This window comes from Lissotriton vulgaris, chromosome 7 (assembly GCF_964263255.1).
Source record: "Lissotriton vulgaris chromosome 7, aLisVul1.2, whole genome shotgun sequence".
Classification (NCBI taxonomy): Eukaryota; Metazoa; Chordata; class Amphibia; order Caudata; family Salamandridae; genus Lissotriton; species Lissotriton vulgaris.
Genome location: NC_141695.1, coordinates 1,471,810,127 through 1,471,954,305, shown reverse-complemented (window position 1 = coordinate 1,471,954,305; position 144,179 = coordinate 1,471,810,127).

Genomic DNA, 144,179 nt, shown 5'->3' with positions numbered 1-144,179 from the left:
GCACAGGCGGCAGTGAAACACTAGACTTTGAGAATCGCAGAGATAAAGATGGATCTCGTTTAGTCAGATACAAAAGTTGGATATTGGGAACTGAAGCTTTATTATCGTTTTGCATGCCATGCCTGATTTATACAGAACTTCGGATGCAATTGATTGAAAATTGTGACCTCATAACATAAGCAAGGATACTGGAGACGTTTTCACTTCCAGAATAGGAGGTCCTAAAGCGAATTGAAGGTGTCTTCTCACATTCACACTGACCGAGGCTTTCTTTAGCATTGTTCCCGTGCACACACGAAAACGGCTTGTATTTCTTTTTTAATTCAATTCAAATTAATCTTTGTTCATATGACATACGTAAAAGTATATACAACATAATTACAAAAGTAGAATAAAATATTGTAAATCAAAAATGCACACAAAAATAAATAAGCAATGTGTTACAATATTATGAAAGCACAGATTTGTGACTAAAAACTGCAGTTTTAAGAAAGCACCATACCCAAAAAAAGTCTTCCTCATCAATAGCTGTAGACAGTGAAGGGCAACTCTACATTTCATAAATGTATGTTTTTAAGGAAACGTTAATACATATTGTCTAATAAAATTTCAAAAAAGCCACCTACAAAATCTCTGTTTTCGTCTGCCAGTAACATCGCACAATTTGCATAACTCCCACAACCCTGCCAAGTAAATGGCAATAGTGAGGCTTTGAGGCTTAAATATCTCCAGCAATGGTAACATATTTTTGGCTTCTGTTGATCATGATAAATTGAAGAGAGCACCTTCAGACTGATTAAGCTTCAATTGTCTATTTAGATGTTAGAGGACCAACTGCTGGAGGAATCAAAGTTGACACCTAGCTATAAAAATCAATTGAGCCCAAAGTCAAGGTTCACATGCTCATGCATTTGGGGCCAAATGCTTAGTGAAGTTTGCAGACAGACCAAGGTTCACCATGAACTGTATAAAGTTAATTACAAGATGGTGCAAGGCCCTGGGGGGATCAGCAATTAACACTGCGTCATCCACAAATAGTAACACTGGTATAGGGGGGCTGTTAAGGGTAGGGATGGCCACACAAACCTTTATCAGAGAGGAATTCAGGTTATTGATGCATAATACAAACAAGAGAGGGGTAAGAACGCACCCATCCACAACACTTGAAACAAATCTGTTGTCTCTCTGTTAGTGCCAAATCTAACTGTAGCTGGATGATTCTCACATTACACATGCTGAAAATGGAACAAAGGCACTACTAGCCCCAGATCTGAAAGGTACAGTCATAGTTTTGTATGGATGACTTGTCAATTGCTGATAACAAACATAAATTCTAGGTACAGAGGGCAGTGCTTTGTAATAGTATACTTGCAAATTATAACATTTAACTTTAAGGACTGCTCCAGAGTACCTAGCCTTACCCTGAACTTGTATTTACATGGATGTTGTCAATTTTTTCCCAGTCCCCTATTCTGTTATATAGTACTCGTCCCAGAACCTGAGCAGAGCCGTTGATAAGGAAGATTGGCCGATAGCAACTTGGCTCCGAATGGCTGCCCTTTTTTAAAATAGGTGCTATAATACAAGTGGGACAAGAACTTGGTGATCGGGATATGACAGAAAAGTTAATAACACAGGTCAGCAGTGATGGCCACAGATCTAGGTTAAATTTCAAAAGGTCAATACAACCCATCGGCACCAGGAACTTTACCTGTAGGACTTTGACGTAACACATCAGTCACTCCATTTACTCAAAAAATAAGTATCATACCTGTTCTGCAACATGGGCGATAGATCGTCATGTGGGGGTGAACTATAGATCTGCTTGGAAGGAGCAACCCATTGACCACCAGTAATGTGGCTACACAGCATAATTATTCGGCCATAGACTGTTCAAATGAAATTAATTGTGGACCTAAAGAGCCTATGGTTCCTTATACTGGCAGTAAACGTCAGGCACTCCCAGTTATTGCTATTAACCTCTGCTTTTATCTCCTTTAGAAGTTGCTTTTACAGTAAACGGCAGGTCCTAACTTTCACGGCATCCGTTGGTGTAGATGACATAGCTAGGCACAAGCGTCTATTTACATAAGAATTTTCTTGATTGAAGCACCTCAGGCATTGCTTTTGTGCACACGTTTTAAAAGTGCGGAATACATTCTATGACATGTTCCCTCAAACAGTGGCAGCACATGAAGGTAATCGTGGTGAAGCAGGGGTGGGGGGTGGAAGTGACATACAACGGGTTAGTGAAAATAAATAAATAAATAAAACCACTTACCTTGCATTCGTCGCATCGCTGAGTCAGCAATGCAGCGAGCCCTGGGGAAGTGGTTTTATTTATTTATTTTCACTATCCCATAATTGTCACTTCCACCCTCTCACCCCTGCCCCACCTCGCTTACCTGCACGGGCCATCATTGTCCTTAAAAGCAATCAGACCACAGAACCCTCGGACAAGCACATTAAAAACAGACTTGGGTTGTGTTTTTGACCAAACTTGAGAGAAACTTGGTCAGGTTAAAATGTGGAAAGGCACTCTGAAGCTATTATGTCGAGGTTTGGGCACTGTGTTTCAATTTATTATTGAAATTTATAAATAGAAAAAATACATATATTCTGATAACTATATGTACTATCATACAATAAATATATAAAACATTGTTATATATAAGCATATAGTAAACTTTCTGAATAATTAATCATATTATATAAATTAATAACTTTATAAACATATAAGATCAAGGACAAATATTTGGATTTATAATGAGGCCATAAAAATGGAATTAATGGAAGGGGGAAGAGAGAGGTAAGGAAAGAAGGGATCACAAAAGAAATTGATAAGTGAAAAATGTACAAATATGAAGCATAATACAATATGAGTATGTTCCAAGAAGAAAAAACTCTCTAGAAAAGCAATGTGAATAGGTAAAAGGTGAATATAAGGGTTAAGTAATGTCATTTGATGTATATAAATATAAGTGTATGAGAGGACATTCTAAAAGATAGCTAAGATAAGGTAAGATAATGTAAGATAAAATACGATACGATAAATACTTACCATAACATAAATTAATTATGCTGATTCAAAGAAAGAAAAAAAAAATATATATATAAAAATATTCTTGTGACTTAAACAAAATGAAATAAATGACATTATATTACAGGTATATGAATATATTGTTACGGAACCAAGGGAGATGAGATAGGAAAAGGAAATACCAGATGAGGATAGAAAAGAGAGTGAAATGGATAATATAGAGAAATGTACAGACAATAAATGAAAACAATAGGCATATTATGGAGAACGTAAGTGTAAGCAGAGAAACGCACATGTATATATATATGTATATCAAAAGATACAGAATTACATGTAAAAGTTCTGGTGAATAGTAGATAACCTCGTCCATGCTCAGGACGGCATAAATACAATATTTGTTAAGATTTATAACCACCAATAATGAATAATGAATGAAAATAAGAGGAAATAGAAGTTAAATTACTGTGTAGAAGGGTCATTAACGTTAGCATCGGTATTTGAAGAATAAAGGGTGACCATATTCGAAGAAAGAGATCAGATTGATCCTGTATGTTGTATATCATATGTTCTTAAGAAGCTGTTTGGATCATGGCCACTATCCATGTTTCTTGTGATGGTGGTTAAGGCGATTTCCATAGCCGTAATATACACATTTTGGCTGTAGCTAAGGCTGTGTGTAAAAGTCCGGCTAGTGGCTTAGAAAGTGATTGTGATTGACATGTATCATGCAGAAGAATGGTAGCATGGGAAAGTGGAATTTGTAGAGGCAATGTGGAACGTAAGGTTTTACCTACATAATTCCAAATGGGTTGGATCACAGGACATCCACAGATGATATGAGAAATGTTACAAGACGTACTATCACATCTCCAGCAGTTAGAATGGGGATGCAAGCCAGCCTTGTGCAGTTTTGTTGGTGACCAGTGTCAATCATATAAAATTTTGAATAAGCAAAATTTCAATCGTGCTTCACGAGCACCGATTGTTAAGACTGTCAGACCATTCATCATCGGTATAAGAGACCGATAATAAGGTTTGCCATTTAGTACGTAAAGTTTGCGATGAGGGTTGAGAAAAATGATGCGAAGTGAGAGTTTGGTAGTAGCCAGATGTAGCTCCTTTCAGCTTACCCCAAGTGGGGAGATATGTCACAATTGGTGAGTCGGGCAAGAGACATCGTGGAGGTCCTAGACTTCTTCGTAAGGATTGTCGTAACTGGTTATAATTTGAAAGTTGAATATCAGGCAAATGAAATTCTTCCTGCAGTTGGACAAATGATTTAATATCACCGTTTGGAAAAAGTTCATCTAGGGTGGAAGCACCTGCTGCTTCCCAAATAAGCCAAAAAATTGATTTTCTATTAATACGAATTGCTGAATTATTCCATAATGGTGCTTTCCCATGGAGACGGGGATGTGAGCCCAGTAAGCAGTGTGCCCTTTGCCAAGCGGCGCGCATAGCCGACAAAATAGGATTGGTGGAGTCTCGGGGCGAGATTCAGAGCTTAAAGACCTGCTTTTGTTAATGAAGAATAGTGTTCAAGATGTACCCACTGTGGTGCATCCGATGAATGTGGAAGCATATATGATATTTGAGAAAGTTGTAATGCCAAAGCATAATATTCCACTGAAGGTAGACCTATTCCTCCATAGGATCAATGAGCCTTTAGTTTTGCAGCTGAGAGACGGGGTTTGGCAGAATTCAATATAAAAGATTTTATCTTAGAATCAATTGAACGTAATGTAGTTAAAGGAACCTGAATAGGGAGCATGCCGAGGACATAAAGAAAACGAGAAAGAGTAACCATTTTCACAGCTTGAACCCTGCCCCACATTGAGAGACCCAATGACTTCCACTTTTCAAAATCATGTTGCATTTGAGCAATGAGGGGATTGAGATTATCCGTAGCCATGCCCTCTAGACCTTTGTTCACTAGTAGGCCCAAATATTTGAGATTAGAAGATTTCCATTGAAAGGGAAAACCTTGAATGACACTATTGTGGGCCCGTTCGAGATGGGTAGCGCTTCACTTTTGTTCCAATTAATTTTGTACCCAGAAAGGGAGGATAAGTCATCTCTTATTTTTAACACAGATGGTAAAGAGGTGGAGAGATCTGTGAGTGTAAGAAGAATATCATCTGCGTAGAGATACATTTTGGATTCACCTGTCGGAAGAGAAATGCCCTTAATATAAGTAGATTGTCTTAAGGAGGCAACAGTTCCATGGCTAGAAGAAAGAGTAATGGTGAGAGGGGGCAACCCTGACGAGTACCTTGATAGAGAATGGAGGTGAGATAAAACCCCCACAATTTACCTGTGCCAAGGGATTTTTGTACAACAAGCATATTTTGTTTATGAATTGGTCTTCCAGGCTTAATTTGTGTAACACCCTAAAAAGATAACCCCATTCAATCCGATCAAATGCCTTTTCCTCGTCAAGCGACAAGGCCAAAGCGTCATCAGGAAAATTCTTGGCATACCATAGTGTGTGGGGAAGAGTGCGAAGATGGTTCCTAGAAGAACGCCAAGGAACAAATCCTACCTACTTGGGTACAGAGTATGAGAGATGGGATAACCTTACGCAAGTGAAAGGCCAGAATGCTAGCTAAAATGTTGATGTTGCAAATCAATAAAGATATGGAATTATAGCTGCTACATATTAGAGGATCTTTACCAGGTTTAGGTAACACAGCAATAATAGCTTTATTAGATATGAGGCCCAAGGAGGCCTCACGCTCTGCCTCTTGGAATGCGAGTAAAAGAGAGTCAAGCACATCCACACCTGCCCAATGATAAAACTCTGCAGGAAAGCCATCTTCTCCTGGGGCCTTATGGTATGGCAAGCTAGCAACTGCACACAAAATTTCTTCCCTGGTCATTTCACCTTCCAATAAGATTGTACCTTCATCTGACAAACAGGGTAAGGTTACATTTGTAAGGAAAGAATCCAATTTGTCAGTGTCAAGTTGGCTTTCAGCAGTGTAAAGAGACTGATAATACAGGGCATAGTCTTTAACAATATCTTGGGGTTTAGTTAGGGTAACACCGTTCATTGACCTAATGACCGGTATAGCCATAGCTGCTTGCTGCTGACGTAGTTGGGCTGCTTATAATAATCTTCCCGCTTTTTCCCCCTGCTCATAATGTCTCCCTTTCATTCTACGTAGGGTGTATTCTGCCTTAGAGGTAAAAAGTTTGTTTAAAGCCATACAAGCTTTTTCCAATGATTTACGATGTGATATAATTGGATTAAGTGTATATAAGCGAGTGTAAGACACAATATCTTCCTCCAATTCTTTTTGCTTTTTAGCCTTTTGTTTATTAAACTGAGCTGCATCACTCATAAGCTGCCCACGGATAGTGGCTTTTGCACCTGGAAGTGGGAAACTCTTAAGTGTTACCTGAAATAGAAAATGAAGCTGCTACAGGGTTATGATCCCCAGAGCTAACATCCAATATTTCCCCATGAAGAAATACATTTAAGTATGTCGAGCAATTTATGTGCAGCAATGTAATCCGCAAGTCCAAACTCCTACGATCACTACGACTATTAGACAAGTCCCCCACAGCGGAGATTGAACGAGAGGTGTTGGTAATCATTTTTGTGTTAATATCACAACATACACACTAGCGTTAAACTGTTATGTTGACAAACCATGCTTGCGCTTTTATTCACCCAAAAGGTTGAATAAAGTTTGAAATTTACTATTAGCGGAATTTGCAAAATGATAGTTAACAAAAATTAAACAAATACAAGTTTAAATATGCCTTATGGGTAGAACCTGAATGTCAGTGCTACGAGGCTCCACAACTTTAACAATTAGCTTCACTAATAATTGTATCCATATTGACAGCCTTTCCCTTGCTTGCTCAGGACATGAAGGGGTGGCTGGGATACAATAACATGCATACCCATTGCTTGAAAACGGAGCTGTTGACCAGGTTTCCTCATCAATCAATGTCTGCCGAACAAGTTAATCAAGTTTTGCTTTAATTCCTGCAATTTTCCAGCTCTACAAAGTGACAGCCGACCTACAGATATACTTATGTTTGCCCACCCTAACACTGTTTACAGTATAATCCTAATTGTTCTTCCCATTGACAGCAGTACAATCAAGGAGTTGTGTTTCAAGTCAATCATTTGGTGTTAAAGTAGACAACACTTCATAGCTGTTGCTTGAGGGTAGTGTGTCCTCATAGACGATGATTCAAGAAAATGCCATGGGACATCACACACTGTTTGACACTCAACAATATCACAGGATGTGACATCATATGATCTTTGATGTCTTCCCAGTAGTGATGCAACATGGCCTTTGACTCTGGTGATGTCACAGGAAGTACATCACTGAAGGAATAAACCTTACAATTAGATACCATTCATATCATTACCATATCATTCATTGTTTCTTTAATTTATCACCTCTACCTCTCACAGATCTGCCTCAGGATCCCTCTCACCTCCATAACTGCTATCTTCTTATTGCCTTCTTTCCCCTTTTCCTATAACCTCCACGTTTTTATGCCATAATCATCATTTTTTTTAAAATATCGACGTCACCCTGTGATGCACTCTCCTCTTTCTCAGTTTATATCTTAACCACACCTCTGGATACCTATTACATTCAACTCTCTTTCTTATTATCACAGCTCGATCACCTGTTCCTTCCCACTGCCACTTCTCATTAGCAGTGCTCAAATATTCCCCATTACATCTACCTCTCATTCTCCCACCACTGTATACAACGGGTTCCCTCTCTTCTTTCTCCTGGGTTTCACTCTTATTAGTTTTCAGAGTTTGTCTTTTACCTCAACCTTCATCACTATGATTCCCTCACATTTCTCTCTCCCTGACTGAGGTTCATCAACATCATTCCCAGTTTCCCTCTATACTCTACTTCTCTCACTATCACCCACATCCTCATTTCCCTTAGACCAGCATGTCTGGAGTTCTCTCAGCTCAGCCTCCTACAATCATCACTGCTACATTTCACAAATAATTATCTCTCTCTTGTTCCTCCCTCAGTCTTATCTCCTCACTTCTGTATCCCTCCCACAATCCTCATATTTTCCTCAAACATTTTCTGATATCAATCTTCCATATTCCATCTTCGTCTGTCAGGTCGCTTGTTCAATAGATGTTTCCTAGCTTTCATCGCAGCTCACTCTTGCTCCTGTTTCATTTCTCACTACTCGCCCCTTTTATTTAGTTGCTTCGCACATAGAACTTCATATCTCTGCCACTCTCTTTGGCAACACACCTCTCCACCCAGACTACGACATCTTGGATTGCCATTTAGTACGTAAAGTTTGCGATGAGGGTTGAGAAAAATGATGCGAAGTGAGAGTTTGGTAGTAGCCAGATGTAGCTCCTTTCATCTTACCCCAAGTGGGGAGATATGTCACAATTGGTGAGTCGGGCAAGAGACATCGTGGAGGTCCTAGACTTCTTCGTAAGGATTGTCGTAACTGGTTATAATTTGAAAGTTGAATATCAGGCAAATGAAATTCTTCCTGCAGTTGGACAAATGATTTAATATCACCGTTTGGAAAAAGTTCATCTAGGGTGGAAGCACCTGCTGCTTCCCAAATAAGCCAAAAAATTGATTTTCTATTAATACGAATTGCTGAATTATTCCATAATGGTGCTTTCCCATGGAGACGGGGATGTGAGCCCAGTAAGCAGTATGCCCTTTGCCAAGCGGCGCGCATAGCCGACAAAATAGGATTAGTGGAGTCTCGGGGCGAGATTCAGAGCCATATAAAACAGAAAGACCTGCTTTTGTTAATGAAGGATAGTGTTCAAGATGTACCCACTGTGGTGCATCCGATGAATGTGGAAGCATATATGATAGGTTGAATAAAGTTTGAAATTTACTATTAGCGGAATTTGCAAAATAATAGTTAACAACAATTAAACAAATACAAGTTTAAATATGCCTTATGGGTAGAACCTGAATGTCAGTGCTATGAGGCTCCACAACTTTAACAATTAGCTTCACCAATAATTGTATCCATATTGACAGCCTTTCCCTTGCTTGCTCAGGACATGAAGGGGTGGCTGGGATACAATAACATGCATACCCATTGCTTGAAAACGGAGCTGTTGCCCAGGTTTCCTGGAAGACGATTACATCATACTCATCAATCAATGTCTGCCGAACAAGTTAATCAAGTTTTGCTTTAATTCCTGCAATGTTCCAGCTCTACAAAGTGACAGCCAACCTACAGATATACTTATGTTTGCCCACCCTAACACTGTTTACAGTATAATCCTAATTGTTCTTCCCATTGACAGCAGTGCAATCAAGGAGTTGTGTTTCAAGTCAATCATTTGGTGTTAAAGTAGACAACACTTCATAGCTGTTGCTTGAGGGTAGTGTGTCCTCATAGACGTTGATTCAAGAAAATGCCATGGGTCACGGAAGTGACATCACAGACTGTTTGACAGCCAACAATATCACAGGATGTGACATCATATGATCTTTGATGTCTTCCCAGTAGTGATGCAACATGACCTTTGACTCTGGTGATGTCACAGGAAGTACATCACTGAAGGAATAAACCTTACAATTAGATACCATTCATATCATTACCATATCATTCATTGTTTCTTTAATTTATCACCTCTACCTCTCACAGATCTGCCTCAGGTTCCCTCTCACCTCCATAACTGCTATCTTCTTATTGCCTTCTTTCCCCTTTTCCTATAACCTCCACCTTTTTATGCCATAATCATCATTTTTTTAAAAATATCGACGTCACCCTGTGATGCACTCTCCTCTTTCTCAGTTTATATCTTAACCACACCTCTGGATACCTATTACATTCAACTCTCTCTCTTATTCTCACAGCTCGATCACCTGTTCCTTCCCACTGCCACTTCTCATTAGCAGTGCTCAAATATTCCCCATCACATCTACCTCTCATTCTCCCACCACTGTATACAACGGGTTCCCTCTCTTCTTTCTCCTGGGTTTCACTCTTATTTGATTTCAGAGTTTGTCTTTTACCTCAACCTTCATCACTATGATTCCCTCACATTTCTCTCTCCCTGACTGAGGTTCATCAACATCATTCCCAGTTTCCCTCTATACTCTACTTCTCTCACTATCACCCACATCCTCATTTCCCTTAGACCAGCATGTCTGGAGTTCTCTCAGCTCAGCCTCCTACAATCATCACTGCTACATTTCACAAATAATTATCTCTCTTTTGTTCCTCCCTCAGTCTTATCTCCTCACTTCTGTATCCCTCCCACAATCCTCATATTTTCCTCAAACATTTTCTGATATCAATCATCCATATTCCATCTTCGTCTGTCAGGTCGCTTGTTCAATAGATGTTTCCTAGATTTCATCGCAGCTCACTCTTGCTCCTGTATCATTTCTCACTACTCGCCCCTTTTATTTAGTTGCTTCGCACATAGAACTTCATATCTCTGCCACTCTCTTTGGCAACACACCTCTCCACCCAGACTACGACATCTTGGTTCAACTTCTTATTTCATCATTCAACCTGCATTAAAAAGCTGCATTCCTCTACTTTTTTGCTTCTGCTCTTTCTAGCCTGAATTATTTCTTATCCTCAGACTCATGGTCTTCCTCTCATGTGTTTCTCTTAGATTTCCACCAGCTCTCACTCAATCTAAATGTTCTGCTCCTCTTTCCATACCCTTTCCATTGGCTCTTGCTCACACAGGTTATTGAACTCTAAGAAACAGACAGCTTGAAGTCCACAGTAGGAACTTTGGTCCAGGGAAAGAGGTCAGTCAGGATGCCTCACCTTCTCTAGTACACCCTACCGCAGACCTGAGTTTGATGCTCTTCCTACAACTTCCCCTTATCCCCGCCCCTCCCACTCTCCTTGGCAGAGGCATAGACTTAGAGTGTTATGACAATGGCTCCTTCAACCTTGGATTAACCGATACCTGGAATGTGTGTATCTTCCGGGGTGGAGGCTGCAATTATTGGCTGTTACAGTGAGTAGATTGAGGTTATCTTTGTGAATGAATAATTACTCAGGAAATCAGGAGTTATATCCAATTCCCCTGGTAATTAATTACCCGTTCATCACAAAACTTCACTAAATCTTTTCAGCTATTTCAGTGGCCAACATTTTTGGGTGAAATGCACCTGCTCTATGGAGTTACCATGGGTCTTATAATTCTGATTAGGCCAGTAAGAACAAAAGTTACTTACCTGTAAACTGTGGTTCTCCAGTATTGGTGTCTTTCATATATTCACATGCTTGAATATTCCCCGTTGTCGAAGTGGGAGTCCCACGGTACATAAAATAGCAGTAACATATGCATGCATACATGAAAAATATCATAAATAAAAATATACATACATATAATGTAATAAAATTGTAAATTTTAAAAGTACCAAAGAACATAATAGGCCCATTGAAAAGCCTAAGGGAGAACTCACTTTAGTAGCATATTAGTGTCATTATGTGTAGGTTCACATTCCAGCCAATCAGGCTGTAGCCTCCTCTAGAACCTTCTCCTCAGAAGCCCAAGTCCTCAGATTTTCATAGCACAAAGTAAGTAAAAGTGCCTGAGGAGAAGAGAGCCTCTGAGGGGAGGATGGGAGGGTCGCATGTGAATCTATGAAAGACACCAATACTGGAGAACCACAGTTTACAGGTAAGTAACTTTTGTTCTTCTCCAGTATTAGGAGTGTATTTCATAGATTCACATCCTTGAATAAGAGTAGAAAGCAGTAAATCATCACATAAGTCATAAAGGTGATATACCAAAGCAAGTAAGGTAAACATATCAGTCAAAATGCAATGAAAATTTAAATATTATTAGAAAAAACCTTTATAACTGGAGGCGGGTAGCAACAGAGGCTCAACTTTATTAGAAAAGATTCCGCAGCACCGCTTCACCTACTGCCGCATCCGCGGCGTCTGTTGATTGCAGGCAGTAGTGTTTTGTAAAAGTATGGCTGCTCGACCAAGTAGCAGCTCTGCAGATCTGCCTCAGGGGTACCCCCGCAAAAAGGGCTGCAGAAGTAGACACCGCTCTAGTTGAGTGAGCATGAACTGGAGCAGGAAAGGTTTCCCAGCCCGTTGGTGGCAAAAGGATATGGTAGAGGATATCCATCTGGTTATGGTCTGTTTGGTAACAGGTTGTCCTTTGCAAATTTGACCATACGCCACCAACAATTGATCTGACTTTCTGACAGTTGCAGTTCGCTGAATGTAAAATTTGAGACGTTTCACATCCAATGAGTGTAATGACCGCTCAGCTGGAGTTTGCGGAGCAGGAAAGAACGTCTTCAGGATTACGAGTTCGTTGAGATGAAAGTCACTGGGAACCTTCGGGATGAACTTAGGATTAGTTTGCAATGTCACAGCCTCATTGGAGAATTGTAGAAAAGGAGGCTGTATGGTAAATGCCTGGATGTCACTGACACGCCTCGAGGATGTCAAGGCGAGCAAGAGAGCAACTTTCCATGTGAGAAATTTTAGACTTGCAGAGTGGATAGGCTCAAATGGAGGTAGAAGCAGTTGAGACAAGACCAAATGTAAGCGCCAAGCTGGTGGAGGGCGACGGATAGGTGAAAACATCCTAAAAAGGCCCTTGTAAAATTGCTTATTGATTCTCGAGGAACATAGAGATGTAGAACCATCATGACAGAAGCGGGAAATCGCCGCCAGAAACACTTTAAGAGTTGAGTGTGAAAGTCCTGATCTCGCCAGGGATAAAAAGAAAGGCAAGATCTGTTCAGGTTTTGCAGTCATGGGGTCCAAATCTTTAGTGCGGCACCAGACACAGAAACGTTTTCACTTTAATTGATAGGTTTTAATGGTGGATGGAGCGCAAGCGCGCGCTAACACCTCTCTGCAGTCGTCGTCGATATTCAGACGTGCAAATTCATTGTATTCAGGTTCCAGGCATGAAGTTGGAGGTATGCCGGATCCGGGTGACAGATTTGTCCTTGCTTCATCGTGAGGAGGTGAGGTAGAGGATGAAGCGGTATCGGGTTGGACTGTGAAAATAGGAGCAGGTCCGTGAACCATGGACGCCTCGGCCATTTGGGTGCAATCAGGATGATGTGGCAAGATTGAAACCTCATCCTGTGTAACAGGCGAGGAATTAGAGGAAATGGAGGGAAAGCGTAGATGAAGTCGTTCGACCAATTGATCGAAAATGCATTTCCGCTCGACTCTCTGTGGGGATGCCGACTTGCAAAGCGTTGGCATTTCCTGTTGGTAGCAATCGCGAAAAGATCCATCTGCGGCTGGCCCCTCCGCCGGAAGATGAAATCGACGGTTGGTTGGTTGAGTTCCCACTCGTGATTGTCTGACGACGCCCGGCTGAGTGAGTCCGCCAGAACATTGGCCACCCCCCGGCACATGGATGGCTGTGAGATGAATTTGATGTTGAATCGCCCAATCCCATATTTCTTGTGCCAGTTGTGAAAGTAGGAGAGACCTCGTGCCGCCCTGCTTGTTGAGGTAGTGCATGCTGGTGGTGTTGTCTGTCCTCACCAACAGAGTGTGTCTCTGCACTAACCTCTGGAAGGACTTTAGGGCCAAGAAAATCGCCAAAAGTTCCAGGCGATTGATATACCAAGTACGTTGGGTCGCCGTCCACTTTTCTTTTACGGACATGCCGTCGAGATGCGCTCCCCATCCCTCAAGAGACGCGTCTGTTGTAAGCGTCAGAGTCGGAGGTTCGTCTTGGAATGAACGGCCCGTAGATATGTTTGGAGGGTGAGCCCACCACTCCAGCGTTTTCTGGATGCGAGGTGTTAGAAGGACCTTGTCCTCGAATGACCCTGACACCTGTTACCACTATTTGTCTAATTCCTCCTGTAGAGCCCTCATGTGCAATCTGCAATTGGGGATAAGTTGGATGCAAGAGGAAGCCATGCCAAGGAATGATTTGAACATTCGAACAGAAACGTACAGTTTTGACTGTAGGAATTGCACCATCTTTACCATGCGGTCCTGTCTTTCTTGGGAAACGAACACTTTCCCCCGCCGAGAATCTAGCGAGGCTCCGAGAAAATCTCGCCTTTGCGACGGATGAAAGTGTGACTTCTGGCAATTGATTGAAAGCCCCAAGCTTTGGAAAAGGGAGACGCAGAGCTGAGTGTGCTGCTCCGTCAGTTGAAAAGTCTTGGCCTTGATGAGGCAGTCATCCAGGTATGAATAAAATTGGATGCCTTGCAGACGCAGGAAGACAGCTACCGGTGCCAAGATCTTGGTAAAGACCCTCGGCGCTGATCGAAGGCTGAATGGTAGGACTTTGAATTGGAAGAGCAGCTGTCCGACTGTGAAGCGTAGATACTTCCTGTGTCTAGGGCGAATTGGCACATGGAAATATGCGTCTTGGAGGTCGATCGTTGAAAAGAATTGCCCTGGATTGAGATAATTCATAATTTGAAGCAGAGTTAACATCTGAAAAGTTTTCGAAATGATAAATTTGTTCAGGGCCCGTAAATCCAAAATTGGACGCCATTCTCCCGACTTTTTCTTGACTATGAAGAACCAGGAATAAAACCCCTTGCCGCGTTGACCTTGCGGCACTACCTCAATGGCTCCTTTTTTGATCATCAATTTTACCTGGGCCAAAAGTTCTTTGAGATGGGGAGAGGGTGGCCCCGAAGGTGGACGAGTGGGAGGGAATTTTGTAAACTCAAGGGTATGTCCTTTGGAGATAACGTCCAGGACCCATTGGTCGGAGGTGATTTCGGACCATTTGCAAAAGTACTTTGAGATGCGACTTCCAAGATTTACAGTCAGCAGAAGAAAGGAACTGAGACTGTCACTGCTTTTTATTGTTTGAGTCACCTCTATATGTTGTTTTTCGTTGGTATGGTCTGGTAGTGGACTGACGATTCTGGGATTGGTAGGAACCCCTTTGCCGGTTATCGTTGTAGGTGTAGTACGAACGATATTGACCTGATCCTCGAAAAGTAGAGGAACCTCCGCCTCTACCTTGTGCTCCCCAAAAGGGCTGTTTCTTGTACTGGAGGGTAGCTAAGGACTTTGCAGTGTCGGTGTCCTTTTTTATCGCCTCAAGGGCATCATCTACATGCTTGCCAAACAACGAATCCCCGTCATACGGCAAGTCCAGGACTTTTGCTTGTACCTCTGGACGGAAGGTGGTAGACTTCAACCAGCCTTGATGCCTCAAGACTGCAGCCACAGCCAATTGATGAAAGCCCATGGAGGAAATGTCAAGCACGCATTCAATAATTTCGGATGAAATTATCTCTCCCTCCTGAATAATGGCCTGCGCTTCTGCACGAATGACATCGGGTATAAATGTAAATGTAAACGTATTTGTAAAGCGCTCTGTTACCCCGGAAACCAGTGTATCCTGATGCTGTACTCATACCGCTAAGGAACCCGTCCTGGCTTTTCCCCGTGAAATGTCCACTCCTGGGCATCCCCGGGGTGCAACCAGGCATCCCCAGCGCTGTTGGGGGCCGTTGTGGAGACTAAGCAAGCTATTGCCCAGAGTTGCAGCGTGGGACTCATGTTCAGAGTAGGCACCGAGGCAAGGAATCAGGTCTGAGGAATTATGAGCCCAAGAACCACCGAAATCAGCCGAGGCGGGAATTGAACCCTGGTCCCGGACCAGACCTCTGCACCAGGGACTGCCGCTCTAACCAGTGAGCCACACTTCTCCACTGCACTGCTATATCAAAGTAGACTCACCAACTGTTAGACCTGGCACCAATGGTGTGGGTCTCCCTTCCATATTTGCCTCGTGTATTTTTGCTGGTGTTAGATGCTTTGGGCACTGTGCCACTGCTGTCCAGTGCCACAGTGCAAGCGCTCCCTATTATTATTATTATTAAGATCTTTATTTCGGCAAGATAGCCATAAAAGACACATATATATACATACATAAAACAAGGATCAATCAATTACATACATCAGTTCATAAAAGAATTCTTTTTTAAAAAGTAAAGTGCAACATCAAAATTCATCAGTCTCCTTATAGCATGGTTCATTTTACATAATTCATTTAGCAGCAGGAGTGGAATATAAAGTGGACCTCCTCAAAGCATCTGACCCAATTTCTTTCGAACAATAAACACTGAATGAAGGAATCTACTGATACTAAATACAATAAACTGGGCAGTATTAGTTTTTACAATCCTATATGCTGTAAGGCAAGATCTAGTTCCTAGGAGAGCACACATGGGTTTTAGCCATTTTTTCCGAGCATTCGAACACGCTTTACATATGAACAGCATGTGAACTTCGTTCTCCATACAGAAAGCTAAACACATAGGACATCTTCCACTAATGCCATTTGTACATGCCCGGTTTTTCTTTGACCAACGTTCTATATTAGAGTTCAACATGAGATTCCCATACCTGAATTTCAGGTAGAGAGTCTTTGCAGCAGGGGGCTCTATTTCATCCAGAAAGGATTCAAAACAGGGTTCGCCTTTGAACAATAAGAAGTCTTTAGTTAAGGTCCCAATTCTGCTCTCATGTACAAACCGATTGTTCACATAGGACCAAAAAGCTCTCTTCACCATGGTTTTAGCAAAGGGTGGTAAGGTCTCTGGGTTTTCCCATAATGAATGCAGACCTAACTTTCTGAACCATTTTTGAATATGCCCAAACCATAGGATAGAGTTAAAAGAGTCAAGATTTAATACCTCACAGAGGCTATTCCTGTAGTCTAACAATTCTGGAGTGGCCCAAATCCTAATCCAGAACATTAATGGTCTTATAATTGTAAGATAATCGGTTCGTTTAAAATTCAAATAAAATTGGAGGGGAATGAAAGGGGTACTAGTGGGGACCCTTTCAATTGATCTCATAAATTTATTATCCAATCCTTGGAAGCTCTCCCTGGCCCATGGACCCCATATTTCTGCCCCGTATAGGGCGGCAGATTGGATTTTGAATTTGAAGAGTTCAAGAACAGGTGTTACACTCTTGCTAGTACTAGCATTCAATTTGTTCATTATTGGTTTAACATTTTGAGCATATGACACCTTACTTTTCTCAATTTGGGCCTTCCATGTTAACTTTGAGTCAAGTACCACCCCCAAATAAGAAAAATTATCAACAGTTCCAAGAGTTTGTCCATTCAGGGTCAATTTCCCTCTGTCCGGTCTGCTAGGATTCAGTGCCATACATTTAGTTTTGTCAATGTTAATTTCTAAGCCTTTTTTTTCACAGTAGCTACTAAAGGAGTTTAAGAGTGCCTGGAGGCCCTTCTTGGTCTGGGATATTAAGATGGTATCGTCCGCGAAGAGCAACGCAGGCACTCTCTCTCCGTTTAGCTGAGGTGAATCGTTGTTACAGGCATTCAGATGTTCTGGGACGTCATTAACAAATATAGAAAATAAGGTGGGGGCCAGGACACATCCTTGCCGGACGCCGCGCTCGATTGGAATATCGCGCGTCAATTCGCCATTTGGACCCCATCTAATGTTGGCATGATTTCTAGCATGTAGCTCAATTACCTGTATCAAAAGACTCCCTGTCATGCCGGCTTTGTTTAAAGATCTCCAGAGCAAATTTCGAGGAACAAGATCAAATGCAGCTCTAAGATCAACGAACGCTACATACAAATGACCTTTCCTAATGTGTACATACTTCCAGTAAATACAACAGAATCTGAAGACCTGATCCAGAGTGCTGGTCTTGGACCTAAAGCCTGCCTGAAATTTAGAAAGTATTGCTGACTCCTCCAGCCAATCATTTATTCGGTATAGCAAATGCTTGGCATAGAGTTTTTGCAGGGTGTCCATTAGACTAATGGGTCTATAGTTTGAGGGGACAGATCTATTACCTTTTTAAAAAATTAATACAACTTCTGCTGCACGCCAGCTTTCGGGGAATGTACAATTTTTTGACAGAACATTAAATAAACAATTTATGTAAGGAGCCCAGACTTCAATTGCATGCTTATAAAGGTCACAAGGTATTTTGTCAGGGCCGGGGGCTTTGCTATTTTTTAGTTCATTGATTGCCTTTTTTGTTTCATCCAGAGTAAAGTCAAGGCATTCAGGAGATGGGGGTAACCATGGGACCTCTCCAGTAACACTATCATATTGTTTGTACAGAGATGTAAAGTGTTTCACCCATGTTAATTCGTCCAAAAACGTGTCCTTCACAACTCTTCCTGCATGCCCCTCATTTGCAACCAACCTCCAAAAACCAACATTGTCATTTGTTCTTGCAGCAGCCAACATATCTGCCCAGATCAGCTCTTCCCATTGTTTTTTAGATTCTATTAGGACGTGCTTGTGTTCTTCCCTTGCGAGTTTAACATCCATCTTGGATCCCTCTTTGATAGCAGTTAGGAGCTTCTTCTTAGCCATCCTACATGAGCGGTTATACCAGAGCTTCCCATGGCATTCCATCCTTGCATTTTGCTGGTTTTTCCTTGGCATTTTAGTCATATGGATTTTAAGTTTATCAAAAAAGACTTTATGTAGTTCTACAAAATGTTCATAGTTCTCAGTTAGGAAGGGTTGGCCAGCTATGGGTCCAAAGATCGAGCCAAAAAGAGAGTAGACCGCTGCTAGGGTTTTGCCGTCAGACAGCAGATACGGCCATTTTAAAGCACGTCTATTGTTATTAATGTGTACCAGTTCACATGGTTCTCCAACAGCTTTCTCACTCGGTATATCGCTGAACATATGTGCATCAATATGGAGTTCCAGGGAATAATGATCACTCTCATCCCTGGTTACTACTCTAAAGTCCATCATAAAGTGCCAAATGCTTAGTGAGACAAGAATAAAGTCAAGCCTACTTTCTGACTTCGCAAAGGTTGGCTGTTTGGTTAGGTCAGACGGAAGGCGGCCGTTACATGCTCTCAAACCATGGTCAACTGTTAGCCTCAATAGTTGGACCGCTAGGGTGGTACACTTAACGTAATTCGAGGTTTCAAGCTGGGGAATGTTATAGGCTTGATCCTCATCCTCGAGAACATCCGTGATCCCAAGAATCGGTTCGAAGTTACAGTTCAAGTCGCCTCCCAAAATTACAGGGACTTCACCGACCACCCTCTTCAGGAAGGAATCCAGAATTTCCAAGGTAGGTGAGACCCTGGAGCGACCTATAGGTCTATTATAGACGTTGATAATGTAGTATTCACACCCCTTTGCAGTGACAATTTTTAAGGCCAAGATGTCAGGGGTTCCTGTATCTATGGATACAACCCTTATAGCTAATGTAATTTTGATCCATATGATCAATCCCCCGGATGGCCTTCCCCTCTCAGACTGCACAGCCTCATTACCAAAGGTTTTAAAACCCATCCTGTGCGGGATGTCCATGGCCCATGTTTCTTGCAGTAGGCAGAAATCACTGGAGTCAACATAATCTGCCCAATCAGGGTCCTTCAGATTTCTGCCTACTCCAGCAATATTCCAGGATAAAAAGTGCAGTTTTGGGATTAGCACATTACCAGAAAAGTCACAGTTAACAATAGGCACTACTGAGGCCGACAGGGGAACTACACTATCTAGCTTTGTATCCTCTATTTGGTTCCCTACATTAATTGTCAAGACCCCTGCTACACAATTAAGATTTCCACCAGGGCAGTCTTCATGCATGTCGAGGCATACTGAATTCCCTTCAAGATAGCTTTTCTTGTTCTGAGTGCTATTTCCTCGACTAGAGTGAGCACGCCCCACGCCCAATGTACAATAAAAATCATAAAGCTTGGGGATGCAGTTTGGTATGGTCTCAAGTCAGTCAACTGCATCTAGGCAGCTGAACCTATTAAAAGTGGGGATTCCAGTCCACATATTTAGCTCAGTTTGTCTGGCCAGATTTGGCGCATAGCCAAAGTGTAGATTAGGAGTGTTCCAGCCAGAACCATACTTGGGAAGCCTCGGAGGTGGGTAAAAGAACGAAAGGGGTCTAGCTATAATAGGAGATGTATCTCCGTATGTTTTCCATGCGCAAATCTGGTCAGCACTGTGGGGTTCCTCAAATGAGATGACTATACAGTCACCCGGAATTGACTTTGTCATTTGTCCAACCCATGGTACCGTACGGACCATCAGAATTTTACTTTTCATGTGATTTGGAATTGGTTTATTTGAGTTTAACCAATAAATCACCTTATTTTTTAGTGATGCAAAATTCTCTTCATTTTGGTTTTGCAGTTCGGGTACACCAGTGAGGACAATGACAAATGGACTAGCATCAGGGGGCAGATCGATGTATCCTCCCTTAAAATTGTTATAGGCGTGGGCTGACTGATGATTATATGAATCTATTCTATTGGCATGGGATGTATCAGCCAAGGATTTATTAAGGCCCTGGGTAGTATTGCTGTTAGAAGGTCTAGTTATTGATGAGAACTTCTGCGAGACAGAAGTCTTGGGAGCAGAAGAATTAGTGGCAGCCACATTTGCTGACTGCGATTTTTTACATTGAGCAGGAACGTTCGGCTGAGGTTTATTAGTTATGTTAGCCGGTGGCACGTTCAGGGGTGTGATAGTGGGTGTTGTTTGGGTACTAACTTTCGAATTAGGATTACTGTTTTTGACTACCCCTTCTTTTAGTTGCTGCACACTAAATGGATTGATGTTCGAAGATTCCACAGGTATCGAAGTTGGAGCATATGTGGAGGTTTCATTGCCATTAAGGCTTAGGCTTGCTAACGTTATGACCCTTTTTTCTACCTCAAGTAATTGGTTTTCAATACCAGCTAACCTAACTTCTAATGGCCTGAGAAGTGCTTCAAGCGTTTCCCAAACTATTTTCAAGAACTCTTCCCTGTCCCCTTGTGTGGAGTGCCTGGATGTGGAGTTATTCTCACCCTCTTCTACTGAATGATCTGCTCTTTGTTCCGGGTTAGATAGCTCTATATTGTCATTATTACATTGATCATTGGAGGGCATTTGATCAGTCCCGTTGGTAGGGATGACAATGGATTGTTGGGGAGCCCCCCCTTGAAGACATTGACTTGATGCTACCTTAGCCTTCTTTCTAGCGTACACAGATACATTTTTGCGTTTACGTTTCTGTTTGGGTGGTGACTTAACGTTTTCCCGGGTCTCGCTCGGACCAGCTCCCCCCAGCACCTTATCCCCCACATAGCCCCTTACTGACGTCAGCCTCGAGGACAAGAGGTTTACAGCGTTCAAACCCATCACCTTAGATTCTGCACTATGCAAACTCCATCTATGTAAATCAGGCTCTCCCCTAGATCCGATGCCTGCCCACGTTTACTCCACAGTTGCTCCTGTGATCGTGCAACCCCTACTATCAATTTGGAATTCCTCCCTTAGATCAGGACAATTTCCGGACATTTGGAAGCAGGCAATCCTCATCCCCCTGTTAAAGAAACCCGACGCGGACCCGGCTGTCCTCAGTAACTACCGTCCGATATCCCTGCTACCAAAACCGGCCAAAATTTTGGAAAAAATAGTACAGGAACAACTAGCGGACTATATTGAAAATCAGAACCTGCTACATGACTCGCAATCCGGTTTTAGGACCGGCTACAGCACGGAGACGGCATTACTAGAGGTGGCGGAGACGGTGCGGGAAACCGTGGACAGGGGAGAGGTGGCTATGTTAGTGCTCCTCGACCTGTCTGCGGCCTTCGACACGGTCTCCCATGCCATCCTCCTGGGGAGACTCCGGGAGATGGGGATTCACGGCACCCCTCTGGCGTGGATCTCCTCCTTCCTCACAGGCCGCACACAACAAGTCTGGTGCCGCCCTTTCTGGTCCAGGGATAGGAAACCACTCGACTGCGGGGTGCCCCAGGGCTCTTCCCTTAGCCCCCTCTTTTTCAACATTTATGTTGCACCCTTAGCAAAGGTAATCGAGTCTTTAGGGGTAAAAGTGATATCGTATGCTGACGACACTCAGCTTATCTTCTCCTTTAAAGACCACTCATCCCCAGGTTTCGACAATTTCAGAAACTGTCTTTCCAATATCGTGGCCTGGATGACCTCTAACACGCTAAAATTAAATACAGATAAGACTGAGGTGTTATTTTTCAATCAGACACTCCCCCTACCCCCCTCTACTTGGTGGCCTGCGGAACTCAGCCCTCCACCTGCCCCGGTGAGGGTGGCCCGCAATCTCGGAGTTCAATTTGACAACAACCTATCTTTTAAGACTCAGATTCAGAAAGTCACCTCAGCATGCTTCGGGAAACTCCATATGATAAAAAAAATGTCCCCCTTTCTTCCCAAGGAAGCTCTGAAAACAGTGACACATGCTCTAATTACGTCACACTTGGACTATGCGAACAGCCTGTACGTGGGACTCCCCGCCTACCTGCTACACAGACTGCAAATTGTGCAGAATGCTGCTGCCAGGCTGATTTGCAAAGTCCCCTATCGTCACTCAATCTCCCCACACTTGAAGAAATTGCACTGGCTACCGATCACTGCCCGGGTTAAATTCAAAGCCCTGATACTAGCCTTTAGAGCTCTTAAGGGGAAAGGCCCTAAATACCTGAGGCACAGACTAAAACCAGTGCATTCCACTCTTAACCTCAGATCGAACCACCTTCTCCTGCTGTCAACTCCCCGATTCCGTTTTGCGAGAAAGGGTGGTAGAGCCTTCACAGTAGCAGTATCCAAACTGTGGAATTCTCTGCCCATCAGCCTTAGGATGACCGACACTGAATCTCAGTTTAGGGGCAAACTGAAAACCTTTTTATTTTCAGCCCACTAAGTCAACAATATAAACTTGCTACTGCCACTCCCTCCTGCATTCCTCAGCGCCGGGACACCCCCGTTGGGGGTAGCTGTGCGCTCAACAAATGTCAAATAATAATAATAATAATAATAATAATAGTTCAGAAGATGAAATATTTTCAGATGCAACACTATCGGGTAGTACTGGGCTGTCTACTTCTAAGTTGAGAGTGGAAGCTAGCTCCTCATGTATAGAATGCACCTCAGCCAAGGTGATGATTGGTACAGGGTCAGTAGAACGCTCAGGAGTTTTAGAGGTTGCAATATTACCTAGTGAGGATTTCTTTCCCAGTGCTAGTTCAATTGACAACTTTCTTGCAGACTCTAACTCTAGGGAGACTCTGTGCTGAAGCTTAGTGATCTCATTGTCGATGGATAGGCTAGTCCTTGTAATAAAATCGTCCAAGGTCCCTTTAGCCTTTTTCCCATTTTTTGTGGTCTTACTTCGTGTAGCATGAACAGACATATTTTAAAATGATGGGTGTAGACTTTACCAAAAGGGAATGCTACTAATATACTGGAGAAGGTACAGCCAAGGGGGATGGCCCGGTCCGGTCTTGCTCGGCCTGAAACGGCCCTGTCTTTGCCCAGTCTTCGCCCGGGCTGCGTCCCGCGCTGCGGGAGTTTGAAGGAGTAATATAGGGGCGTGAAAGGCGGGGGCGGGCCAGCAGGGAGAGCGGACCGGAAGCTATCCGTCGGTCTTGCAGGGACTTCTGGGTATTGAAGTCCCCGCACGCTCGCAGCCCCGCTGATGCCTCACGCCCGGTGTCGCCTTTCCGCCTTACCGCCTCGGTAGGACAATGCTCCTCGTGAATGAAATGTTTGGCCCCGTCACACACAAACGAAGCGGCACCCGCGGAGCGGGTGCGGCGAGTGGTGGAGTGGTGAACTGCTGTGCCTCGCTGACGGTTCGAAGATCCTCCGTTGGACAGGCAAATCAAATGAGTAAGTGACCCACTCAATAGGCAGTAGGAACGCTGTTATGAAGCCTCAGGAGGGCGGGGGGCGGGCCAGAGGGGAGAGCGGACCAGAAGCTATCCGTCGGTCTTGCAGGGACTTCTGGGTATTGAAGTCCCCGCACGCTCGCAGCCCCGCTGATGCCTCACGCCCGGTGTCGCCTTTCCGCCTTACCGCCTCGGTAGGACAATGCTCCTCGTGAATGAAATGTTTGGCCCCGTCACACACAAACGAAGCGGCACCCGCGGAGCGGGTGGGGCGAGTGGTGGAGTGGTGAACTGCTGTGCCTCGCTGACGGTTCGAAGATCCTCCGTTGGACAGGCAAATCAAATGAGTAAGTGACCCACTCGTTAGGCAGTAGGAACGCTGTTATGAAGCCTCAGGAGGGCGGGGGGCGGGCCAGCAGGGAGAGCGGACCGGAAGCTATCCGTCGGTCTTGCAGGGACTTCTGGGTATTGAAGTCCCCGCACGCTCGCAGCCCCGCTGATGCCTCACGCCCGGTGTCGCCTTTCCGCCTTACCGCCTCGGTAGGACAATGCTCCTCGTGAATGAAATGTTTGGCCCCGTCACACACAAACGAAGCGGCACCCGCGGAGCGGGTGTGGCGAGTGGTGGAGTGGTGAACTGCTGTGCCTCGCTGACGGTTCGAAGATCCTCCGTTGGACAGGCAAATCAAATGAATAAGCGCTCCCTATTGTAAATTGATGTATTAATCAGTGGTTCCATATTTGGCTATTTGGTATACTTGTCAGACCCTAGTCTAGTGCAATGAGTGTGCCCAGGGGGTGTGTAAATCCAAATGCTGCTGGTGGGCCTGCAGCACTGGTTGTACCACCCACAGAAACAGCCTTGTAAAATGTGTCTAAGGTCTGCCATTGCATTGCCTGTGCGCAGTCTGGTACTGTCACACTGACTGGGCAAGTACACCCACCTGCCAGTCCCTAAACCTTCCCTTTTCTTCATATCAGTCACCCCTATAGAGACCCAAGGACGGTGTGCATTGTAAGTATAAGGTAGGACATGCCCTGGTGTGTGTGGCATGTCCTAATAGTGAATTACAGCCATTTTTGTTTTTCACTATTGCAAGGCTACCTGTTCTCCATAGGCCAGAATGGTCTGTTAAAATTATTACATTTTATAATCCTAACTGACTCAGAGAACATGGTAGAAATTAGAGTTTAGTATGCCTTAACTCAGAATGATAAAATACATATTTTAGTGAAATTGGTTTTAACATTCTCTGTTTGCAAATACCACTTTTAGAAAGTAGGTATTTGCTTGCCTAACCTTTCAAGCCTGCCTCTGCTAGGTTGTGTATTCCTTTTGTCTGGTTTTGTAAGTGACAGGGCTGGGGGATTCCAAGAGACAGGATGAGTCAGCCCAGTGGTGAATAGAGAGATCTGCATCTAGATGGGAGGGAGGAGTTGTACCTGAACCTTGAATAGAGCTGTGCCTGCCTTCCCCAATACGGACTCCACCTCCTGGGGAGCGGCTGATGTATCTGCCCTGCTTACTGAAAGAAGAGTAGGAGTCATGTCAACAAAGTGCTCCAGGACTGTACTTGCCTTCCACAATGATGGCTCCATCTCCTGTGGGGCGTCTGATGTTTCTGCCCTGCATTGTGAAAGGGAAGGAGAAGTCTGGTAAACCGAGTGCTTCAGAACTGGTTTGGACTGGGCTCAGGCCCCTCTCCCCTCAGAGAACAACACATTTTGGTGTATAAATATTGGGACCCTGATCCCATGAAATTAGATCACTTTTGGACTACAAGAAGAAACCTTTACTGAGTAGAGGAACCTGAAGAAACTGAGGAGAGACTATTCCCAAGCTGAAGTGCTGCTTGGGGGATTGGCCTGCAGTGGTTGCCTTACTGCCAAAGGAAGGAGATAGGAACGTTGTGTACTTTGCTTTCAACTTGTGAAGGATCTCCAAGGGCTTGGAAAAGAGCTTGCCTCCTGCTGAAGTCTCAGGGACAACAGACTTCAACCCCCAGATCCCCAGAGTTCTTGTGGAAGAGCCTGCTGCTGTTTAGTGCCTTCTAAGGAACTGTGTGTCGCAAGGAGGTGGAAGCGCGATGCAACAAGATCGAAGCGTGTCGCCGTCGCTGCTGCTGCTGTCGCACTTCTGAACAAGGGCGTCACCGCTGGAGTTGTCGCACTGCACCGCATCGAGAGAAGAGTCTCGCAACGAGGTAGAAGCGTTTCACCATCGATGGGCCTGCCGTCACACTTCCGAACAAGGGTGTCGCTGCTATAACTGTCGCATTGCACCACATCGAGGAAAGCGCCTCGCATCCCCGAGTAGCGAGCCGCCATCGGAGCTGCTGCCGTCGCATTTCTGAACAAGGATGTCGCCGCTGTAGTTGTCGCATTGCGCGGAAGCTTCACGCATTGTGGGAGAAGAGTGTCGCAGTTGGAGCTGTTGCCGTCGCACTTCTAAACAAGGGTTTCGCTGCTGCAGTCCACGCATCGAACCGAGAACTTTTTGCATCCCCGAAAAAGCGTGCCGCATTTGAAAGATCTTCACATCTTTATTTCTTAGCACCTGAACTTTGCTGCATTTCCCTTGCTGCGACATTGCTTGTCGTGGAAGCGCAATGTATCGTAAGGTACATTGATGCAAAGTGTTGCATCTTAAGAACTGAACTTAACTGAGCTAAATCTACCATCTTAAATTAACAGTATTGTGTATTTTTGTCGTTTATGGTCTTGTGGTAAATCTATATAAAGTATACTTATTTTTGATATAAAAATCTTCAGTGGTGTCCATCTGTAGTGTTGTCACAGGGTAACTGTATGTGGTCACAAATGCTTTGCACACTGCCTCTGAGATAAGCCTCTCTGCTCATGCCAAGCTACCAAGGGGGTGAGCAGGGGTTATTTAGGAGTGTAATTCCCTTATCCTGACTAGAGGCAAGGGTCCCTATTTGTCACAAGTACCTACCTTTGCCAACTACAGCCCCCCAAATCTAACACCAACAATGCAGGAAAAATACTTTAACAAAAAGCCGCTGTAACAGGACACTACAATACTGGTGCCGCCGGATTCAAGATGAAAAGGATCACAGAGTGCAGAGTCAAGCTACTATGAAAATGGCGGCATACGTTGGGCACGCACTGAAAATTCAGCGTGAATTATGCTGTGCATTCCAGTGACAAGGCAGATGACGTAGAGAGGAAGAGATTGGAATGTCGGGCTCGAGAAGCAGCGTGCGGTCCTAACTGCAGCGCTGACTACAAAATAAATAAAAATATGCACAGTACCTTGAAATAAATGAAGAAAATCGAGCCAATGGACAGTTCAACCACAGCAATGACGCAATACAGTCCAGGAGAGAGGGGAGAAAGTGTGTCCAGGAATCACCAGGTTGTGCTCATGAAAGCCGACAACATGAAGGCACGAGATCGTTGCCAAAATTGTTGTGATGGGTTCTACACAAATCACAAGGGCACCGGGTAAGTTTGAAGAGAAGAGTTACTCCAGAGCACAACCTGGCATCCGACCTCCTCGACGATCCAACACCAACTGACAACCATTGAGTGCCGTCAGCCTCACATTCTAAAGAACACAGGAACATGAACACTCCATACAAAAGTAAAGTAAACATTATAAAAGGACAAGCTGAAATGACACAAAAAGGTAAGTTACATCACAACAACAATCTTCCGTGGATTGCAGATATCTACTGTCAGTTCTTCCTGCCCCTGCTCCTTGAAGCCCATATATTTAGTCTAATAATCCACCAGACAAAAGACTTTCTCTACCATTAGTCAGCACAATTGGCATTCCGGATTGTGTGCACAAGACTATGGCAGTCTTGTTAATACATATGTAGAATAAGGCGCGATCTCAGTATTTCTAATTGCCATAGTATGTAATTACTTTGTGGTGATACAATTAGACAACAAACAGAAAATTAAGAACAGTGGCTGAAACTATGGATCTCTTTTATATATTGGTGGGCAAGATACTTCATTAAATTGTGGCAGATATACTATTCACTATACTACAATAGTGACAAGTAATATGGCAGAAGGGATATCCTCCACATTTACTATGGGGTAGCCTGTCGTCACACTGTAAATAAGGCCCAATATGCCTTCCTAATCTACTGGGGGTAGACAGGGGAGGCTGGAAAGAGCACCTACCCCCCAAAGTACCCCCTATACCCCAGGACTGTTCAGCACCAGGATGGGGTGTTTTGGAACTTCACTCCATGTAGCCAAATACTACCAAAGGGCCACCAAGCAATAGACTACCACGTCCCCTCCAGCCATTGATCTAACTACTACCCTCAAGCCTTGGGGGACACTGTGGAATCCTTTTGGAGAAGCCAGGAGCAGCTCCTACCATCTGCATGCCGCCATCTGTGTGGAAAAGTGAATCTGTTGGAGCGGGAGTGGAAGAAACTCGCTCCCTCTGAAGCAACCCAAAATCTACCAAAACCTACTGGGAGACATCCAAACAATCGACTCAAATAGATCTCTCCTGCCTCTATCTGATACTTACTTTCAGAGCCCATTGGGGATTTTGTGAAATTCTGGTGGGGAGGCTGGGAGTGGCACCTACCCTTGGCTGGCCCCCACCTGTATCATTTCATTTCATTTCAAAAAATCTTTATTTCAATCACAGATCATAAAAGATGCATGACAATATATACACAGTTAAAAACGTATTAAACATGATGTGATCCAATCGTTAAAACATTAAAATGCGTTAAGAGGAGAACAGAGGGTACAGTGTAATGTGCTGAAATCTTTCAGGGGGTCTGTTAAACAAGTCTTTTCAGCGCTCGACTACGTGTAAACCACAGGGAGGTTAAAAATTTGGAAAGTGCAAAGACTACGGTAGGAGAAAGATCTGTCTTTAAGACTCTATAGGCAGGTTGGAAGGATCTGAAGCCCAAGTTCCTGAGTAACGGGACTAACCAACGTTTCCTGCTCCTCTCGTAGCCCTTACAGAAGAAAACAGCGTGAACTTCATCCTCCTTCGGATGAGCACAGACAGGGCAGGTTGCTACGGTGGAGCAAGGAGACAAGACGCTGTAAAAAATGCTAGAGGGAGGCATCCGTATCTCCATTGAAGGAATAGTTTCCTCGTTAGCCGAGGGGAGATCGCATCAAGAGTACTTTCAAGACAGTAAGAGTCTTTCGCTTTCAGGAATAGGTGTGTCAGGGATCCTTCACGGCTGTCGTTGATAGCTCTTGTGAGCATCAGTTCGTAGTATGCTCTCGCGAGTACCTTCTTTGGAATCTTTGTACAGAAGTTGGAAGGATCCGTCCATAATTCCGGGTAGCCCAAATCCTCGAGCCTTCCCTTGACATAGGTCAGCCACGGGATCCTCATGGCATTCCGCAGCTGCAAGAATTCCTGGAGTTCCTCTCTGTAATTTAAGAGATCGGGCTGCACCACAAACGCCTCCAAAAGGTTAGGGGTTTAAGACCTAGCTCCTCTGTTATTGGTCTTACTCCCAGATCTAATCTGAGGGGGAGTAATGGAGTGCTCTGGGGGAGGGCAGTGACCTGTCTTAGGAATTTATTTTCGGTAGACTGTAACTTTGGGAGATGAGTGTGACCCCAGAGCTCACCCCCATATGTGACACCCGCCCGTGCTTGAGTTTTGTATATGTGGATGATTGGGGTTAGTGGACGAAAAAAGGATTTGTTCGCCAGACGCATAGTGCCACCCGCCAACTGTGCTAGTTTGATGGTCACTTTGGCCTGATGAGACGTCCACGATAGATGTTCGTTTAACGTGATCCCCAAATATTCAATATTGTGTACACGTTCCAGTTGTGTTGTGCCTAGCCTGGGTGGGGCTCGATTCTGGGGGTTGGGGTTCAGAATCATGAACTTAGTTTTTTGGGGGTTGATTTCCAATCCCCGATCAGAACAAAAGTCTAGAAAACTGTCCAAAATGCGCTGAATCCCCATGGGGGATTTAGACAGCAGCAGGGTGTCATCCACAAACATGATTGCAGGCACCCTGCTGTTGGTCAATTTTGGGGCATCAGAGTTGGGGATCCTGTTTAGGTGGGCAACAACCCCGTTCACAAAGATGCAGAACAGGGTTGGTGCAAGCACGCAACCCTGTCTCACACCTCTGCGAACGGGGAACCTTTCGGTTAGTTTGCCACCTTTGCCACACCTTAGGCGAGCGTAGTTGTTGTGGTGGAGTCTCATCAGGATTGTCAGGATGTCAGTAGGGACATTCAACTCTTCCATGACTCTCCATAGCCTCGCTCTGGGAACCAAATCAAAGGCGGCGCGTAGGTCTACAAAGATGGTATATAGACTGCCGCCCTCGATTACAGCTGTTCTCCAGTAGAGGAGATTTAACCTGAAGATTTGGTCTATGGTTGATACACCCTCCCTGAATCCTGCCTGGTAAGGGGACAAAATTTCCATTTCTTCGGTCCAGGCCTGCAATCGGTTCAGAATCAGTCTACCGAACAATTTTTGGGATATGTCGATTAGACTGATAGGACGATAGTTGGAAGGGAGCAGGGGGGATCCCTTTTTATAAATTGGGACCACCTCTGCTCCCCTCCAAGTATCGGGCACCTCCAGTCCCCCCGCAATGGCATTGAATATTAGTGTAAGATAGGGTGCCCATATCCCAGGTTCTTGCTTAAACAGGTCCCCGGGCACCCCATCGAGTCCTGGGGCTTTTCCGGCAGCTAGGCCTTTAATGGCGTCCCTCACTTCTTTTTCGGTGAAAACAACCCTAGTAGGACAGGATGAAATTGTGGGACCATCTCTGTTCTGTTCCCCCCCACCCTCTGCGTACAGGGCCTCAAAGTGGGTCTGCCATACTGTAGGGGCTATATTGGGCTCTAATGCAGAGGATAAATCCTCCGTGCCGTTTGCCACTATGCGCCAAAATTTACGGGAATCTCTAGTTGTTAATGCGTTAGTGAGATTTTCCCAGTAGTCGTGCTCCCATTCTGCCCTTGCATTCTCCAGGAGGATTTTATACGATCTTCTCCTGGCGCGGATTTCATCTTTGTTATGATGTTCCTTTATAGCAAGTAGCAAGTGGGCCTTGGCTTCCCTGCAAGCGGCATTGTACCAAGATGTCTTCGGCTTGGGACCATTCCTTTGCCTTGCAGATGAGAATAGGTCCTGCTCTAGGGTGGTAATGATGCCTGCATGTATTTGTGCAAGCTCTCCTCTAGTAGCATCGTCTAAGACCCTAGTTCCTAGCTGAAAGGCATTCTCCAGTAATGGGATTATCCTTTCATATAGCCGGGATATTCTTTCTGGGTTGCTGGCCAGTTTCTCCCACTTGACCTTCCTACGATTGCTTTCAAGTAGGAGGCCCGTTTTATCTTTGTCCGACCCATTAGTTATTGCCTCTTTCCCAGGCAGGGAATAAGTCAGTTCCAGGGAATTGTGGTCACTGTCTAATCTTGGGGTGACTTTAAAGTCGACTATTGCTGGCCACATAAACAGTTTGACCATAATATAATCCAATCTGGATTCGCTGCCGGGTTTATTAAAAGTATGGGTACTTGGTGTATCTGATTTGGTACGACAGTGGCATGCCCTTAAACCGAGGTTGAGGGTGAGGGCAGTTATCTGTAGGGCTAAAGGAGTCCAGGCCCGTGGTGGTGGTGCCACCGTCTCAGGTATAAGCCAACATGAATCTTCCTCCAGGGAAGGACCATCACGTAGCCCAGGCAGTGGTTCGTATTGAGCATTGAAATCGCCTCCTACCAGGCAAGCAGGTTCGCTTGGGATTCCTTCTAAGAGCTTAGCTAGCTCATCCACTGTGCCAGATTCTTTGTGCATTGGAACCGGCCTTGAATAGATATTTATTACTAGCAACTTCGATGAGTCTGGCCACTCAAGTGAGACAGCCAGTAGATCATCAGAAGCGGTCTCTAAGTAAGTAGCATGACAACCTAAGTTCGTGGCTACCCACGTAGTTAGTCCCCCAGATGGCCTACCCCTTCCCCCCCATTTAGCTGCTTTAAAGAAGGAGGCAAAACCCGGGAATACTATTTCCTCGCGCGCCCAAGTTTCTTGTAAAAGAATTATATTTTTAGATCTGATGTATGTACCCCATTCTGTGCAGTCTATTTTGCTAGCGAGGCCTGCCACATTCCAAGAAATCACTGTTATTTCTAGTGGTTTGGTGGAGGCCGTGCCCATAGAAACAGAGTTGGTAGTAGTACACTCGTGGGGCAGCCGTGGATTTGTGGGGACGGGGAACGTACCCATGGGTCTGTTGTCAGGGGAAGGAGAGGAAGGCGTAACGCTTGGGACCAGTCTGGGATCGACTGTGCCAGATGCTACAGAATAAGTAACATCAACTGTGACAATTTTGGGCTCGTTTATGGGAGTTATTAGAGTAGCACTCCCCTCATCAACCGCATGTCAGTCTAACATTTCAAGACTGCTGTATCGGTTATGGGTAGATAAATAGGCGGGGTAGTGTACTCTATGTGGCCCTGGAATTCCCCTCCTGTGTCCACCACCTCCCCCCCTCCTTCTTGTGACAGTTTCCCAGCCGGCCTCATCCCCGTATGTAGGGAACTGCTCTGTTGGTCTTTCCCTGTGTGACGGATAGTTGTTATTCTCCCTGTGACAGTTTTCCCAACCCTCCAACAGCTCTTGGTGGTACCTCCACCTGTGGTCCTCAAGGTTGTACAAATTTGAGGGGTAAAAAAATGAGAGGGGTAATGGTTGGATGGTGCTAGCAAAATCTTCATCAGCAGCACAGGTACAGATATATGCGGCTGTGTTCGGGTCTCTGAAGGTGACCAGAATACAGTCGCCTCTAATGGATTTCTTAGTGTAGCCCACCCACGTTGCCCTCCTAGCCATGGATATATCGCTAGTAGTTCCTCTCGGTAACGGTCTGTTTACGGAGAGCCAGTTAATTACTTTGTTTTTGAGTGAAGTGGTGGATTCAAATGTGGTGGAATTTAGTTCAGGAACCCCTGCCAGAACTAGAGTATAGGGTGCTGCTTCTGGGGGGAGGGTTATAGATTTAGGTTTGGGAGTAGTATTGGGTTTCTCTCCAGTAATAGGAGGATCTCTCTTAGCTTTAGCCGGAGGCGGAATATTATCTTTCGGAGGAAGGGTTAATTTTGGGGTAACAGTTGCCGTTTGTTGGGTAGGGATAGGGGCCTTGTTTACAGCTAGTGATTCAGGAGCGTTAGTTGGTACGGGTTGTGGGGGTTGGGGATTAGTTTGTGGGGGCTTATTAATTATTGTTGTGGGAGGACCATTGCCTTTGGTCCGTTTTGGTCCTGGTCCCTCTCTTGTTGTTTTGGTCCCACTGTTAACAATTTTCCTTGAGTCGGCAAGTTGCACAGTTGCCTTTTCGATGCTAACTAGTCTAGCTTCGATCTTGATAAGTCTTGCCTCAAGGGGGCTCAGCAGAGACCTAAAGAGTGTGCCTATATCCTCTAAAGTGATGTCGTCTGAGGTAGTGTTTAGTGGTGCGTTGCTGGTGAGTTGTGGTAGTGAGGTTGAATTGATCATTCTGGGGGGAGATGGTGGTCCTGGTATATCCGCCATAAGGGCAGAGGAAGCACCTTTCTCCCTTTTGCCTCTGACTTGCTTGGATTTCGGAGTTTTGGTCCTATGATCTTCATTGTTTTGAGGCCCCTGCTTCTTTTCTGGAATAGCCCCTTCCCTAGTACCCCTATTGCTATCTAAGTTGGTTTCTACAACTTTGGCTGTCTCAATGGTCTCTCTGGTTATAAGCTGGGGAATTTGGGTGTTAGGTAGGGCCATAAGGCTCATGTCCTCGAAGTCACTCGGGACCTCAATAGTGAGCTCGGGGTTGGTGGGATTAGTGACTGAGAGTGGACATATTGCCTGGTCTGTGCTATGGCTGTTTGGAAGACCGGATCTGTTTTCTGGGGTTCTAGCTTGGGCCATAGGGCCCATTGAAGATCTCCTTACCCAGTCTATTTCTTGTGAGATTCTGCGCTCCAGAACCTCGATTTCCTCAATCAAAAGGGAGCCAGCTTTAGCAAAGTAAGTGTCAATAGGGCCTTTAACAGCCCCGGCTGCAGCTAGTGAGGAAGTTTTGCTCCTGGTTTCCCTTGTACACATTTTACTAATGGATCAAAGACCTTTGGATACGGCAAAGAGGGGGAGCCCGGACCGGACTCTCACGTACTCGAACGGCCTCAAACGGCCCGCTCTTTGCCCGGTCTTCGCCCCAGCCTGCGTCCTGCGTGCGTCCCGCGATGCGGAAGTGCCCAAGTCTGTAAAATACGAGGAGGTTGGGGGCGTGGCCGCCGGGGGAAGAGGCACCAGCTGTGTAGAGCTGAGGCTGCTGGACCTCGCAGTCCCCCGGTAGGCTCAACGCGCTGCTGGCACTTACAATCACTCACCCGGCCTGTCCTCTACTGGGAGCGCGTGTGCTCTCTGCCGACTGCAGAGCCGCTCACACCAGCGAGAAACCGGCCCGGGGAGCAGCTGAGCGGCACCCGCGCAGCGGGTGTCGCGAAAGGTGAAGGGCGAGGAAAAAGGCAGTCAGGCTGGGACAGCAGTCTCTGGCAATCCTTGTGGCGATGTAAGATCCGCTGAGAAGCACCCAACACAGCTGGTGGTAGCAGCGTTTAAGTGTGCTGGAGGCTGGGGGCGTGGCCGCCGGGGGAAGAGGCACCAGCTGTGTAGAGCTGAGGCTGCTGGACCTCGCAGTCCCCCGGTAGGCTCAACGCGCTGCTGGCACTTACAATCACTCACCCGGCCTGTCCTCTACTGGGAGCGCGTGTGCTCTCTGACGACTGCAGAGCCGCTCACACCAGCGAGAAACCGGCCCGGGGAGCAGCTGAGCGGCACCCGCGCAGCGGGTGTCGCAAAAGGTGAAGGGCGAGGAAAAAGGCAGTCAGGCTGGGACAGCAGTCTCTGGCAATCCTTGTGGCAATGAAAGATCCGCTGAGAAGCACCCAACACAGCCGGTGGTAGCAGCGTTTAAGTGTGCTGGAGGCTGGGGGCGTGGCCGCCGGGGGAAGAGGCACCAGCTGTGTAGAGCTGAGGCTGCTGGACCTCGCAGTCCCCCGGTAGGCTCAACGCGCTGCTGGCACTTACAATCACTCACCCCGCCTGTCCTCTATTGGGAGCGCGTGTGCTCTCTGCCGACTGCAGAGCCGCTCACACCAGCGAGAAACCGGCCCGGGGAGCAGGTGAAGGGCGAGGAAAAAGGCAGTCAGGCTGGGACAGCAGTCTCTGGCAATCCTTGTGGCGATGAAAGATCCGCTGAGAAGCACCACCTGTATCTGAATAGGCTGCTGCTGGAGCAGGAGCTGAAAACACCAACATCCTAATGGAAGCCCAAATCCCACCATGAGCCCAGCAATTTGTGACTCTGAGTAACTCACTAACGTGCCTTGCCTGCATTTGTCAACCATATGGCCCAGAATTATTAACTAATAAAGAATTAGCGGACTCTCTCAATTGTCAGAGGGTATCACCAGTGCACAAGCAATAAACTGATAGTTAGAGACTGGGGGTGCCACCAAGAAGTTGGAATCTAGCTGGGCTACTTTTTGTCTTTACGACCTCATACATACACTATGTCTTGGTCGAGACAAGCACCCATTACCTTTTCGATGACATCTTCCAATCCTTCCTCATGCCAGCAATAAGGGCCCTGCCCCCACTAAGTCTATTAATCTGTATCTACTCTGACTGCCTAGACTGATAATCACAAAAATTACAGCACTCGTGGAACAATCGCTTCCCTTAATCTGAAGAATCAGGATAGATCCTCTCCAGAGCCTGGCTCAACAAAGACCTGAACATTGAATGGCAACAACTCCATTTATCTGAAAGAAACTGGAGACTACAACCATCAGAATCCAATTTCTCTATCCTCTGGGCTGAATGCCAAAAATACAAAAAACATATCTTTAAAGAATAATTTGCCTTCTTTCGAGATCAACTTGAGTGGTCTAGGAACAGACCTAAAGACCTATTCACCATCATCAAACAACAAACCTCTTCCTTCCCCCAGCATTCAAGTGACAAATCTCCAGAGCACTGAAGAAGTTGCCGCATTTTCAGCTGAAAAAAATATTGAACATTGAGCTATCTCTCGAGCTATCCAACTCCCTACCCTGCACTAAAGGTACCCCCGGTGGAAAGAGCTCACCCATAATCCTAACGTCAATTAATGGATGCCACCCCTTCTCCAACTCAGACCACCAAACCTCCTTCCCCTGCAAAAGAAAAACAATGCAACCTGGTCTAAATCCAACTATACACCTGAAGAAGTGGTCAAGTTACACTCCAGCATGAAGCTGGAATTTCACATCTCTGCTGCTGCGATTGTCAAAAATTGCATGTTCATCATCTCACCGATTTGGACCAAAATTGTCAACTCCTCTCTATCAAGCGGCTCTATGCTACCTCCCCTCAAACTTAGCCAAGTCACCCCCTCATCAAAAAACCGGACGCCAACCACAACAATCGTAATAACTACAGACCTATAACCAACCTCACCCTCCTCACCAAAACCATGGAAAAATGTGGGCTTGTCCAACTCAACAACCATATTAAAAGATACAACCTGCTTGATACCTTCCAGTTTGGGTTCATTGACACCTTAACAGATCTTTGGACAACGGCCAGACCTGCCTCATAGACCTCCTAGACCTCTCGGCCATCTTTGACACTGTCAACCAAAGCATCCTCCTAAACACACTCTCACAAGGTTCAGGTATCAATGGAACTGTCCATCAGTGGCTCTCCTCCTTTCTAAGCCAACACTTGAAGCTAATCAAGCTCAATAACTCAACATAAAAAAACACCAGTCTCCCAAGCAGTCCCTCAAGGGCAAATCCTGTTTCTCAAACTATTCAACCTCTAGATAGAACCCCTTGCAATGATCCTGAGGAAAGCTAGAATAGACTATCATCTATATGCAGATGACACCCAACTCTATATGAAAACTTCATCAGTCAAAGACATCCAGCACCTAAATAACACTCTTCTCACAGTTCAAGTCCAGTTGACCAGCAATCACCTCAAACTCAACCCCAGCAAAACTGAACTCCTTACCATCCATCTCAAAGAAAAATTCTTACCTGTGTAATGCTGGCTTGACAACCTCACAGCTTTAAACTGTAAACTGTCCATCTCCAACTCTATTAAATCCCTGGGGATTACACCCAACTCCCACCTAAGCCGGAAAGACAACATCAATGCCTCTGCAAAAAGAGCTTTCTACACACTGAAAAATATCAAAAAAGTCAAACCCTTCAACCCCAGTGAAGACCTAAAGACAGTGGTGAAATCTTTAGTTTTACCCAAGCTAGACTACAGCAACGCAATGGTTACAGGCGCCCCAAAATCTTACCTAGCCCCACTGAAAGCCACACTCTATGCTGCAGCTAGACTTGTATTGGGGGAAAGGCTCTTTGATCATGGGAAGGCGGGATTTTCGATCTCGCATTTGATTACTCTAGATCTAAATCCCCACTTAGGTCGACTGAATCTTTGTTGCCTGTCATAGAGTAAAAAGCAATCCACTACCAGGTCAAGTAAACCAATAATTGGCACGACTCTGAAGAACCACTTACCACGAATCAGTTTTAAAGTTTTATTATAAAGCCGAAGATACAAGCATCTCAATATAAGGTTCAAAAGGTATACTGACACCAACACAAACATGAATTCTCTGAACGATCTTAGTCGACAGAAAAATACCACTAAAGCCAATTCGAAGATTAACAGGTTAGCAAGAATTGACACAAGATGTAACTTAAGCGTCATTTACAAAAAGAGAAAAGAATCAAGTTAGACTGTCCCTACACTAGACTAAGTGACATCCCTACTTAACAGAATCTCAAGCTAAAAAGGTGTCAGCCGTGGTGACTTCCAAGGAAGTTCACTCACTCTTCTTAGTCTTTGGTGAAAAATCTGTGCATTGCAGTCATGCCCTCTCTGCCTACCCATCCTCTCTCTAAGGGTCCTCAGGCCATCTGCTCTAACTCCACCCAGGGGTGCTGTCCCTAATACAAAATCATAATTACAGTTGAAACGCCCCTCAGAGACGCCCCTCACGTACACCTCTCACGTGGTTTCGATTCTGGCTTTTTCCATACTGATACTCCTCTGGGCCTCTTGTTAGCATTGACCTTGCTTCCCAGGCTTCTTCTCGGCTCGCCGGTACCCCCCAGGAAATTCCTGGATCCTCCTCCAGGCCTGTGCCTGTCTCCCCGGACAGAGCTCTATTCATCACGCTCTTGATTGAAACCCCCCTCGCACCTGCAAACAGACACCCATGGATTGGGCCCCAAATTCCAACCTCCAGCTATTTATTCAAGTCATAAAACTTCAAACACGGTTGACAATTTATGCTTAACGAGACTCGATTTTAACTAACACGTGCAGATCAAAGAAGCAACTTTATCTTTCCAGGCCTACTAAATTACTTTGCAAGAGGCCTGCACTCTGTGAACCTTTATTTCTTAAACTAAAACAATTTCTAACCTATTACACTCTGATTATATGAAACACTTCTATAAAACATAACTTTAACATATGATCAATTATTCTGAGTAATATCAAATCCATCTCATGCGAGAAGTAAAGGCACGTTTTCGTTCTTCATACATTGCCATGAGGCCTGCACATTTCTACGTTTAGCAGCATCCCATTTTCTTCTGCAGCAGCTGCATAACATGGAATCTAATATCACTTTAACATTTCTAAACACTACTACATTAGTTTCACACTCTACAATATGCTTTCTATATTGATTAAGCATTCATGAGTATATGCATTTCTATATATTTTCGACACTTCTAAATGCTTAACTAAATACGTGCATCTAACTTGTAGGTTTAGCGCACTTATACATTTTTCTCAGTTGCGCTCTCTCAATCACGTCACTCCCACCCTCAGACAACTCATCTGGTTACCAATCGAGGAAAAGGGCCATACTAAAAACTGCCTGCATAACCCACAAAGCACTCTACAGTGAAAAGCCAGTCTCCCTCACGAATAAATTATCAAATGGCGACCAAAATAGACCACTATGAAGCTCAACCAGACTACTCTTGATCCCTTCAAAATTGAAGAGAGATAAATCATGCACCCGCTCCTTCTCTGGGACTGCTCCAAAAATCTGGAACTCACTGCCCTGGGACCTGCGGGAAAATCAACTCTTCCTTCACTTGAAGACAAAACTGAAGTTTTTCCTCTTCAACAAATACCTAAACCTGCCTTAAAGCTCCTGCCTAGTCTGTAGACTCCCTCCCTGCTCTCTCCAAATAAATCTGTGCACCACTACCCTGGGGAAATCTGTGCCTCTAGTTTCCCCATCCATAAGAGGCTTTACCTCAGCTACCTCAGACCTACAATGCTTGTCGTTACTTCTGGTCAGCCTCTGTTGTCATATTTACTGCTAATATGTGTTTTGCTGTTATTATTTCACTTCACCAGTAATTTTGTACAATTGCAGCTGTGCTCTGCAAAGCAACATGTATTTGTATACTCTAATTACCTCAAAATTGTATCAGCAATCTTCCCACAATGTCCTTGTATACCTCGTCACATGTATCTATTTGTATTCCAAATGTATCTAACATATTTCGGTTTATGTCAATTCATACCTCATATATTTCTGTCAGTATGTATCTGCATTTACTCCAAATGGCTCTCAAGTATATGCTGCTAACTCTGTAAAGCGCTCTGATGCCCTCAGGTCAAGTTTGCGCTATATTGATAGAATTCACTTTTCGATGCCCCAATCATCCTTTCTCATATGTAAGTTAGCATCATATGGCTAACTAATGAAGTTCGTATATGTACCTATGCTGAATTAATTCACTTGCTCCTTTACTCATATTCAAATGTACGTGTGACCATATTAGTTCCTTAGCTTAGCCTGTGTGCCACCATTTTGTGTATCCCTCTGTGCCTGCGGGCCCTGCTCGCTCATATGCCCCTCCCGCAGGAATACAGAAATTCACTAAGACAGCAGTTTTCGTTTCTCGGCTTGCTGTGGCCGAAACTAACAAGTCTCTTTATCAGTAATGTTCTCATGCCCAGAGACGCCGAAGCCTAGCTCCATGGCCTTGAGTAGAGATAGCGATGTATCCCTTGCAGGTGCAGATGCCTGCTGTATGATGGCATTGTTCACTGGTCCGGGTTTCGGTAATTTTCCACAAGGGGCGTACCCTTACTAACTGTATTGCATTATAATGTATTGCTGTGATGCAGAGAGTCAGTCCTCTCGTTCGCACTCCTAGAAGTGAGGTCGGACAGGGCCCTCTCATATGAGTGTTGTTTGGCCTAATAAAGACTTTTGTTTATTCTTCTCCACTGTCCGGCTGACTTCCTATATAGTGACTATAGGTGAGTGCGGTAAGTCACTCGGGTGGATTTGAGCCACGCTTATCAGATGGCGCCCGAACAGGGACCCCGCGAACAGGATATTTCTCACCCGTAAGTGGGTAGCAGAGGACCGGGGACCCGCTGGTCGGCACGGTGGGCCCGGGTACCCATCTGATGCCGAGCTTGGTTCTCGCAGCGCTGCCCCACCCTGCTGATCGGGAGAGGTCCCGGTTCGGATCTTACGCCGGGGTCCAGAAGGCGGAACTCGAAGCTGACCGTGTTGGTCCTGGCAGCCGGAGGTGGAGAACGGTAGAGGTCGGTGCCGCCTACGGAAGGTGAGTGGTCCACCTGTGATTGTTTCAGGAACCGGAGTGTTCCGGGAGACTAGGGTGTCTCCAGTGGTTTGAGGAGCCGGTGTGCTCCTGGGGCTAGTGTCCTCCGGGGAACTCAGAGTACGAGTAAGTGCTCTGACAGACTTGACAAGGTTGGGGAAATATCTAGATGTATTGTTTGTAGCGATCCGACCGGGTGGTACTGTGGTGAAGGCGTGGCTCATCGCGGGTGGACTCCGGTGCTTGCCCTGAACTCCTAGAGTGGCGGTTCAGTGGAGGTGAGTCCTGGGTCTCCCGTGGTAAAGTGCGCAGTGATCCGTAGTGCCGCACGGGGAGCGGATTAGTTTCCCCATCCTCAGAACAGTTAGTGTACTGTTCGGTCTGCGGTAGAGTCCAGGTTCCCCAGGACTTGGTCGACGGGCCTTGTCCCATTTGGTAACACGTGTTTGGAGGTATTGTATACGTGCGTGTGTGGTTTCCTAATATATGTCTATATGTGTGTATGAACGAGCTCGAGCTAGCGACGCAAGGTAACGTAGTCTGTGGAGAAGTGTTTCTTTCACACCGAAGTAGAGATGCCGTGTTTTAGTAAGTTACGATGTTTTGGATGTTGTTGTCGACCCTCAGATACTAGACTGGCCGAGAGCCAACCTGCACCCCCTGAAGGCACTCCAAGCTTTGATATGTATGTCAAGCATGGATTGGTCCCGCTTTTGTTTGGTACTTTGTGGCACCGGTACACTGCTGATAATGTGGATTTACAATGGCCTTTAACGGGTTCTTTCGATGAAGCTAAATTGGATTATTTGCAGGACAAATTGTTTGCTAGGCGTAGCCGTCAGAGTATGTTTGATTCTTTGCGAGTGTGGCAGAAAGAGGCCAGAAAACGCAAGTTGAGAGACGAGAAAGAGGCTTATAAAAAGTCCACTCAGACTATGGCGCAGAAGGCGAGAGAACAGGTTGGAAATGAGAATGCGCTGCGCATGGAGCGCTCAGATAGACTTTGTAGGTTGAAAGAAAATAAAAGTTATGTAGTGCGAGAGGACGACCCAGATGAGATGGAAGACATTTTGAATACCCGACCCCCTCCCCCTTATGCCCCACAGCCCTTGTACCCCTCCTTGCCAGTTCCGGCCCCCATTAGTGGAATTCCGGGTCCTTCAGCAAGTGCTCCCTAACAATCCTCGCCCTCGACACCCCTCGTTTCTTTACTCCAGACCACTTCACCTGCACCCTCCCAATTTTCTTTAGCACTCCCTACTGTTTCAGCTAGTACCACCCCCAGTCAGGAGATGCTGACGCCGAGTCGAGGCACAGGTAGCGGATTACTCTCGCAGGTACGGAAGTTGCTTACGCGTTCTACAGTTGGTCTAGATGAGAAGAGTATGGTGGCTAATCAGGCATGTCAGTGGGCCAGGAATAATATTTATTCGTTTGAGGATATTTGGTCCACTATGAAAGATTTTGAGCCTTTGATGCAACAGCACGCTTTGTGGCACATGTCAAATGTATTGATACCGCTATGGGAGCAGGGGTATGGAGGTGTGGCTCCAGCGACTTTACGAGATATACAGAACGGAGCCTATAAGACGAATACTGGAGTGAAGGAAGTGATGAGTAGTTTACGTGCTCTATTACAATACAGAAATGAATTGCCCTCTGCAGGCACACCCCATTTCCCAGGTCTCCATCCAATGCGCGAGGTGCACCCTATTTTTCATCCCGAGATCCCCGAGTTGGTAGATCCAGTCACGAAGGCTGTCACCAGGAACAGGATAGATGCGCTTTTCCAGGAGCAATGGGTGTATACGCCATGGAAGAGAAGTGAGGTATTATCGTTGAAGGCTCAGCTACCAGATTCTAGAAAGAACCCGACTGCCTACTACAAAGAGCTAACAGAAGCTGCGTCTTCCACTGTAATGACTTTGGCTGATGTTGAATTGTTTTTCGGGCTTTTGGTCCCGGTTGATGTGTGGCGGCAAGTGAAAGGTACTGACCATGCGGAAGAATTAGGAGGTACGTGGCAGGAGTTGCAGGACTGGGATAAGGAGCGTAAGCCAGGGGAGAAGCCGAAGGCTGAGATTTTAGCTTTACCGGGGCGCATAATAAAATATATGCATTCTCTCATTCCCCCGAAAAAGGTAGATTGGGACAAGTTGACGGCTTGTAAACAGAAAAAGGATGAGGCAGTCTCGGACTTCTTTACGAGGTTTGAGGAAACGTTCATAGATTTCAGTGGGCAAGATGTGTCACAGGATGGAGGGTTACGGCTTTTTGTTAATAGGTTTGTCATGAACTTATTGCCTGAAATTTCAGCGAGATTGCAAGCGTCGGAGAGCACGTGGACAACGTCTTCTCCTTCGGGTATCCTCAGTATGGCACAGTATTATGAGCACAGAGAAAATGAGAGTAAGGACAAGCAGGAAAAGAAGGCTAAGGATTTAAAGACAAGGGTTTTGTTGCAGCAAGTGGCTAGAGGCAGAGGAAGGGGTGCAGCGCCGAGTCGTGGGGGCGGCTTTGGGAGAGGTGAGAGTAGGGAAAGGCTGGGACCGAATCAGTGTGTGAAGTGTAAGCAGGAGGGGCATTGGTGGAGGGACTGCCCACTGCTTCAGTCGAATGCTGGTCCAGGGCGTGGACGAGGAAGAGGTAGTGGTGATTTTGGGAGACAGGCTGCACGGTCAGAAGGAGGCGGGAGACCGGGAGGAAATTACTTTGACAATGGTGCAGACAGACAACAGTTGCAGAGGGGCGGTGGTCAGTACTATAACAATGATTACTCAGTGGACGATTTGACAGGGTTCTCCCACAACTAGGACAGCGTAGGACAGAGCATGGGACCAGTACTTGTGGAAGTTGATCAGAGGGGACCCTATGTCGAGGCAGACTTATTGGGGTCTCAACAAAAATTTCTAGTGGATACGGGTGCAATGAAAAGTTCAGTGGCTCGTTCTCGGGTCCCAGGGGCGGCTCTGTCTGGCAAAAATAACATCTTTGTGGGTTTCGCATGATCTACGGTGATTAGCCCCATTTGTAAACCTCTCACGTTGACGATTGGCCCTTTCTCTGTTTATTCACCGTTTCTATTGACATCGAGTTGTGGGGAAAATTTGTTGGGCTTAGATCTATTGAAAAGGTTGCACGCCACCATCTATTGTTCCCCAGATGGCGTGTACCTTACTTTGGGCCCGAATGTCGCCCGCCCATTACAGTGTTTTTCAAAAGATGACCCATTACCACCTGAATTTCAAGGCATACCCGACAGCTTGTGGGCTGTCAATGATACAGATGTAGGTAAAATGGATATTGCCCCGGTGACCATAAGAGTGAAGGTGGGGGCAAAATTACCCAGGGTTCCACAGTACAGGATTCTTAGGGAGGGAGAGAAGGCCCTGTTACAAATAATACAAGATTTAATACGGTCTGGTGTAGTGGAAGAGACGGATTCGAACATATGTAACAGCCCTATTTTACCTATCCTTAAAAGACGGTCACCTGAAGCTACTGATAATACTCCTGATGTCTATAGGTTTGTGATTGATTTGCGCCACGTAAATAGAGTAGTGGAGCCACAGTACCCGGTGGTCTCGGACATCACTACAATATTGACAATGATTCCCCCCTCTGCTAAATATTTCTCTGTCCTGGATTTGAAAAATGCTTTCTTCAGTATTCCAGTACATGAAGAAAGCCGTTATCTCTTCGGATTCTCATTGGCTGGCCGAAGCTTCCGCTTTAAGAGAATTCCCCAGGGGTACACTGAGAGTCCGAGCATATATAGTCAGGCTCTAAAGGCACAATTGGATGAACTGGAACTTCCACCGGCAACGTCATGTTGCAGTATGTGGATGATATCCTGATAGCGTCGGACGACGAGAAGGGTTGTCGGGATGCTACTGTGAAATTACTGCACCATTTGGCAAAAAGGGGGCATAAAGTGTCCCTTCCAAAGTTTCAATACTGTCGAACGGAGGTAACCTACCTCGGTCACCTCCTTTCGAAAGTGGGGAGGAGATTGACGCCAGAGCGCATAAAAGCTATCAATAACATGAAGGTACCTAACACGCAGCGAGAGGTGCGCGCATTTTTGGGCATAACATCGTTCTGTCGCCAGTGGATACCTAACTATGCGTTACTAACAAAACCCCTATTGTATCTGACTACCAAGGAAGTGCGCGAACCCCTACCCTGGACCCCCGCATGTCAAGAAGCGTTTGAGTCACTAAAAACGGCTTTATGTTTTGCGCCTGTTCTTGGAACACCTGATTACCAGAAGCCTTTTGTTCTTTACGTACATGAGGCGGAAGGTTGCGCGTTGTCTGTTTTAACTCAGTGTTACGGGGGGAACAGAGACCCTGCGCTTATTTTTCTGCAATGCTTGACAATGTGGCAAGAGCGCTGCCGAGTTGTCTGAGAGCCACGGCGGCTGCTGCGGTCTCCATAAGGCAATCGGCAGGGCTCGTATTGGGATCAGATCTCACAGTCATGGTACCGCATGCTGTGGACATTTTGTTGAACAGAACACAGACGCAGCACTTAACTAGTGCTCGTCTTACGGGTTATGAGATGACTCTTTTTGCACCCCATGTTACGATCAAAAGGTGTGCTACATTGAATCCTGCCACATTGTTACCTATCCCCACAGATACAAAGGACGATGACATACATGACTGTCTGTTTAGGACAGAGGAGGAGACAAAGGGGAGGGTGGATCTGACAGACAGGCCTTTGGACGAACCAGACGGGGAGTTGTATGTGGATGGGTCCTGTTTTAAACTGCCAGATGGTACATCGACAGCAGCATATGCAATAACAACATTACAGACGGTAGTGGAGACCTCTAGGATACCTTACAATTCGGCCCAAGCTGCTGAGATTATAGCCTTACTGAGAGCATGTGAATTGAGTGAGGGGCTAGACGTGAACATTTATACTGACAGCCAATACGCCTTTGGCGTGGCTCATAATTATGGGCGACTTTGGGCAGAACGGGGATTTCTGACTTCTCATGGACAACGCATACAACATGGCCCACTGATATTACGACTGCTAGCGGCACTGACACTACCCAAAAGATTGGCTGTGATAAAGTGTAGCGCACACAAGACAATAGTGGATGATGTAGGGCGAGGCAATGTCTTCGCCGACGAAACAGCGAAAGAGACTGCTCGGGAAAAATTACCGCGAATGTTTGTGGCAGGACCAGCTAGATGGGTCCCAGATGTTCATATGTTCTCAGATACTGTACAGAGTGTAAAGAATATACAGGGAAAAGCAACAGAAGATGAATTGAAGGCATGGGAGGATGGGCAGGGACGATTGGATGCGGATGAATGTTGGACAGATGTGACCGATAAGAGACGATGGTTACTCCCAAATGCATATGTTCTCCCAGTAGTGACGATGGCGCATGGGCCTGCACATATTAGTGCAAAAGGGATTTGTAAATTGTTAGACCCAGTGTGGAGCAATAAGAATATCTCTAAAGTGGCGACTCACTTGGTTCGACAGTGCATGGTGTGTTTGAGGCATAATCCTGGAAAGGGTACCCCTGTCCCAGCTGGAAACTTTGCACCTCCTTCTTTCCCTTTTGAGGTAATTCAGATGGATTACATCGAAATGGAAAGGGTCAACAACTTAAAGTACGTCCTTGTAGTCGTATGCGCCTTTAGTAGGTGGGTGGAGGCGTATCCAACGAAAGATTGCACGGCCATTTCTACTGCAAAAATGTTGATAAAGGAGTATTTTTCTCGCTTTGGATTACCTAGGGTGATCTGGAGTGATAATGGCACGTCCTTTAATGCAGAACTAGTCAAGCAAATATGTAAAGGCTTACAGATTTCCCAAAAATTTCATTCGGCCTTACACCCTCAGGCAGCAGGACTTGTGGAGCGGTTTAACGGAACGCTCAAATTGAAAATGGCCAAAATACATGAGAGTACAGGTCTCCGTTGGCCAGATGCCCTTCCCTTAGCCTTGCTTTCAACGAGAGTAACAGTGAATTCGAAAACGGGCGTCTCCCCCCATGAAGTGGTATTCGGCCGCCCGGCCAATATCTGGGGAGTGCCCAGGCCTAAGTGTTTTTCAGAAGTACCATATCCTTTGTTGATAGACTATCTGTATGCTTTGACTAAAGATCTTCGTTCTATTCATCAGCAGGTAGCAGACACTCTGAAGCCGTTGCCGGAGGGGCCAGGACACTACATCAACCCAGGGGACTGGGTTGTCGTCAGAAGATATCAACGGAAGTCCTGTCTGGAGCCAAGGTGGTCGGAGCCGCGTCAGGTGCTCCTCACCACGCGTACGGCGCTTCGGGTGGAAGGAAGGAAGGCGTGGACCCACGCCTCACACGTGAAGAGGGTCCCGCTCCCGTTGCCCTATGACCAGTGGGTAAAGGACGGCATTGCTGATGAGGAGCATGAGAATATACCAAGATATGTTCCCTTCTCGGATGCTTCACTGATTGGAGAAGAGCGAAGCGGAATAGAGAATTCAGTGAGCTCTACTACTCCTGTTGCTACTAGTGAAGAGACACCAGAGAGTCCAGCATCTGCCACAGATACACCTGCTTTGTTCACTGACCCCGAAGTGCCAGGGAGCACTCGATATAATCTGCGGCCCCGAAGAAAATAAGTAACAGTGATAAAATGATGGACTAAACACTGGAAGAAGGGCTTAGTGAACTCTCTGAATACGAAGATTTAGTGGTAGGGATGGACTTGTAAGAGCCCTGGTGTTTAGCTGAAGATTGTTGTCTATGAGACTATAGAGTGGTGCGGGGCCCAGATTAAGTGCTCCTCTGTTTTTCAATTGCTGTGTGTTAAGCGACGTTGGAATAAGGTATGGACGGTAAAAGCCTGCCTGTGAGGCTTTGAAGGACACAGGGAGAAGATCTCTTTTTAAGGGTTGAAGAACCCCTCTGGCCGGTCGAGGATTGTCTGGGACTATTTTTTTAGTAGAAGTGTTTTTTTCTTTTCTTCATTTTTGATATATTTTGGATGCCCTTGAGGATGTATCCCTTTGGCCGTCCCATCCCTGATGAGGAGCAGCCCTTTGCGGCTCCTCCGAGACCTGTACCTGATTCCCCCTGGTTGGCCCTTCCCCGAAAAGGAAAAATAGTGGTGATAATAATTGTCCTAATTGCTTTTATAGTGACTCCTGGAATATTGTTTTTCCTGGATAAAGCCTACCCTGTTCATGTGTTTGCACCCACACCCACCGCCGTTCCTGAACATAACATGATTACTGTGGATTATGGTGAAAGAATGTTGAGAAAAGGTTACAAAGAAAATGTTTTTATTAAGACTTTGCACCATGCACATGCCACCACCAATTTAACTGACTGCTGGGTCTGTGGGCTCTTGCCTTCTGCTGCCTATAAAAAAGATAGATTCCTTGCACTTCCCTTGACTCCCGTGAATAGTTGTGTGGGGTGGTATACTCTCATAGGTCTTGTTAAATATTTTCAACAGCCAGATTTCTTGACTCCTCGACTGCAGAATAGGGGGTCGACAATGACGATGCGAGTACGTCCTTTGCCCCCCTCTTCCCTTGGACGAGTATACACTGACGGACGTTTTGACCAGACCTTTATAGAGACGTGTGAGAAAAAGTTGGGCCGGTTTCTGATACCAAATGATACTGACAAAGTTAGGGAAAGTTTCCTTAAATTGAATGCTTCTCTGTCCTACAGACACCCCCGAAGAGTAACAACAGTGCCAAGTCCCTGATACCCCTGGCTGTGGTAGGTCCTTCTCCATTTTTCTGTATAGAGGGGAGGGGTCCCATCAAAGTTGGTAATAGCTCCTGTAACGTGACTGCATTGATACGTTTGCCTCTCAGCCCCTCTTTGATTGCCCCACCCAGCATCTATTTCGTGTGTGGAGATAACGGATACTTATGGTTGCCCGAGGGTTGGGGTGGGGTGTGTTACCTAGCCTACATGATTCCTCCTGTATATGTAGCTCCTTCTGATTACCACAAAACTCATCGTCGATTCCCCAGTCCACAAGAGCAGCGAAAAAGGAGGGAGCTTCAGGTAGATGACGTTGACCAGACAGACACCTCGTACCAGCAATGGACTGATTTTTCTAAGGGCTTGTTACCTTTCTGGGGTCCGATATTTAATAGTAGAGCCATCCGACAACTGTCCAGGGTAATGGAGAAGGTAGTTCTTACTGAAGCTGACATTTCAACTAACATGTCCGTTGAGATTCAGGCTATGAGATTATTTACGATTCAAAATAGGATGGTGCTTGACGTCATCCTGGCAGATAGGGGCGGGGCCTGTCGCGTCATCGGGACATCTTGTTGCGTGTATATCCCTGACTCAGCTCCGACTGTTAACTTGGCAGTACAGAAATTACATAGATTAGCGACTGAACTGCATCAGGATAATGGGACATGGTCCTTACAGGGGTGGCTCTGGGGTGCCTTTTCTTCCTGGGGTTGGAAAATATTGATGGGTTTGGTTGGTGTGGTGAGTGTAATACTGACTTTCTGCCTCTGTGTATATTGCCTCCCCCCATGTTGCTCTATGTGTGCTACGAATTTACGTCCGAAAAAGAAGTTCCCTGGTCAATACACAACTTCTATGATTACTGAAATTCCTGCTGATGCAAGTTGGTTGATGTTTATTGCAGAGGATGTTCTAGACTAAAGAAATAAAAAGAAAGGTGTAGAAATGTCCTGCCCCTAGAATGGATGTCGACACTACCTTTTGGCAAATAAATGTGGCCATAGTTAGCCAATGATGCTAAAAGGAGGGTCTGATAGAATTCACTTTTCGATGCCCCAATCATCCTTTCTCATATGTAAGTTAGCATCATATGGCTAACTAATGAAGTTCGTATATGCACCTATGCTGAATTAATTCACTTGCTCCTTTACTCATATTCAAATGTACGTGTGACCATATTAGTTCCTTAGCTTAGCCTGTGTGCCACCATTTTGTGAATCCCTCTGTGCCTGCGGGCCCTGCTCGCTCATATGCCCCTCCCGCAGGAATACAGAAATTCACTAAGACAGCAGTTTTCGTTTCTCAGCTTGCTGTGGCCGAAACTAACAAGTCTCTTTATCAGTAATGTTCTCATGCCCAGAGACGCCGAAGCCTAGCTCCATGGCCTTGAGTAGAGATAGCGATGTATCCCTTGCAGGTGCAGATGCCTGCTGTATGATGGCATTGTTCACTGGTCCGGGTTTCGGTAATTTTCCACAAGGGGCGTACCCTTACTAACTGTATTGCATTATAATGTATTGCTGTGATGCAGAGAGTCAGTCCTCTCGTTCGCACTCCTAGGAGTGAGGTCGGACAGGGCCCTCTCATATGAGTGTTGTTTGGCCTAATAAAGACTTTTGTTTATTCTTCTCCACTGTCCGGCTGACTTCCTATATAGTGACTATAGGTAAGTGCGGTAAGTCACTCGGGTGGATTTGAGCCACGCTTATCAATATAAAACTCAGTAAATAAAGATAAAATGAAACTAACATGGTGACTGAAACAATCCCTCTGTCCGCCCTATTTCTGTAGACTTTTTTAACTGACTGGACATGACCAATGAGTGAGCAAATCCTCCTGTAATACCAGTCTTAAACTACAGGGATTGGAGTTATACATGGTTGGTGGGTTCTCCACCAGCATTGGGCATCTGTGACTCCCAGCATTGCAGACACTTAAGCCACAAAATCAAAGTTGAGAGATCGTGTTGTGGCAAAAAAAAAAAAAACTTCTTTCATTTTTGATTCAAAGAAGAAATAATCACAGATTTACCTGCAGGTGCGACATTTTAGGGTAGCAGAGCAGATCTAACGGAAGCATCTTTACTGATATCTGACTGGATAGTAGGCTGAGTTGATAATTGTTAGTTGGTGATCCAGTTTAAAAGTTGAAAAGGTACTCGGTCCTCAGCTGTATGCTTTCATGGGAAATGTTTTACTGTCTATCTGAATTTAAGGTGGTCTCAACTCTGCCATGTTTGGCAGACATTTCTTTCTAGATTTTAACTCCTGCTTTGGCCAGACATTAACACACTTTTGACTTTGGATGGTGCCCTCTTGTTTTAAATGTATAATATATGCTTGGTTAATAAAAACATGGCATACAAATCACAGCAAAAATTAATTTTAAAGATTTACAATCAGGTAAAATGATAGAGCAAGAACAAAAATACAATATGAAAATAGATCCTGGTTTTGATCTAACAGTTTAAAATATAGATTACAGCATCATGTCCGTTTTCAAGATTTTTGTTGCTGTTTATTCCCAACCTGATTCAGAAATGTAATTGTCTGCACAGGGCCAGATGTAGGTGGCCAAATACCGGTCGGTAACGGCCGATTTCGGCCATTACCGACCGGTATTTGGAGTTCCAGATGTAGGGGGCCTTAAAATTACAGATTCAGTAAATTTACCGATTCTGTAAATTACCGAATCTGTAAATTTACTGAATCGGTAATTTGTGATGTAGGTGGCACTGAAAACAGTGCCACAGACCCTTCAGAATTCGTTATTTACCATCAAATACTATTTGATGGTAAATAAGGAATTCCTGTGTACATGCACATCTGTGCATCTACACCTGTGCCATGTGGCACACATACATGCCCTAAGGGCATGCATGTGTGTCACATGGCACACAAGCCTGAATCAGGGGTGCAACTAGGTGTCAAAGTGACACCCTGCCCCCCATGTCAATTCGTTAATTTTACCGAATCGGTATTTACCGATTTGGTAATTGCCATTGGTTCCTATGGGCCTCAAGGCAATGGCAATTACCGAATCAGTAAATACCGATTCGGTAATTACCGAATGTTACAGATTCGTTAAATAATTTGGTAAAATACCTACATAGAATTTACCGATTTGTAAATACGGAATCAGTAAAATTCGGTATTTACGAATTGGTAAATACTAATTACCTACCTATAGTTTCAGAGGTTTGGATACTGCCGCTACAATATTTGTTGTTTCCGTTTGCAAACCATTTAGGGCATAAATCCAAGGTAGGATAATCTAAACGCAGACACATTCATTTCATTTTCATTTAAAGCGAATAACAAGAACCGTGAAACGCCTGCTGGGCTAAGGTTTTATAGTAGTATATGGTGATCCATGAATGAGCTCGCTTTGAGAAGGCAGTTTTTATCATTCAGCAACAACATATCATGCGTACGTTTGTTGACATGTTTCTTAAAAACTATAAATGCCATTGAGAGCTGCAACAGCCCATTTATTAGTAGGTTATTTAATCTCTGTAATAGCAATGTCATGTGTCAATGGATAATTCTATCCAAAGCCTTAGGTCTACTGAGTCATCCTTACCAGCTCTTAATTTATGGTAACATTTAATAAAAGGCATTGTCTTTCATATATTTGCTTCACACGCCCGAATTCCAGCCTGATTTGGGTTGGGGAAGCAATGCTGGGTGAAGCGAAGAGCTCTCTGGTATGTGTTGAGGCTGAGCGCTCCCAACCACTAGGATTCGCAACCTCAAAGAGCTTTATTAGCGTAATCTATAATGAGCAGGAGCTTTGTGCTAATGACCTCCAGGGTAGGGAAGAGTGAGTAACCTCCAAACCTTTTCTGAGGGAACACAAAAGCAGCAAGAAGGGCCCCAGCTTTTGATTTAATGTGATCCTTGTGTCTAAGAAAGGCACCTTTTGTGTCAATTAGGACTCATAGATACTTATAATCTTGCTCTTGGATTAGTTTGTGATTATTTATGAACCATGGTCCAGTGCTCCTGGGTCTTTTACTAAATGCTAACACTTTTGGTTTGCTGAGGTTAATTTCCAGTTTGTTTGCTGACGTTTAATCGCTTAATGTAAACAGTTTTTGATGGCCCACCTTGGTTCTACTGAGGAGAAGGAGGTTTTCTTCATACAACATGCTTGTCAGTGATTTGCCCCCTAATGTAGGTGCATTGGCTTTGGTCAGATCCATGTCTAGCATGTGGTCTGCCAAGAAGAGGTTACACAAGGCTGGTGCAAACACACAGCCTTATTTGAGACCTGTTGTGGTGTGGATCTAGTGAGAGACCCTTTTTCCATCTCCTATTTTTATCCAAATCCAGGTTTGGGGATAAAGATGTTGGATTGCCTTAAATAATTTCCCAGAGATCACCCAGGCTGCAAGTTTATACCTGAGCTTTATCCTGTCTATGCAGCCGAAAGCCGCCTTTAGATCCCCAAAACAGGCATGCAAGAAGCTTTTGAGTTTCGGCGCTCTTCTTAATATCATGGCTAAGACTTTCAGATTGGTCAGTGAACCCACTCCCATGTGAAAGCCGGTCTGATTGTATGGAATTGTATGCCACTTCTCTGCCCAACTATTCAAATCATCAAGTAAAAGCCTGCATATTTGGCCTCATTGTCTAATAGAGCAATCAGGCGGTCATTTGCTGGATCGCTTTCTCTGCTGCCTTTATATATCAGGTGAATGATCGCACCTCATTATGAATCTGGAATCGAATTTAGAGCGAAACAAAAGTTATACAGTGGAGTTAGATAATTTACCTAGCTCCCCAATTTTTAGTTAAAAAGTCCAGGGGTGCCATCTGAGTAACTTCTCTATCTCCCTTGGTTGATAGATTTTAATATCCAAGCCGGTCGAGTCCCACCTCGGGGGATATTAAGGTGAGTCTAAATAAGGATATGTATTCATATAGTCTGTTAGCATAGATGGCTGCAAGGTACTGCACCCAAGCTGACTCACTGATGTTAACGTTGTTGGCAGTATGAGGACCTCTTTCCAGATTGTTGATGTCCCTCCAAAATTGTTTTATGGTTTGTTCTTAGTCAAAAAAATATTCTCTCCCACAGGCTTTCACTGCACTCCTTCGCTGCCACATTTTGTTTTTATTACCCTGTTTGGCTTGTCTATATATTCCCTCGAGTTCTGTTAATAGGACACTTCCACACTTCTATTATTTGGGAGGTTCAAGCTGTTTTTTGCTATCTTTAAGGCTTGGGTAAACCATTCTGACTTTTACTTTATAGGCCCAGTTGATATCCTTTTTGGTGTACCCGATTGGAAACTTGTTTAACCACTTTTCCAGTTAACTCCCAGCCGTGCACTGGGCTACTATCTAGAGATGATTTCAAATGTGTAAGTGCAACACACTCAATTAATCAATCAATCAGGGGATTTATAAAGTGTGCTACTTACCCGTGAGGGTCTCAAGGCGCTGGGGGGGGGTGCAGCTCCCGTTCAGTCGAAGAGCCAGGTCTTGGGTTCTCCCTGATGGTGTGCAGGTTTGGGGACCGTCTGATGTTTGCTGGGAGTCCGTTCCAGGTCTTGGCTGCGACGTGGGAGAAGGCTCGTCCGCCAGCTCTGTTTCTGCGGATGCGGGGGGTCTCTGCTAGGTTCCTTTTGGGTACGTGGAAGGAGACCCTCTCATTGAGGTACTTGTGTCCAATGTTGTGGAGGGATTTGTAGGCATGGGTGAGAAGTTTGAAGGTCACTCTCTACTCGACGGGGTGCCAGTGGAGGTCATGTAGGTGTTGGGTCATGTGTTCATGTCAGGGTGTCCCAAGTACGAGTCTGGCTGTGGCGTTCTGGATGGTTTGGAGTTTGTGTAGCAGAGTTCTGTTGATTCCTGCATAGAGGGCATTGCCGTAGTCCAGTCGGCTGGTTATGAGTGCGTGGGTGACGGTATTTCTGCATTATGGGGGTATCCATTTGAAGGTCTTTTGGAGGATGCGAAGGCAGTTGAAGCTGGTGGAGGCAACAGAGTTGATCTGGTGGGATATGGTGAGGGAGGAATCCAGGATGATGCCAAGGTTCCTTGTGCGGTTTGTAGGGGTGGGTGGACACCCGAGGGTGGTGGGCTACCAGGTGCCTTCCCATGCAGAGTTGGAAGGTCCTAGGATGAGGACCTCGGTCTTCTCTGCGTTGAGCTTCAGGCAGCTTTCTTTCATCCAAGCTGCTACGTCTTTCATTCCTTCCTGGAAGCCGAGTCTGGTGTCTTCAGGGTTCTTTGTGAGGGAGAGGATAAGCTGGGTGCAGGGCCGGACAGGGAACAAAAACCGGCCCTGACAAAGTGCTTGGCCGCCCACCCCCGGGGGAGTGGGGTACATTGGGGGTGCGACGAGCTCTTTGCCCGGCCGGTTTTCAGCCGATTTTGACATCCAAACAATCGACTCAAATAGATCTCTCCTGCCTCTATCTGATACTTACTTTCAGAGCCCATTGGGGATTTTGTGAAATTCTGGTGGGGAGGCTGGGAGTGGCACCTACCCTTGGCTGGCCCCCACCTGTATCTGAATAGGCTGCTGCTGGAGCAGGAGCTGAAGACACCGACATCCTAATGGAAGCCCAAATCCCACCATGAGCCCAGCAATTTGTGACTCTGAGTAACTCACTAACTTGCCTTGCCTGCATTTGCCAACCATGTGGCCCAGAATTATTAACTAATAAAGAATTAGCGGACTCTCTCAATTGTCAGAGGGTATCACCAGTGCACAAACAATAAACTGACAGAGACTGGGGGCGCCACCAAGAAGTTGGAATCTAGCTGGGCTACTTTTTGTCTTTACGACCTCATACATACACTATGTCTTGGTCGAGGCAAGCACCCATCACCTTTTCAATGACATCTGCCAATCCTTCCTCATGCCAGCAATAAGGGCCCTGCCCCCACTAAGTCTATTAATCGTTATCTACTCTGACTGCCTAGACTGATAATCACAAAAATTACAGCACTCGTGGAACAATCGCTTCCCTTAAACTCAAGAATCAGGATAGATCCCCTCCAGAGCCTTGCTCAACAAAGACCTGAAGATTGAATGGCAACAACTCCGTTCATCTGAAAGAAACTGGAGACTACAACCGTCAGAATCCAATTTCTCTATCCTCCGGGCTGAATGCCAAAAATACAAAAAACATATCTTTAAAGAATAATTTGCATTCTTTCGAGATCAACTTGAGTGGTCTAGGAACAGACCTAAAGACCTATTCACCATCATCAAACAACAAACCTCTTCCTTCCCCCAGCATTCAAGTGACAAATCTCCAGAGCACTGAAGAAGTTGCTGCATTTTCCGCTGAAAAAATATATTGAACATTGAGCTATCTCTCGAGCTATCCAACTCCCTACCCTGCACTAAAGGTACCCCGGGAGGAAAGAGCTCACCCATAATCCTAACGTCAATTAATGGATGCCTCCCCCTCTCCAACTCAGACCACCAACCTCCTTCCCCTGCAAAAGAAAAACAATGCAACCTGGTCTAAATCCAACTATACACCTGAAGAAGTGGTCAAGTTACACTCCAGCATGAAGCTGGAATTTCACATCTCTGCTGCTGCTATTGTCATAAATTGCATGTTCATCATCTCACCGATTTGGACCAAAATTGTCAACTCCTCTCTATCAAGCGGCTCTATGCTGCCTCCCCTCAAACTTGGCCAAGTCACCCCCTCATCAAAAAAACAGACGCCAACCACAACGATCGTAATAACTACAGACCTATAACCAACCTCACCCTCCTCACCAAAAACCATGGAAAAATATGGGCTTGTCCAACTCAACAACCATATTAAAAGATACAACCTGCTTGATACCTTCCAGTTTGGGTTCATGGACACCTTAACAGATCTTTGGACAACGGCCAGACCTGCCTCATAGACCTCCTAGACCTCTCGGCCACCTTTGACACTGTCAACCAAAGCATCCTCCTAAACACACTCTCACAAGGTTCAGGTATCAATGGAACTGTCCATCAGTGGCTCTCCTCCTATCTAAGCCAACACTTGAAGCTAATCAAGCTCAATAACTCAACATAAAAAAACACCAGTCTCCAAAGGAGTCCCTCAAGGGCAAATCCTGTTTCTCAAACTATTCAACCTCTATATAGAACCCCTTGCAATGATCCTGAGGAAAGCTAGAATAGACTATCATCTATATGCAGATGACACCCAACTCTATATGAAAACGTCATCAGTGAAAGACATCCAGCACCTAAATAACACTATTCTCACAGTTCAAGTCCAGTTGACCAGCAATCACCTCAAACTCAACCCCAGCAAAACTGAACTCCTTACCATCCATCTCAAAGAAAAATCCTTTCCTGTGTAATGCTGGCTTGACAACCTCACAGCTTTAAACTGTAAACTGTCCATCTCCAACTCTATTAAATCCCTGGGGATTACACCCAACTCCCACCTAAGCACGAAAGACAATATCAATGCCTCTGCAATAAGAGCATTCTACACACTGAAAAATATCAAAAAAGTCAAACCCTTCAACTCCAGTGAAGACCTAAAGACAGTGGTGAAATCTTTAGTTTTACCCAAGCTAGACTACAGCAACGCAATGGTTACAGGCGCCCCAAAATCTTACCTAGCCCCACTGAAAGCCACACTCTATGCTGCAGCTAGACTTGTATTGGGGGAAAGGCTCTTTGATCACGTCACTCCCACCCTCAGACAACTCATCTGGTTACCAATCGAGGAAAAGGGCCATACTAAAAACTGCCTGCATAACCCACAAAGCACTCTACAGTAAAAAGCCAGTCTCCCTCACGAATAAATTATCAAATGGCGACCAAAATAGACCACTATGAAGCTCAACCAGACTACTCTTGATCCCTTCAAAATTGAAGAGAGATAAATCGTGCACCCGCTCCTTCTCTGGGAATGCTCCAAAAATCTGGAACTCACTGCCCTGGGACCTGCGGGAAAATCAACTCTTCCTTCACTTCAAGACAAAACTGAAGTTTTTCCTCTTCAACAAATACCTAAACCTGCCTTAAAGCTCCTGCCTAGTCTGTAGACTCCCTCCCTACTCTCTCCAAATAAATCTGTGAACCACTACCCTGGGGAAATCTGTGCCTCTAGTTTCCCCATCCATAAGAGGCCTTACCTCAGCTACCTCAGACCTACAATGCTTGTCGTTACTTCTGGTCAGCCTCTGTTGTCATATTTACTGCTAATATGTGTTTTTCTGTTATTATTTCACTTCACCAGTAATTTTGTACAATTGCAGCTGTGCTCTGCAAAGCAACATGTATTTTGTATACTCTAATTACCTCAAAATTGTATCAGCAATCTTCCCACAATATCCTTGTATACATCGTCACATGTATCTATTTGTATCCCAAATGTATCTAACATATTTCGGCTTATGCCATTTCATACCTCATATATTTCTGTCACTATGTATCTGCATTTACTCCAAATGGCTCTCAAGTATATGCTGCTAACTCTGTGAAGCGCTCTGATGCCCTCGGGTCAAGTTTGCGCTATATAAAACTCAGTAAATAAAGATAAAATGAAACTAACATGGTGACTGGAACAATCCCTCTGTCCGCCCTATTTCTGTAGGCTTTTTTAACTGACTGGACATGATCCATGAGTGAGCAGATCCTCCTGTAATAACAGTCTTAAACTACAGGGTTTGGAGTTATACATTGTTGGTGGGTTCTCCACCAGCACTGGGCATCTGTGACTCCCAGCATTGCAGACACTTAAGCCACAAAATCATAGTTGAGAGATCGTGTTGTGGCAAAAAAAAAAAAAAAAACTTCTTTCATTTTTGATTCAAAGAAGAAATAATCACAGATTTAACCTGCAGGTGCGACATTTTAGGGTAGCAGAGCAGATCTAACGGAAGCATCTTTACTGATATCTGACTGGATAGTAGGCTGAGTTGATAATTGTTAGTTGGTGATCCAGTTTAAAAGTTCAAAAGGTACTCGGTCCTCAGCTGTATGCTTTTATGGGAAATGTTTTACTGTCTATCTGAATTTAAGGTGGTCTCAACTCTGCCATGTTTGGCAGACATTTCTTTCCAGATTTTAACTCCTGCTTTGGCCAGACATTAACACACTTTTGACTTTGGATGGTGCCCTCTTGTTTTAAATGTATAATATATGCTTGGTTAATAAAAACACGGCATACAAATCACAGCAAAAATTAATTTTAAAGATTTACAATCAGGTAAAATGATAGAGCCAGAACAAAAATACAATATGAAAATAGATCCTGGTTTTGATCTAACAGTTTAAAATATAGATTACAGCATCATGTCCGTTTTCAAGATTTTTGTTGCTGTTTATTCCCAACCTGATTCAGAAATGTAATTGTCTGCACAGGGCCAGATGTAGGTGGTCAAATACCGGTCGGTAACGGCCAATTTCGGCCGTTACCGACCGGTATTTGGAGTTCCAGATGTAGGGGGCCTTAAAATTACAGATTCAGTAAATTTACCGATTCTGTAAATTACCGAATCTGTAAATTTACTGAATCGGTAATTTGTGATGTAGGTGGCACTGAAAACAGTGCCTTAGACCCTTCAGAATTCGTTATTTACCATCAAATCTATTTGATGGTAAATAAGGAATTCCTGTGTACATGCACATCTGTGCATCTACACCTGTGCCATGTGGCACACATACATGCCCTAAGGGCATGCATGTGTGTCACATGGCACACAAGCCTGAATCAGGGGTGCAACTAGGTGTCAAAGTGACACCCTGCCCCCCATGTCAATTCGTTAATTTTACCGAATCGGTATTTACCGATTTGGTAATTGCCATTGGTTCCTATGGGCCTCAAGGCAATGGCAATTACCGAATCAGTAAATACCGATTCGGTAATTACCGAATGTTACAGATTCGTTAAATAATTTGGTAAAATACCTACATAAAATTTACCGATTTGTAAATAAGGAATCAGTAAAATTCGGTATTTACGAATTGGTAAATACTAATTACCTACCTATAGTTTCAGAGGTTTGGATACTGCCGCTACAATATTTGTTGTTTCCGTTTGCAAACCATTTAGGGCATAAATCCAAGGTAGGATAATCTAAACGCAGACACATTCATTTCATTTTCATTTAAAGCGAATAACAAGAACCGTGAAACGCCTGCTGGGCTAAGGTTTTATAGTAGTATATGGTGATCCATGAATGAGCTCGCTTTGAGAAGGCAGTTTTTATCATTCAGCAACAACATATCATGCGTACGTTTGTTGACATGTTTCTTAAAAACTATAAATGCCATTGAGAGCTGCAACAGCCCATTTATTAGTAGGTTATTTAATCTCTGTAATAGCAATGTCATGTGTCAATGGATAATTCTATCCAAAGCCTTGGGTCTACTGAGTCATCCTTACCAGCTCTTAATTTATGGTAACATTTAATAAAAGGCATTGTCTTTCATATATTTGCTTCACACGCCCGAATTCCAGCCTGATTTGGGTTGGGGAAGCAATGCTGGGTGAAGCGAAGAGCTCTCTGGTATGTGTTGAGGCTGAGCGCTCCCAACCACTAGGATTCGCAACCTCAAAGAGCTTTATTAGCGTAATCTATAATGAGCAGGAGCTTTGTGCTAATGACCTCCAGGGTAGGGAAGAGTGAGTAACCTCCAAACCTTTTCTGAGGGAACACAAAAGCAGCAAGAAGGGCCCCAGCTTTTGATTTAATGTGATCCTTGTGTCTAAGAAAGGCACCTTTTGTGTCAATTAGGACTCATAGATACTTATAATGTTGCTCTTGGATTAGTTCATGATTATTTATGAACCATGGTCCAGTGCTCCTGGGTCTTTTACTAAATGCTAACACTTTTGGTTTGCTGAGGTTAATTTCCAGTTTGTTTGCTGACGTTTAATCGCTTAATGTAAACAGTTTTTGATGGCCCACCTTGGTTCTACTGAGGAGAAGGAGGTTTTCTTCATACAACATGCTTGTCAGTGGTTTGCCCCCTAATGTAGATGCATTGGCTTTGGTCAGATCCATGTCTAGCATGTGGTCTGCCAAGAAGAGGTTACACAAGGCTGGCGCAAACACACAGCCTTATGTGAGACCTGTTGTGGTGTGGATCTTGTAAGAGACCCTTTTTCCATCTCCTATTTTTATCCAAATCCAGGTTTAGGGATGAAGATGTTGGATTGCCTTAAATAATTTCCCAGAGATCACTCAGGCTGCAAGTTTATACCCGAGCTTTATCCTGTCTATGCAGCCGAAAGCCGCCTTCAGATCCCCAAAACAGGCATGCAAGAAGCTTTTGAGTTTCAGCGCTGTTCTTAATATCATGGCTAAGACTTTCAGATTGGTCAGTGAACCCACTCCCAGGTGAAAGTCGGTCTGATTGTATGGAATGATATGCCACTTCTCTGCCCAACTATTCAGATCATGAAGGAAAAGCCTGCATATTTGGCCTCATTGTCTAAGAGCAATCGGGCGGTCATTTGCTGGATCGCTTTCTCTGCTGCCTTTATATATCAGGTGAATGATCGCACCTCATTATGAATCTGAAATCAAATTAAGAGCAAAACATATACAGTGGAGTTAGATAATTTCCCTAGTTCCCCGATTTTTAGTTAAAAAGTCTAGGGGTGCCATCTGAGTAACTTCTCTATCTCCCTTGGTTGATAGATTTTAATATCCAAGCCGGTCGAGTCCCACCTCGGGGGATATTAAGGTGAGTCTAAATAAGGATATGTATTCATAAAGTCTAATAGCATAGATGGCTGCAATGTACTGCACCCAAGCTGACCCACTGATGTTAACGTTGTTGGCAGTGTGAGGACCTCTTTCCAGATTGTTGATGGCCCTCCAAAATTGTTTTATGTGTCTGTTCTTACTCATAAAAGATTCTCTCCCACAGGCTTTCACTGTACTCCTTCGCTGCCCACATTGTGTTTTTATTACCCTGTCTGGCTTGTCTAAATGTTCCCTCGAGTTCTGTTGGTAGGACACTTCCACACTTCTATTATTTGGGAGGTTCAAGCTGTTTTTTGCTATCTTTAAGGCTTGGGTAAACCATTCTGACTTTTGCTTTATAGGCCCAGTTGATATCCTTTATGGTGTACCGGATTGGAAACTTGTTTAACCACTTTTCCAGTTAACTCCCAGCCATGCACTGGGCTACTATCTAGAGATGATTTCAAATGTGTAAGTGCAACACACTCAATTAATCAATCAATCAATCCGGGGATTTATAAAGTGTGCTACTTACCCGTGAGGGTCTCAAGGCGCGGGGGGGGGGTGCAGCTCCAGTTCAGTCGAAGAGCCAGGTCTTGAGGTTCTCCCTGATGGTGTGCAGGTTTGGGGACCTTCTGATGTTTGCTGGGAGTCCCTTCCAGGTCTTGGCTGCGACATGGGAGAAGGCTCGTCCGCCAGCTCTGTTTCTGCAGATGCGGGGGGTTGACGCAGGGTTCCTTTTGGGTACGTGGAAGGAGACCCTCTCATTGAGGTACTTGGGTCCGATGTTGTGGAGGGATTTGTAGGCATGGGTGAGCAGTTTGAAGGTCAGTCTCTACATGACGGGGTGCCAGTGGAGGTCATGTAGGTGTTGGGTCATGTGTTCATGTCGTGGTGTCCCGAGTATGAGTCTGGCTGTGGCGTTATGGATGGTTTGGAGTTTGTGTAGCAGAGTTCTGTTGATTCCTGCATAGAGGGCATTGCCGTAGTCCAGTCTGCTGGTTATGAGTGCGTAGTTGACGGTCTTTCTGCATTTGGGGGGTATCCGTTTGAAGGTCTTTCGGAGGATGCGAAGGCAGTTGAAGCTGGTGGAGACAACGGAGTTGATCTGGTGGGACATGGTGAAGGAGGATTCCAGGATGATGCCAAGGTTCCTTGTGCAGTCTGTAGGGGTGGGTGGACACTCGATGGTGGTGGGCCACCAGGTGCCTTCCCATGCAGAGTTAGAAGGTCCTAGGATGAGGACCTCTGTCTTCTCGGAGTTTAGCTTCAGGCAGCTCTCTTTCATCCAAGCTGCTACGTCTTTCCTTCCTTCCTGGAAGCCGAGTCTGGTGCCTTCAGGGTTCTTTGTGAGGGAGAGGATGAGCTGGGTGCAGGGCCGGACTGGGAACAAAAACCGGCCCTGAGAAAGTGCTCGGCCGCCCACCCCCGGCGGAGGGGGGTACATTGGGGGTGCGACCAAGCTCTTTGCCCGGCCGGTTTTCAGCCGATTTTGTTAAGGTCCTGTAACAAAAACAGCCCCCAGGGGTCCAAAACTGCCCCCCATCCTTGCGGCGCACCGGGTGATTGCCCGGTGCCTGCAGCGGCCAGTCCGGCCCTGGCTGGGTGTTTCGTCGACGTATGAGACTATGCTGAGCTCATGCTGTCTGACGATGGAGGCAAGAGGGGCTTGTAGAAGTTGAATAGCGTGGGTCTGAGTGACGATCCTTGGGGTACACTGCAGTTGATCTCTGTGGGTTCGGAGAGGAAGGGTGGGAGTCTGATCCTCTGGGTCCTGCCCGAGAGCTAGGATCGGATCCAGTTGAGGGCTGTTCCTCATATCCCAGCGTCGTGAAGTCTGGCTGCGAGCCTGTGGTGTGAGACGGTGTCAAAAGCTGCGGAGAAGTCTAGTAGGATGAGGGCCGTAGTGTGTCCCTGGTCGAGTAACATGCAGATGTCATCGGTGGTGGCGAGGAGGGCGGTCTCGTGTTATGGTTGCTGTGGAATCCGGACTGGGAGGAGTCTAGGATGGAGTTCTCTTTGATGAAGGTGGTCAGCTGAGCGTTTACGAGTCTCTCTGTGACTTTGGCAGCAAAGGGGGGCAGAGAGATGGGTCAGTAGTTTTTCAGGTCTGTCGGGTCAGCCGAGGACTTCTTGAGGAGGGGCTTGACTTCCGCCCACTTCCAGTCATCAGGAAAGATGCTGGATTTGAAAGAGGCATTGATAGTCCGGCCTAGTTCCAGTGCGATGGCGGCGGCGGCCCTGTGATAGATGTGTGGGAAGCAGGGGTCCGTGAGGGCCCAGGAGTCGGTGTTGTTCATAGTCGCTGTGACGTGTTCACCGTGGCGGGATTCCAGGTAGTGATGGGTGGCTTGTTGTTGGTGGTGGGGAGGGGCTTTGGTGTCCGGTGTCTGTCTGATGAAGTTGTCACTACACTATTATATCGTTTGAGATGTGAACTTTCCATTGCAGCCTTTTAAGTTTTTCTGCAGTCGTTGGGGATAGTGGTATGGAGTCATTCGAGTATAGGCTGGTCACAGTACTTAAGCCCATTTTCTGGGCACAATGGTCACTTTCTGGCTGTAAGGCAATCCTGAAGGAGAATTTCTGGTTAAACAACGGACACCTAGGTACAGCCTATTGTAAAGCTTGATTCAGAGGTAATGTGTATTTTTCCAGACTGCTGGGCCTCTTGGAATATTCCATTTAGTGCTCTAAGGATTGTGCTAATGCAGGCCATAAGGATAGAAGCACCAATTCTACTATGTCTGTTCTCCAATTATGGCACCAGCTTGTCCAGGATCTGCCATTCATGGTCTTGTTCAGCAAAAAGCTAATTGACGTCCTGTTGATAAAACATGTTTACGTTGCAATCGCTTTTTATTATAAATTCGGTACCGCTGTGATCCTGCGTCAGACATATTAACAAAGATTGCAGGTTTGCCTCTTCCTTACATTTTTCTGCAGTTGCCGGATTAATACATACATTCAAAATGATTATGGGATGTCTTGTATCACTGAACCAATCCTACAGATTTTCTGCCAAGATCCAAGGTTGAAGCAGTTCCAGTTGTGATGCCTGGGACTTTAGATCTACTTAAAAATAAGTTGCTAGGCCACCATTTGGACGGCTCCTCAATGTGTGTTTGACCTCCATATTATTCAATTCAATAAACCCAATCAATTTGATCTCTTTCTTGGCCAAGGTCTCTTGTGGTGGGAAAATATGATGCCTATTCCAAAAAGTGGTTATTATAGAAGTTTCTAAAATGTTTTTAAGCCACCCAGTTTCCAAGAACAGAGTTGGTGAGCTTCTGTATGGTTTTTTATCACAAATCTTATAGAGTTGTGAGGTTTTGTGCAGTCGCGGCTGGTGACATTTGAAAGTGGAGGGGCGATTGTGTGAACTTATGTACCTGGAACGAGACCTTTAAAGAGGTCTCAGTAACCGGCAGCTGTACAGAGTCAATAACGTAATTGATCTTTGGCACGCACAGATCTTCAAAGTATGCAGAATTACTAAATTCATCAACATGTCGCCTCATACTTCACTCGCAGGCGCAGAAGGCAGGAGCCCACTCTTGTAATCTCCCCCTAAACATGAGAGCAGGAACCGAACCCTCGCTGTGAAGCGCACACATTTACGAGGAACGGGAGTGTCTTAAGACTTCCTCTTCGCCTTATTTGCAGGACATATTGTGCAAACAACGTAGACAATGGAAGTGCCATACCCGTCAGTTCACTTCCTTACAAATATTTATGGTATGTGGTGTTTGTTCTTCTGTCATTAATGAAAAGCCCGAAAACCAGAAATTAACCCGTTGACCCCTGAGTGGAACATTGGGGAATCTTAAATATGATACTAGTTCATTCTGGGTAACACTAGGTCGACTAGATGTCTGCTGGAATTCTTAGTTAATTGCAAAAAGAACAAATGTTGAACGGAATGCTGAACAATTTCAAAACTCACCCCCAGTCGGAGATCTGGGCCTAAATCCATTGTTTTTTTAGCTCACCACGCCATTCAAGTTTGGACCCCACCATATGCACTACCCCCCCCCCCCCAAAAAAAAAACATAAATAAACTTACCGTCCGGAGTCTCCTTCCCGACTCCCGCTGTCCTGGTTTCAAGTCCTGCAGCACGTCATCAGGAAGACGGCGCGGCAGGCTGCCTCCCTCCCCTCCACTGCTGCATTTTTGATTGGTGCGGCCGGCTGCCCCAGGCTACATCATTTTCTCTCTGTATGCTGCTGCTGCAGCGTACAGAGACAAGAGGGAGAGTGAGTGGGTGGTGTTACTCAAGGGCAGGGGGGAGTGTCTTGGGGGAGTGGCTTTCCCACTGTTGTTAATACTGTCTGTTTGAGCGGCCTCAAGGTGCCCAAACAGTTAGTATTAACAACAGTGGGCAAGCCACTCCCCCAAGCCAATCCCCCCTGCCCTCGAGTAACACCGCCCACTGTAAACCAAAACCAGGAAGTTCTGCTTTCTCGCCGTGCGAGAAGGCAGAAACAAATGGTAGTTATATTATTACGGCAATAATTAACTACCATTTGTTTCTGCCTTCTCGCACGGCGAGAAAGCGGGGGGGGCGGCGCACAAACGCCCCCATGGAGGAACCGCAGTGTCATACTGTGGCCTTTTTTAAAGGGTTGAACTCTATATCTGAGTACTACTTTGTTGTGTGTGCTATAGTCGACATATCAAGCTGGGTCACCTTTGCAAAGGTGTATGAGGAATTCTTGCTCATGCGCTTCCTCAGGATAAAATAAGCTGGAGGGCGGATACCAATCAGTTGTGATATTGCACTCGACTGGTTAAAAGGTCCCCTTGTCAAAATGTGTAGGTAGACTTCCTCTATGTACCCAGTAATAAAAATGCCCCCTTTCTTGAAGTAGAACTTTTTCGCCAGTACCCCATTGACTATTTCCTCTGTGAGCCAGGTAACCTTTGTAGTTTTTGCCTTATGTTCGAATCGAGGGCTCTTATTTGTGACAAGTTTAACTGATTCTATCTCTGTTGAGTTGACGTTCTGGTGCAATGAAATACTACAGACCAACCAACATTCCCTCGATGTTGTGTCATCCACTTGAAACGTTTGCTGGTGTAAAATATAGCTGTGTATTAGTTTCTTTATCTCTTGTTGCACCTGCCTGCGGGGAGGTCTCCATTGACAACAAGCACTCTTTCAAAGAACTTCGTTGCAGGCTTGAACCTGGAGATACAGAGGTTTTATCTTGATTTGAAATACCTATAGATGGAGACAAGGCTTGTCTCGTGTCTGGGATTTGATTTCATATAGTTGTCGATTTAATCAACACTAGCCGTATTATGCCTCTTAGGCATTTCTTTGAGGTTTATTTTGGATTTTGGATCCTATCATTCTTAGAACCTTCTTATTAGCACCAATTTCATGGGTTTCACCATCATCGATCGATTGTTCTCTCCTTGGTCTCGTAATAACCATTCTTTGGGATTGCTCTATCACATCCGGGTGCCACTTACCTTTGTTTGAGCCTTGATTATTGGCATGGAAAGTCACCCTTAAGGAGCTGTTTATCGCTGTTCAGCTTCCAGTCTTAACATCTTCCCTTATGATTATTTCATTCTTTGTTAGGTTTTTTTAAGGATGATTGTTCCCACCTGTTGCTTCTGTTTTTTGGTCATTTGAAATTCCAGCCAGGGTTTCATTGTTTCCTTGAACCACCGAGTTTTGAACTGGTTTAACATCATCTTTTTGAAAGATCTGGAAAAAAATTTATGTTTTGTTGTGCTTAGCACAACCGTGGGATCCCAGCTTGGGTCCTCATGAGCTGGGTCTTGTATCTTCCTTTTGGCAAACTCTTGCGCTGATGTTTTGATGGTTTGTTATTTCTTTTGTCTCGTGATGTCGGGGGATTGAGGTCCCCTGAGATGTCGGGGGATTGAGGTCCCCTAATTTGTCGTTCCAATGTGGCTCCAACTTGCTAGCTGAGCCATTCTCCACTCTGCTTTCTCGTGAAGCAAAAGTGAACACCCTGCTGTGAGAGGGATACTCCAGAGATTCAGTGACCCTTAGAGAATTGACCAGGAGATTTTGTCCATACTACCTGTTAAATTTCTTGAGTTCAATGACCATGGATTCAGAGGTTCTCAGAGGTGGAGGAGGTGCATCATCTAGGTCATTCTCACTGCATACAACCATAGCGGCAACAGTTATTTTCTTTTGTTGTTTATCGAGAATGGATGGTATTGAATTTTCAGATTCCTCGATTTTACCAGTTTTTTTAATTTTCGAGCTCTTTTGGCATGCATTGTTTTGTGATCAACGTGAGGGATTAGGGGTGTTGTTTATTGCACCAAGTGTTTCGGACCCTACATTGGGCCTGCTAACAAAAGTTTTTTTTTAATAATACTTTAGCTCTTTTGTTAGCAATAGTAGGACACTCGGCAGGGAACATTAACTTGTTCCACGAGTGGGGAGCCTGAACATGACATGGGACCAACCTCAATAACCCTTCTTGATGTGGGTACAGAATGTCAGTGTTTCTATGTTGGCATCAATTCCGGTAACATAAAGCTCCAACCTGTTTAGCATTTCCACCCGGATGGCAAACTTCTCAGAATAATAGTTTAAGGCCTCCACAGTGACTTGAACCATGGTTAAGAGGGGAGGCCAAGGGACTGCCTTTTCTGCTTTGTCTACCTTTGCCGCATTGTCATTAAGGGGGCTCCTTAGAGAATTATTAAATGATTCTTGTCTTAAGGATGACTTACCATCTTGTGTCAGTTTGCTCATTACTGTATTCCTCATTGGACCTGCACCACTGAGTGGTTAAGCATTTTCATTTCTTTCCCCTATTGCTGGATGTGATACATTTCCTTGTGGTTCTAAATCACCTTGACTCGAGCAGTCCCTTTGTGGGATGTATTGCATCATGTCTTTCTTTTGGCCTTTAAGGGTGGGCTACTCATCCTTGATCTGGCATTCAACCTGCCCATCGGTGACATGGGATTCAGGGCCTTAAGTTATACAGGTGATTAAAGTTTGATTTTGACGTGAGTGCTTAAGTCAATGAAATTAATGTATATGTAGATGACAACATTCTTGCTTACGTTAATATTCCAAGTCAGCATTCTGAAAGTCCTGCTGCTGTCATTTGGAGACCTACTATTTGTGTTGATTCTTTGGTGTTCCAAGCAGGGGTGTATCACAGGCTCCTGCAGCGCAGGGTGGGCCCCAGCCCTCCAGGGAGCACCAACTCTTGAACGGGACTCAAATTCATTCCAAGGAATATCTGTAAGTTATGGGAGACTCGTGCTCATCAGTACATTCTGGGGAGGGGCCCCATAATTTTGCTTTAAGTCATTAGTTCCAAGTATTAAGAAGCAGCCGTCACCAAGTAGGCCATTGTTATTAGGAGCAGTCTCGGCACAGCGTAACTAAATATGCTCTAAAAAGACATATAGGTACCAACCTCTACGAAAAAGTCTGGAGGACACGTACATCAGGCGGTGTGCTATATATGCCAGGTTCGGTGGTGCACCTGTTCAAAATGTTGAGGGTAGCCAGTGATAATTACTATGCACATTTCACAAGATTTCCACTATCCAAAGGTCAAAATTAGGTGCATAAAAATCGCAAATTCGCTTTCTAACAAAAAGGTATTTACATTACTTTTTTATTACCTTATAACCAATGGCAGCTTCACTTTACATACATGTCGGCCTGATGAAATGCCTTGAACAATTGTACCGACTGAGTTCCAATAACTGAGATGGATATCATGAATACGTTTGACTTTTTTAAATGACCTTTATGTAGCATTGCTAAATGGGAAAATAAGAGTGCAATAAAAACGTATGCGATGAAATGCGTTGCGGGACAAATACATTACATAATTGGGGACCAAACGTATGCACTTCCAAATAATTAAAGTTTCCTTTAAGAGTTACCTTCAAGTCTCCTGAGGTCTCCAAATCTCAGTATTCGTCGACTCGTAGCTCTATAGCACGCTGCTGAACATTTTGGTCAGAATTCCTGGACCCACACACACAAAAAGCGTCGGAGACGTTAACATCCACGCCTCGCCTTCCTCACCGCTAATGAAACGCAGCCACACCCGTATTGGGAGAGAGGGGTGGGGGAGAGTGAGCAGACCAAAAAACCAATGAAGTGTGAAAAAGGCCGCTTTATTGGAACAGGTGCACATTTACAAATACACAAACTCGGCAACCGCCTCACAATCTAAACCACAACCAATGATTTGTTCGTCTTTATTTCAAAACCCCAAACCCCGCCCCCACCCCACACCCTCCATCACACCCGCCCCCACCCGTACATACCCAAACACATAAACCATACAAACCCCAAATAACATTATAACATCACCTTATCAAATACAAAATATCACATCCCCGATTATAAACCAACAGATCATATCCCCCGACCCATAATCTCCGAACCCCACCTCAATCAGTATGAAACATCCCCCAACAAGGTCCTACTTTACAACCAACGGGTCCAAACCTGGCCCAAAACTGACAATAACATAGCAAACCGCCACGCACCTGTCCCAAGCGACAAAAGAACAAAGCCAAAAACCCATGCCCACATGTCCCATACAGCAGCCAAACAAAAATGAATAAAATCAGAAAAAGCCCCAAACAGGGAGGGAGGGAGGGACAAAAATATCTAAGAACAAACCGGCCACCAGGTCACCAAAGCCCAAAATGGTGCCCGTAAAACGGGAACACGCCCATTTATAGGCAGCGCACAATACAACTAAAAACCAGCCCAAAAGGAGCCCAAATGGAATCTGCTAGAAGGGGAGCCCCCACCCTGATCTCCCAAACCGCCCGGGGGAGGAGACCTCCCAGGGGTCGGCTGCCCTCCCCCAAGCCCCCCTTGGGAGAGAGGGGTGGGGGAGAGTGAGCAGACCAAAAAACCAATGAAGTGTGAAAAAGGCCGCTTTATTGGAACAGGTGCACATTTACAAATACACAAACTCGGCAACCGCCTCACAATCTAAACCACAACCAATGATTTGTTCGTCTTTATTTCAAAACCCCAAACCCCGCCCCCACCCCACACCCTCCATCACACCGCCCCCACCCGTACATACCCAAACACATAAGCCATACAAACCCCAAATAACATTATAACATCACCTTATCAAATACAAAATATCACATCCCCGATTATAAACCAACAGATCATATCCCCCGACCCATAATCTCCGAACCCCACCTCAATCAGTATGAAACATCCCCCAACAAGGTCCTACTTTACAACCAACGGGTCCAAACCTGGCCCAAAACTGACAATAACATAGCAAACCGCCATCCAGAAAGCCGTGGGGGGAAAGACTGATCAGGAGAGAGCCCCACCTTTCTGCCCCCCACATCGACCAAAAAACAGGGGGGGGGGCCCGACAAGAGAGAGCAAGCCAACACCAGAAAAGACACAAAAACACCCATTATTCTCCGACAAACTGTTGCACGGTCAGACAGCGAGACAAAACCTCCCGCAACTCCAGCAGATATAAATCCATACCCATTTGGGACAAATGTACTCCGTCACCCCTGAAAAATTCCACCGCATCGTATTTGATGTCACCATGAACTATACGACCGAAACCCAGGTCCCTGCAGAACCTGGAAACCTCCAAATTCACCTTCCTCCGAGATTTGTCCACCGCCTTCGGCTTCACCGCATTCCTCCAAACCCTCCGCGGCACCAATTCTGTCCACAACACGTGGCACCCCGACCACTGTTTGTGCAATAAAGCCAAGTCTTTTTTGATCGCTCGAAGCAGAACAACCCCTTTAACAGAACCCAAATCATTCTCACCTAAGTGAATCACCAACACATCCGGGCAAACCCCCCTTACTAACCAAGAATTAAGTGCAGGGATCAATTCCTTCCATAACATGCCCCCTTTTCCTTTCCAAACCACATTGAATAAACGATCATTAAAACCCAAGGATGAACCAAAATAACTTTGACGAGCTTGCACTTGAGCTCTTTTAACGAAGGAATGGCCCACGATCCATACTGTGAGGAAAGCAGCCCGAGGACCAGCCACAGAACCTGAAAAAGAAAACAGAATCAGACAGGGTAAACAGGATAAGACGCCTGCGCACCAGCAGATTCGTTCCTAACATAGCGCTGAAAGCAATTAGAAGTCCAGCGCCCCAGGCCCATGATCTCTTCCCTCGACCAACCCCTGTGAAAGGCCTCCGTGGCCGCCCCAATTCTAAATGAATGAGTACCGTATAACGACCCATCTAAGCCAATATGTCGCAGCGCTTTCCGCAGTACCATGCGCAATTGATAAGTAGAAACACATGAGCCATTGAGGTGTCGAAAAACCTGGAGGTCCACTACCCCACCAGATAATTTCTTCCAGCGGTGGGCCCAACGAAGAGGGCATGTATCCGGTGGAGATACCGCGTCCAACCAAACCCCTTTACCCACACTTCTCTGATCAGTTTTTGAATGAGAGAGCCAAACATGGACTCCCCTGATCAACAGCTGAACATCACCCCACAGAAGGCCAGGAGAGGACTTGGTGCCCAGCAATTCAGACACACGAAAAGCGCCAAAGAACATCCACACCATCAAAGTAGAGAACAAACAAGCTTCCACTCTATCAGAACAAACAACCGGAAGCACAGAAATCACCTGAAACAGCTTTTGCCACGACAAAGGAGATCGCAAAGAACGCACAGCACCCCTCTCCCTAGACCACCCTTCCAACATCCTCCTACCCAACTCCCCAGCCGACGGAGAGTATCCCCACAAAAGCTTACCCACAAAAGAAATACCAGCTAGCTTGCCAGAAATAGTAATTCTAGATAAATTCCTGTCCATCATACATAAAATAAACTGAACCACATCTTCAGATCGTTGCCAATCCAGCTCCCTCCAACACGCCCCCGACTCTAAAAATTCCGCCCAGGCCAAATCGTACGCTGATCTCGTGGAGGGAGCCAAAGAACCTAAAACCAGTTGAAAGACCCGGTGTTGCCTACCGTCCACAGGTGGTCCGGCATGGGAGTCGGCTCCTCGTCTGCCTCCAAAGCAAGCCCACGGAATCTCTCCCACTGTGAACGAGACAAAGCATCCGCAATGTCATTGTCCACGCCAGGAACATGCAGGGCCCGAAAACAGATATCATATTTCAGACATCCCAACACAAACACTCTAAGAAGCTTCAGAACCTGGGGATCCCTGGCCGACTGTCTGTTAATTACTTGCACCACAGCCATATTGTCGATGCGGAAAAGAACCTTCTTGTGGGCCAAATCCGTACCCCACAAAGTAACGGCCACAACGACAGGGAAGAGTTCCAGAAAGGCAATACTTCTGCCACCAGTCTTCCATTGTTCCGGCCACTGTTGGGCACACCACCTTCCCTGCCAATAAAGACCAAAACCTTCACTGCCTGCAGCATCCGAGAATATCTGTACATCCCAGCACCAATCCACCTCCCGACATAAAGGCACACCGTTGAAGGAATGTAAAAAGAAGACCCACATACGTAAGTCCTCCTTGACCCCCGCAGACAGCCTCACCCGATGATGTGTAAGGGAATGACCAGACAAAGCTCTGCCTAACTTCCTACAGAAAGTCCTACCCGCCCTGACCACCCTGCAGGCAAAGTTAAGGTGTCCCAGCAGAACTTGTATCTCTCTCACAAAAACTTTCTCTTTTCTCAACATAACTCCAACCAGATCAAGCATTTTCTGTTTTTTGTCCAAGGGAAGACGAGTTTGCATCAAATGCGAGTCAAGTTCGATCCCCAAAAAAGACATGGTCGCGCAAGGACCCATGGTCTTTTCAGGAGCCAATGGCACACCTAAATGACTCATCAATGATTGAAACGATGTGAGAGCAGCTTGGCAGATCAGCGAATTTGCAGTACCCACAAAGAAGAAATCGTCCAAATAATGTGTGACCAGTTCATGTCCACTCTGTTTAGTAAACCACCATTGCAGAAACGTACTAAAAGTTTCAAACAACGCACAGGACATAGAACAACCCATTGGCAGAGCTTTGTCCACGTACCATTTTCCTAGAAAATGGATGCCCAGAAGACACCAATCTTCAGGATGGACTGGAAGCAGTCGAAATGCGGATTTGATATCGCATTTTGCCATCAGAGCATCAGGGCCCGCCGTGACAACCAATTGCATAGCTACATCAACAGAAGAATAAGACACCGATGCAGCTTCGTTGTCAATGAAGTCATTTACAGACTCACCTTCAGGCCATGATAGATGCTGAATGAGTCGGAACTGACCCGGCTCCTTCTTAGGGACCACACCAATAGGGGATACAATCAGATTCGCCAAAGGCCAGTCATCAAAGGGGCCCGCCATCCTACCTTCACTCACTTCCTTATCCAGTTTAGACTGTACAATAGCAGGGTGTTCGCCTGCTGACTTCAAATTCTTAGACCAACGTCTCACACGCGGTCCTTCGTATCCCAACCGAAACCCAAACTGGAAACCCGATAACAAAACCGACCGCAGCTCAGCAGGCTCGTAATCCCGCAAAGCAGCAGCCAAGTGATCAACATTAACCGGTGTATGAGCCTTTGGGCCCAGCACCGGATGAAGACTTCCCTCCCCTGGGAGCTGGAGGTTGTTGTGGTGGCACGAAAGTTCCTGAACTCTGTTGGGAAACCTGGGGACCCCCGGAAGACCTAGGACCCCAGCAACGGGATAACGGATGGTTCTTTCTACCACATTGTGAACATTCGTGACGGAACTTACAGAACTCTCTGTTACATGTCCCTCTGTTAAAGTCCCAACATGTGCCTGTAGGCGACTGGGTGTTCGAGTTGGCTCCCACCCCTCCCCGGGTGGGACGGGACTGAAAGGGACGATAGATCAAAGGAAGACCACTGGCTGTAAACACCGTTCTACCAGTGGCGGATGAACCCATGGTGTGCTGCCACAGGTCAGAGTCCAACTCACCCCATTTTGCCTCGGGATCCCATGCCATACGCGCCCTAAATTCCTCATCATATTGAGCCCAAGCATAATCATTCCTGGTAATTTGAGCTTTTCGTATAACATCCATGTACTTGAATAATGAAACGCAGCGCTCAGGGAACTTTTCACAGTAGACGCTGGCATAAATCAAAAAGGCCGCCGTCCAATTTTCAATAGTAAGAGGTACCTTAGGGCGCTTAGCCAATTCGAACTCCTCCTCCTTGGAACCCTCTTTAGCACGAACCTCTCTGTGCAACAATTTTAACAGCTCCACATACTCACCGTTCCATATCCGTTCCTTCGTACTGAGCATTAAATGAGCCCCCAAAGGCTTTGTAACACCCATATACGGCAACTTTTTAATTTTTAATTCCTTGCTGTGTAGTATAATTTTAGTAGTGCCCAAACCAACAGTGGACGTGCCACTATCCACTTTATCACTTGTACTAACTTCATCCACGTCAGTACCCACACCTTGGTCTCTGACAACACGACCTTTGTATAGTTTACCATCTTTTTCACTAGATATTAAGTCCACACCAACACCAATAGAAACCATATTTGGCCGCACAGAATGAACCACAGTCTCACCTGGGCGTAATAGAGGCGGCTGACCGGCTTCCGTCCTCCACTCTGTCTGTGCACCGTCGTCCGCCCTCCGAGGAGCCCTCACCGAGGGGCCGAGCACTCGTGGCCTTGACGATTCCGCACGACTCCGTACCACCTGTGCCTGTAACATACTGTGAGAAACATTAGCATGTCCCCCCCCCAGACACCACTTCTCGAACTTCGCCCTCTTCAGGGCTGTCCTCATCATAGTCTAAAATCAACGATTCATCTAACTGAGAAGGGGCATTGACAATCAACGAAGTCTGTCCTGACTCCACCGTTTTAGACCGACCATGGGCCTTACCAGCCCTCATGTTAGACCTTGGCGGGGAGGCCGACTGAACCCGTCTATACACTCCTCCGCCAGTACCACTTACAACCTGTTGATTCGCTGTAAAAGATAAAGCATCAGTACGACCAACACGTGGCACAAGAGAGGTCGTGCGTGACCCGCTCCCATGGAAAACGCTGGGTTCCACCGACGAGGCTGTGAAGGTCGCGCTAGACCTGCAGGCACCGCCCATGTCGAAATCCCTCGTTGGGGCCATCGAGGTCGTACTGAACCTGCTTGAGACGGCCGCGGCGGGATCCCTCGATGGTATGGGACGTGCCGCGCCAGGCTCCACCCGCACTTCTCCTTGGCGTACTTGGGCTGCCTGCCGCCCTGCCAAGTCTGCTACTTCAGGTCGAACTCCCACCTGTAATGAAAAAGGCCGGACTGGTGTGCCGGGTCCCTCACTAAAACCAACTCTAGGAGCAGAAGACAAACCACCAACTCGAACCCCACAACCCCTACCAGATGCGTCCAAAAACCCAGAACCACCTGCTCCTTTCTTTTTTAAAGCATCGCATAGCCGAGGAGACGGTGGGCAGACCTCTTCATCCGAACTCACATCCAACATAGCTTGAATAATCTGCGACGCCGGCCCCTGAGCAGAAAAATCCTGAACCCTCGCACCCCCAAGGGAGCCCCGAGATGCAGCCCCCAAAACCACTCCCAAACCAGGAAACTGAAAATCCCCGGACAACCCATAGAAAGAACCCCCCTCAGCAAGACCCTGCTGAACCAAACAAACACCACTGTCTACAACCTCCGACGGGCGAAAACTCCCCTCAGGGACACCAGCACCATACCGCTCCCCCCCAAGGGAAGGCCCCTCAGACCGACCAACTCCTTCTACCAAACCCATCTGTGCCCATTCCCCCTCACCTAACGAACCACTACAGACAGAAACCGCCTCTCCCCTGGTAGACACCGATGGGGAAAACAATAAAGGACTACCCAGATCCCTCACCGACGACCGCACAAGCACACCAGAACTCTCAGACATGACCTCACCAGGCCCTGACACTAAAGGCCGAACCATGGATCCGCCCACAGAACCACCCTCAACCCCTACAGGAACCTGATCCACGTGCTGATGAATAACGCTCTGAGGAGCGACCACCTCTTGAACCTCCTGAACCTGACCACTCCGTAACGGCTGCTGCGCCACAGTAACCACATTCAAAATGGCCTCCACTCCCCCCTCCCCGGTGACGACAGAGCCCGCCCCCGCGGAGGCCGAAGCCGAACGCCGTGTGCAGCCACGCTGCCTGGAAGCACGACGGCCTCGTAAAACAGGAGCAGAGGCCGCCCTTTCACGAAAACCAACATTAGAAACCTCCCCCGTTACTGAAGGAAAATCACCTTCCCCAACCACTTCGACCAAGGAGGTATCCAAAGAGGCAGACGGGTCAGAAGACCCAGAATCACTCCCCCGGCGGGACCTCGCACCCGCCCGCCGAGTCCTGGAGCGACCCCTTTCACTTACCCCATCCTGTCTCCGGCGTTTCGGGGAGAAACACGCTGCTACCACAGCCGACACCCTCGCCGAAGCCTCCCGCTGGGGACGCGGAGGCTCGGTCTGACCCCGATCACCAATCACCAGGTCCAAACGACCCGCCTCGCTAAGCAGGCGGATAGCCTCCAAAACTCGATAATCTTCACCAGCCATAGTAAGCTAATTCAGCAAAGCTATAGAGGAAAGGAAGAAATACCAAAACTCTGACAAAAATATCTAAGAACAAACCGGCCACCAGGTCACCAAAGCCCAAAATGGTGCCCGTAAAACGGGAACACGCTCATTTATAGGCAGCGCACAATACAACTAAAAACCAGCCCAAAAGGAGCCGAAATGGAATCTGCTAGAAGGGGAGCCCCCACCCTGATCTCCCAAACCGCCCGGGGGAGGAGACCTCCCAGGGGTCGGCTGCCCTCCCCCAAGCCCCCCTTGCCATGAAGCGCGTATCAACTGGTGACGTAGGCCAATCAAAAGTAACCGCGTGCCGGCTGTGTGGAACAGAAATGTCCGTTACTGGCTGAGGCTGCCAGGTAGTCCGAGAAATTTTGCGCTCTTTTCTGACGAGGACGGAAGGAAACCTCGTCGGGTGGATGTGCAAGATGAAGAATAAGCTTATAACAAGCATTTACAATGCAATGGTCTCAGCATTATTAAAGGTAGAGCTCTTGGCATTGCTCATTATTATTTTTTTTTTATTATAAATAAATAGCCTTGTCATTTATATTGCCAATACAACAATCAGGGGGGCAGAGGCAAGAAAAATGGCACAATTAGGGGAGCAGAGGCAAGAAAAATGGCACAATCAGGAGAGCAGAGGCAAGAAAAACTAGTGCAATCAGGGGAGCAGAGGCAAGAAAAACAAGCGCAATCAGGGGGCAGAAGGCAAGAAAACTAGCAAAATCAGGGGGGCAGAGGCTAGAAAAATGGCACAATTAGGGGAGCAGAGGCAAGAAAAACGAGTGCAACCAGGGGAGCAGAGGCAAGAAAAACGAGTGCAATCAGGGGGCAGAAGACAAGAAAACTAGCACAATCAGGGGGCAGAGGCTAGAAAAATGGCACAATTAGGGGGCATAAGGCAAGAAAAACATCACAATGCGCATTCATACTTTTACCATGAAATTACATGGTTAAGGCATGCTTGGTTAAGACGCATTTGTTGTTTAGATTGCGTGGTAGAGGCACGAGTGGTTTAGTCACTCGTGGTTCCATCATACAACTGAGGACAACATAATGTAACTACAAGTCCCAAAATCCTTTATATCTAACATGAGTATTCTATTTGTGTGCTCAATAAGAGAAACACAGTTGTGAATAATAAAGGCTCGCAACAATGGGTGCTTCCCTAAGGGTCCATTCCACCCGGTGTACGGAGGGAGGGCATGCCGACAGCTGCTTAGAACTGCCTGGGCGCTATAAACCAAGGATTCAGCAATATCTATCTTTAGGGCCCACATGCAAAGTTCTATCACTTTATTTCACATCTTACCCAGTAATTCTTAAAATTGTAAAGGACAATGACACTCTTATTCTAAAACTGATAAACAGGTCCAGTTAGTTTTTATCTACAGCTTTACAGCGATCCATTAATGTTCTTTTTATTTTTGGAAAGGAAAGTCTATCCTAAAGGGAGGGGGCTGTGACTATGTGAGATGGAGTGAGGAAAAAAATCTACCATGAACATACTGTAGAATAATATTTAATATGAACAACAGCGAGTAGAATTGGGAAGACACATTGAGAATGCAGCAACAGACAGCGGCAAATGGAAAGCATTAATACTCAGAGATGCACTGTATTAAGCTTAAGGTAATTTACAGAGGCACATCTGTGTACCAATGCTCATAGCAGTAGCAATGTCTTCATCATTCAACCACTGTGCTGTGAAGTAAAGTCTCCAGAACTAAGTTTCTTCATCATGAGGTGAAAGCAAGCCAATGTATGGTAGTAATGTGCCCTTAGGTGGCCAACACATTTAAATATGGAATACATCTGCTTCATTTTGACACATTTATATATAGGTTACGTTGTTTCCAGTGAATGGCTAGATTTACAGAACTCACAGGCACTACTCTTATTTGTACAAAATACAACAAAAAGAGAAGGAAAGATAAACATTGTATGTGGTTCAACTCCAACACTTGAACAATTGAAAGCAGGATTTTCCAAAGTTGGTCCACAAAGGTAAGAAAGTGAAAATGTGACATCCTCCGATAATGAAAATGATTCACATCTGTGTTCATTCCATGTAAATTGATTTTGTGCATATGTTGACAATCTGGCATGGCTTCAGCCTTTGTGAACCAATGTTGGAAAGCCAGGATTTAACAAAAACGCTACTCTAAGAGAACTAGGAGACCGCCGTATATATTTCATGTACCAGACAAAAATACTACTATGGTTCATGGCTGTAACCATATGTCAAAAAAACTGAAATATTTAGCACCCACATCCACTTCAGGTTTTCTGAATGCCATAGCACGGAAGAAGAACCAGACAGTAACACTTTCCTGAGGCTACTAATAGCAGCCCCCTTAAAAAGAGAGCAAAAGTGTTGACAGTGCACAGAATAGTAGGACAATATCAAGCACAGTAGGACATCTGTAGTAGGGTTAACCTACGGTAAAAATGACAACAGCCCTAGCAGGACGGGACTAAGAATACCCCAGAGCGACCGGAGATTACCATTGCTCTCCGAGTGCTAATGGGCCCAGAAAGAACCAGCTCTTTGGGGCCAATGGAGACCCGGAACACATTCAGTGCCATCATGAGCAGATTTTAGGAACCTCGGCCGGACCTCGGAGGGGACACTGCGGGCAGATTACCTCGGAGGCGAACCCTCCCTGCTAAGCTACGAAGCGGGAGGGGGGCGGGAAAAAGACACGGCGGGGAAAGAGATTACAGCAGCGGCCGACCTAATCAATGAGAGGGGGGCCGAAACAAAGACACGGACAGCGGGAGGGGGGTGGGAAAAAGCCACAGCGGGGAAAGAGAACAGCAGTGGCTGACCTAATCAGCGGGAGGAGGGCGGGAACAAACACACGGACAGCGGGAGGGGGGCGGAAAAAAGACACGGCGGGGAACGAGGACAGCAGCAGCCTACCTCATCTTAAGGAGCAGGAAAATGGCGGCCGCAAAGCTCCGAGCATTTTCGAATTGAGGGGCGTGTTTTGGCGTTCTGAGTGACGGATGATGTCACAGGTGGAAAGAACGCCAAAAACATGCCTGAATCCGAAAGAAACGGGGCTTGATTGGAGTGAAGCCCCTCTCCTCCAATGGCTGGCCTCGGTTTAGGAAGCCAGCCAATGGAGGAGAGGTGGAGGAGAGAGGCGGGTTCAAGCCCCGTCTCAAAACCATTAAATCTCCGACCAAAAACTGTGGAAGCGTAGCCTTTTGGTCCTCAACCTAAAAAAGGGAGCACGAGGGGGTGATGCTTCAATTACTTAGTGGTAATTGCATTACTCCACAGACTTCCTTTCCTTTCATTAATTAGATGTTTGGCCTCCGACCCTGATCATAGGAGGTAGGAATAGAGCTAGAGTCAACAAAAATAGGTTGATGGGAGGGAGGGATTTACATACACGGTTTTGATTTGAGGACGAGTCAGTGACGCTTAACGCCTCTCCTGAAAGTAATAGATCTGGACAAAGAGAATCACTTGGACTAATGCAATCACCAAGGGCCCGATTCACAGAATGAACTTAAGACTAAATCCTAAACTTACTACTATTTGGTATTCACAGAATGCACTTACTACTTTCGGGATTCACAGAGTGAACTTACTACTTTTGGGATTCACAGAATGAATTTACTACTTTCGGTATTCACAGAATAGATTTAAGACTACTAACTTTACGTCCGCACTCGGGCCGTAAATTCCGGCCCGGAGGCGGAGTTTCCGGCTTGGGGCGGAGCTTACGGCCCAGAGGCGGAGCTTCAGGGCCAGAGGCGGAGCTTGCGGTTTGGAGGTGGAGCTTCCGGCCCAGAGGTGGAGATTTCAGCCATGGCTAAATACCCTCCTCCGAGTTGGAAGCTCCGCCTCCAAGCCGCAAGCTCCGCTTCCGGGCCGTAAGCTCCGCCCCCAAGCCGTAAACTCTGCCTTTGGGCCGAAATTTATGGCCCGAGTGCGGACGTAAAGTTAGTAGTCTTAAATCTATTCTGTGAATACCGAAAGTAGTAAGTTCATTCTGTGAATCCCGAAAGTAGTAAGTTCACTTTGTGAATCCCGAAAGTAGTAAGTGCATTCTGTGAATACCAAATAGTAGTAAGTTTAGGATTTAGTCTTAAGTTCATTCTGTGAATCGGCCCCCAAGTATCTGCAGCATTTCTGAGAGCGGGTCAGAGCTCCAGCAACAGTTCCAGCTGCTGCCTGAAGGTGGCAGCGTTACACTTCTTTTCCAGACCAACAGATGTGCCATACACCCATGGAGCCCAGTACAGATGTGTTCCTGCACAACTCCCTGTGGTTGCAGAACAAGTGAGAGAAAAGACGCTGCAAACCCCCCTACCGGTGCCAGGGGGCGCGCTTGTTTCACAGAGAGGTGTGTGCAGGGCGTTTCCGGGCTTCTCATCTCCGGAGCCTGTGGGAACACCCCTGCCACTGCGGGTTGTTTGTTTTCCAGGCTCAGCCTGTAAAGTCCATAGCCCCATACACCTGCCGTGACTACGGCGAGACAGATGCATTAATATCTCCCATTCGTTTGATTTATTTGTGTGGTTTTATGTAGCGCCGTCATGGCCCATAGGTCTCACAGTGCTTTACAATAAAGCGGAAAGTAACAATAACAAATAGAAAATATACCTGTAACCTCAAAGATGGGGAGAACCCCTGGTCAGCCACATTCGCGGTAAGAAACAGCAGTGACCGGCAGGTCGGACATGAAACCACTGATCACTAGCTCTGGTGCAAGGAGCAGGCTGGACCAGTGCAACCGCGCCTCGTGGGCTTCAGGAAACTCCTTTTCTCCCTTGACAGAATGATCAAATGTGAGACAGCTTGGTCTGTAACCACACCGGTGAGCTCTGAAACCTTATAGGTGTGCTCTTGGACCTTACAGGTGCACTGTGTAAAAAAGATGCGATCTGGAACCTTATAGGGGAGCTCTGCAACATTACAGGTGGTGAACGCTAACTTTACAGGGCCAATCTGGGACCTTGCAGGTGTGCACTGGAACCTTACAAGTGTGCTCTGTAATCTTACAGGTGTGCTCTGTACTCTTACAGGCGGGGGGCGTCGGGCCTGCTTTGTTATCGAGGCTGTGCCCTTGTCTCGGAGCCAGCATAGCCCAAGGCCGGTATTGCAACCCCCCCACAACCCTCCTGCCGGTGGAGGTACGGAGGTGAGGTGAGCGCTCTCCCCAGTGCTGCGGACTTCAGCACGTGGTCTGGTGAGGACAACAAGGGTTAGTTGTCGAGATTTTATGCATCTGATTCTGATGTGGTCTTGTTGGGGTGCTCCTGTCCTGCCGAGTGATGCAGTCTAGTGCTTAACTTCCTGGATTTAGAATCACATGTCCAGGCTTTTCCGTGTGATCACATTATACCACTGTAGCGCTTTGATGAATGGCCCTGTTGCTCTGCTCCATCCTCCACGAAGGCTGTGAGTGCTTAGAAACAGAGTGAAAGCCAAGTATAGCGCCTTATACATATCTGGATAAGAGGGAGTGCTTGAGAACACTCAGGCGGAAGAGCAGGGGGCCCCTAATTGACTGGCAAAGGGACAGTTTTTTATGTGTTTGGTATAGTGCCTGGAGGCTTCAATGTGCTGTAAAGGATGGGTTTCAACGTTCCCAAAAGACGTGGTGCAGTTTACACGGACTCTGGAAGGAGGAAGCGCAGAGACAGACCCGCAACCAGCCTTACCTTCATTCATTCATCGTGATTCGAACCTCTTCTGTTTGACAACCTATTGACTGAAATACCAGCAGAACTTGGTGAAGGAGGGGGTGTGACTGACCCCGCCCCAGCTACATATGCCATATGTGACTTCGTCCCCCACCCGGCCTTTAACGGGCAAACGTGCAATGCTTTCTGGGATTTGTAGTTTCTCTTTTGCTCCTAACCCATGGCTCTACAAGTCCCAGAATGCACAGGTAACAGCGGGAGGGGGGCGGGAAAAAGACACGGCGGGGAAAGAGATTACAGCAGCGGCCGACCTAATCAACGGGAGGGGGGCGGGAACAAAGACACGGACAACGGGAGGGGGGCGGGAAAAAGACACGGCGGGGAAAGAGAACAGCAGCGGCCGACCTAATCAACGGGAGGGGGGCGGGAACAAAGACACTGCGGGGAACGAGGACATCAGTGGCCTACCTCATCTTAAGGAGCAGGAAAATGGTGGCCGCAAAGCTCCGAGCATTTTCGGATTTGGGGGCGTGTTTTGGCGTTCTGAGTGACAGATGACATCACAGGTGGAAAGAACGCCAAAAACCCTCCCCTGAACCCGAAAGAGACGGGGCTTGATTGGAGTGATGCCCCTCTCCTCCAATGGCTGGCCTCCGTTTAGGAAGCCAGCCAATGGAGGAGAGGTAGAGGAGAGAGGCAGGTTCAAGCCCGTCTCAAAAACATTAAATCTCCGACCAAAGACTACGCAAGCGCAGCCTTTAGGTCCTTGACCTAAAAAGAAGAGGCACTCCCTAGCCAGTAAGGAGAGTCGGATAGACTAGAAGGGCTTTCATGGTGAAACAAGTGCAACTAGGGCTCGGTAAGTGTGACACTTAGTTCGAGGAGAGGCTACGGGCAAGTGGTGTGGGTTGGAGGACACCTTGTAGTTCTGGGGAGAGGAAAAATAGGAGAGGTGAGGTTTCTGACACCTGCCTCATGGAGGTGGCCTCTGGAGAACGCTCAATTACTCTAAGTGCTGTGGTAAGTGGTCAGATTGGGCCAGGAATGATCCCTGTCTGATGGAAAAACGTATTGAAATAAGACTCTTTGCCGCTTTCTACCTTTTACCTTTGCAACTAAAGAAGCGGTGGAAGTGCATTTTGATGCTACGCGCAATAGGGGCGGGTTGAGTGAGCGTGGGGGCGGGATCAAGACGTGGCCAAAAAACAAAATATTCTGTAACTTTTTTTTTGGTTTCACCTCCAGGTAACTACTTATAAAATAAGCATATGAAATGAAAAATAAATGCAAGTTAAAGTTAATTAGCGGGATAGGGAGTATGTACATTATGAAACTTCTATTGATAATGCACTGCAGAGGTCCACGTCTCTCATCACAGAGCCACAGAATTGAGTCCTGCTTAATGCAGTGGAGTGCATATGTTTAGTGCTACGAGGGCCCAGTCTGTGACAGAAAGCACTATGAATATGTAAGTAATTATTTTCAACTTGTATTACACACAGTATAAGATACTCTGCTAAAAATGCACTAAAAGGTGTAAAATAAAAAAGTGCTTCCAAAATATAGATTTTAGTAATATCCACACTGTACATAGTGCAAATTATTCTGATAACTGTCTTTTAAAAGAACACACTTACCACCTCAATTGGTAACTTGCAGTACCACTTAAAAAAGAATAAATCAGTGTCATCGGGAAGCTTCAAGTGTATTCCATCGGTTAAATCCAATACCTGCTTCCAAGCACCCTTTAGATATGCAGATTAACCAGTTATGGACATTTTAATTCCTTTCAGGCAAGCAGGCACCCTGGAAAGAAGGCTTGTTGAGCTGTCTGCCCCTCCATCGACCCCACAGCACATGAGGCTCAATGCCTGAAAATAAAGCTGAAACACTTAAACCCTTGGAATCCGAGGCAGTTGTCTTTGCATAAATGATAGGCGAACTGTTTGTCTAAAATTAAAAAAGTATGGGCACGTCGTGCCCCTCAGATCCCACCCACTTTGACCACTGAACTAAAGAAAGAACAAACTCAGCTTGTCATGCACCCGAACTGCATCATGTCACCAGAAGTGCCGGGACACTCTTGGGAGTAGCTGCGCGCTATAGAAGAGTTTTATAACATAACATAACATTTTGGAAGGATGATTAAGTAGCGTAGTAAAGGCTTAGAGCAGTTGCTCTGCCTGGTCCCTGTGGCTGCAGGGTATGTGCCTCAGTTGGCCCTGCACTGTGTGAACAGGTACAGCTTTTGGCTTCAGGAGCCTTTGAAATCCATTTATTCGTGTTTTAGCATCAATAAAGGCAAGGAACCGGCACTTGAGCCGGGGTTTGTAGAAAATCCTTCGTAGTCAACTTTTACATGACAAAGTGGCATTTATTTGCTTCACCAGTCGTTTGGAAGCAATTTTGAAAACGCTGAAATATATTTTATGCAATTTCTTCTTTTATTTACTGTTTAATGTTAATATTTATAAAGTAAAAAATACTGGCCAATATTTTACCAGCCTTCCATGAAAGTACTGTTGAGGCCTGTAAAATATTGAGCAGAAACCCTAGGAATAAAAACCCATCTTTTCAGCTATACCCATTTTGTCATGAAAGTGTTATAAAATCATATTTGACTTGAAACTCTGCATAGGGCCCGATCAGTGAATAACCAAGTTATGCCCTTTAGTCTGCAAACTGATGGGTAGCAAGCAGTCAGGGTGTTACTTTTAAATTTACATTGTTAAGTGTTTTATTGCTTACGGGCCAGGTGATACGGGTGAAAATGATGAACTCTCATTCACGACCTCAGGAGGACTTATAGCAGCCAGACCACCCTTGCACATGCCTGAATGACTCCGTGACTGGTGCAGTGACAGCTACTAACGTTTTTGCGCCACTTAGAGACCTGAATGATATTGACTGACTAATTCCCAGGGAGGAGGGTAGTAGTCTTAGTGATATTCACTCAGTTAGCACAGAGGTGGTAGAAAGGAGGGCGGAGTCACATGGGAGAACACCTGTAATACCCCCCATGCGAACCAGGGACTCCGACTCGCAGAATATAAACCACCCAGGCAAATAAGCCAACAAAGGGGTCAGTATTACACCCGTAACGTATACGGGTATAAGACACGGTGGAGACCTGAAAATCATCTCATGGAACGTAGCGGAATTATCTAATAAACTGGGGGATACACAATGGCTTAACTACGTGAGACAGTTTAAGATAATCTGTCTACAGGAAACTTGGGAGACAGAGAAAACCTGTGTTATTGAAGGATATAAAACCTTTGCATGTACGGCAGTAAGATCGAGCTCGGGTAGAGCAAAGAGGGCTTGACTATATTTATAGATTTAAGAATCTAGGGCAGGTGGGAATCCTTGGCATGGGAGTCAAGTGTTGTCCAAGGACTGAAACCCACAAATCTTTTAGGCTTATTGTAATGAATTTCTATAATGCAATGTCAAACGAGCAGGGCGTAGGTAGTTCTGACGTATTAAATAGGTGTCTGGAATATACTTGTGGTAAAGGGCTGGCTCAATCTTTATCTTCTTTATCTTTATAGCATTTGTATAGCGCACTGTAACCCTACGGGCATCCTGGCGCTTGGATACGTAGCTAGAGCTTTAAGGGGGGACAGGAGCATGAACGAGATGCTGAGCCGGAATAAATTATTTATTGCGGATGGTTTTGGGAGGGGTTTTTGGGAAAAGCCAAGTTTTCACCTTTTTCCGAAAGGTTAGAAGATCATTAGTTGTCCTAATGTCAAAGGGGAGGTTATTCCAAAGGTGGGCTGCAGCAATGCTGAAAGTTCGTCCTCCACAGGTGGCTTTCTTGATCCTGGGGGTGCTGATGAAATTCATGGAAGAGGATCGAAGAGACCGGCTGGGCTCATACCACTTAAATTTGTGCTGGAGTGGTCGGGGGCCTAGCCCGTGAACTGCCCTGAAAACAATACATAGGGATTTGAAACAAATCCTTTGGTGTATGGGCAGCCAGTGTAGGTCAGCCAGAGCAAGAGTGGTGGAGGATCTATGCTCATGGGAGAGTGCCAGTTTGGCTGCGGCTGCCTGGACACTCTGGAGTCTGGAGATGAGATAGGCAGGGGATTCCAGTAGGAGGGCATTGCAGTAGTCCAGGCGGCTCAGGATAGTACTCCTGACTATGTCGGCTCTGGTCTGTGGGGGCAGGAGAGGTAGCAGTCTTCGAAGTCCTCTTAGTAGGGCGAAACAGCAGCTAACCTGCTTGTTGACGTTAGTCTCTAGGCTTAGTTTGTTGTTAATAGTGACTCCAAGATTTTTTACAGAGCTCACTGGGGTGGGCGAGTCCCCTAATGACTGAGGCCAGAAGTCAGTCGGAAGACTTTTGGGGATTTTTCCTACTGTGCAATGTAGTATTTCAGTTTTCTCACTGTTGAATTTTAGTGAGTTCTGACTGAGCCAGAGAGACATGTCCAGCATACAGGTGTGAAAAGTTTCCATTGAGCTTGCTCTATTTCCGTCCAGCGAGATTATCAGCTGGGTATCGTCTGCATAGTTTGTCACGCTGATGCCATGGCTTTTAATAATCCGCATCAGGGGTTGCATGTAAATATTAAAGAGTATAGGGCTGCAACTGATATTGGTGGGCGATTTCAATTGTCATTTGTGCCCACACCTTAGGGTGGCCCAGGGCGATTGGGCATCTTGTCCTCTAAGGGATGGCCCCCATTTGGAGCACACAAAGTTGGGAACTGAGTTGACCGGTCTTCTAGGCATCTATGGGTTAATACATACAATAGAGATGATTGCTAGCGGTAGGGGTAGGGTGGTTCCTCCCACTTTAAAGGACAAGGATGCTGCTCCTACATTGACTTTATTTTTGTTTCCTCTTTGGTTAAGAGGCGTGCACCCCAGTTTAATATAAATCATAGTGCATTCAGTGACCACAATCCCCTGACACTTGAGCTTGAGGCCCACCCCTATTTGCCAGTTGTAAATAGTCAAGATGGTGGTGGGTCAGTTGTGGCAACAGATCAAGCTAGGAGGTTCAGATGGTGCCAGGTGGATATAGCTGCTTTTAATGCCTCTATATTCCACAAGGGTATGAGGAGATAATTAAATGTCTAGATCTGGGAGTGGAGGATGTGGACCTACTAGAAGTATTTAATAAGGTCGCCAACCTGGTGGACAGTCTGTTAAGGTCCACTTCCAAAGCTCGAAGGGGGGGACCCAAAGTGGTTCGTCAGGCAATGCTCACAGGCCTTGAAAGGCTCAAAGTGGCACTGAAACAAATTCCAAGGGACAGGAAGCGTGTGGCGGAATGTCATGTAAGTTACAAATTAGTAGTCAAAGGGCGAAAGTGCCAATTACAACGCGAGGCATAGGAGGAGATCATGGAGGCGGCGGAGCTGAAGGACTCCGCCTGATTCTGGGGAGTAATTAATAAACCCTGCTTTGCAGACCGAGATAAGCCAGGGCTGAGTAATAATATTTTACCAGAATCATGGAAGCAGCATTTTCAGGGACTGTATAACTTCCACTGCAGTCAGAGGGAACCGCAGTTAGTACAAGTAGTACAAAGCCTTATCCCTGTTACCTTCTCGGTGGAAGAAGTAAACGCAGGAATTGAGGGCCTAATGAGGAATAAGGCACCGGGGCCAGATGGGTTCCCCCAGATCTTTTTCTTAGTAACCCGGACGTCTGGGCGCCCTTATTAACTAGGGTTCTAAACGCTGCTATAAGCTCAGCTATGCCAGCTTCCTGGTCGTCTGCAATAATTGTGCCCATATTCAAGAAAGGGGATAGGTATACATTGTTATATACCCATCTCTTTGATAGACGTCTCTGCGAAGGTGTTGAGTCGGGCAATTTTAAACAGGTTGATGGAATGGGCGGAGGATAAACAAATTATCACAGATGTACAATATGGGTTTCGCACGGGCAAATCTACCGTAGATCAATGCTTTAACCTATACCTCATTACTGCCAAAAATACACTAGCTAAGGAGGGGGCACTATACTTAGCCTTTATGGACCTCACAGTGGCGTTCGACCGCGTGAATCATAGTAAGCTATGGGCAATATTGGGTGAGCTTGGGGTAGATCCGGGATTAATAAATATCCTACAAGTGCTCCATAGTAATACCACAGCAGCAGTACCACAATTCTGTATATTAGCGCCATTTCTGTTCACTTTATATAATAATGGCCAAGATAAGACACTACATGAAATCAGGGCAGACTCACCCAGAATAGGGAAAATCCGTTCCCAGTTCTGCTTTACGCAGATGATGCGATGCTCCTTGCTCGAACCCCACGTGGTCTACAGCTTTTAATTGATGGTTTTGTAGAGTTTATGGAAAATTTGGATTTGTCCCCTAACCTAACAAAATTATATGTTATGGGGATGGGGAAAAAGGCAAAAACTCATACAAATATGTCATAGGTTCACACGTTCTGGGTAAAGTTCCAGCATTCGCATACCTGGGTATGCTCTTAGATGGTCACCTGAATTTCAAACATTTATTAAAGGAGAAGTGTTTGGCCCTGAAAAAGTCTACAGGCTCAATAACAAACTTTGCAGATCTACAATTCAGTCTGTTGTGCCAAGTCATTATATGGAAGCGTGGTCTGGGCTATTATTATGACTAAAGACTTACAAAGATAAGAAAATAATTACTTAAGGGGTTTAGTGAAGGTCCCTCAAAGTATCCCAGTATTTTCTGGCCACGAAGAATTGGGGGTTGAATATATACCTGGCCAGATAGCAGTCAAGCCCCTCTTATGTTGTCTCAAATGCTGGACAAACATAGAGACAGGCTTCACAAGGATGGTACTCCAGGATAGTTTATCCTTGCACCATTCAAAGCGAATTCCCTGGATAAAATATGTAAAGGAGTCTTTCATCAAGTTAGGTCAGGAAGACTTGTTCAATACACCAGAATTAATAAGATCAAAGGACAGGGCTGAGATTAAAGCCCTGCATTTAAGGTTTGCCATTGCACATCGAGAGGCTATTGAACTTGCTAAACCTACAGTTAGAGCCCATACACTAGTAAAGACAACCCTGGGAATTGAACCTTATATAAATTTAATGACAAGCCCACACAATAAATTTTTAATTACCCATTTTAGAGTAGTTTTTTCCATCACTTCCTAGCTGTACCGGCAGGTTTTGTTAAAAATATCGAAGAGAGAGGGCACTGTGGCTGCGACAATAGGTCTCCACAGGATACCCTTCACCTGGTTTTTTTCTGCCCGTACTATGCTTTTCCCAGGAAAAAGTGTTTAAAGGACTTATTAAATCGAGCTGGAATTAGACAGGCGCAAGTAGCCTTGTTGTTTTTGAAGCTTTCTTCTGATGTAGATACCCTATTTTGTGTGGCTAATTTCCTGAGAGTCGCTGTTAAATTAAGGAAAACTAGGGGTAACTAAAGAAGAGAGGAAGGGTTCGTGGGTTATAGGCACGCAATGTCTGATCTAACAGGGATGTAGTAATCATGTGACAACCTCACAATGCCTGCTCTAATGTACTGAATTGTATTAGAGAGTGATATTTTACGTATGTTTGGTTTTATATTTTGTTTTCAAATCGAATAAAGTTATTTATTGATTGATTGATTGATTGATTCCGACTCCACCAACAACTATGTGGTGGACAAATGTTTGGAACATTTGTGCCATGGACAGATTAACTAAATAATAAAAAAAAAATAATAAAGCCATTTCTAGAGCGCCTGGCTACACTAAAAATAGTGTGTCCCCGCGCTAGATTGCTACTATGTCTCAAGAAGCAGAAGTTGGAGAGAACTGGTATGAGGCTTCGAGACATCCACCAAACAGGAGCAACTGTTGACTTCAATCCATGCCATATATTTCGAGATATCATCTTTCCTTCTTGCTAATGGCATACGTCACTTGTTACAATTACTCCTGTTTAGATTCTGATTCTGAAACTATGACAAAGAAAAAAAGTCAACACATTTGTCCCAAAAAAGAGACTTCATCAAAATACCGTTCGTTAAACCTGAACAGAAGAATTGGACAAGCAACAAAAAACACATCAATGATCATATTACTTTCACCTTTAACGTACTTAAAGTAATACTTAGCCTTATAACTTAATTCAAAAAGTAAGGCTAACCTAAAAGCTGGATGGGGATAATCCTCATTGCTGCGACCTTAATAGAATTGAAATCTTCTGTCACAATGGCTAGGCAAGGATTATTCAAGTTATAAGCGTATTCACAACCAGTGAAGTCTTCTCCACTAATAGCTTAATATAAAATTGCTTGAAGCTAGACTCGGTTGACCAATATGTCGCAGCCAAGATGTCCTCAATTCTCTTTATGAGTACAAATGCTATTGTTTCCAGCATGCCTCAGCAGAAACACCTAGCAATTGTTGGAGACAAAACCACTATAAAAGGATTTCAGATAGAAAGCAGAAGTTACTTAGCACATGATGGGTGTATTTCCACCTTCTTGTTTCCACATGTTAGAAGAATTCAGAAAACAAGGATATGTTACAAAGCTGGTATTGGATTTAATCCTATTTGTGATTACAGATGTCACTAACTCAAAGGTGATTATTTGGCCAACAAGTATATTGTTCTCACATCTGAGTAATTCCCACAAGACATTAGACATATGAACAGTAACAGTTTTGCTGAGATCTCCCTTCTGAAAATGAACTAGTTCAAAGGCTTGGGTAGGGATGGGTGGATTCAGAACCAAACTCGCATCTCTTAAGACAGAATATCTGGGCGCCGGGTCTTGGAAAGAAAAATGCCTCTCAAACGTTTGCAAACCAGGAACTTTTCTTTAGGCAGATGTCAAGCTGAAGTTGCTGATCATACACTGTTCTCTAAGCTGTAGGATAAGCCTCTCCCGTCCATAGGGAAGTTCGCTATGGGGACAATACTGGCTCCCATTGGATTCAGACCCCATACCATTCCCAACCTACACCATGATCACCTTTGTACTGCCTGCCCAAGCTCTTTGGACGAGAATCTCAGCCTGTCGCAAAAGAGATGGGACAAATCAGCATCTACAAAAATCCTTCATGCCATGAAACGGAGAGATCCCATAATGACTGGTTGCTGAGGTTGTCTCAACAGTTCACCAGGATGTGTTGGTTCTTTGGGGGAGGAGGATTGGATACTTCTAAGAAAGTTTTAGAGGAGCTGGAAATCAAACTTGAGCTCCCCACAAAAGATTCACCAACTGCCTCCTGACTTGGGATACCATCCTTGTGACATTGTAAATGGAGAAAAGACTTATGGATGTCCTCCCCTGATCTTGGAGAAAGATGTCCACCTCTCAGGCTTCCAAATCCGCACACCAACTTCAAGCATTCCTCCAGTTGAGGATGCAGCATGGAGGCAAAGAGATCAACCTTGCAAGGCCCCATCTGTCCATCAAGCTCATGAAGAAGTGGTGAGCCAGGCTCCAGTTGCTGGGATCCTCCACATAGCTGGAATTTCAATATGCCACTAGATTGGAGGTCTTTCGAATATGCACCACTACCACATAAATGTCATTTTCCAGGTAGTAGTGCCAAAAATCCATGGACAACTCCACTGATGCCTTAGATCTGCTTGCACCCTATCCGTTGATGTAAAGTATTGCAGACATGTTGTCCAAACTCAATAGCAACAGGGGTATCGACTTTAAATCAGACACATCACCACAAAATAGCAAGGCAAAAGCTTGGGGCAATTGATGTTTAAATTCCACTACTCTGGTGACCAGTGGTCAACTGGCACTCCACCCCAAACGACTGTTTTCTGATTCTATCGTCAGGTCTTGGGCAATTTTGAAGAGTGTTTTGCAATTCCATCCACCATCTGACCTCCATCCTAACCTCCTTTGTGAAGAAAACCAGCTCAGAATATCCCAGCCCCTTCCAAAGATGAGTTGCCTTCAATCTCTGAAGCTCCCAATAGTGAAGAGGACCCGGGCAACCAACCATTACATTCTTTGAGGTTGATGAATGGCTGAAACCATTTCACCTTTTTTGCAACAGGAAGATATTGTTGAGAAATCCCCTACAGTGAAGTTAAGATTTTACATTATCACCCTTAGCTTTCAGACTCACAACTTCGGTGTCCATCACCACTCTCTGATTTTTTTAAAAGACTGGTGGATGAGGTCAATGCTCCTGCCTTTCAAGTACCATAAAACTCTATGAAGAAGCCCATGACCGTCTACAGAACCCAAACATTTTGCATGAGAGTCGTTCAATCTGGAAGAAGCTCCACCAACCTTCCCCAAGCTTTAACTGGGAATAAGGAATAACTCTTCTCTGAAACCGTCCTGGGATATTGTTCTCTTCTATGAAGCTTCTCTGGCTTGTTCCTTGATCTCCCCTAGACTGGAAAAAGGAACCAAATGGAATTGGACTAGTCTGCTGGAACACTGATACTCCGGCAGACTTGAGAAAACCAGCGACCAGCCGATCGCCCGCCTAGGCAAAAAATATTAGGGGCAAAGATTCTCTTCATGGTTGTCTGTTCCTTCTTGAGGAATACTGAGGTAATGACAGACCACCTCAGCTCAAAAAGTCTGCCCAAAAAAGACCCTCATCTGCAACCGAGCCTGCCTCAGAGGAAAATAACTCGCCAGGCCTTGGATCAGTTTTAATCAGGAAAGAATACCTGCACTCAGTGGAGAGAGTGCCTTTGCCATTGCTAATTAGGCAAATCACCCGCTGTGTTCATCCTGATAGGATTCCAAGGGAGATGAGTTCTCCTGTTGCTCTTGCTTCCTCCATCATGTCCATAATTGTTGTTAGGGGGCCTGCATGTCAATTAGTTTATCTTGACAGGGCTCCTTGCTACTGTCTATCTCTTTCTTTGGATCTTTCTCAAATTTTAATAAAAATGTGGCCATCTTGCCATCAGTCGCTGGAGTATCAACCATCTTCCCCTTCAAAGAATGGCATGGACACTCCGCCCTTTAACCGGCCCTGACATCCTTATTTAGAGGCTTCCTCAACCTGCGCACCATATATGTGCCAACATTTTCTGAGGGGGACCATTCAGAAGACCTTGATTGATAGAGAAAAATAGAACTTCCCAATGGTTATGTGATGGAAGAACTAGAGAGCAGCTAAACTCCATCCACCCAATTTCCCCACACTTCTACCAAGAAAAGCAGTACCTCATGTGTGTGTGGGTTTATTGCGAGGTCTTCAAACTTTTTTATTTCGTGCCCACCCTCCACCCCAGTAGGGATTTTTTTTTTTTATTATTCTATTAAATATGCAATGTTTAACTATGTCTAGACTCATTTAAACATTGCAGTAAAGTGCTGTTACCATTTTAAAAATGCAATCAAATACATGATTGCCAATCATACTATACTGGATAGGCAGGCCTTACTAATGTGTAAAAGTATTCACGGTGTGATTAATAGAAATGGAAGTGGGGGTTTAGAAGAATATTTGGAGTCCTTTCCCTTTTGACACATACTCCCAGTTAGAATATAAACAACATTAGAATATTAGAGTGTTGAATTCTCCGGGAGTATATGGACCGGTAGAGGCCTGCCGGGCAACATTCTAATGGTTTTTTTTCATTCACTGGTGCTGCTGTGAACAAAGGCCTCTTGGAGCCCAAGGGGATTTAAATCCCCTTGGGCTCCGCGAGGCCTTTGTTTTATTTGTAAGAACATTCTGCCCTCTAGTGGCAGAAAGTTCTAACAGCCTTATAGCCCTCTGTAGCTGGGCTATACTGGCCATTAAAGTCCTGCTACCTTGTTAAAAGGCCCTGACCTTCTGCTTGGACCTTTAATGCTGGAGCGGGCCTTTAATGACCGGTAGAGCCCGCGACGGTGGGCTATAAAGCTATAAATGATGTCAGTGATGACCCATTACAGAGCGCCTTACTGCTGCTCATTTTTTCTGCTTAAAACAAAGCACTGGTATCACTATAAAGCTTCTTTTGGCCGGAGCCTGGTGCCCCTTCCCCTCTGCGAGCACTTCAGACCCCCCTAGGGAGAGGCCGCCCCCCAGTTTGAAGACCCCATGTCTATTGTAACAGGAACAGGCCAAATAAGTGACCATGTGTAGTCAATACAGTGTCAATATGGTATTCACATGGTAACAATTTTGGCCTATTCCTGCCACTTGTAATAGGATTACTTACACATGTGGAGTACCTTTTTTATTCTGAGAAGTGTGGGAACAGTGGATAGGAGTGTAGTGTAGTTCCTATATTCCCAATAGGCTCTGCGCATTGAAATAACATATACTATAGTTTAGTCGTGGGACTGAGGTCGACTAGGTCTCTATCGTATATATTAGACTTAATTGTGAGTGCCAGCTAGCTCAGAGGTCACTAGGAACTTTCTCGAATTCACAAGAAGGGATTCGTTTCTGACAACCGCATAAACATGACAACTTTGTTTCCCAAGAATAAGAAATCAATCTCTAGAGTCGCGGAAACAATAGATAGCTATTTTACTCAGTCAATCGTGCATGCTTCGTTTCACCAGATGTGCTGAGAAAATAGAGACACAGGCGCTTTCAATAAAAAGTATTTATTGAACAGTCTTCTTTCTAAAGCATAAGAAATATACTGCTACAATCGTAATACTGGTTATAAAGAACAAGGTATATAATACGATAAGTATTATAAAGTAGTACTGTAAAATCATGATATGGTTTCTAACCATAAAATACATAAAATACATACAGTGATAAAAAAATGACAAAAAGTACTGAACTGGTGCTTCTAAAATACGCCTACCACGGTGTACCTATCCTAAGTCTAGTACAAAGGAAGAAGTAAGTGGAGGTGTAGCTTAAGTTTTGTATTCTTTGCCAAGAATCTATTCCAAGAATTCGCTAAGGGTCTAATCAGCTCCGTACCTTGGTTTTAGAATGAAGGAGGTCTTGTATCTCTCTCTCAGCACTCGATTTCCCAGCAACCCGCAAGGGTAGCCTGGAAACACTGGAGCTGGATGTCTTTGCAGGAGAAAAGACAGCGTCTTTCAGTGCGTCAGCTGGAGGGTCGGCTTCCTTCGGCAGTTGCTGCTGCAGGGCACGTCGGGCAAGTAGATAGTCGAACAGCTCCAAACCACTGTGTGTTTGTCTGGGCAAATGTAGGCATATTTATACCTTGAAGGTGCCGAGTTTGACGTATGATTCAACATAATAATGTCATCAAAGACTCAGTTCTTTGAAAACTCCATGATTTCCTAGATAAATTAGTATTCAGGGAAGGGGAAGTACCTAGCTGCTGAAGGCGGGTTTTTCCAAGAAATCGTTGTGGATTCTCGGAACTTAGTGGAAGTAGCCATGCCGTATTTGGGCTGCATAGGCTCAGTCTAAATAAGGGTATGATTTCTATGCCTATATAAGGATCGGGTGATTTATACCTATATATGGGCATGAATCGGGAAAATTACACTAGGGTCCTAGATTCGTACAAAACAGGAGGGCCATGGAGCTTCCTGTCACAGAAAGAGGAATAATGGTGTTTTTTAACCATAGTGTTACATTTGCAGGAGACTCTGGCTAATCAATCATGTTGGGATTCATGTAAGCTTATTCTCTAACAGTTCTCCTTTGTTTGCCGTTCTTAGAAGTGTCTAGAGTTGGCTAGCCCTGTTAGGAGAGATTAGTTAGTTCATACAGTATGGTATGGTCATATAATTGCCTGACAGTCCTTAGTTTAATTTCTGTTACCAAATTAACAGTGCACTATAAACAGTGATTCTGCCACACTTTTGTGATTCAGGTTATTGGCTTAGGAAGCCTCACATATTTTGGTACTATTAGACTCCAGGCATGCATGGATGCAGGGAAACATTTCCCTTGTTAGCATCCCTAGACGTATATCTGTCAATTAGAAAAATGCAACAAAATATGGAGCAAATTTGTTTAATAAATGAAAATATCTTCACATTTACATTTTTCATGATATCTTCAGGCTACAATAAGATATTGGTAAGGGGGTTGCACTAATAAATACACTAATACATAGCTCTGAAGGTGCCAAAAACATAAACAGGCCGATTATGATGTAGGTCGGAGTTGCCTCCGACAGACATCATTGCGGAATTGGGACCAACCGACCTCCAATTGGCGGTCCCGACAGCCTAACTATGATGCGACCACACATGGTGCGGTTGCACACTTCCATTTCCCTGTGGGAGCTTGCACTGCGGCCGTCTAACGGCTGTAGCACAAGCTCCCAATAGGGAATGGGAGGTTATGTTCATCCCTGCACAGGGTGGCAGGAACCTCAGGGTTCAGATTAGTGATCATACCTCTGTTATGTTGCCCTTTTTTGGTGGGGGGGGGATGCAATCTTATCTGTATCTAACAATATAGTTCCCATAAGGTCTACTGGGGTGAGAGTCAAATGGTCAGGAGTTGATCCACATAGTTTAACTTGAGACATTTGAATCAGTAATTCTATGGAATGTAACTATAGTTTAGATGATGAGGTAACTCTCCACATGTTGCTGTACAATCTAATTACATAATAAGTTCCATTAATGAATTTCTTACTTGTGAAGAGCATCCCTGTCGAGTAAAAAATAATGGATGGTTTGACGAGTCATGTACTCTGGCGTCTCGGCGCCTGAAGGTAGCCATACATAGTTCTCCCTGGGATAATGTGCTAATTAAATCTCTCCACACTGAATATAAACAGGCAATTGCCATAAGGAAGAAAACTCTTCAGGAAGAGGCATGGTCTAAGTTGTCCGTAGCGGTCTAACTTGAAGATAGTAAACTATTCTGGTATACGGTTAATGGCTAGTTTAAAAAAAATGATGGCACCCCAGAGTTTAACTCATTTGTTCCTTGTGTAGCAGGCTGGAAAAAGAATTCTAGCATCTTCCAATGTAGACACAAGGAAGGTGGAGTAGAGGTACAGACGATGATATTTAATCAGAACGCTCTTCCACAAAATATCTCTGTGGCCGAGGTGATTCTAGCCCTGCGAGAAAGTGCTAGGGAAGGGCTCCTGGACCCGACGGGGTGCCTGTGGATGTATTATAAACAGTTGCAGACTAATGAGGACCCATTTAGGTAAGGGTGTTTAATGCGGCTGCTATCTGTACAATTCCATCATCATGGGGTATATCCATTGAAGTGCTAAATTATTTTTAAAAGGTGATAGGTCCAACCCAAAAAATTATAGCCCCATCTCAATTCTGGCTCTTCAGTAAAAGTGATGAGTAAAGTTTTACTGAGGAGGCAAGAGGACTGGGTAGAGGAGAGTTCTGTCCTATCTCCAGTACAGTTTGGCTTCAGAAAGGGCCTATGGACAATAGAGCAATGCGCTAACTTGGATCTGTAGATAAGGAAATATTCCCCAGCTAAATCGGGGTCTCTCTTTCTTTGTTTTGCAGACCTTAGTAGTGTATTCAATCTAGTTGACCACTCTATTCTATAGTCAACGCTGATGTCCCTTGGTGCTCCAGTAGCAATTGGCAGCTTTCCTGCACATCTGTTTTCAAATGTATCAAGTAAAGTAAGCTATGAAACACAGGGTGAATGCTCGCCCACTTTTAAAGTGGAGCAAGTCATTCAACAGGGTTGTGTGTTGGCCCCGTTATTATTTTCTCTTTTTATTAATGGGGTGTATACTTTTTACAGGCCATACAAGCTGATGCTCCTTGTGTTGCCGTTTGTCCTATAACAGTGTTATTACATGCTGATGACGTTGTGTTGTTACCTAGGCCCCCAGTTGGTCTACAGAAATTGTTGAATGCCTTTGGGGAGTTTTTGGCCTCAAGGAGTATGGTGATCAATACATCTAAATCTGTCACAATGATCTGTGGGCAGAAACCAACAAATGTTTAGATCTTTCTTAATGAATAATACGCCTATTGTTGGTGTAAACTCTTTCTGTTATTTGAGAGTCCTATTCTCAAATAATGGCTGATGGAACCAACATGTTCTTAAAACAAACTCTAAAATGGCCAGAAACACCAATAGAATTTTTAAGTTTTCTTCTAAGTTGGGTAGCCGGCCAATTAAAGAAATTGTAGATATATAAGGCTAGAGGAGTGGCTACTGCCACCTATGGGGCCAGCCTTTGGGGTTATACCTCTAGTAAGCAACTACAATTAGAGGAGAACCGTTTTACTAAACGTTTTCTTTGTCTTCCCAATTCTGCTTATAACTTTTTTGTCCACCAAGAGCTGGGACTACAATACTTAGAGGATTTGCTTTTGGTTAAACCTCTCCTCCTTTGATTTTCTATCTGGTTAAAAGCAGAGACTAGTTTTACTAAATCGATCATTTTAGATTGTTTAACTTTGGACAATACCTCATGTATTTTAGGTTGTTGTATATTAATTCTTCTTTTAGTACTTTTTTAAATTGTCTGCATGGGACGATCCTCTTAAGGTAGTGACACTCACTAAGAATCTGATTAAAGGTACTTTTGGAGGCATAGGGCGGATCTTAGAATGAGTTCGGAAATGATGAAAACAACAGCCCACATATACGTGTCTCTTTCCTTGGAGGAGGGATATCAATACCAATAATCAACCATGTAACATACAGACAAGGTCAATGAAGTTGTGTCCACCTGAGCCAATCCCTTGCCCATGTGATGGTATAAGTAAGCAGAGCACAATGCACTTGATACTACTTTATGGTTTTTGCACTGGTTATAGGCGCCATTATCTTAAACCGCTTTTTGTTGCACAGAATATTAGGAATCACAAAGTGGCCTTGCATTATTTGTTATTTTTAAATGATTATTTAGTGTGTTTTAACATTGTCCTTTTTATCATAAAGGTTATGAATGTTCGGAGAATTAGTAAATTATGTATTAGAATTTTGTGCTATTTATTATGAACTATGTATTGTACTGTATTCTGCTACATAGTGATGTTTTTAATTATGGTTTATGTACTTTTATGGCTGTTTCTTAATCGCCCGCATAAAATTTGATACCGAACTGGGAGTTGGCTTGATGAAAAGGGTGTTTTAAACAATACATTACTAAAGTGAAGGATAAAACTGCAAAATTGGCAACTACTTTTTATAATTGTATAATTTAAGTTATCTAGTCTGACCATTTAACCCCTAATGAAGGTGGCTAAAATTAATGCCATCAATAAATTATGGTTTTAGAGGCATTAGCTGACATTGGCAGATAAAGAAATTACTTAGATCACTGTCCATGGCTTGGAGTTAAATATGAATCCATGTTAAAATATCGATGTTAAGAATATCAATGAAAAAAATATCGATGTAAAAATATTGATAATTAAATATCGACTTCCTATACGTAAACAGGTAAGTGCAATAATATCGACACAAAAATATCAATGTAAAAAATATAGAAGTAAAAAACTATTGACGTAAAAAATTACATAGCTTAAATAAAATTAACTAAATAATATTAATATTATTAACAAAAGAAAGTAAATATAATATATATTAAAACTAATTATAACAAATAAACTTCATTTAATAAATATATAACCTATATTGACTTAAATATATTTTATTAACTGATATCTTTATTTAATGTATTAACTTTAAATTATATAAAAATAAAACATACACATATATAAATAATTGAAAATTAAATAAAATATTCTATATTTAACACATTAAACTGTTAAAAGAAAGAATAAAACATACATTTAATAACAAAATAAAGACAATATTAGTGAAAACGTTGGATAGCGAGGTGTTAAAAATTACTATTCCCACTCCAGTAAGTGCAAAAGTAGGGAAGCGCTCGATAGCGAAGGGGTAAAAATTACTATTCCCACTCCAGCGAGTGCAACAGTAGGGAAAGTGTTGGATAGCAGAGGGTTAAAAATGATTATTCCCACTCCACTGATTGCAACAGTAGGGAAAGTGCTGGATAGCGGAGGGGTAAAAATTACTATTCCCACTCCAGTGAGTGCAACAGTAGGAAAAGCGCTGGATAGCGGAGGGGTAAAAAGGACTATTCCCACTCCAGTGAGTGCAGCCGTAGGGAAAGTGTTGTATAGCAGAGGGGCAAAAATTACTATTCCCACAACAGTGAGTGCAACAGTAGGGAAAGCACTGGATAGAAGAGGGGTAAAAATTACTATTCCCACTCCAATGAGTGCCACAGTAGGAAAAGTGCTGAATAGCGGATGGGTAAAAATGACTTTTCCCACTCCAGTGAGTGCAACAGTAGGAAAAGTGCTGGATATTATAGGGGTAAAAATTACTATTTCCACTCCAGTGAGTGCAGCCGTAGGTAAAGTGTTGGATAGCAGAGGGCAAAAATTACTATTCCCACAATAGTGAGTGCAACAGTAGGGAAAGCACTGGTTAGAAGAGGGGTAAAGATTACTATTCCCACTCCAATGAGTGCAACAGTAGGAAAAGCGCAGGATAGCGGATGGGTAAAAATTACTATTCCCACTCCAGTGAGTGCAACAGTAGGAAAAGCCCTGGATATCGGAGGGGTAAAAATTACTAAATTACCACTCCAGTGAGTGCAACAGTAAGGAAAGTGTTGAATAGCGGAGGGCTAAAAATTACTATTCCCACTTCAGTGAGTGCAACAATAGGGAAGGTGCTGGATCCCACAATAATAAAAATCAAAAACATCAAAATTGTAATTACATTTCATTTCCAATATTAAAATAATTAATATATACATTTAAATATATTATTAACAAAGATAATAAAAAATAACTAATTAGACATTAATTAACACTACAATATCCACAACACACAACTAAAATTAATTACACATTTACAATTAATAATGATTAATTAAATATTGGAAATTAATTGAAAAATATTTATTAATTAATCAATAAAAAATGTATTACTTAGCACCCTTCAGACCATTTACACATATAAACACCACAACACACATCTAAAAGTAATTAAACAATTAACATAATTAATTAATAGTTGATTAATTGAAATTAACAACTAATTATCAAACAATTATTAATTAATCAATTAACACATAACTTATTAAATACATTTTATATCATTAGATTACTTCCCACCCTATTCTCCTATAAACCCACAACCCCGCTACAGAACTAAAAATAAAAAATTCAATTTAAAAAAAATTATTAACTACTATAAACAATTATTTAAAGCTATTTAGCTAAATTACTTCCCACCCTATTCCCCCATAAAACCCACAACCTGCTATGCAACTAAAAACACAAAATTCAAATTAAAATAAATTAATAACTAGTAATTTGACAAACAGTTCTTATTAAAAACACTAAAATAAAATACATAACATTATTAACAATTCTTTAATTTTGTCAACTATATTTTTGTAAACGATATTTAAGACGCCGATATTTTTTAAATTGATATTACTTACCTGTCAGTTGATATACTTGTCAACTATCTTTTTGCTGGCGATATTTCTTCTCCACGATATTTTTGCGGCGATATTTATGTCCCTCGATATTTCTACGTCGATATTCCTGCTCTGTACCTTTAAATACGACTAGAATGTTGGTATTTTTTGACCTACCCCTGACATAAGAGCACTGTTCCTAAACTCCTAATATTGTTATCTACATACTGCAGAACTTAGAACATTGAAATGCTTAATATGGAAGGAAGTGTGCTGAATGATTTCTGAATAGATCAGGCCTTAAACCAGAGCACACTGGTAAGATAGGAGCCGGTATGGCATGCTAGAAGCGATTCTAAGGTGTAGCTTAAGATATTTAAGTTGTTGTTTGCTTCGAGAAGATCTAGTTTCAACAAAATACAGTGCTATTGACGGTATATATATATATATATATATATATATATATATATATATTACCTACTGGCGATAGCCAGTAGGTATATATAGTTAGGATTTTTTTCCTATGGGATTTTTGAAAATTCTATGTCGAATAACTTTGGCTTATGAGGACAGAATTGGCTGAAATTTTCAGGAAAATGGAACATTTTGTTTCTGAGCAGCCCCTGAAAATTTGGGGGGTTTTCGTCAAGGGGGGGCCGAGAAAAAAGGGGGGTCCCAAAACGTGTTTTTCCCATGCAATTTTCCATAGGGCGGTTGGCCTCACTTTTAGCCTGAACGGCTGAATGGATTTACACCAAACTTGGCAAAATTGTAGGGACTGGTAGCCCGATGTGCCTTTGCTATGTCTCAAGATATAGGCTCCAGTGGTTTTTACGAAAATTAACTTTGAAAAATATAAATTGGGCTACATTGGGCTATATATATGTTGGAGCCCAAATGTAGCCCAATGTAGCCCAATGTAGCCCAATGTAGCCCAAAGATGGCCACCAGAGACAAAAAACCAAATGTAGCCCAAATATCAGCCAGATGTAGCCCAACTATAGCCCAATGACAGATTGTCCCAGAGTGTTCTAAAGAACAACTAGAGTGCTAACAGTCCTACTTATTACAAAGGTATGGCACACCTGAAGCCATCTTGATTGGAATAAAGTGGTAACTCTTAAAACATTTAATTTAAAAAGGAACAAAATGAGGGGGTTCATTTTGCCATAGAAAGTATGATTAGCGAATATATGACGAAATCCCGCATACCATCAGTCCGCAAAAAAAATCCCGCATGTACTATTAGGCCGCAAATTAAAATAACGAAAACTTTTAGAACGAATATGCCTTTAGCATACACTAAACAACTAAACTACCCTAAACCCTAAAACACTACCCCCAGCATGACCCTACACTACACAAACAGTACAACACTACCCTAAACCCTAAAACACTACCCCCAGCATGACCCTACACTACACAAACACTACAACACTACCCTAAACCCTAAAACACTACCCCCAGCATGACCCTACACTACACAAACACTACAACACTACCCTAAACCCTAAAACACTACCCCCAGCATGACCCTACACTACACAAACACTACAACACTACCCTAAACCCTAAAACACTACCCCCAGCATGACCCTACACTACGCAAACACTACAACACTACCCAAAACCCTAAAACACTACACCCCAGCATGACCCTACACTACGCAAACACTACAACACTACCCTAAACCCTAAAACACTACCCCCAGCATGACCCTACACTACACAAACACTACAACACAACCCTAAACCCTAAAACACTACCCCCAGCATGACCCTACACTACGCAAACACTACAACACAACCCTAAACCCTAAAACACTACCCCCAGCATGACCCTACACTACGCAAACACTACAACACTAACCTAAATCCTAAAACACTACCCCCAGCATGACCCTACACTACGCAAACACTACAACACTACCCAAAACCCTACAACACTACACCCCAGCATGACCCTACACTACGCAAACACTACAACACTACCCTAAACCCTAAAACACTACCCCCAGCATGACCCTACACTACGCAAACACTACAACACTACCCAAAACCCTAAAACACTACACCCCAGCATGACCCTACACTACGCAAACACTACAACACTACCCTAAACCCTAAAACACTACCCCCAGCATGATCCTACACTACGCAAACACTACAACACTACCCTAAACCCTAAAACACTACCCCCAGCATGACCCTACACTACGCAAACACTACAACACTACCCTAAACCCTAAAACACTACCCCCAGCATGACCCTACACTACGCAAACACTACAACACTACCCTAAACCCTAAAACACTACCCCCAGCATGACCCTACACTACGCAAACACTACAACACTACCCTAAACCCTAAAACACTACCCTCAGCATGACCCTACACTACGCAAACACTACAACACTACCCAAAACCCTAAAACACTACCCCCCAGCATGACCCTACACTACGCAAACACTACAACACTACCCAAAACCCTAAAACACTACCCCCAGCATGACCCTACACTACGCAAACACTACAACACTACCCTAAATCCTAAAACACTACCCCCAGCATGACCCTACACTACGCAAACACTACAACACTACCCAAAACCCTAAAACACTACACCCCAGCATGACCCTACACTACGCAAACACTACAACACTACCCTAAACTCTAAAACACTACCCCCAGCATGACCCTACACTACGCAAACACTACAACACTACCCAAAACCCTAAAACACTACACCCCAGCATGACCCTACACTACGCAAACACTACAACACTACCCTAAACCCTAAAACACTACCCCCAGCATGACCCTACACTACGCAAACACTACAACACTACCCTAAACCCTAAAACACTACCCCCAGCATGACCCTACACTACGCAAACACTACAACACTACCCTAAACCCTAAAACACTACCCCCAGCATGACCCTACACTACGCAAACACTACAACACTACCCTAAACCCTAAAACACTACCCCCAGCATGACCCTACACTACGCAAACACTACAACACTACCCTAAACCCTAAAACACTACCCTCAGCATGACCCTACACTACGCAAACACTACAACACTACCCAAAACCCTAAAACACTACCCCCAGCATGACCCTACACTACGCAAACACTACAACACTACCCAAAACCCTAAAACACTACCCCCCAGCATGACCCTACACTACGCAAACACTACAACACTACCCAAAACCCTAAAACACTACCCCCAGCATGACCCTACACTACGCAAACACTACAACACTACCCAAAACCCTAAAACACTACACCCCAGCATGACCCTACACTACGCAAACACTACAACACTACCCAAAACCCTAAAACACTACCCCCAGCATGACCCTACACTACGCAAACACTACAACACTACCCAAAACCCTAAAACACTACCCCCAGCATGACCCTACACTACGCAAACACTACAACACTACCCTAAACCCTAAAATACTACACCCCAGCATGACCCTACACTACGCAAACACTACAACACTACCCAAAACCCTAAAACACTACCCCCAGCATGACCCTACACTACGCAAACACTACAACACTATCCTAAACCCTAAAACACTACGCCCAGCATGACCCTACACTACGCAAACACTACAACACTACCCTAAACCCTAAAATACTAGCCCCAGCATGACCCTACACTACGCAAACACTACAACACAACCCTAAACCCTAAAACACTACCCCCAGCATGACCCTACACTACGCAAACACTACAACACTACCCTGAACCCTAAAACACTACCCCCAGCATGACCCTACACTACGCAAACACTACAACACAACCCTAAACCCTAAAACACTACCCCCAGCATGACTCTACACTAAACAACCACCACAACTCTACACTACACTAACACAACACTACACTACACAACACTACACTACACAATCACTAACCCACGAAAAAATTAACACAAACCCACTTACCTCTCTCGTCATCGTGGTTTTCACAACGCAAATGCATTTACCATACATGCCTTTAAAACGTAATTCTTTGTAAAGGCATGCGCGATAAATGCACATGCGTTTTGAAAAAATGCGGGATAATGGTATGCGAGCTCAATGACCTTGCGGGATAATGGTATGCGGACTGAAAGTCTGCGGGATAAAAAATGCGGGAAAATGGCTGCAAACCATGATTAGCAGCAGACTTCCCTGGTGAGCACTAGCTTTACTACAGTGATCTAATGAGCAACTAGAGTGCTAACATTCAGAATTTATGGCAAATGTGTGACACATCTGAATGCCTTCTTGATAGAACCAAAGTAAACAAGCATTGAAAATGCAATAGATCTCGCCCTCGTTTAAGTTAAAGCCATTCTGTTTGTAATGAGGTGGCTTTTTAGCTTTGCTTTTATTAGTGTTTTTAAAACTTTCATGTAAATAACATGCATATGTATGCATATATGTATATGTATGCATGCATTTATATTTATATAGATATGCAGATTACATATGTTTATATATGTATATTACCTACTGGCGATAGCCAGTGGGTATATATAGTTAGGATTTTTTCTCTATGGGATTTCTGAAAATTCTATGTCTAATAACTTTGGCGTTTGTGGACGGAATTGGCTGAAATTTTCAGGAAAATGGCACATTTTTTTTCTGAGCAGCCCCTAAAAATTTGGTGGGGTTTCGTCAAGGGGGGGCCGAGAACAAAGGGGGTCCCAAAACGCGTTTTTCCCATTCATTTTTCCATAGGGCGGTTGGACTCACTTTTAGCTCGAACGGCTGAATAGATTTACATGAAACTTGGCAAAATTGTAGATATGGTTTGCCCGACGTGCCTTTGCTATGTCTCAATATATGTGCTCCAGTGGATTTTGAGAAATTAACGTTTAAAAAAATATATATATCTGTGACAGCGCTCCGGTTAGCGCCCCGGTTCGCGTACCTGACGCGTAACGGAACTTCGCGAAGCGAATCTGATTGGCTCTCCGGTGTCTGTCAACATTCTAAACAAACCGGAGCGGCCGCCATCTTGTCTCTCGGTACGATCGAGAGACAAGATGTGGTGAAAAACGAAGGGGGAAATGAAGGAAAGGGGGCAAGGTAGACCACTCCTGACCCCCTAGGATTGATGAGGGGGATATTAAAGTGCCCCGCGGGGCAAAAAATGTTGCGATTTTACGCCGTAGAGGCGCGTCCCGGTACGCGAACCGGGCAGCTCACCGGGCAGCTAACCGGGCAGCTAACCGGCAGCGTAGCTGTCAACATTGTAAACAGTCCGGAGCGGCCGCCATCTTGTCTCTCGGTAGGTTCGAGAGACAAGATGTGGTGAAAAAAGAAGGGGGAAATGAAGGAAAGGGGGCAAGGTAAACCCCTCCTGACCCCCTAGGATTTATGAGGGGGATATTAAAGTCCCCCGCGATTTTTCGCGGTAGAGGCGCTTCCCGGTACGCGAACCGGGCAGCTAACCGGCAGCGTAACAGGAGTCCGCCATCTTGTGTTTTTGGAGCGTCCGGTTCGCGTACCGGGTAGCGTCCCGGTAAGCGTAACAAGGGGAAAACCAAGAGAAACAGTAAAAAAAAAATTAAGGGAATAGATTTCCAGCAAACTTGGCAAAATTGTAGGGACTGTTTGTTTGATGTGCCTTTGCAAGGCCTCAAGATATGTGCACGTGTGGATTTTGTCTAATTAAGGTTAAAAAAAAAATATATATCTGTAAGCGTGCTCCGGCACGCTTACGTTACGGGTTTTGTTTGCGCTGCAGAACCGATACGTCACGGTTATGCGACGCGTCATGAGGCGTCTCACGTGGCTACGTGATACGTCACGTAATAAAGAATATATTTTACAGCTATAGATATTAGCTTTTAAAAAACCAATGAAATTCACTGAAAAAACCATAGGTTATAGACCATATATAGTTAGGAATTTGCATTTACAAAACCTTGAAAATTCACTGAAAAAACCATAGGTTAGAGACCATATATAGTTAGCTGGACATTTTATTGACAAAAAACCAATGAAATTCTATATATAGTTAGTTGCACTAACTATATATCGCGCACCCGCAATCCACTGCTGATGATGTCACATATTACATCATTCATGACATGGTCAGTGACATCACTGATGACATCTCAAATGACATCACTGATGACATCACTGATGACATCTCAAATGACATCAGTGATGACATCATGACACACCAATACCAGTTACTACATACGCACTCACTGATTCCTACGTCTACACACACATTCACTCATTCACCCATACAATCACTCATACATACAGTCACTCATTATTACACTATCATATGCACTCATACACCTATGCAGACACTCACACACTGCCACTCATCCATGGAGTTACTCACACACCTAGTCAGTCCTGTAAAGAATCAATCACACTTCCATTTCCTCATCTATACAGTTAAACACAGAACACCATACTTCAGTGACATCACTGATGACATCACTGATGACATCTCAAATGACATCACTGATGACATCTCAAATGACATCACTGATGACATCATGACACACCAATACCAGTTACTACATACGCACTCACTGATTCCTACGTCTACACACACATTCACTCATTCACCCATACAATCACTCATACATACAGTCACTCATTATTACAACACTATCATATGCACTCATACACCTAGTCAGTCCTGTGAAGAATCAATCACACTTCGATTTCCTCATCTATACAGTTAAACACAGAACACCATACTTTTCACACATATACTAACACATACTTACTCTCTTATACAATCACTGATACAAGTACACATTGATATGCACAGAGTCACACACCTCCCAGCCAGCCACACACACACTCAGTCTTCCATACATCCACTCATTCTTCAATATGTAAAACATATTTAAACTTTACAAAAACACACAGACACTAGATGATGTCATCAGTGATGTCATTTGAGATGTCATCAGTGATGTCATCAGTGATGTCATTTGAGATGTCATCAGTGATGTCACTGACCATGTCATGAATGATGTAATATGTGACATCATCAGCAGTGGATTGCGGGTGCGCGATATATAGTTAGTGCAACTAACTATATATAGAATTTCATTGGTTTTTTGTCAATAAAATGTCCAGCTAACTATATATGGTCTCTAACCTATGGTTTTTTCAGTGAATTTTCAAGGTTTTGTAAATGCAAATTCCTAACTATATATGGTCTATAACCTATGGTTTTTTCAGTGAATATATATATATATACATATATATATATATATACATATATATATATATATATATGTATATGTCTGTGTGTTTGGATCACCAATTAAACTATGTAACTGTGTCTTTGCAACAAAACACTTAACATAAATTCATTAAGATTTGATTTCTTTTGATCCCTTTGATAGTGACTAGGGGAGCTAAGAATCACACAGCGGATGGTATGAAAACTTATAAACTGTGAGCCAGATGTAGGACACTAAATACCGGTCGGTATCGGCCGATTTCGGCCGTTACCGACCGGTATTTGGTTTTTGATATGTAGGGGGCCTAAAATTTACAGAATCAGTAAATTTACCGAATCTGTAAATTTACCGATTCGGTAAAATACCGAATCGGTAAAGTTACCAAATCGGTAAATCTAGATGTAGGTGGCACTGAAAACAGTGCCGCAGGCCCTTAAGAATTCGTTATTTACCACAAAATAATATTTGATGGTAAATAACGAATTCCTGTGTACATGCACATCTGTGCATGTACACCTGTGCCATGGCACACAAGCCAGAATCAGGGGTGCAACAGGGTGTCAAACTGACACCCTGTCCCCCTTGCCAATTCGGTAATTTTACCGAATCGGTATTTACCGATTCGGTAATTGACATTGATTCCTATAGGCCTCAAGGCCCATAGGAATCAATGGCAATTACCGAATCGGTAAATACCGATGCGGTAATTACCGAATCATATTGATTCGGTAAAAATTGCCAAATTATTTCCTACATCTCATTTACTGAATCTAGAATACCGAATCGGTAAAATTCGGTATTCTAGAGTCGGTAAATGAGATTTACCTACATCGGGCCCTGTGTTGTTATATTGAGGAATTGCTGGCTAATTTTGTAAGTGCTTGTCCCTACCTGCATGTTGCAAGGAAGTGATATTGAAGTAAATTCTAAATAGATAGCAAACTATCTAACGACTAACAGGAGCAGTGGTAACGTTTTGGGATTTAGCAGCTGTGAAACTAACTATTAACACCTACTTATTAGATTATAAAACTTATACTAATGCCCTCTTTGTTGTTTGGTGAGAGATTGTATAGTTTACTGTTTATTCTCATGGTTTTGCTTTTATAATGTTTTTTCTAATTATGAGGTTTGGAGATATACAGCACACAGGAAGCTTGACAGCACCAAAAATGCTTCTTTTACTTACCGTAATTGCATTAGTCTGTAACCTACTCTTGCTTATCTCTATTACACAGTGAGGTACTTGTGCCTTGTAGACACACCCACTACCAATATAAAAAGGCCCTGTCCCCTCCACAACTCCTGTACATAGGAAACCCCCATAGACACAGTTGGCCTGACAACCTGGAGGAAGGGAGTGCCGTAATGGAGATAAGTGATAGAAGGACATGGAGTAATGCAATTACCGTTAAGAAAAAGAAGCATTATCTCATTGTCCCTCTCGCTTATCTCCATTACACAATGAGACATACCAAGCCAAAAAAGACCAGGACAACAGTACATTTTCCTGCTGAGAAAAACCCAAACAAAAATGCTCATCAAGGTCCAACAAAAAGTAAAGACCCCCCAGTACCAACCCATTGTACATAACCGCGGACCCAAACACCAGACACCAAACATACGAAAAGAGATAGACAAGACAACAAGCCGAGCACACCCAGTCAGTTTACAGGTGTAAACACCATTAGAAACAAAACATCTGCAAAGACAGAAGGCACAACTCCACAGATGACAGAGGTCCATCTGGGGGACACAGGAGAGCCCGCAAAACCAGTTGCAAATCCCATGAGGGACACACCACCTGTGAGAAAGGACATAGAGTGGACTACCTCTGAAAGATCCAGGAGACCGAACCCGAGAGACCATCCAGCTCCCACAAGGGAACCGGAAAGCCATAAAATCCCATCCTGGAGGGACACCTGCACCAGGGCAAAGCAACGGAGCACAAAACCACATGCTGCTGATCGCCCCACCCGTAAAACAACCCCCAATGCTGAGCGTGTGAAGTTAGCCTGGTATATGATGTCCACTAGTTCTAGTGGGCACCTTGCACCAGTCTAATAGACCCTTATTGATGGTAGGTTATAAAGTCAACCTTATAGAAACTATCCTTAGTGGTAGCTGTGGAGAGCAGCCTTCAGGCTAAGACTTGGAGACGAGTTAAAAAAGTTGTTTTACCATTTATAATCTCTTGAGTCCCAAATGAAAGCACACCACACAAGGTATATATCAAATATATATGTATTTATTCTAAACACAACCCCTCTGCACTCTTTATGAGGTCAGAGGCAAAAGTACAATAATAACTTAATTAGCATACAATAAGTTGCACAGTATATGTTTTGCCCTAGGGGCCTCACAAACCATATACTAAAATAGTGGTATAAGAACCATGTGAGGAATAGAAAGCAGGCCTGGGGCCTGTGGAATTGCTGGGGCTACTCATGACAACCAAGGATTGGGATGTAGGAGGCCCACGGGAGACGCGTGCAGTGTCCAAACACAGCCGCGGGTTACCATTGACTTTCTATGGCGAACGAACAAGTTACAATTTTAAAGAGAAAGGGTACAAGGAGGTGAACTGCGTTGGAACCCTTTTAGACTAGAACACTTGAAGAGTCAATATCCACGGGAGCACCGGAGTACTCGTGTTACCTCACCCAGGGAAGCCGGGGGCATAGGTGTCTTTTCGTGTCGGGTTTCATTGTCGATTCCAATGGAGAGCTGCGAAGAAGTGCTACAGGCAACCAGAGGAAAAGTGTCCGGGTGGATCTAAGGGTGGTTAGGAGATGTAAAGAACCTGAAAGCAGAAGAAGACAGAGTCTGGGCCACTAGCCAGTGACCAGGGCGGCGATAGAAAGATGCCACCAGATGTTGGGTGATTGCAGGTGAAAAGGTGAAGTTTGTCTCTTCAGCCAAGAGGTCCAGGAGGTGTCGATGATGACCAGGAGCTGGATTCGAGCTGTCCCACAAAGGATCCAGTTGACTGTAGTGTTGGTATCCGGATTGGACCCAACAAGCTTTGGCAAATGCAACCCACGCAGGATGTCGAGATTGGCTTCGGTGCAGACCAGCAAGGTCTTTGAAACTTCTCCTTTGCAGGGAAGTTGGAGCAAGCCTAGAGCAACCAGGAAAGCAAGTTGAAACAAAGGTTAATCTTCTTGGGGGCTCACTAGCCAATGGACTAGGGAAAGGAAAAATGCATCAAGCTGAAATGCACAAAGTGAGCTTCAGAGCAGAAGGTGCTCGGGCTGGGGCTTCAAGCACCCCAATGCACAACTTTAGGATACCTTGGGAATTAGGTGCAAGTAGCAAAATGCAGGATGTCCAGGAGTTCCAGTCCTACGTCTCTCGTGTCCTCCCGGGACTCAGCTCTGCTGTGAGCGAAGGTCAGGGTCAGAGATGTCTGGAAGTCCATGTCCTGTGTCACAGATTCCTTGGGATCCGGCGGGAGCCTCAAAAATGCAGACCGGCAAAGATGCTGTTGGTGCCTGTTTGAACAGGGTGGTCACTCCTTGACCACAAGGAAGATTTCTTCCAGTCGATGTGGAATGTCGAAGGTCCAGGATATATGTTGCAGAGTTTTGTCCAGGGTAATCTAAAGTCCTAGGGACTGGGGTTCTATACTTATAGCAAGTTTAGAGGCTGTACTAACTCTAAGGTCCCTCCTGTGGGTCAACCTGGGGTGGGGGTGGTTACACCCCTTCCCTTTGTCCAGTTTCACACCAGAGCTGAGGCTGAGTGCCCCAGCAACCGATTTGAACTGAAAAATGCATGGAGCACCTTGTGTGCCCCAGGCAGTGTCTGGAAAGTATTTACTGAATGCAGCCCTTCCTTCCCCAATACACTAAGAGCCTGTCTGGGAGGTGCCTGCACCTCCCTGGACAGGAAACCTATTGTCCAGGCCTCTCCTGTTGGCGTTTCGTCCAACAGCAGGAGGGCAAATTCGTGTCTGTGCAGCCGCATCCATTTTGTGATGCTGAGGCTCTGTTTAACTTTAACTGGGTAAACCAGTAACTACATGTCTTCTCCCTCTAGAAGGGTGGAATGCTACACCCGCTGCCAGGACTGGCGGGGGGTAATAGTCCAAAGTGTTTGACACCTTACACAACATGTTTTGATAAAGCCAAACCAAAGTTAGCATTAACCGCGAGGATTATAATGCACTCAAGAGTATATGATATGGCTATATCATAGAACAGCTATAAGGAGATGGTTCCAAAAGCTGCAGAGGGGCTCAGCTCATGCTAGGGCACCCTCTCTCATAAAACCAAGCACTCTACCTCCAGGATTGTCGAGGTATATCTTAGGAGTGACTTATTGGTGTATATGTGTCTATATATGTATATAGATATAAGTATACTATATCTAAGTAAGGGGTGATTACACCACCTAACCCAGGCTGTAAGAACAGACCTGTGGTGTCAGTTTGGAAGGCAAACCAGGGGTGGCACAATACATGCTGCAACCTTTGGTAAGCCTAGGGTGCACCTATGCCCTCGGTATCCATGGTACACTATACAGGGGCTCACAAGGGTGACCCAGTAACCAATCTGGTATGTACCTAAAGTACATGTTATCAATTTAGAGAGAGAACAGCTGGACTGTGAGCCTGATTAGCAGATCCACAGCCACACTAAAGTAAAAAACCAGAGAATCACAGCAAAAAGTGGGGGTAACCATAGGAAGCAGACCCTACTCTCCTACACTGAGCATAAGAAGACCTGGCAGAAACCTTCCGGACGCCAGCATAGAAGAATAGACAGAGGCCGAGAGGCCCTGCGCAGGAACCCACCCCGCATAGCAACTTGGAATACGCCGGAGAGAACACCCAGAAAATCAGAAACCTCAGAGGAGATGGAACCAATGGAAGCCATCACACAGACCCACTATCGTTAGCCGCAACAGCTGAAACCTGACAGAGCGTGACCATGTCGGAGCCACAAGTACAACACGAGCCCCGACCCTCTCCCCACCTGACCCAGACCACCGGATCAGAGTTAGTGGGGGGAAGCGAACAGCAAGGGCATCAATCCCTGAAACCAACAACTGCGGCAAACACCCAGGGAAAAGGACACCACATCCACATGGAGACTGCCCGAACAAGAACTGAACCAAGTACCAGCAGATGCAAATTAACCCACAGCATCCAGTATCCCTGGCAATGCCATTCAATGCCCAGAACCGTCCAGAGCCGGGCCCCCAACAAACATGTAATCTCGAAAGAGACCCTGTTGCAAGCACAGCGCAGGCACACGAAAAGCGTGAGGAGACAGAAGAACCAGCACCATCTGCACCTGTGAACAATACTAGGGAAGATAAGAACCAATCACCCACCGTCGTCCAGATACAGGAAGAAGGAAATCCCCTGCAGACGAAGAACTGCCCACAGGGGAGCCTAATGTGAAGGCACACACAATACGAAATAAGTGCAGCCAGGCAGAACCTAGACCACCGGGAAGAGCTCTGCCGCACGGAGAACCTCTAGAATGGAATGGACAGCTCCCAGTCATAGAGGATAGACAGATCCAACACAAGCCAAAAACCCTCCAACACAAACTGCAGCAGGAACCGAGTACCAGCCAACCACAAGACTCATGGCCACAGGCCACCCATAGGTAGGAGCACTGACTCGAGAGCCCAACCCAGGTGGTGACATCCCACAGCCAACCCAACCTGGGCCAAAAAACACAACACACTGAAAGTACAGGAACAGAAGCCTTCACTGGGGAAATCTTGGCCAAGCGATTTTAAGGCATAGAAAATGTTCTGGAAGAGGACTCGTAGGACCAGGAGACTATCTGATCCTGGAAGAAATCCTTCCAGGACTGCCGCCGGAGTAATTGCCCAGCCATGAAGAACAGATGCTGGCAAAGTATAGCCACTGACATAGCCAGGAAAGAAGCCAGTAGCCCAACCTGGACCAGGACTTCCAACACCTCGACCCCCCGGCAACACTTCTGCTTGAGCCACCAAAAAAACAGCAGCAAGGATCGAGCTGACACCTCCCCACATGGACACCAACCAGAGGCCATGAAAGACGTCTGCAGGCCCCCAACCACCTCGCGAACCGAGGATAAACAGGCACTCAGAATAAAGAGGACCTGCCAAAAAGAGGGGCCAAGATGGAAACAATAGCAATGGAATGAGGCTACCACACATCTCCACTGACCCATTCATAGGACTGATGAAAAAAAGTGGTCTGTATGGTTGGCAGTCCTGATGCTCTACCCAGTACTCAACGATCGCCACCAAAACATTGGGTACAGTGGCAAAGCCAGCGTCGCAGACCTAGCCAAATGCTGAAAAGGGACCGCAGCCGCCCTCACCATTGGAGGTGGCACCAAGCCCAGAATTACGCCAATTGGAGGAACATGGCCCACAAGAACAATCCAGACACCATACAGGGGCGGACTCAGCCGAGAAAGCATAATCTGGGATCAACCATCAACCAGACCAAAGCCCAAAAAGCGTAGGCATGGAAGACAAGCCACTAGTGACCACAGCACCAAGCAAAACCTGGACTCCAACATTGAAACACCCTACGATGCTCTGAGTAATGCACCAGGCATAGAGCTGCAGAGATAGCAAGGCATGAACATGCAACTCTACCTTCAGAGCCTAAGTCCTCAACCACTATGCCCTTATAGGACTGATGCAAAGCAAAGTTTCATATTGGCTTAAGTATGGCCCAAGGTCATGGTTATGGTCATGAGCTATTTATAACAAAGAGAGGGTCCGAGGGAATATTTTACGACCAACCAATGCTATAGCCGTAACAATTACTTGAATACCAACTTAAGAATAGCAAGGGGTCAGAAAAGTGGGTGTGTTTCTTATCAAGTGATGATATGTGCTGTGCCCAATGGGACTCGATTCCCCATGTGCAAATTGAAGGTTCTCAAATGATGTAGGGCGGTACAGGGTGGAAGTCTGATGGGATCTCTTTGAGCACTTGGAGAGACCCAGGGATAGATATGGTCATGAGCACCAGACCACATTGACAACATGAGGCCAGACCCATGGCCCATAAGTACAGGGACCATTGATCTTCCCAGAAACACCAGATGCAGAGCAGATGGCGGGACTTAGACTTCCTACCGCAGGTCCCAAGTCGGCAGCCAGACCTGAAGGCCACATCATTGGTCTAAGAAAGAGCAGGTTCCCCCAAATGCCTGATGAGGGGACAGACAACGACCAATAACTGCAACAATGGAGAACCCAATTCCAGAGTCCCAACACCTCGACCCTGAGCCATAGCCACAGGTAACAGCAGGGAGCCATGGCACTGAAACATACCCAACCCGGCCGAAGAAAGGCACAGCTGACTTATGGTCAGGCGAACAGATCAGTGGAAAATAACATGCTCTAACACAGTAACCGAGCACACACCACCATTAAAACACTAGGGGCCATATCTACAATGAAGTGGCAGGGAGAGCCATTAGTCTTCCTGGCTTAACGTCTCTCTCCGCCACTTCCGAAACGCAAGGCTACACCATATTTACAAGAATGTGGTGCAGCCTTGAGTTTCCCCCTGAATTGGCGCTACGTTTAGCAACTTAGCTCCAAAGCAGGCAACCTTGCACCATAGAGGAGGATTGTTTATGTGTAGGAAGGTGTCCCTTCTTGCACATAAACAATCCTAAAATGCTATTCTGTCACTTTTATGTGTGCTGCTTCATGCACCACACATGAAAGTGACAAAATGGCATTTGTTTTTAAAGATTTTTTATATACAGGAAAGGACACCTTCCTGTACATAAACAAACCATGGTAATTTGCTATTTCCATGTGTGCTGCACAAGGCAGCACTCATGGTAAAAAGCAAGAACGAGGAAAAATAATGCATTTTTCCTCATTTTGCCAACTTAAGACCAGGATTTACCTGGTCCTTATTTACCTGACACCTAAGGGTGCTGCCTCCTATGTACGCCACCCTTGTACATTGGGGCTGCGTCAAAATGATGGGTGTTGCGGTGGAAGGCCCACTGCGACACCCACTGCTCACCCCTTTCATGCTAACATAGCGTGAAAGAGGGTCTTCTTTACAAAGCAGTGTTAAGCCCCATTAAGTGGCTTAACGCTGCCTTGTAAATAAGGCGCAGCCCCTATCGCCATCACAACATCGGTAATAGTGACGTTGTGGTGGCAATAGGGGCTTGTACATATGTCTTTAGGAGTTCCACCCAAAACCGTTAGGGAAAGAGGCTAAGCCCTAAACCACTAGGTGAGAGCAACTCTCCCTGCACATACCGTTAAGCACCCAAGCCTGCTGAGAAACCCCAAACCAGGAGTCCAGCAGACAGAACATCCAAGAACAAACCAAGATGTCACCTTTCAGAGAGATAAAACCCCCGCATTAGAACGTAGAGCACAGCTGGTTGCACGGTAAACCAGGAACATACCCCCCCAGTCGGAGAAAGGCACCGCAATCCTCTGTCAAGGCAAACACAGCCTCCGGTCAGAAACCCACCTTACTGTTAAAGCATGAATGCTTGGTTTAGTAATTTATTACCGCACGCGTTCCCCATTCTAGAATTGATATTCTCATGCGAATCTTAAGCACTGAACACTGCCTGAGGTTGTTTCAAGTAAATTATGCACTTTTAGATCCATTGGGGGCTGCATTCAATCTGACATCAGCCTATTTTGTCTACAGATCTTTTTCTGGAATGCCCCTGATGAAGGGTCAGCAACCCGAAATGCATTGGGCAACATTTGAGATTAAGCCCATTTAATTCATCAGATCGCTAATCAAGGATTTGTAGCATTGCAAGAATTTCATCATATGCTAATATTTAGTATAATTAAGAGTCAATCAATGAAGTAATTGTTGAAAAATAAAAATTGATGAACTTCTCAACACGTGTTAAATATTGATGATTATTGAAGAAGAAACCTTTGTGTTTCAAAAGGTAAAAACGACCGTAGACAACAGACGGGCATCTGTCTATGACAAATATTTTTTTTCATATTATTCGATAGTGCAATCCAAGACATTGCACTTCTTCACCCGGTTGCGCATTGAAAAACCTTAGTTCTCAAGTTGATATGACTTATCAATAAAAAGGACTGCTCAGTGGTAATACCAATGAGGGATATTAACACTCATATACTGTGGAGAATTACAAATAATAATGTACCAGAACTATACACAGGACCATTACTTAACTTATACATAAAATTAAAAACTAATAGATGAAAAATGGACACAGTGTATCACAACTAAAAAACATTTTAATACACAAGACATTACATAATTTAACACAAAATACAAAAATGACTCAAAGAGGGGGTTCAACAGAAGTTCATATTGATTCAAGCATATGTCATTATTATTTGGATGTGGGATATGCTCAACTGAGGTATGGCACACCAATCGTAATTGTCGACGTTTCGACCCAATAAAGTTGTGTGCTCAGACGAAACATCCACAAGGGTCTTCTTCAGGACAGTTAAACAGAAATTGCGGCCTTGTGAAAATTGCCTCCAAATGGGCTTCCTGATCAAATCATAAATGTAGTATACATAGGGAGAAAGCTCTTATGATTAGTAGAACCCGGGACCTTAGGCACCAGGTCGGTTTTCAAAATGCTATTTTATTAGAGTGCAAAGGGTGAGCCTTTTTGTCGACTCTCAAATAGATATGTTGGATTTGGTTTCCCAACTGTCAAGACATGACTCACCCACGCTAATTAACCCAAGAATCCGTTCTGGATCTCTAAGGTAGTGATTAACTCACCATACCTATTTGGGAGTGGCGAGTGATCTCGGAGCAGTGCTTGTCTTGTGACATTCGGGGGGAGCCTCCAAGGTATGTCTGCACATGTCAGAGCAGTGCTCTGCTTGAGGTTGGGGTGCATGGTGCCTGGGGGTGACTTGAGGATGTTGGTTCTGGTAAGCAGCCCGTGATTATTTATGAGGTTAGTTTTCCTGGGAGCAGTGGCTGCACACTGTGCGGTTTTCCTTAACTATGGTGATGTATCCCCCAGCCGGAGGTCTGCAGTTCCCTCCTCCGGCCGGAGTGGGTGTGGCCTGTCAGCCAAGGGCTGAGTGCGCCCAACCAGAGGTCTGCTGTTCCTTCCTCCGGCCGTGGTGGGACTGGTGAAGTTGCTGGGGCAGCATTGTTGATTGATCCTGCTTCCCCTTCCCTTGGAGGCCCTCCAGCTGCATAGTGTTGCCTCTCTGTTCCTGCATGCGTCAGGCTTAGAAAGTGAACTTTTGGCCTCTTCTGGGCTGCTGGGTGCCTGTGGGGGGAACAGAATGGAGGGATCCCTTGGGAGGCCTGGCTCTGGGGTACCCTTGACCTGTGGTACTCCCTGTGGGTGCTTCAGAGTGGTGCTCAGTCTGTCGCTCGGCCAGGTTGGCGCAGAGGCAGCGTGGTGCTGCACGCTTTTGGCTTTTCTATTCTGCATGTTTATGGGAGTGCTGTGCCTCTCGGTGAATTTGGGGCATGACGGCCTTTTGGGATGCGGTGTGCCTTATCCCTGTCATACTTTTCAATTTATGAACTGAATAGCTGTGCTGTACATTTTTGATTGGTTGTTTTTGGCCTGTGGTCTGTCCATTTTCTAATTGGCTGTTGGTTTTTAGGTCTCGGCCTGATCCAGAGCATACGCTGTTCTGACCGAGACATTTAGTAGCCTTTGAAAAGTGCTACTTTCCCGGCGACCAGCTTACTATCACATGCACAAGAACACGCACCCATACGCGTAATAGCAAGATGGTGGCCAGCAAGGTAGCACTTGCGGTGATGCGCGTGCACACCACTCGTGTCACCACTTGTGTTTTTTATTTTTTTATTTCGTGTCCGGGTGGCCAATGCTTGTTTTAGAGTCCAGCTGTGTCATCCAGTACAGAAATGATCTTGTTCTTAAATTTCCGCTCATTTCCGCTACTCTTCCTCAGTGGAACACGTGCTTGACAAGCATCCAGTCCTAAACGCACCGGCATCAGGCCGGCCCTGCTTGGTCATGAGATCCGGATGCATACTGTACAGTTCAGCACCGATCGACTCAAGAAAGAGTTAAACACCCTCCGTGTGCACCTCCACACATCCGTCATCTCGACTCCAGCTGCTTGTTAACTTGTCTTCCCATGCAATTCCAGCAGCTGGCAGATAAACAGAGCATTCAGGAAGACTCTTATCTCAGTTATTCATCTTTCTTCCATAGTTCTTAAATTTATGACTGGGGGTCTGCTCACTGCTTGTGCCAGGTTACTTCTGCTTGCTGCAATCATGGTCAGTGTCTTTCCAGCGCCTGTAAATGCAATCTTTGCTTGACCTCCAGGAAGACTGACTTCATTCTCCTGCAGATCGATGCACACCAAAATATTCTTGCACCCCGGCTCCAGCCCCTATAATCACCAGAGCCTTCACTTCCACATTAAGCTGGTTAAACTCCTTAACAGCAGATATCCGGTTCACGTTCTGCAATATGCATGTAGGTTTGTTCGCTGTTCTGCCTTAGGATAATGTAAGATGTCTCTGTTTTCAGTTGAATATGTGCAAGTCCGACAGCATAGCCTATCACATCACATCATTCCAGTGAATGTATTGATTGTTTGGTTAGCATGCCAGGATGTGTGACATTGGTTTTACGAACTTAAATTAAAACTTTTCTTTGTCTCTTTATTGTTTAAGAAGCCATAGAGTGATTTTAGGACTGCAAGTCAAATATTGGTTTGTAGTACTTTTCCTATCTTTTGTCTTTTTTGTTTAAAGCAACACTGCACTTCCACAGAATTCCATTACAATCACTGTCATTGTTATATAACATTAGAAGGTGCATTTTTAACAACAATATGCTTATTCAGACAAGGATTGGCATAGCCAATAGGTCCCTGTAACGGCCGGATTCTCGGACCACATAGGATCAGCTCCTCAGAGCACCTCCAACCCAGCCGGAACGTAATCACCTCCCTCCTTAGGACTTATTTACAATAGGTATGTATATGTCTTGTACCTAAGGATGGGGAATTAGCAATATACATGCATAGGTTTTCTACAATATCCCACTCATACCAGTTAGTCTCACAGTGACTTAGGCCCAGACTAGTCTACCCTAGGGCAGTTCTGCTTAGTTACCATTACACACTGACCACAGTCAGTGCTCGCTCAGCAAATCGCAATCCTGCGTGCCTACGCACCAGTGTCCCCCCTGGTGTTCTCTCACTCACAGCCCGATCCACAATCCGGCGGATCTACACACCAGTTTCCCGTCTGGTGTTCTCTCACTCACAGCCCGATCCACAATCCGGGGGGCCTACACACCAGTTTCCCGCCTGGTGTTCTCATTAACGCCGCTTACCAACGACGATCACTTTCCTATGAATACCTTTGGAAGGAATCTCTCATTGGCTACTCGGGATATGATACTACAATATTATGAATTATACAACCACTTACCAAATTAGAGGATGTGCAAACTATTCTTCACATCAAGGGGTCCCTCTCTCCCTCATTGTTCAGTCACTTCTTACCTGACCGGGAATTACATCCGTTCATGAAAACAATGCCTGACTAGAAGAACAGGTTACCCTGATTGAACATGAACACGAGGCACATGCTGGTTCACTAAGAACTGGGGTACTTTATTACAATGATCATAAAAACACAATGCTACACTATAACATATATATATATATGCTGCAAAGAAAAGTGAAAGGTTAGAATGTGCACACTATAGAATATGGACAGATATCACCTTATTAACGTGAAGTCAGGGTTCAGCAGTCATCTAGGTTCCCTTCTCGTCTGTGCCTTGGCTCGTCTTAAAGTCACCCTTCAGCAGTCATGGGTACACGTCTGCACCGCTATGCTCTGGCTTCTCTGCTTCCCTCCAAGTCACTGGAACCTTCCTTTCATTAGCTGCTTTCTCTCTGACTGTTCTGCGCTACTCCTCTCTCCTCTCACTCACGGACAGTCTTCACTTCTCGGCTTCGATCTTATAAATCAGTTTCAGCCACTCTAGTATTCGTTCTCCTGACTAACTGCTTCATTCGGAATGCTCTGATCTTATAGGTCAAAGCTCGCCAGCTGCTCCAACTGAAATAACTCTGATCTTTCTAAGAGAGTATCAGCTTCTTGATCTTTCTCGGACTTAAAAATGGCGACTGTCTGCCTGGAAATAATTAATGGCATTGATGCTAACGGCTAGCTGCCGCCTACAGACTGACTAACTCACTGCCTCATGCTTTCGCTAATATGGAAGCTTGTCCTTTCATGGAAAGTTACGGCCAGTAACCTGCCGCCCACCAAATTCTTGTACCTCCCCGTACCAAGGACACGTTCCCAGACGGGCGGCCTGATGTTGTGTCTTCGGAGTGGAGAAAAATACAGTCTTTCGATTAGTTGCCAGCCTGAGCCTGTTCTCTCCAAGTGAACAACACTTCGAAACTAAAACATTACACTTGACCTAGAAGCATCTCAAGCTGCGGGGGCAGAAAGCAAGATGGAGTCTCTCCGGTTTGAGGCCTACAAGGCCCGAAATAAGCATAACTCCATAGAAGGTATACTAACACTCTTGCAAAAGGACGGATTATCACTAATACTAATGAATCTATCCCCTAACATAAGTTTATAAGCCCTGATCTAAGGAAAAGGGTACGAAAGTGCATTACTGTGCCCTATGAATAGGCCCTGTCTATAGTTCTAATCCTTGCACTAGAATGATAATAGACTGGAGTCACTTCCAATCATCCTCCCTCAAAGGAGGGCCGAAAAAGTCTGTCAGAACAGTCTCGCTTTTGGGACCTTTATAAGTATTTAGGTATGCAGCACAATATCCTTGGTGAAACAAAATTAACTGTTGCATGGCTAAACACTTATAAAGTCCCAAAGGCGAGACCTATTGCCTATGCCAATCCTTGTTTTTATGGTTTTTGGTGTAGTTTTCATTGACCTATTCTGTGCTTTGTCACCTGATCATATTTTTTTAATCTTTGGTGTCAATGATTTATTTCAGTTACCAACCTGATGGGTTTTGCCACACATGTGGCCATTCCTAGTTAAACAGGAAACAAAGAAGGTTATAAAATTGATATTGTACTCCCTACAGCACCAACTGTTGCTCCATACTACTAGAGTTCCCAGGTTCTGTGGGACACTGGGTTATCCCATTATCCTTAATGGTTAATTACAATTACAGCACAAACCTAATGGAAAACTACAACGACACACAATGACCAGTTTGAACAAATGTCTGAAAACATGTCATGAGATTTCAAGTGAAAGACAGTGTGAACCACTAGAGACACTATAAAAAAACATGCCATCTCCAGTTTGTCATTCAAACTATTCAGAGTAAGACTATCAAAATGTCCTATCCAGAACGTCTCCCTTTGAGTCAAAACTTTTTGTGTGTTGATTTCAGGAATCACCGCAATAGTTTCCAAAATTGTGAACCGTAGCAATGCAATATTGTGATTGTGGTCCAGCCAATGTGCAGCCACACAGAAGTTCTTATTTTCGTTCCTGATCATACTTTTGTATTCCTCAATTTGCACTTTGATTTTTATCTCTGTTTTCCCCACATACAATAACCCATAAGGGCCTTTAATGGCATATATTACATTCTGTGTATTACAATCTGATGTATGTTTCGGTTTGATCTGTTGACCTTTCTTACCCTAGGATACGGTGATCCCCACTATCACATTGCAACAATGGATTTCATTCCTTTGAGATGTTTGGTGGAAGATAATATTTCTTTCAAATTATGAGTACGTGATTGTGCAAAGATGGGCTTATGGGGAACGAGACCACTAAAATACAGTTCAGACTGATCTGAATTCCCAGTGTCAATTGATGATCAGTTTGATGGATGGGGATTTTGCCAAACATTTGGATACAAAGACCTCTTGCGATGTTTGGTTTGTGTGTCTTTTGTGCAACAGAGATAAACGGTCCAAAGTTTGTGTGCATTGTAATGCTGAATCCAATAGGCATTCAGGATAACCTTGTTCTTTAAACTAAGATTTATATACCAACATAGTCTGGCTGCAAACTTCTTGTTCTAGAATGATTATTTGGATGGTATGAACTGGGATAACGAAATATGTACTTTAAGGGATGGAGGATGGAAACTGCTGAAGAGTAAAGGGTTATTCTGGTCCGTAGGTTCCTGTATACTCTTGTATATAGACCTGAGGGTGTCAAGCCAAGCTGGACATCTAGGTATGTGATGCTCTTTTTACTGATTGAATGTGTGAACTGAATCCGGGAATTATGCTGGTTTAATTCTCTGAATTCTCTGATTTGTTCCTTCAACAGGTCTCTAGACCCTTTTCATATCAAATAAATGTCATCAATGTATCTGAGGTAGATAACCAGATTATCCTGCCACACCTTAGAAGCATAAATGAACTGATCCTCAAATCTGGCCATGAAGATGTTAACATACCTTTGGGCTCCAAAAAAGCCCATTGAAATCCCATTTTTTTCTTTAAATAAAAAATGTGCTTCCAAAGAAAATAACTGTGGAATACGCAAAAATGAGCTAACTCCAAAATGAAATCCGGCACTGCACCACCATCGCACGAGGTGTGCAAGCGCCTGATATGCACTTTGTATTATCACTGTTAACAATATTCCTGCACATAAATCTGAATTCCTATTCGTAGGTAGTGTCGCCCACCGCAGGCACCATTAAGTATTGATTTTTTTGCTTCTTGTGTTTGTTCTTCGTAGTTAGCGCTGAGTGAGCTGGCTGCTTTAAGTTGTCTCTGTCGTTACGACTTACGACTTACGAGGATGTGTCCGTACAGCACCACATGCCTCATGTCGCCAGGACAGGTACTGAGTCTCACCCAAGGGAGCTATACCCAATAAAGGGAGCTATGCCCAATACCACAAATAGGGGGAGCATCTGGAAAGTGTACCTCCGAATGAGAACCAGTTGACATTGTGTAACCCAAATCCAGCCAGATCACAAGGTGCCCAAACCAGTAATGGTCCTATTACGGCCATTCGCCCCCTTATTAATTGTCAAGGGAGCTCCATTGAACTTATATCCTGGAATGTGGCCGGTTTATCTGCCAAAATTCAGAACACAGAGTGGCTGGAATACCCTAACAGATTGAATATATTCTATATGCAGGAAACTTGGGATGTAGATCACACTAACTTCCATTTAGTTGGATATAAATCTATTGGGGGCCCTGCAAGTAGGTCTGCGGCGGGTAGAGCGAGAGGTGGTTTGTTAATACTAGTAGATTTTGGTCTAGAAGGGGTTTGGACTGACCTAAATTGGAACTCGGAATGTATGATGGGTTTACGGTTCAAGAATAGGGATCTTAATTTAATTCTGGTCAATTTTTATAATGCGGGAGGATGCAGAGCAGGAGAGTTGGAGGAAAGACTTGGGTCACAGAGAGAACAGGAACAGGGTGCCACGGCCCCGTTGATTTTAATAGCTGGGGATTTTAATTGCCATCTATGCTCGAAGTTGATACCATTCACAGAAGACTGGTCCTCATGCAATCTAGAATAGGGAGTACATTTTGAGAATATAGTGGAAGGTAGGGAACTGAGTAAGTATGGGCGAATTTTCCGGGTCTTGTGGAATTTTAGTTTACGAATTGAACATCATCTGCGCCAGCTTGTCACCCATGTACAACGTGCACGGCGACCATTTTAGGTATCATGGTCTCCCTGTCCACGATCGGTTGCCAGCGCGCCCCTCTGACCCAGCAAGCATCCTCCGCGCACCCTGGCTCCCCCTCCCTCCCTCTCACGAGCCTAACCCTTCTGCATGACCCTGTCCTTGGGAGTCACGCCTGCGCCTGACCAGCATCTCCTCTCCTCCCATGAATGCCCCTCTGTTGGTAAACCTTCCCTCCGCGCTCGATTGTCCACGCGGCATGAATACCACTCCTTTGATGACCCCTTCCCCCGTGTCCAGCTGTCCACACAGGTCCGAGGCCATCGCCTAAGCCGGGAGATACCATTTACTGCCCCTTATTGTATGAAGTCACTCTTCTTCAAAGGACCCCCCCCCCCCTATTGATCAAGACCTCCCCACCCCACGGGATATGATCAGGCGCACACATCCTAAGAATCGGCAAAACACTCAGCTGCGCAATGACCCCCTCCTCTTATCAGCCGGTTGAGGACCTCTATTGTGAAGGTATATGGGGGTGGGATTGACACGAGGATTACGGGGATGTGTCTTTCCTTGTTGTTCACAATGTTCTGATTGTAATAAAGAAAGGTCACATGCCATAAACCAGTGTATAAGAGGCCAGGCCTCCGAGAGGCTGTTAGAGCACCTCGAGACGATACCTTGTTGTCCGATCTGATGTGTTCTGCTCCGTCGGAATAAAACTTCTGTTTCCTGCCTTCTGGTCTCCGGCGCCTGCCTCATTGCTTGGTAATTTGAATGGTACAAGGGCGGTTAGCGCCGGGCAAATCTTGAGAAAGGTCCTAGCCCTACCTTTTTCCACAATTGGCGTCCCAAAGCGTGGGGCCCATCAGCGACACGTGGATCCAGTGGGAGAGGTCCCGACGACAGAGTGAACGACTGCAACGATCGGGAAGAGCTTGTGTCCGATAGACCCTCGTCTGACAGCCGATCATCCGACCTTCACTAGTTCTGAACAGACCTCTCTCGAGTGATCTACGGTCCTGACTGGGAACCATCAGGAGTGCCACGGGCATCACGAAGGAGAGAGGACGATCGGGCGCTGGATCCAGAGGACAGGAAACCGTCCATGCGGTCCGGGTAAGGTCGTGTAAACACGACAAATTGAAAAAAGATTGTTTTGTTTGGATAATACTAGTATTACGCTTTGTTGAAACCCTCTGGAGATTCACTGTCTGCAAACGGGGAAAAACAAACAGGCTCTCTCTTTGCAAGCAGTGAAGGATAGGTAACGCAGACTTTTGTCCCCATTGTAATCCGTCGTGCCTATCTTCCTCCCCCACTGTTTCCCGAACTGTCGTTCGTGGATTATTGTCTGGAGATTCTTTGTCTGCAAACAGGGAAGAACAAGGTCTCTCTTTGCAGGTAGAGAAAGAGTGGGTAACGATAACTTTTCGTGCCCATTTATTCTCCCCACTGAATTGATTTGATTGACCGATTATTCGGTATTGGTTCTTTTGAGGTATTCACGGCCTCCAAACAACGTAGAATAGAAATATTCTGTCTAGTCTTTGTCCGCCGTGATAAGATAGGTAGTGCAGACTTTTGTCCCCGTTGTAATCCGTCATGCCTGTCTTCTCCCCACTGGTTGGTAGCCTGTTTAGCCCGGACCGCTTATTAGGGATGAACCATCCAGCTCCACTGGAGGGCACCCCTAATAAGGACATGTTCACTAAGCATGGACTAGTCGCTATAGCTTATACTAAGTTATGGCATAAATATACAAAGAAGAACCCTGAAAGTCAGTGGCCACTGATAGGTTCCTTTAATGAAAATAAAATAAAAACATTAGAAATAGCGCTCCAAAAGAATAAGACCACGCCCACTATGCTCGATAGTATCGGCATGTGGCGCAAAGAAACGGAACAACGAAAGAAAAGAGAAGAAGCAAAAATAGGGAAAGAATTGCGAAAGGCAGCCCACCTGGCCGCAAAGCAACTAGAAGAAGAAATAAAAGAAAGAAAGGAAACTACGCGAAACCAAGAATCAGGGTCGACAGGCCAATGTCCTGTTAGGACCCCCTCTGCGCTCTACCCTGAATTGCCCTCCAAACAGCGGGCGAACGATGAGTTACTACTAGGTCCCCCAATCATCTACATGCCCCCTCCGTATGCCCCCTGCCAACAACACTCGCAGGCCCTGAATGCAAACGAGAACGACCTTAGCGCTAGTGCACCGGCCCTCACGGCCCCCACACCAGCCGCATTGGCAACATCGTCAGACAATCCCGAGGCTAGTCAGCAACCACCAGCCAGGCCAAATAGGTTGAGCAAAGATGAGTGGGATGGGATCGACAAAATAGCAACGACCTTAGTAGAACGAAGGGAGAGCGAAGAGTACACAATGAACATATATAATTCACATGCCGACAGCCACAGGCGGCATTTCATTTTGCGATTCAGCTACCACACCCTGAACGCATATGAAGATAGGTATCGAAGTAAGGGCCCCGCTAAACTAACAACACTGTATAGGAAGATTGATGTTGGAGATGGGACTGAATGTGAGGCGACGGAGCTCTTCATGCAGATGCTTGAGGTCTTCCGCCACCTCACGGAACAAAAACCAGAAACCAAGGTTACAGTCCCTGAAACGACCTCAGTAGCAGTAGCCAATACTATGATGCCCATCAGAGAGGCGGCCCCTTACTGGATCCCGCCACGGGGCCAGGGAACTAGCGATGATATCAATAATGAAAATGCAAAAGGGAGGGTTGTGTACAATTGGGTTTACCAACCATGGGACCGACAGGATATCCTAACCTTCAAACAAACACTGCCCGATTTAAGAAAGAACCCGACGGCATTTTATACCGAATTAGGCACAGCCTTGGGTTCGACAATAATGACTTTAGCAGACATTGACTTGTTCTTTGGGTTATGCCTGCCAGCTGACGTGTGGAAGCAAATCCGGAAGGCTGACCACACGGATCTGTTTGGACATACCTGGGACCAACTCGGTAAACTAGATAGACAACGAGAACCTGGAAGGAAACCAGTAAAAGACATACTAGAACTCCCAGACAAAATAGTTCAGAAATTAAAGACACTGATTCCAGAAAGAAAGGTAGACTGGTCGATAGTCACGGCCTGTCGACAGAAACCGCAGGAAGATGTGTCAGAATACTTCTCCCGATTCGAGACAGTGTTCTCCGACTACAGTGGCCAAGACATGACCACTGCAACCGGACAGCACCTGTTTGTACAAAATTACGTAAAAGGCCTAACACAAGAGGTCTCCCAAAAGCTGCAGACGAGTGAGAGTAGTTGGGGGGCCTCCAAATCTGCAGCTATCCTTCAGATGGCTCAGTATTACGAGCACCAAAAGAATGAGAATGATAGGGCGTCCGAGAAAAAGAAGAAAGATTTAAAAGAAAGGGTAATGATAGCCCAGATACAAGGTATAACGGTAGGGCGGGAACACCAAAGGGGGAACTACCAATCAGCCACCCCCAGAGATCTACCTCCTAAAGATCACACTCCCACACCCCACACCGGACGTAGAGACATTAGCAATGACCAATGCGCCTTCTGCAAAGGGTTCGGCCATTGGAAATACCAGTGTCCGGTTATGTTAGAGATGAATAGAAATAGGGACTCCAGGGATGTGGCAAGTGGTCCGAGAAATAGAGTACATGGACGAGGGCACACCAACGACACCAACAATGACAGATCAGGGAGACTGAACACATTTGACCGTCCCCGACAGAACCAATATCAGCTGTCCGAAGGTGAAAATGCCCCCGACTTTGCATAGGACTGCCAGGGGCAAGGGAGGGATCCAGTCGAGCTCTGTGTTGACCAGCAAGGTCCTTATGTCACCGCTAAGGTCCTGGGTACCGAGTCTCCATTCTTGGTAGACACTGGGGCGACACGTAGTGTGTTATCAAAACGACTGATTCCAAGGGCACCCTTGTCTGGCTCACACATAACGTCGATAGGTTTCGATGGAACGCCCTCCACTAACCCCCTGTCCGTACCTATTACCTTTGACCTAGAAAACAGCACCACTGACGCGACCTTCCTGCTTTCCTCCAACTCCCCTGACGCCATTATGGGCATTGACTTACTGAAACATTTTCGAGCTACCATTAGGTGTTCCCCAGATGGAATACGAGTCATCCTGTACGACAACCCAGACATGCCCAGATCCCGTCCCCCACGACACATGTGCTCCATAACTGACGCTGACATGTCCTTGCTTGACACCCTGCCTCCGTACCTGTGGGACAGAAATGACTCTGATGTGGGGCGAATGATGATTGATCCTATTCACATAACTGTACGACAGGACGCTATGCTCCCGAAACTCCCGCAATATCGGATATCTCCAGAGGGTGAGAAGGCACTGGTAGCGATCATTCAGTCTCTGGTAGATGCAGGGGTGGTTGAAGAGGTGGTTAGCAACGTCTGCAACAGCCCAATCCTACCTATTGTTAAGAAGCAAGGTGAAGGAGATGAGAAAGCGTACCGCTTCATCATCGACTTGCGAGAGATTAACAAAGTGGTTGTACCCCAATATCCTGTAGTCTCTGATATCACCACCATTCTGACCCTCATCCCGTCCACTGCCACCACCTTCACTGTTATCGACCTTAAGAACGCGTTTTTCTCTATCCCCATCCATCCAGACAGCCGTTATCTCTTCAGCTTCACTTTAAAATCCCGCTCGTACCGATTTTGTAGAGCTCCCCAGGGGTACACTGAAAGTCCCAGCATTTACAGCCAGGCCCTCAAAAGACAGCTGGATGCCTTCCAGCTACCAGAGGGAGTGGTGTTGATCCAATATGTCGATGATATCCTTTTGGCGGCCGACACCACCCCGCTTGCAACGACAGCCACCGTCCAACTCCTACACTTTCTTGCAGAAAATGGCCATAAAGTCTCCAAAAAGAAGTTACAGTTCTGCCAGCCACAAGTGACTTACCTAGGCCATCTTCTGTCCAAAGAAGGGAGGAAACTTACACCCGACCGAATCCAAACCATCCTAGACACCCCCATCCCAAAAACACAAAAGCAGGTCCGCTCTTTGGTTGGCCTAACCTCTTTTTGCAGACAGTGGTTGCCTAATTACAGCCTCATTGTGAAACCATTACTTGCCCTGCTGACCAAAGATGTCCCCTCCCCGCTTCCTTGGACCACTGAGTGTCAAGCCTCCTTTAAGGAATTACGGGATGCACTCTGCTCAGCACCCGTCCTCGGAACGCCGGATTACTCCAAACCCTTCTCCCTCTTCACCCACGAAAGGGAGGGATGCGCATTATCTGTCCTAACTCAATCGATTGGTCCTAAGCAGCGCCCTTGTGCCTACTTCTCCGCCACTCTTGATCCTGTAGCCAGAGCTTTACCTGCCTGCCTTCGAGCAGTAGCTGCCGCTGCTGTCTCTATCCGTCAGAGCGAGGGAATAGTGCTTTCCAACTCCCTCACTGTACTAGTACCCCATGCTGTCGACACCCTCCTGAACCAAACCAAGACTCAACACCTGACTAGCGCACGACTGACAGGGTACGAACTGACGCTACTTGCACCCCACATCACACTAAAGAGATGCACAACTTTGAATCCTGCCACATTGTTGCCCCTGCCTGAAAATGACCCCGACGTTCCTCCCATCCACGACTGTGTGACCCTCACGGACGAACAAACTAGGAGTAGGGTTGACCTCCGAGACACTGCTTTTACTGACCCCGATGGAGAGCTATGGGTAGACGGCTCATGCATCAAACTCCCAGATGGCACCACTTCAGCTGCCTATGCAGTAACGACAGCCCGAACAGTAGTTGAAACAGCCTGCATCACACAACGATCTGCCCAGGCAGCAGAGCTGATAGCCCTCACCCGAGCATGCATCATAGCCGCAGGGACCACCGCGAACGTATATACGGACAGCCAGTATGCCTTCGGAGTGGTCCACCATTTTGGACTCCTGTGGAGGGAGAGGGGATTCCTGACGTCCCACGGCACCCCGATCCTCCACGGAGATTTAGTCTCCGCTCTGATTGAAGCAGTTCTCCTCCCCAAACGATTAGCGGTGATCAAATGTCAGGCACACAAAAGGGTGACAGACTTAGTCGGACAAGGGAATGCATTGGCCGACATCATTGCACGAACCACAGCTGAGAATAGGACGGTGACACGCATGTATGTGACCAGGTCACAAGCAGAAAAATGGAGTGACACAAGGGAAATGATCAGAGACATACAGTCGGCCAGCACCCCTCACGAGCTGACTAAGTGGGCAAGGGTGGGTTTGAAGGATGAAGAGGGCTGCTGGCGAAGGAAGGATGCAAACAAGTGGTTGCTGCCCGACTCATATCTGATCCCCATACTGACAATGGCACACTCCCCCGCACACATAGGATCTGCACCCATGATCGAACTCATTTCCAAAGTCTGGCACAACGACAAAATCCCTGACTCAGCCAGACGCCTAGTTCAGCAGTGCCTCATCTGTTTGCAACACAACCCCGGGAAAGGAACTGTGGTACCCCGGGGAGGGTTTGGGACCCCCAATCACCCCTTTGAGGTCCTTCAGATGGACTACATCCAACTAGAGAGATGCCAAAACCTGAAGTATGTACTAGTCATCGTATGTGCCTTCAGCAAATGGGTAGAGGCCTATCCAACCCGTGACAACACTGCCATGACTACTGCCAAAGTACTACTGAAAGAATTCTTCCCTCGCTATGGCCTTTGTCGAATTTTATGGAGCGACAATGGCCCCCACTTCATAGCTGAGGTTATCCAACTAATCCTAAAGGGGTTGGGGGTGAAGCAAAGGTTTCATGCGGTCTTCCACCCCCAATCCGCCGGTCTGGTGGAACGCCATAATGCCACACTGAAGCTGAAATTGTCAAAAATAGTGGCCACCACTGGACTTAACTGGCCGGATGCCCTCCCACTGGCCTTGTTATCGATGCGCTCCACTCCCACCAAGCACCATTTGACCCCCTATGAGGTCATATTCGGGCGACCGATGAACCTCTGGACTGCTCCCAAACCGACCTCCATTCATGACGTCCCAGACGTCCTACTATCTGATTATTTGTGCAAGTTAACTAAAACGTTGTCTGTCATTCATCAACAGGTGCAGCAGGCCATCCCCGATGCTTCCAGGGGCCCCGGCCATGACATCCAACCGGGAGATTTCGTGTTGATACGAAATTTCCAGCGGACCAAGAGTCTGGAACCGCGGTGGACGGGCCCCTGGCAAGTGCTGATTACCACCCGAACGGCGCTCCGAGTGGAGGGGAAGAAGCACTGGCTGCACGCGCATCATTGTCGGAAGGTCTCTGCGAACCTGGCCACGACAGAAAACGTCAGCACCCAAGAAGAGCTCCTGAGCAAAGACCGACCGATATTGGACTGTTATCCCGATACTGAGGCACTCGAACTTGCAAAATTCTCTGATCCCACTGTGCCATCCAGAGAAGGGTATTTCCTGCGTCGAAAGGAGGGAGTTTCGGCTAAGTAGGCCACGGACTAAGTTGAATCTCAGAACGGTGACCTAAGCACAATCAAGGGTTACCGGGAGAGAAGCTAAACGAAGTCTGTGGTTCTGCCCACTACCGAGCCCCTTGAAGGTGATGGAAGCGCCAGATAAGAAGATGATGGAAGCGCCAGATAAGAAGATGATGGAAGCAACAGGAAATACCCAGTATAGAAATCCAAAGACTGACAACTTGCACAAATCAAAGACAATCGCACTCTTCATCGTCTTCCTCTTCTGCCTCCTCCTCATGACCTCCTTCTGGATTCTGGAGGAAAGTACGCCGGCTCATGAGGCATTGCTCCCTACTGCACAGCCAACACCCCTGAAAGAGCATCACCTAATCTCTCTGTCACCTCAGCTCCGAGAGAGGCGCAGAGAATTCTGGAACAATTCCTTCGTGCAACTGTTGCACCAACACAACCTTGCTGCAAATGCTACGAACTGCTGGATCTGCGGGTTGCTCCCGCATGCCACTGGACACTCCATCCCCTTCATCCCTTCTCCTTTCTCAGTTCACGGCTCCTGCCTCGCCTGGTTGATCCTCATGCAAGAGAGCCACAAGGACAACGCCACCTCCAGCCAGACGGTGTCGCACTTCTACTCTGGTTTCTGGCTGAACAAAACCGGAAAGACTTCTGCTGCCCTGTGTCCTGCGCTAACGGGCGCCACCTTCCTTAAAGACATTCCAGCCAAAGAACGAGTCGAAGTACAGGTGCTCCACAATCCAGCCAGGACCACCTTCTCTCATCTGCAAAAACAAACTACCGCTACTCTGACTGTGGCCCTGTCTGTTATCAATGTCACAGGTCTTGTGTGTCTCGAAGGCCATGGAACGCAGCTGGTGGGTCACAGCGCCTGCCGAATCACCAGAACATTGGACTCAGCTGACCCCCCTTCCTTTGTTGCTTCTCCGAATATGTACTTTGTGTGTGGCACCAAAGCTTACACCTGGCTTCCGAAAGGTTGGAGGGGCGCCTGTTACATTGCCTTTGTCCTTCCACCCACATATGTAGCCCCTGCCAACCATCACCGACAGAGGCGTGCAGATGACATTGGACAAGCCGACTCCACCGGGGCACAGTTCCTAGATGCAGCAAAGGGACTTGTTCCTCTGTGGGGCCCAATGGCAAACAGCCGTGCCATCCGACACCTGACCCAGGCAGTAGAAACAACGATCAACATCACGGCTGGCATCCTCGCCAACAACACGGCGGAGCTTCAGGCGGTCCGCCTTGTGACCCTCCAAAATCGCCTTGTCCTAGACGTGGTCCTAGCCGACCGAGGAGGAGCATGCCGCATCATCGGATCCAGCTGCTGCACCTACGTGCCAGACAACTCGCCTTCAGTCTACAAAGCCATTGAACACCTCCACAGACTTTCCTCAGAGGTTCACCAAGAACAGGAAGGATGGTCGCTTGGGAGCTGGTTTTGGGACACTTTGAAGAACTGGGGTTGGAGGTTGTTTTCCTTCGTGCTGATACCTGTTGTGATCTTATGTGGGTGTTGTTTAGGTATCCAATGTCTGCCATCTTTGTGCGGCCTTGTTTCTAACTGTATGTGCCCAAAGACTTTGGACTTCCGAAATGAGCACATGAGTCCCCTCTATGAAGTAGAAATACGTGGCCTTATGGGGATAAATCCGAACTGACAAGTTGGCGAGACATGTTAAAAGGGAGGACTGTGGAATTTTAGTTTACGAATTGAACATCATCTGCGCCAGCTTGTCACCCATGTACAACGTGCACGGCGACCATTTTAGGTATCATGGTCTCCCTGTCCACGATCGGTTGCCAGCGCGCCCCTCTGACCCAGCAAGCATCCTCCGCGCACCCTGGCTCCCCCTCCCTCCCTCTCACGAGCCTAACCCTTCTGCATGACCCTGTCCTTGGGAGTCACGCCTGCGCCTGACCAGCATCTCCTCTCCTCCCATGAATGCCCCTCTGTTGGTAAACCTTCCCTCCGCGCTCGATTGTCCACGCGGCATGAATACCACTCCTTTGATGACCCCTTCCCCCGTGTCCAGCTGTCCACACAGGTCCGAGGCCATCGCCTAAGCCGGGAGATACCATTTACTGCCCCTTATTGTATGAAGTCACTCTTCTTCAAAGGACCCCCCCCCCTATTGATCAAGACCTCCCCACCCCACGGGATATGATCAGGCGCACACATCCTAAGAATCGGCAGAACACTCAGCTGCGCAATGACCCCCTCCTCTTATCAGCCGGTTGAGGACCTCTATTGTGAAGGTATATGGGGGTGGGATTGACACGAGGATTACGGGGATGTGTCTTTCCTTGTTGTTCACAATGTTCTGATTGTAATAAAGAAAGGTCACATGCCATAAACCAGTGTATAAGAGGCCAGGCCTCCGAGAGGCTGTTAGAGCACCTCGAGACGATACCTTGTTGTCCGATCTGATGTGTTCTGCTCCGTCGGAATAAAACTTCTGTTTCCTGCCTTCTGGTCTCCGGGGCCTGCCTCATTGCTTGGTAATTTGAATGGTACAAGGGCGGTTAGCGCCGGGCAAATCTTGAGAAAGGTCCTAGCCCTACCTTTTTCCACAGTCTGCGGTCCACGAATTTGCACAAAATTGCAAACAAAATCAGCGAATTTGCTGATTTTCCCGCAAAATCGCGGATTTTTTGCAATTGCACTATACTCAACTGGAGTACTTTCTACTGGCTAATCAGTAAGTGCCACCTTGTTGGGTAAATGTATATTGCTGTTCCTACACTGCAGCTGCGTAAAGGGCCAGAAGATTTGCCTTCATTGACCCTGTGTGCCTGTAACTTTGCCACCGTGTCAAAATGTGCCGAGGTCCCTTGAGTGAGCTGTCCATCATAGTTGGGAAAGGGCGGGAAGACATTTGGTACCGCGAGTGTGTGGTGCGGGGCGGAACGGGTGGGGCTGCTATGCGTGTTCAAATGCCTCTTGTATATAAAGGGTCAGAGAGCGAGCAGGGCAGCAGGTGAGGAGAAAGCAGCCTCCTGGCCACAGGAACTTCACGGGGATCACGCTCGAGAAACTCATGGATGCAAAGACCTCCCTCGATTATTACAGCTCATTTTCAACAGCAGATATGGGGTTAAAGCACACTTGCTCACCCTCGACCGTGCTAATGTTTTGGGCTGATTAAAACGTTACTGACTTTGAGCTTTAACTCGGGCACCTGCTTTATTTGTATCTGTAAGTGCTTCCTGCTGAGGTTTAATTTTTGGGACAGGAGCCTCGTTGCCTACTTGTAACTATTCTATGACCCTGCTTTGAGGGTCAGAGCAGGGTCAGAGAATAGTTGCAAGTAGGCAACGAGGCGCCACTCAGGAAGCACTTACAGGGTTACAGCAGGTGCCCAAGTTGAAGTTAATTTCCTTGTAACCCTTTTGTAAATGGTTACAAAGAAATTAGCTTTAACTTGGGCACCTGCTACTGTAACCCTGTAAGTGCTTCATGGAAAATTCGTCCCTCTCGCGGATTCGCGGGTTTTTCTGCGATTTCGCGAGATTCGCGGATCACGAAATCGCAGAAAATCCACAAATTCCGCAAACGGAACGAGTTTTCGTCCCACACTGAACAGAATAGGGTAATGAAAAGATATGTAATGGAAAAATCAATGGACTTATTATCCATTGAACCTAACAAGCAGGTCACCCCACCTTTAAAGGAAGGGGATGTAGTTCATATATCGATTGTTATACTAGTGTACCAGTTGCTCAAAAAGCGGCTTTTGGGTTTTTCTATAGAGTGGAGTGGCTTTAGTGACCACAACCCACTAATAGTGTTGGTGGCGGTGACAAATGCCTGTAAGGCTACTAGGAGTGGGGTGGGGTCAAATAGGGAGAAGGTCACGGATCAAGGTAGGCGCCTGAAATGGTCTAGGCTTAAAGGAGAAAGTTTTTACAAATCCTTTATAGAAGAGGGGAAACATCTTCTGGAGGTGTGTTTAGATTTAGCAGTGGAAGGCCCCCCGTTAGTGGAGGCATTCAAAGATATAGGGCGGTTGATAGATGGCCTATTGCTCACGATGGGGCAGGGTAAAAGTAGAAACGAGCCTAAGTGGTTTGACAGAGGGTGCTCTTCAGCCCAGAGGAATCTGAGAGCAGCTCTTAAACATAAGCCGAGGGATAAACAGAGGGTTAAGCGCTGCAGATTAACTTACAAGGAGGCAGTAAGCGCTGGAAGCATGCACTCCAAACTCAAACGTGGGAGAATCTGAGAAGAGTGGCTGAACGGAAAGATCTGCCTACCTTTCGGAGGATAGTTAATAACCTCTGTTTTCAAGACAGAAATAGCCCGCAAATAGCGTCTAATGTTCTCCCTGAACAGTGGGTGGAGCACTTCAGAGGGCTATATAACGGGGGGACCACTGAGACTCAGGAGAATGAGGAGTGTGGGGGGGAGAAGGTGGCACTAGAATTTACTCTAGAGGAGATCACTGCGGGTATTAGAGGCCTAACCCAAAATAAGGCCCTGGGTCCAGATGGGATCCTCCAGATCTCTTCCTAAGTAAGGTGGACCTATGGGGTTCAGTTCTAACAAGAGTGATAAACGCTGCCATAGCCTCAGGGCTCCCCCGCTCATGGTCAACAGCCACAATAGTTCCAATTTTTAAAAAGCTGAATAGAGATAGTCCCCGATGTCACGCCCTATCTCTTTGATAGACGTGTTTGCCAAGGTGTTGGGCCGAGTAGTCTTAAATCGTTTGATGAGCTGGGAAGAAGAACATCATATCCTTACTGATGTGCAGTATCGATTTAGGGCCAATAGGTCAACGACAGACCAATGTCTAAATCTATATTTACTGGTTACAAAATATACAGTAGCCAATAATGAAGCGGTTTATGTAGCCTTCATGGGTTTGACCGCAGCTTTTGACTGTGTGAACAGGAAGAAGCTGTGGGCCATAATGTCTAACTTAGGGGCGGATACTGATCTTATTAAAATCTTGATAGCTTTACATTGGAACACGTCAGCCAAAGTTAGGTATAATCTGGAAGGAGGTAACACCGAGTCTTTCATTAGCACCAGTGGGGTAAGACAGGGATGTATTATGGCCCCGTTCCTGTTCTCCCTGTACATCAATGGTTTGGAACAATCGCTAAGTAGTCTAAAAGTGGACTCACCTAGAGTAGGCAGTAGAGCGATTCCCGTCCTGTTCTACGCAGACGGCGCGGTCCTGCTCGCACGCACTCCACTGGGACTGCAGCGTCTGATAGACGGTTTTGTGGATTTTATGACCAGTCTGGATCAATCTGCCAACTTGACTAAATCATATGTTATGGAGGTGGGTCCTAAACCCAGAAAAAACTTCAATTATAAAATAGGTGCATTTAGCTTAGCAAAGGTACAATCTTTTTCATACCTGGGAATTTTATTTGATAGGGGCTTACATTTTAAATTATTGAGGAACGATGCAATAAGTTAATATCTAGCTCAGGGGCAATAATGAATTTTGGTCGCAGATTGGGGCGATGGTCGCCTGAGCAAATGATGACCTTATACTATTCAATTTGCTACTCAAAAGTGGCGTATGGGGCAGAACTGTGGGGATCGCTAATGTAGGTAAACTACAGATAGAGGAGAACAAATATTTGAGAAGGCTCCTCAAAGTTCCACAGTGTGCATCCTCCTACATTATACACAAAGAACTGGGCGGAGTGTTTATAGAGGACAGGGTGGGGAGCAGGCCCCTGCTAGCATGGTTAAAGATTTGGGTTAACCCAGAAGCTAGTCTGACAAAACAAATAATTAGGGAATGTTTGGGGAGGGATAGGGGAATGAATATCCCATGGCTTAAGTATGTAAAGGGTGTATTGGAGAGCATAGGTTGTGAGGACCTTTTCTTACGCCGTCTTGCAGAACATGGCGGGATCAGGCTAGGGCACAGGCGATGTTTTCAAACACAAAGCCATAGCTCGAGAAGTTAAGGAGGGGGAAAAACAATCAGTTAAGGCACATGCTTTAGTTAGGTCCTGCGAAGGAATGGTGCCTTACCTTGTCCTCATACATAATGCCCAGGACAGATTTTTAATTACTCGTTTTAGGCTCAACCTTTTACATCATGTATTAGCCGATCCGGCAGGTTTTACGAACTCAGTTGAGTTAAAGGGTCCCTGCGGCTGCAATCAACGATCTCCGCAGGACACCCTTCATTTTGTATTATTGCGCCCATTTTATTCATTGCCCAGGCGTCGTTTTTTTAGTCAGTTTGCTGAAAAAGGCCAAACTTAGACATGTGAAGGAAGCCCTTTTATATTTACAAATGGCCCAAGACCCCCTGACCCTACTTTCTATGACAAACTTTTTAAGATTTTCTGTGAAGTTAAGTGAAACACCAGAGGGACATTTGAGCAAAATTCCATTTTAATTTTTAACCAATAGGTGAGGTCAGGGATGGTCCCAAAGAATAGAACAACAATGCCCATGCACTACACAAGTGTGTGAAACATTACAGTAATGACATTCATAGCAAAAGATGATCAGTTAGTTTACATCCACACTTCCGGAGTGACTTTATGAGGATCAATTAATCCAGGTTCAGGTACAAGAGTTCCGAAAAAGAAAGAGAAATGTTCTGTTCTTGGTATTAAATAATTGGTTTATTGTTCCTTTGTTAATGCCAACACGTGTTTCATCGCAGGGAACCTACTGCGAATCTTCAGGGCTGGACGGAAAACATAAAAAGGTGCATTTGCAAAAGGTTCTTATTGTAAATGCAGAAGGTTGGTGACTTGCCACAGTGAAAAAGTGGTCATGCTTATAGTGACTCTGTGCAATTGTGACATGTTTGGTATTATAGTGAATTTGTGATTATATAGAGTGTGCGAGTGGTTGAGTGAGTTTAAAGTGACATGTATTGATATCCTTTATTACTTTTTGGTGCAGTTGTCTGTCTGAACACTGGATTTAGGAACATTGCATTGGTGATACGTAGTAGGTCAAAACACTTGCCGTAGAGAGAGTGTGGTGGTATTGTGAAACAAGAGTGACTGTGTTTGAAAGGACGGTAATCCCATGTGACATAGGTAAACATACGAATAAAATCAAGCATACGTTAATGCAAAACACACATTCTTCTGTATGAAACCCTATTTGGACGCTTATCATATATTGCCCTACTTAGGCCTTGCATCATAGTTGCTTCACTATGTGTAATCTGCAGGTAAGTTAAAGAATTCGCCTGGCTGGCGTATTCATATACCATTGTGGCTTGTTGTTAAAGTTTCTACGAGATATCTTCAGAAAGCCTAGATATGTAAGCGTTATGTGTTTGCAGGTATGTGTTGTTAGGTGAAAAGACCTACATGTTGTGTCGAAGGGAACACTGACTAACATTAGTGAGGGAATTGTGTATATCTGAAGGGTTACAAAAGAGGACAAAAGAGGAACTAGTTCTAACAGGTGGTAAACATGGTATATGAGAGGTGGTGTAGTTTTTAGAAACGTTTTTTAGAAACGTTGTAGTTGCTATCTGGCTCCAAGATATAGCCATTGGGCTAGACCTTCGAACAGTATGTCACGCTTACCTTAGTGAGGAAAGTATGACAAATAATATCGGAATGGTACCGAATGTCCGTGTCTGGACGAGATTCTTGTTAGTTGTATCGAGTCAAAAAGAGCTCCGTAGCACGCTGCCTGCGTGTTTAAGAGATCTGGGTGGGAACAAGCTATATTTGAATTCTTAATTGACACCCACTGTCGGAAAAACACCGTAGACAAAAGAACTCGTAATATGTTTAAAACACACTTATACCTTGATCGGTTAAGATGTATATCAAAAACCGGGAGGAGTTGACGCGAATAAACGAGGTGTCTCAGTTTGAGACATGGATTTCATGAAAGGCGGATACACCTGCAAGAAAAGGATTAGGTGAAGGCGGGTGCGAGAGGAAATACACTCTTATGCTAAGTTCGATTGGACGCTAGGCTATGGAGTCCTCTCGGATCGTGGGAGAGCTGGCTTACCTTCTTTATGCTGAACTCCCTCTTGTGGTTCCCGGTGCCGTTTTACAATGACGGTCACGTGACGGGAAGTGTACGCCGGTTATATACCGGAAATACGTCTTCTATTCACTAAAAAGACTAGAGCGTGTCTATCTTTTCAGAGGGCGATCAGTTATTATCCCAGAAAAGAAGAGTTACTACATATTACTGTTGAAAGGTGTAGAGAGAGTTGGGATGTCGTTCAGGCAGCGTTAATAAATGGGAAAGCTCAATGCATTTAGATGCGAGTAGAGCTAAGTGGTAGCAGTGCTTTAAAATGTCTTATTTATAAAGTATCGAGGAGCCATCAGTGACAGTTAATGAAATGAGAACATAGACTCCTGAGTCGGTGGGTTATGAACAGGAATTAAGCTGTAGTGTACTGTCCAGAAATTCATTGTTGACTTCTCTTTTATGAGGCTGATGTGTTGCACATGGACCCTTAGTAGTAGGGGGGGGTTGTGCCTGGTGGTGTACATGTGAGTTGATGTTGGCAGATGAATTATGCTATTAATGTAAACCTTGATAGAGAGAGAACTGCTCATAGTGTGTCTATGGATAGATGTTACTGGATGGGTTTCACTACTCATTCAGATTACATAGGGAGAAAAACATTGGTCAAAGAATTAAATAAAAGTCTGTTAACCTAGGAAGTACTGGAGCTCGGGATCATAGTTAAGCCCGAATTCAATGCCATGGGTTCTAAATTCTCTCCCTCTTTCGCCAACCTCTTCATGGGTGCATTTGAAGCTGATCACATTTGGGGCACCCAAGGAAGCAAATACACAGACTCTATTCTGTTTTGGGGTCGTTATATAGACGATTGCATTCTATTATGGACAGGGACAGATGACCTACTACAACAATTTGCCAATCACCTCAACCAAAACAACTGGGAACTCAGTTTTACTATGAAATCCAGCAAAACTAACATAGAATTCCTAGATTTGGAACTCTATGTAAAGAACAACAAGCTAGAAAGCAAACTCTACAGGAAACCAACATCCTGCAACGCTATACTCCGTGCAGACAGTTTCCATCCTCCTCATCAGATCAAGGCGATACCTTTCGGAGAATTTCTGCGAGCCAGACGCAATTGCAGTGATGACACAGATCTTCAATCAACTGTCAAGGATATGGAGTCTAGATTTGTGAAACGTGGTTATCAAAAGGCCACACTATCGACAGCTAAAAAAAGACTCGCTAAAATCAAAAGACCAGATATTCTTAAAATGACGAACCCCAAACAGCCTAAAGACTCTACTATCAGAATGATCACTGAGTACAATGGTCTACACCATTTGGTCAGAAAAAGTATCACCAAACATTGGGATCTGCTGAAAGAAGACACGGTACTGAGAGAACTGATCCCAGTCATTCCACAAATCACTTTTCGCAAAGGGAGAACGTTGAGAAATAGACTAAGCCCCACTGTCCCTCAGGCGGATGTGGCCCCTAACTGGCTCACCCAACGCAACAATGGGTTTTTTAAATGTGGTTTCTGCACAATGTGCAAATGGGCCAAGCACAAAACCAAGCACTTTCAAGGACCCAAACTAGAAAACTTTGACATCAGAGTTAACATCAACTGTACCACAAAGTATGTGATCTACATAATAGAATGTCGATGTGGTAAAAAATACGTAGGAAGCACCATCAGGATGCTAAAAGACAGAATATCGGAACACATGAGAGCCATCCAAAAACAAGATCCAAGATATCCGGTAGCCCTTCATGTAGCCAAGTGTCAGGCCAACACGGAGGACTTTAGTGTGTCTTTCTACGGAATCGAAACAGTGCCCGCCCATATCAGAGGGGGCAACCGTGAACTAACTCTGAGACGGAAAGAAGCCACCTGGATCATGCGTCTCCGGAGCATTGAATTCGGGCTTAACTATGATCCCGAGCTCCAGTACTTCCTAGGTTAACAGACTTTTATTTAATTCTTTGACCAATGTTTTTCTCCCTATGTAATCTGAATGAGTAGTGAAACCCATCCAGTAACATCTATCCATAGACACACTATGAGCAGTTCTCTCTCTATCAAGGTTTACATTAATAGCATAATTCATCTGCCAACATCAACTCACATGTACACCACCAGGCACAACCCCCCCCTACTACTAAGGGTCCATGTGCAACACATCAGCCTCATAAAAGAGAAGTCAACAATGAATTTCTGGACAGTACACTACAGCTTAATTCCTGTTCATAACCCACCGACTCAGGAGTCTATGTTCTCATTTCATTAACTGTCACTGATGGCTCCTCGATACTTTATAAATAAGACATTTTAAAACACTGCTACCACTTAGCTCTACTCGCATCTAAATGCATTGAGCTTTCCCATTTATTAACGCTGCCTGAACGACATCCCAACTCTCTCTACACCTTTCAACAGTAATATGTAGTAACTCTTCTTTTCTGGGATAATAACTGATCGCCCTCTGAAAAGATAGACACGCTCTAGTCTTTTTAGTGAATAGAAGACGTATTTCCGGTATATAACCGGCGTACACTTCCCGTCACGTGACCGTCATTGTAAAACGGCACCGGGAACCACAAGAGGGAGTTCAGCATAAAGAAGGTAAGCCAGCTCTCCCACGATCCGAGAGGACTCCATAGCCTAGCGTCCAATCGAACTTAGCATAAGAGTGTATTTCCTCTCGCACCCGCCTTCACCTAATCCTTTTCTTGCAGGTGTATCCGCCTTTCATGAAATCCATGTCTCAAACTGAGACACCTCGTTTATTCGCGTCAACTCCTCCCGGTTTTTGATATACATCTTAACCGATCAAGGTATAAGTGTGTTTTAAACATATTACGAGTTCTTTTGTCTACGGTGTTTTTCCGACAGTGGGTGTCAATTAAGAATTCAAATATAGCTTGTTCCCACCCAGATCTCTTAAACACGCAGGCAGCGTGCTACGGAGCTCTTTTTGACTCGATACAACTAACAAGAATCTCGTCCAGACACGGACATTCGGTACCATTCCGATATTATTTGTCATACTTTCCTCACTAAGGTAAGCGTGACATACTGTTCGAAGGTCTAGCCCAATGGCTATATCTTGGAGCCAGATAGCAACTACAACGTTTCTAAAAAACGTTTCTAAAAACTACACCACCTCTCATATACCATGTTTACCACCTGTTAGAACTAGTTCCTCTTTTGTCCTCTTTTGTAACCCTTCAGATATACACAATTCCCTCACTAATGTTAGTCAGTGTTCCCTTCGACACAACATGTAGGTCTTTTCACCTAACAACACATACCTGCAAACACATAACGCTTACATATCTAGGCTTTCTGAAGATATCTCGTAGAAACTTTAACAACAAGCCACAATGGTATATGAATACGCCAGCCAGGCGAATTCTTTAACTTACCTGCAGATTACACATAGTGAAGCAACTATGATGCAAGGCCTAAGTAGGGCAATATATGATAAGCGTCCAAATAGGGTTTCATACAGAAGAATGTGTGTTTTGCATTAACGTATGCTTGATTTTATTCGTATGTTTACCTATGTCACATGGGATTACCGTCCTTTCA